The sequence below is a fragment of the Crinia signifera genome, chromosome 1 (assembly GCF_055691185.1).
Source record: "Crinia signifera chromosome 1, ASM5569118v1, whole genome shotgun sequence".
NCBI lineage: Eukaryota > Metazoa > Chordata > Amphibia > Anura > Myobatrachidae > Crinia > Crinia signifera.
The window spans coordinates 357,558,500-357,687,788 of NC_139217.1; the positions used below are offsets into that span (position 1 = coordinate 357,558,500).

Genomic DNA, 129,289 nt, shown 5'->3' on the forward strand with positions numbered 1-129,289 from the left:
ATGGATTTTGACAGATCTACCATCGATTGTCTACATTTGATAGGGCTAGTCCGGTGCAGTAAGTAAGGGTGTTGGGGGTGGCACCATCACTACCTCACGGAACCTGTATTTGGCTTGTAGGATGTCTGGAATGGCTGCCAGTTTCGCCTCAGCAGAGCTTCTTTGGATGCTCTGACTCTGAGCACACACACTGCAGCCTGTACAAACATTCTAAGATGCTCCGGACAGTGGTGTACTTCCCTGAGCTTTCAGCTTCAGACCCTCAGTACAACAACACAAGTTCAGTGTTTAATGCCATCAATATTTTATGGTGATTGCAGGAAACCTTTGACAGTGCAGCTGCTCTCACTGACTGAGTGGTAAGACTCTGTGATAAGTGGGTCACAGGGAATGTTATGGGACCATCAGTTAGACTTCTTGCATCAATGGTAAAACCATTAACGATCAAAGGCAAATATTGATGGTTTCTAACCAATGATGGACAATGACCCTCCATACACAGATTCTTCTACTGTAACAGTGCACCTACTGTAATTAATATAGTAGGTTTCTTCAAATGTACAGGTTATGCATACTTGCCTAACTTTTGTTTGTCCCTACAGGAGAAGCTCTAATGGGAAATACAACTGAGGTAGGGCAGGAGGGGGCTTCATTCGCATAATGCCGCAGATCATATATACAAGGAGTTTGAAAAATCCCTCCGCAGTGGGCACTGTCTCTGTATACAGATCTCTGCAGCTGTGGGAGGGTAGCGGGGCAGCACTTTCAACACTTAATATAGAGAAGTATGTAACAAATGACTTTTATTTAACTGAAATAAAGTGATTATAATAATTATGTTGTTATATGACTTAGGACACATTCCCTGCAGGAAGACCAACAGAGCACACAGTCACTGCAGAGGGACTTTTTGGACTCCCTGTATATGCCACACATACATTACCTCTGGACAGTGGACTGAATGTATGTTGGAAGCACCATATTGCTCTGTATAGAAATTTGGCAAAGGGGGGATATAGATAATAAATCATAAGACCATACATTTCTTATGGTTTTATATTTATTAAAAGAATGTAAACTTGCACTGGCTTCAGTGGGCACGTATGTATTTATGTAGTGTGCACATGGTAGGAGAGGCAGTGATTGTGGAAAAGCTCTGCTATTGCAGAATGTGAGATCCCAGTTGTACTAGACAGCAGTATACAGTGTGAGGCTAGGATGGCCGTACAGCCCAATAGGCTTCAGTAACAGTATGATTTATTCTGCCCTATTGTGGAAATAGAGACGCACAATCTTACTGTATGGAATATATTACTCATGTCAAGCTGATGACATTAGGATGCTTGTGGTTTAGCAGCTCATGGGCTGAAGTTAACAAGTAGCTACAGTAGTTCCAAAATATGACTCTTTGAAAAGGGTAAAATGTACTTTGGCCAGAGATGTTAAATACATGAAAAACTAAATGTTTCCTTAAGTGTATACAGTACACTCTACACGGTAGACTAGGCATTTGGAGTGGCCATGCAGATATTCTGAAAGTGTCCTCATGTTATAGGCAGGTCCAAATTGTACCTAGGTGTTGTTTAATAAACAGAAGGTGGAACAATGCATGTGTTAAATTAACATGCTGCCGGAAATATCGACCATCAGTATTCAACAGCCTGGTCTCGTTGATGTAGATTCCACTTAAAGTCCAATCTGCATTGTCAAAAATGGCCTCTGGATTGTCAAATCCGCTGCTGGTTTGGACTGTTGGTGGCTGTTTGCCGATCCACTAGTAAGCTTCAAAAGTAATGAAATGGGGAGTGATAAACAGCCAGCCAATCTGCTCCTACCTGCCATGTTACAGGCTATGTTTGAAAAATGTCAGGCAGTAGCTGATTGGTTAGTGGTTTATCACTCTCCATTTTATCACTTTTGAAGCTTAGTGCATCTGGCACCAAATCTTTTCTGAAACCTGGAAAACAAACCTGGCATTGAATAGATTTGATGTAAATTCAACTTATTTTTGTTGAAAACATCCGATATTTCAACATGTCGGAAATATCGGCAGTGATTGACTACCCCCATAATATATTACAGGAAAATATCTGAAACTTTCTTGACTTCTCATGACCACAGTTTGACTTAAATCTGTCTGTCATTATTTGTACTTAGATTACCATATTTTTACTGAAAAAAATGTTCATAATAGCAGCCATAAATTAACTATTGCATCAAAAATATGTTTTCTACCTTCACACAGTAATGTAAGTAAAAAAGTGACAACAAAACAGGATATACTAGATATAAAAATGTGACAATAATCTATATTTCCATTTTGTCACTGACAATTTTAAGCATATATTCATGCCACTTATGTCATTTGTATCACATGACTCATAAAGTAAGTGTTCCATGACACAATGCAGAAATGTCAGTGAATTCAAGACACACCTGGATATGAGGGTCCTATAACAACACCTCGTTCCAAATCAAGACCTGTGAATTCTAATGAATAAATGTCACATAACTCTATAATATCCATATATTTTACATTAGGGGGACATTTATTCGTATGCTGTGTTTCAGTAACGTCTGATCATGTGTCCATTTAGTGTTTAATTCCAGTGTTTATTTGATCTTAGAGAAGAGATGAACCTAACAGAGAGGTGATAAGTCTCTATCCTGACAGGTCTCAGTGGTGCTGCTGGGTCTGTCATGTAATGAGAGGCCTAGGTGCCAGTATGACTTAGCCTCTTGGGGTATGTAGAGCAACATGTCATCAACTCTAATTTATATCACTTACTCACACACAAACCTAATACACAGGCTATTCTAATCTGCCTAACAATTCATACACTTCTTACACACATGTTTTCTGTATTATTTATTAACTCATATCAATAGATTTTTTCATCATCTGTTAGTAAATTGAAGGATTGGAACTGCATGAAAGGGGTTAAAGAGATTTGTTCAGCACATTTGCATGAACTGCGTTGCTAACATTATATGCGTGCAACACATTATAACTTCCTCCTTCACATACACCAGCTGAATACAGATCCCTCCATCAGCGGTACGTTTAACTCTTGGGTCATCATTGTATTAATGCTGGAAGTCAAGATACTATGTTATTACTAACACCAATAAATACTATTATAAGTATAATCAGGGACACAACTGTTTGCATGCCCTGGGCTCGGGAGGTGATACCCATACTTGCATGCAGGGAAACAGGGGGAGCTGGTTGGAGGGTGGGGGAGACTAAAATGACTGCCTTGACCAGGGTGATGAAATAAATGGGAGAAAAATGCACTCTACAAACTGACCAAAGACTCCTTCCTGTTCATAGAAGAGGCTGATAAGGGGGAGGTTTGGTCTTTCAAGAGAGAGATGATTATATTAAAGAAGCAACACAGATTTTTACAAAATTCTTCAAAAAGACCCCTCACAACCTCCCTACTTAATCAGGCACTACAAGATAATGTAATCACCGAACACAACAGATTCCTCTTTCATCCACACCCTACAATCCCAAAGAGCCACACATCACTCACCTCACCACCTGGTCATCCCATCATTTCTGGTATTGGTTCCTTCACTTCAAACCTTTTACATTATGTTGATTCTTTCTTACAACCACGTGTGTTCACTTTAAAATCTCACATTAAGGACACTATGCACTTTTTGAATTTGATAAAGGATGCAAAGTGGAAGGAATCATACGCATTTCTAATACTGGATAGTAAAAGCCTCTAGTCAAATATACCCCATGCATTGGGTTTGGAGGCCATAAGAAATCGATTGATACAAGATCATGACCTAACTTCAGAACATGGTTCCTTTATCCTAGACTCCATATCATTCATACTCAGCACAATCACTTTTTATCTTTAGACACTCACTATCTGCAGTTGATGGGGACGGCCATGGGGACCAGATTCACAGCAAGTTATGCAAACCTCTACATGGGCTGGGTTGAAGACCAGCTTGTGTGTGGGGTTCGGTGCGAGTCTGGTCCTCTATGGCTTCTACATAGATGATCTTTTCTTTATTTGAGATGGGGATCACACATCTGCCCTTTCCTTTGTTTCTCACCTCAATCACAATCACTTTAATTTTTATTTCACACATTCTTACCATAAGACCAACATTTTTTTTTAAATGTATCACTTATAAATAAATGTATAACTTGTAAATAAGATACAATCAGATTAGTTTTTCTACACCATTTCAAACTTACACTTCAAAAGTGCACAGCATTTTACATGGGTGAAGAACATTCCTAAGGGACAGCTGCTCCGTATAAGACACAACTGTTCCTATACAGATACATTTGACAACTAGGCCTCCTTGATGATGAAATCAATTGAAGAAAGAGGATACCTGAGACAGCTAGTTAGAGGAGCCTATGATGAAGTGAGAAATAAAGAGAGGGGGCTCCTACTAAATGGAACATCTAAGGTGTCGCAGGGATAAAAAGAGAGAGAACTATCTATTTCATATCAACATTCAATAGTCAATATTTGAACATCAAAAATATAGTCCAGAAGAATTATAACATCTTGAAACCACATGAATAGTAGATCATCAAAAAGTATCTATAGCTACATTAGATACGGATATCTTAGATTGTTAATCAATGTTGATCTTCTTTTTAATGTCCCAATGTATTGTATGTTGGAGAATCGAAATTTATAATAAAACTAAAAAAATATACTACCCCCCCCCCCCCCCCAGTCATCTGAGGAGAGAACAAACTAAAGGTAAGTCAAGCCAGGGTATGTAGCTAGCGACTAAAACTAAGGGCTGTTACAAACTTGGGAAGAATAGATGCATGACCAGTGGATATATTCATTGAACATTATCTGGAACTCTTGGTCTAAGACCTGAGACAATCTCCATACATGGTTTTATTAGTTTACACCACATACGTTGTCTACATTTTAATTTGTGTATGTGGACTCCGACTGTGGGTTGCACTAAACGTGTACTTAGAATAAGGTTCTGAGAGTACTGAACAAGTATAATCAACAGAAACCTTTTACATAGTGTATCTAGACACTACCATGAAGTCCACCTTGGAGATCCAAAGTGTCTAAAACTGGTTGGCATGGAACATGTGGAAGTCATCAAGAGGGAGGTGACAGATACAAAATCTCCTATGCATATTTATATGCAGTTTGGCTCACTAAGGGCGGGATGTTGTAACATTGGCGGCCCCCTTCGCCGTCTACTGCAATTTTAATAACGGCATATGCTGTAACAAATGCCGTTATTAACACAAGGGACAGCTCTTGCGATAAGAGCTGTCCCTTGCGATGCGGTGCCGGCACTGGACTTCCGGGTTTGTGACCCGGGAGTCCATCTGCGCATGCACAGACCCCTCAAACAGCACTGCGGTAAGAAACCCATAGGCTTCTGCAGGGAATCGCCAGCTTTTGCTTAGCGCTAACACTGCGATGGGCTAATACAGCATACATAAATGCGGTAAAATCCCCAATAACGGGGTTTTTACCGCATTTCTGTGTTACAGAATAGCCCCCTAAGTTAATTGGGACAATTCATCCCATAGGGCCTGGCTAATCTAATGTTTTATATTTATCTTGGCTGACCAAGCTAAATATAGCTATTTGTTATATTATATTTGTTATATATTTGTTTATGATTTTACGAGTATAGTCATCTATTATGTCTGAATGGGGAATTCCTTAATTTATTTTATAATATATGTTATCTTCTCATAACCTCGATATTTTGTGTCTGTATATTAAATTGATAATTTAGTGTCTATATGCCATTTTTGATTGTTAGTGGTTACTTTACACATATTTAAGAACTGATCTTCCGAATTTATCAGCGAATAAAAATATGCCATTATTACAGTCTCCGATATATACATAAATAAGCGGACTCTGAATATATTGTGTTCATTTTGGACACAATTTATGTGTGGGTTATGTATTAGAAATAAAAAGAAAGTCATCTAATCAATCCCCGTTTAATTAACACCACATCTGCATTAGGTGGAACACAGACCGTAAGTGAGTGCGTGTTACCGACTGGAAATAAGGGTCACCGACCGGAAGTCAGGTGACCGGGGAAATCTTCCCCTCATCAGAAGTGCCCTTTTGAAGTTTCTAATAAATTTATACACTCTCACTCACTATTTCTGTCTTGTAGATTTTATACTGTAAATTTTTACTTACTATTTTTATTGTTTCCTATTTAGTCTCTGTTTTTTTTATATGATTTTTTGGTACTTGTGTAATATCTGGGCGCCCGATTTTTTAATTGCATGCCTTAACTTAAGGCATGCAATGGGACCCGATTTTCGGGGGTTTTAAGACGTTCCTGTACAATTAAAAAATCGGTCGAATTGCATGCCTTTATAATGGCATGTGATGCGATGCGACCGACCCGATTTTGCCATTGGACCCAATGTTAATTTGTACCTCAGACCAATTTTTCATTGTATACCAACCCTGATGGTTAATTATTATGTCAAATGCCCCCCCATTGTTAACGCCACCCCACGATCAACGGTAACCGGACGGCGGTACGCATCCTTCGACCTTTTCATACCCCCACTATCCATGTCAGCGTGGCGTTGTCTTTATTTAGTGTGGCGAGCGCAGCGAGCCACCGTGTCCGAAGTGCGGTGATCGGACGCGGAATACGAGCCCAAAGCGCGGCGAGCGCAGCAGATTACTAAACATGTATTCTGCGGCCCCTCGTGGGGCACGCTGCGCTCGCCACGCTTCGGGCTCGTATTCCGCGGCCGCTCGCCACACTTCGGGCTCGGTGACTCGCTACGCTCGCCACACTATATAAAATCAACTCCACGCCGACGTGGATAGTGGGGGTATGAAAAGGTCGGAGGACATGTACCGCCTTCCCTCGTGGGCTCGCTACGCTCGCCACGTTTCGGGTGGACGTTGATTGTGGCGTGGCGTTAACAATGGGGGGCATTTCACATAGTAATTACCCATCAGGGTGGGTATACAATTAAAAATGGGGTTTGTGGGGCATTTAACATTGGTTCCAATGTAAAATGGGGTCTCAGGGACCATTTAACATTGGATCCAATGTAAAAATCGGGTCGATACGGTCGCATCGCATGACATTTGGTCACATGCGATGCGATGCGTCCGATTTTTCGGACCCAATGTCAAAATCGGGCCCCCAGATATTACACAAGTAACAATTTTTTTACAGTAATAAAGCTGATTAATATTAATTATCTAATTAGATTAATTGGTACTTCCTGTTTGGTGGGGTATATAGAGCCACCAGCCACACAATGCTAATCACCTTTAAGAGAGCTGCCACGAAACGCTCCACTACTTTGCAAAATAATTACCGCTTGAACATGCCTGGGACTTATTGAAAACTTATATTGGATGAGGTGGACATTTTTGTTTAGAGGGACTGCTATTTCAACACCTACTGATTTGCTGAATATCCAACAGGAAGAAGTGATCCGGACCCCACTGCACCAAGTGGTACCGCTCTCTGCTTACCTTGTGGCAACCAGTTTGGTAATTATAACCTTTCGGAGACCAGTCCTCAACTCCTTTCACCTATAGTGAACATTATAAGGCAATAACATCTGCTCCCTGACATAAACATAATAGGAACAAGTAGCTAATATACACCCCAATCCATTTTGGCATATTCATTTATATTATGTGTAATTTATATCTGCTGATTATTGTTTGATATTTCATTTTAATGCTACTTTAAATTTGTGCGTTTGCATTTACATTGGTTCAGCACTGCTTTTTATGCACATGTGCATTCCACATTTGCATATTACATTTTTCCATGTGGGAGGTCCCCCTGTCACTCGCTTCTCTGCTTAGCATAGCAGCGGTGAATAGAGGCTGTGCTCTCTGTTGTGTCCGGCCAGTGTCACAGTGTTTTAAGAAGTAGGGTTTGCGCCACAACCGCACTGTGTGAACACATACATTAAAATGTGTGGTCCAAGCACTGGCCAGGCCCCCACGTTGGTTAAAATGGGGCGTGGTTATGTAGGAGCACTGTGGTCATAGGCGGGCCCCATCCCCTGAGTGGAGTGTTTTTGTTTGACCATGTGGGGTATTTTTGTGTTGGCATGTACAACCACCAACTGATTTGTGTAACATTGTTTTTACATTTAAGTGGCATGGTAATATTCCTCTTTATATTCTAAAGCAGACATGTCCAAACTGTGGCCCTAGCATGCCTACAGGTCCTAGCATGCCTTGTAATAGTTTTAGCATTCCCTAATAGCAAAACTGTGGCAAGGCATGATGGGATTTGTAGTTTCGCAAGCAGGAGGAGGAGATTGCAGGTGCACACTAAATAGAAATGCTAAACCTATTAATATCATTGCTGTATTGCATTTCAGAGGTTCTTAGCATAATGATGGCCATTATTATTAGCTTGTCCATCGCGTCTAGGTTACCTCAATAGGACAAGTCCCTAACACTACTCTGAGACAAATCCAGGGAGCGGGACCCGACAGGCCAGCCCAGCAGAACCACCCCATGGCATCACATTGGTGTAAAATTAAAGTGATAGTAAAGGGATATAAAGAAAATTATATATGATAAGGAGAGCACCTCCTGTAAAAAAAAATTTACAGGTCCCGGCAGCGCTTTCAGTGTGCCTGGTTGTATTCAGAAAGTCATAAGCTTTCCAATTACTTATCACAATGCATTATAACAACAGAAATAGCATGGACCCTTATGCACCTTAAGGGGTCGTCAGATTAAACCCATCTCCGAATTTAGATTGTCCCTTAAATGATAAGGTAGTTTGCAAAGTTTGGAGACAATTAGTTAAAGCGTTGGAGAGTTATCGTAGAACGTCCATACACACACACACGTCGTTCAATTACACTTATGTATATATGAATATGAAACTCAATATGGGTGTTTGATGCATGACATATCAATGTTTTCATGTATATATTTATATGTGTGGCGGGGACATGGATGCCCCTATTAATTCTATTTTTGGCCTCACATTTATTTGCATAGGATGTTGGACTTGGGGCCAGCCCTGCCACACCACAGTAGTGGTCTATAGGCACATAGTATGAAAATACCCAGACGTACAAACTTATTGAGGAGACTTTTCAGAGCTACTGTATCAAATATATTGCCTATTCAAAAGCCAATACGTTTTATTTTTAGGTAGGTTCCCAAGACAAGGCCTTAACACCCCAATTAAAATGATAATTGGTAACTATATAGCTTACAGTGGCCTAGCATGGCACTATTGCACCACAAATGTGACACAGCTGGCATTGAGTATTAGGATGGCCATCAGTTAGTTACACAGCCGGCAGAAGAGTCAAATAAATCTGTAAATGGCCAAAGGTGATGGAAACAAGCAATATTTAGTGTAAAGGTGTCCACACACTAGTCCGATTTGGCCCCTTTTCAACTGATTCAGACGCATTGTGTGAAAAGTGTTAAATCGTATGTGTTTTACCTCCGATACGCATCAGAGCCAGAGATCACCAAGGCTGCCATAAATATTTACCACTCGTACATACACTTCCAACCTTCACTCGTACATATGCATGTAGAAATCTAGGGAATTGGGTGGGCAGCTGACATCCGGTTATGTCAGCTGTCCGTCCCCTGCACTGGGTGTACAAATGCATTAGCATATGTACACCCAGCGCTTTCATGGGAATGCCCATGAAACGCTGGCTGTTCACATCAGAGGCGGAGCGAGGGCGGCGCGGCGGAGCACAAGCTCCGGGCGCCAGAAGATAGCAGAGTGCCGGAGCTGTGCCGGCACCACCAGCTCACCCGCTCCCCTGCCCGCTCCCTCACCCGCGCCCCCGCTCCCCCGCCAGCTCCCGGCTCCCCGCTGTGCCCGGGAGACGTGCGGCTATTTAAGATTCACGTCTCCCACTGGACCACTAGCCAATAGGCGCTTGCAGTACAGCAGCCAATCAACTGGTGGCTGCTGGACCATGAGAGCCTATTGGCTAGCGGTCCAGTGGGAGATATGAATTTTACATAGCAGCACGTCTCCCGGAGACAGCGGGGAGCCGGGAGCGGGCAGGGCCGGCGGGGGGGGGGGGGGGGGGGGTTGCTGACCACACACACGCATGCTGCATCTGTCACCACAGGCAGGGGGTGCATGGACACACAGCATTGCGGTGTGTTATATAGTATGTCATGGGCATTGCGGTGTGTTATATAGTATGTCATGGGCATTGCAGTGTGTTATATAGTATGTCATGGGCATTGCGGTGTGTGTATGTGTAATTGGAATTACAGCATGTGGCTTTATGTGTAATTGCAGGGACGTGCAGTCAGGGGAGGCAGGGGAGGCAGAGCCTCCCCTGTCATAATGATGAAAATAATAAAAAGAACATATTTATATATATTCTTTTATTATTTTCATCATTTCTACCTCTCCGGCTGCCTCCCACCTTCTTACACTGCTGCATGTGAGAGTGGGAGGCAGCGGGAGAGGTGCCTCCCGCTGTAAACATTAAAACTCCGGGCAGCGTGGGGCGGGCAGGGTGCAGCAATGGGCTGTAAAAGCCCATTGAAAATGAATGGGGAAGCAGCACTTATACTGATGCCGCAATGACAGGGGCACCAGTATAAACGCACGCCCCCAGATGTGATTGGGCCAGCAGATCCAGTGCTGGATCCGCTGTCCAATCACATACATGCAGGGCCCTGGAGAGGATGCAGCAGCGCGGGCAGCGGGGAGTTCAGCGCCGCTGGGAGAAAGCCAATGTCACTCACCCGTCTCACCACCGAGAGGACTGGCCACCGCCGAGGACAGGTGAGTCCGCCGGGTGGTGGGAGGGGGGCGCATGTACCTGCGGCCGCTGCATATGTAGCCATGTCCGGGGGGGGGGGGGGGGGGGTGGTGGTGGTGGTGGTGAGGTCCGTGCCTCCCCAGGCAATGACCTCACCGCACGTCACTGTGTAATTGGTATTACAAAGTTCACTAAAATGTGCAATGGGCATTACGGTGTGTGGTATAATGTTGGTCCGTGCCCACTTTTCACTGCGCAGGAGCCTCACCTACTACAAATTGGGGGGAGGGGGCGTACGAAACATGCCCTTGCTCCGGGCGCCGTAGCACCTAGCTTCACCACTGGTTCACATATGCCAATGGACCTGCCCGACACCCCACACCCCTCTCCACCCATCAGCTCTAAAGGCAGGGAGCGTGCACCCAGCGAAGCTATTTTTCTCTGAGTTCACATGCACCCAGAAATGCTGCTGCACATGCGCAAAACATCGGTCAACCTTATGAATTCACGCAAAAAAAAGGGCCATGGTGTATCGTGCCACCCGGGAACCTGCCTGGGAGTTCAAGGGAAATCATATCCACTTTCAAGGCTCTGATAAGTCGCTCTAGTGTATGGGGGCATTAAGAACAGCCCACCAGCCGGCGTGTGACATGGCCATGCCTTGCGAGACCTGCAGCTGACATGCGTGTCCCTATGGAAACAGCGACATCTCCAGAATACAACGTTGTGAGAGCTGTCACTGTGACTACCTCTGTGTGTGTGTGTGTCAACGGCGCTGCGGTGAGACATGTCATGTTTACCAGTGTACAGTATGTGAGTGTGTCACCGTGTCAGGCGGCTACTACACCAGCGCAGCACACACACACTGACACAGCAGCACCACCACCGTCCACCGTACAACGAGAGCAGACTGAAGGAGGCGGGCTCTAACCAGGCTGCTCGCTGCGTCTCATTGGCTGCACGCTGTGGGCTGGGACAGGCTGAGCCAATGGAGAATGGCCGTGAGCTCAGTAATGCAGCATGAGCCTGGTCTCCCCATCCCTGGGAGTCTATTGTAACTGGGAGCAGCAGCGGCGGCCGGGAGCAGCACAAAGAGCGCACTGCACTGCTCATCACTGCAGCACACACTGCACCGCACACTGCACTGCTCACTGCATCCCACACTGCAGCACACCATGAGCACTAGCATCAGGTTCAAGAGCAAGCTGCTGAAAACAGGTGAGATGGAGAGCCCCTGGGTGTTTGAGGGGGGAGCCCGTGTGATCACATCCCTGACCTGTCTGTTTCCTCTCTTCTCTCCTGCTGGATTCCCTGCGGCCTCCCGGGACCCTCACAGATGAGAAGGAGGTAAGAGCCCCTGCATTCTTGTGTTACAATATGTGTGCATGCCACTGAGGTGGCAGTAAGGAGGCTCCGGCTCCTGTGTGTGTGTGACTGCTTAGCAATGCTGTGGGGTAGGCAGCAGCAGCAGCAGCTGTCACTGTGAGGTTACTGAATAACTGGACCAATCATTAGCAGCAGTCTCTCCCAGCACACTGCAACATGCTATTATACCGGCACTGGTACCCTCATGCCCCATCCCATGGTAAATATGGCTTCATCCTCTTCTGAGCGGATGGCATACGAATCATCACTGTGTTTGTAACCACCTCGATTATTGCATAGACAAGTCTGCAAAAAACATCGAACCCTTTTTATTAGTAATAATAATAACATGTAAGTGTGGAATTGACGTCATGTGGGGTTGATGTGACCTCATTTCGTCTTTTTATGGCTTATGTCTAATACCATATTGCATGGGTGAGGGGAAGATGTCTTCTGGATGAGGATTTAACTCGTTCATCATCTGTAAGGGGAGGGGGATCAGGATGGGAGGGATTCAAAGGATAACATTCCAAGGATCACACATCCTTATATACACACTGCAAGTGCCCAATAATGGCCCTTCCCTAATAATAATAAGGTGCAATGCTAGAATTATGCCAGTGCCTGGCCAGATACAGCACACAGGCAGTAGGGATGCATTATTCTTTGCAAAGAAGCAAGCAAGTCAATCTATGCACATTTGTAACTTGATTTCAGAAATAAATCACACTGATGTTTTCTGTATAGGCATCACAATGTAAGAATGTTCTGGAAAAATAAGGCATTTATTTAGAATGATGGAATTAAATATTTAGTTAAAGCAGAAGTTGGTGCACACGGCATTTAATCATTTCATTCAAATACTACATTTTGTATCTCTTTTTACAATATTGGTGTTGAATTGTTTGAAATCTGCTGCTAATATAATGCACGTGTTGAAAAGAAAAAGCCAGACCATTTATCAATTGCAGGAATGTGGGCCCTTCAGCTATATCACTCATTGCTAATATAATGGAAGGGATCAAAACAAGGGATGTTGGCTACAAAACTCCCTGTAGCAAAGACACAGATTAGTTATCCAGTATTGTACGCTTTGGAGCCTGCGGTACCTAGCCTAGCTTTCAGGGCCTGTCCTAGCAGTGCCTTTATGGAACCAGGAGAGCCTTATTATTCCTTGTGGGATTCTTACGATTTATTTATACTGTGCCTCTGTAAAAGAACTACACTGAACAGTGGGCAACCCTTCAGATGCATTTTTTTTTTAGCTTTTACACAGGTGCATGGATACTGCAGGTTCACATTCAGGATATATTGCATGAGCACCTTTGTTGTGCATATTTCCATGTATAAACAGGTTCCTTGCATATTAGAACTCCAGTAAATGACCAACAAAGTGCATGACAGAGACATATGGAGATATGTCTGTGTCTAATAAAGGAGGTTCTGGGTGGTGTAAAACTGAGTTGTGATTTTTAGTATTGAAATATCAGTTTAGATTTGAAAGCCTGTGTGATATATGCTCTTATATTGCAAGATCAGTATATTTATTTATAACTGTATGCAGATGTGGTGGAATGGAAAATGACACTCATCGCACAAGTCTCCAGTGTTTGGTCAGACCGCTTCCTTACTCCTATACTGTTAAAGCGTCAGCCTCACTGATGTTACCATGCTGCCTGGCAGCCTCTTTCCCTTGCATGACATGTTCACCTACCTGCATGCCTTCCTCTGCCGCTGACATCCCCAAAGTAAGCGCAGAGCAATGCAGTGCACAATCTAAGCAGCGAGGAGAGGTGTTGGCATTGCTCTGTTCAACAACTAAAATATAGAATTAGCTCTGGGGTCATGCGTTCCATTCCCGGCAATGACCTCTCTGTGTCAAGTTTATATGTTCTTCTCATGTTTGCCTAGGTCTCCTCCAGGTGTTCCGCCCACGCTCTAAAAACATACTGGTTGTTTCATTTGCTGCTGACACAAATTAGATGACATGTATGTGTGTAAATGTGGTAAGGAATATACATTGTAAGCTTCATTGTGGCAGGTGATAATGTGAATGTCTGAAACATTCTCTGTAAAGTTTTGCATATTGTAAATATATATATATATATATATATATATATACTTACTGTATATATACACACACAGTACTTTGAACGATTTTTCAGTCAGTCCCCCTCACCCATGGAAAAGTGGCTGTATCCTGCCCGCATCCTAGTAAAGTTGGCCTAATGAGAATATACCCGGGATTCATAGCTCTGTACATAAGGGGGTGTGGCTAAATGAAACACATGTGCATAATTTACTCCCACCTCTTCTCTGTGGACGCACAAATTGCGTCATTCTGCTGTGGGGCGGTGGGGCTTAGCGGCAAGACAGGAGAGAACCATCCCGTGAAGTGTCTCCTCTCCAGGAAAAGCTTGTATGTAATATATATACATATCAGTGGCGTAACTATAGCTCCGCAGCCCCCGCAGTGGCGGGGGGGCGCAGAGAAATTGGGGGCGCCGCCGGGGGGGCTGCGGGGCTATAGTTACCCGCGGTCTGCGTCTCGTCTGGCTCTCTGTCGGGACCTTACTGACGTCACGGTCCCGGCCGGCTCCTGCTGCAATGAAAACTGACAATTAGAAAATGGCTGCCCCCATACTGCAGACAGTTTTCTGTCTGCAGTATGGGGGCAGCCATTTTCTAAGAGTCCGTTTTCATTGTAGCAGCAGGAGCCGGCTGGGACCGTGACGTAAGGAAGGTCCCGACAGAGAGCCGGGCGAGACGATGCAGACCGCGGGTAAGAAGGGGGGGCAGGTTAGGTGGGGGGCGCCGAATAAACGTGCGGCGGGGGGCGCTGAATAGTTAGTTACGCCCCTGATACATATATATATATATATATATATATTAATTTACAGCAATGTTCATTACAAATTACTCCCTTTTTCAAATTTGTGTTTTTACATATCAAAACCTCATTACCAACCATCCTCAGTATATCACCAATTTATAAAAGGGCATTTCATCATTTGAGGTGGAGGAGAAAAAATGCCTATGTGTGCCAAGGAGAAAATATATCTGCAGTGATCTGAGTCATCAATCTGGAAAGGGTTGTTAGGTTATTTAAAAAAATTATGTCCATCATGTCAAAGCAAGATGTATTACACGCAAACAGAGAGGATTGAAGAAAGTTGGCAATCTGACCTGGAACGATCGGCCCAGAATAATCACCCAAAGATCAGACTTTATGATATTCCAACAAAGAACCAAAAAACAACATCAAGAGATCTACCTGGATAAAGCTGATCTTCTGCAGCAGCTGTATTGTGTGTTCATGACACTACCATCAGAAAAAGACTGAACAATATGGCATTCAGGGTAACCAGGAGTAACTTCCATTGGAGTACATTGTAGCTTTGCAGAATTGTTTCCAACGTGAAGAAAACAAGCCTTCTATGTTCTGTGGACAGATAGTTTTAATGCATAATGCGGAATAGCGCTGGTATTACACCATGCTGTGGTGGAACCAATAAAGATCAGTGGAAAAATGGATGCCTTCAAATATCGATGAGATTCAATGAACTGAAACAACAATGTAAGGAGTACCTTACCGAAATTCTACAACTATGATGTAAAAGACTCATACAGAAGCCAAGAGTTGTACTCTGTTCTTCACACATGGCTACTTCCTGTTGGATTATTTATTGCTGAATAAGGGATGAGAAAGTAACATCTGCTTAGTATTTTGTTACATGAGAGTAGATTTGTCACATTTATTACTCAGTGAGATGTAGATGAGATGATTGAACATATTTTGATGATTTGTAAAAGCACAGATTTGAAATTCTTCCCCATTTGAAAGCGAATGTTTCTCCTTTTTCAGGATGTTATTATCAAGTGTGTGTGTGTGTGTGTGTGTGTGTGGGGGGGGGGGGGGGTCTCAAGCTTGTTACTACTATTATTTGTTGTGACACCATTAAGACTTGTCGCACTGCAATATCATGGATTGATGGAGTGACAGTGTTTGTTGTGCATGCAAGTAGCTGGCAAATTTAGGAATTGAACTAAGAAAATATTTGATGTATCTGTCAGTGACAGCCGAAGCGATGTTATCATTGGACTCCTGACAGCTATCCCAGTTATAAGTGGCTATTCCTGATAAGCCAGCTTGCTGTATATCTGGCAGGGCTGCATTGCACAACTGCCTGCCTCATTGTAGTACCTGGAGAGCAGCTACTTGGGGTAACACCTAGTCATTGAGAACTGTGCTGGGACATGTAAGACTGTACACAGTTCACATGTATAGTTTATCATCAGGAAAATTACTGGGTTGAGATGAGCCACTATTACGTTTGTGCCTGTGATGATCTTTAGTTATATCCAGTGAGCTAGTGTATTTACATAATAATTCCAATACCTTATGTATACCAAGAGGTGCTGTGTAAGCAGAACTATCTTCAGAATAGTTCATGTGGAATGGCCTACTGTTTGGTCACTTATCTATAGCTCACAGTGTCAAACTGGAAAGTGGGGAGTGCCCCACCAAGTATATTATCTAAGCGATCCATTGCAGAACGACATGAAATGGATACATTCCATATAAGGCTATTTATATATATATATATATGTATAGTAAAAAAAAAATCTAGTGTAAAATAATGGCATACATTTCCTGTATTGTGCAGACAGCATGGATTCCCTGAGGCTTTGGTGTCACCAGTGGATCCAGTAATAAATGTATGCTCACAAACACGGATGTGCTAGACTAGGACTGGGGAAATTGAGCCCCGGACCACTGCCTCGTTGAAACATTACTAATACATATATATTATTACTGTAAATACATTTCACTACTTCACTAAGTGTATCCAGCAGAGCAATGGTGTCTAGAATGACCATGTTATAGTGGACCAAGCTTAGTCGAATGCGTGTAGTCAGATGTCTAAAAATAGTCGACGGCATCTATATCGACAGTAACAAAAGTTAGACACAAGCGATAGGTTGACAGAAACGTGGCAGACACATGAGTTTTTCACTTTTTTTGCTTTAGACTTGGTTTATCCTTTACCACTCAAGTAACAAGGCACAGTGCCTGAAGCATGGCGAGTGTAGTGAGCCATGCGAGGGGAACCGGTACACTTATGTGGTGTCCATGTTGACCTACCACCTGATGCTCCGTCCACCAAATTATTTGTAATTAATCATCCTTACATCTATCTTCCAATTAAATTTATTTCAGATGCAGAGAAAAAGGCTGAAGTTTTTGAAAGGGAAATGTTTCATGTCAACTGGTTAATTACTATTTTTTTTTTTATTATTATATATTTCTTTAAATAATTTCCTGTTCGCAAATTACATTTTTAACCAAATATTTATCAGTTCCATATATCCAGCATATATTTCTCCAAGGATGTTTTCACTGGGTTTCAAATAAAAAATATTTAATATGGAAAAAAAAATGTTACTTTTGAAACATAGAGAACTGTTTCAATCATTATTGGTGGGAAAATAAGCAAAGTGAGCAAATCTGGATGGGAGGCTGCAAGGAAATGATGGCTGTAACGTGAGCACACAGCTGAGGCCCAGAAACTGCTGACTGCTCTGGTTGTTGCACTGAAGAACATCTTGGGAATGTATCAGTGCCAATCATCGTCTTGTAAAAGCAAAAGTGACCCAGGAGGCAATTGCCCCCTGCTCCATTTGGCAGTCCTCCCCTGTCTTCAATGCAAAAGACATGGCAACAGCCACCAGATAAGCATCTGTTTCAAATATTTAACAGTACTTGTGTTTTTGTGGCCCCAAAGGGTCATTTACTCTCTGAATTTTTTTTTTATTGTGTAGACCCACTACAAGGTATGTGGACCCTCCGCTAGTTTTTCTCGTTTGTGGCTCCACCAAAAAAAGTGCCTGTGCAATGAGAGAAACATCACTTTATTGTCCATCCTATGAGGAAAAAGATTGGGACATTTAACATAGGTGCAGAAGTTAACTTACAGTAATGGACACCCCAAATCTTTCCCACGCCTCCACGTGTGTAACGTTCTCCCAAAGCCATGCTTTTCCCCTAAAAACTGGTACGTCTTTACAGAGATAGACACTACACAAATGAAGAGAGCATTTGCACTGTTTTTGGCCTTTTACACTATTACAAATGAGCTTTGTTGTGCACATTCTATTAAGTTGGGCAATTTACAACAAAAACAGGTGTGGTAATGACAGCAGCTATTGTTGGACGCCTGCTTATTACTCTGCAGTAGCTGACTGATCACAGCCTGGCCTGGTACACTCACCATCACATACAGTATACATTACTCACATACATAGCATGGCTTTTACAATAAAACATACTATAAAACATTCACTTGTAAAACATAATAATCAGCTATTACTTTTATTAGTTTAGAGCAACATTGTGATGCCGTGAATAAATGGCTGGTTCCTATAGCATGCTTCCCAGCACTTGCAGCAGATTGCACAACATTATAGAACAGTACCCTTCTCTTATACCCCTTTCACACCGAACAAATAACCTGTGTTGTTGCTGGGTCGACCCAGTTCACTGTGCAGTGTGAAAGGGCCTTTGAAAAAATCCTGGGTCCGGCAATCCGACCTGGGTTAAAAGATGGGTTTTACCCGTGTCATGTGATTTTCTCAGCTTCGTACAGTAACTACTGATATTTACATGTGAAGCTACCACCCAGAAATGATGAGAGACACTGGAAGTACTGAAAGTAGCACGCAATTGTGTATACATCTGCGGCCTATATGTATGAACAAGGAACATTGGGCTTAAAGGTAGCCCTATGGCTGCACAGACTGGACTCAGCAGTAGTCACGCAGGCGCCATGTTTCTTTACATCAGAGCTTGGGGTGAAACCACATACATTCCCCAAAAACTGCCATGACACGCCTGAATATTTTCAAGCGCTCCGTTACCTCTCCCAAATGACTCACTTCCTGTCCACCACTTTGCTCATGTAATGTGCACTACAATCGCACCACATATGCAGTCTGCTGATAATCAGGACATCGGCTGTATTTTCATCTCTGAATCAAGGCCTAAGGGGTGAATTTATGAAGCTTGGAGAAGTGTTATCTATCCCCATAAAGAACGTTATGAGCAAGGTGATAATGGTTCAGCCAATCAGCTACAATATGTAAATTGACAGGTAAGAGCTGATTGGCTGAACCATTATCACCTTGCTCATAACGTTCTTTATGGGGATAGATAACACTTCTCCAAGCTTCATAAATTCACCCCACAGTCCGCTAATGTTTGTGTAGCATGTACTAAAATTGTATTATTTCCAGTGGCCATGTCATATTGGATAAGTGATAGTGTCTATGGGCCTGATTCAGACCTGATCGATAGGCTGAGTTTATTCGCTGCCTAGTGAGTAGGTAAAGCCCACCTGCCGAAAGCAGGCCACCCTGCCAAGCGAATTCCCGCACTAGGAAGCGAGTGGATGTACATGCTTACACATCCACTCGTATTCGGCCACATGGAGGAGGAAAAAATTGTTTGATGATCGTTAACCATCTAATAATTTATCCTCAGTGCATGGCTAAAAGTCTATACTTACTTTTATTCTGGCCGGAGATGGCCCCGCCTGTCCCCGCCTGTCCCCAAGCAGGCATCGACACGCAGGGGTACGCCCAGTATTTCTGTAGGCGCACCCATACAACCCTGAGTGGTCCCCCTGCATCTGTCCCCTGCATCTGTCCCCTGCCTGCCATCACTGAGTGAACGCCCCAGCAAATATGTAACTCACTGAAGGTTTTCGTTCTGAGGATTTGCACTTGCACATATTCTCGCAGGCACAAACCCCAAACATCAGACAGGGGAGCGAATTCAGCCAGCAACGAGCGGGTCTGATTGGCCCCCTGTGTACATTGTATTATGATCAGGTACATGGTTCAGCAGGGACTTGTGAGGATGTAATGGGGCTGTGCGTAACAGTGGTGCTTAGAACATAAGCCCAACCCTGTCCACCACCACCACCACCACCACATAACTGGCCCTTTGGTTGTCATGTACATACAATTTACTTCATATTCATTATTGCAGACTCACATAAGAAACATTTGACCTTTGGGTGCCTAGAAAAAAATGCTTTTACTCCTGGGAGCTGTGTCTCAAGAAAGTTTGGGAAGCACTCAGGTGGCATTCGTATAAGGCATAATTACCAGATGTAATTAAATTAACGGCATAATCCTAGATTTTGAAGATGTGACAATATTTTGTGCCGATATTTACAACAGCTGGTAATATCTGCACATACTTATTCAATGCAAATCTGCAATGTCATAAATGGCTGATAAATTATTGAATCTGCGGCCATATTTGACAAAAAACCCTGTGAATTTGCTGTTCCGCATGTTTTCCGGTATATTAATTAGGTTGAATGTAAAATCGACCTATTCTTGTTGAAAAGTGCCGATATTTCTGACTGTCGTTAATATCATCACATAGGGGTATATTCAATGCAGGGGGGGGGGCAGCGGCTGAAGGCGAGCTTTATAGTATGCAGCGCCGATAGATCGCCATCGGTATTCAACTCACCCCCTGCCGTTTTCACGCTGCGTGTTCCCTGAGGCGAAGTGTAAGCTGTGAATGCAGCCATCAGAATGGCAAGGCTTGTCTCAAAATGCAGCGGTCTCGCTTGCCGAGCGGCATTGAATATACACCATAGAATACTCCACACAGCCTGAGACTTTGAGGGAAATTTACTAAAATGTGTATTCTACTTCACATGTGATGTTGTTATGGGCAACCAATCAGATCCTGTTTACCGTCTCCTAGAGGGTGCAAAATAAATAAGAAGTAGATTCTGATTGGTTGCCCATAGCAACATTACATGTGAAGTAGAATACACATCTTAATAAATTTCCCCCCTTATGTTGATCAGTTACACAAAACTACTTGAATGTATATTGGGAAGATGTAATGTATATATGTCATTTTGAAGTTTCCCAGAACTGTGTTGGGTATGATCTTGTTGGTTTGGTGTCACTTCCTTTGTCTCTATATTGTGTATCATGTTAGCAGAGTGTTATAGATATGTCATGTTGGGTACGTGCAGTGTCCAATATCTATGGAGAGTATAATAGAAATATAGTATCAACATGTCCAATGGTTATATCATGTTGGGCTGCTGTCTTGTCCTTTGTCTTGTGTCTCGGTATATTGGATTAGTATTGTGATAGTGTCTATTGGTTGGGACATGTTGGGTAGGTGTTGTGAGTGCCCTATGTCTGGATAGTGTGCAATAGAATAGTAATGTGATAGTGTCTCGTGGTCAGGACATGTTGGGTAGTTGTGTCTGTGTCTGCATAGAGTGCAATGGAATAGTCTGCCAGCAGCATAGTGTTACTGGAATTTGCTTTCAAATCATATATTAGTATTGTATTATAAGTTTTTGCCTTGTTACTGTGCAGATGTTCACACTCACATTCATGCAACATTATTATACCATTTTGACAGTTGCTTGGGGCAGCCTGGGATGCCAGCAGTGACATGTCTTTCAGCCTATCACCTCTTGTATCTTGTTGCAGTGGATACAGATTATTTAACCAGAACTTGTTACTTTAAGCACTATTTTGCGTAATACAGAATTTATGCTGTATATGATATAGCTTTGCATTTCTTGATGTAGTTTTATAAATATCAATATATATATACAGATTAGATATACCACTTTTAGCTATGCAATTGCGCTCTGATGTATGAATAGGAATAAAAGAAATGTACAGTAGACTGGGGGTTAATTCAGACCTGCTTGCTAGGCTGCATATATTTGCTGCCCGCTGAATGCACGCCCATCCTGCCGCCTGAATCCCCAAACTACGATGTGAGCAGATGTGTACACTTACACATCTGCTCACATGCGGCTGCACAGAGGAAAAATCATTTCATGGTTCCTCAACTACAAATGATTTTTACTCTGTTTATAAGCCAGGACTTAGCTTTCCTATGGGTGCTTTCCGCTGAATTCAGGGCGGGCGATGACATCATATGACATTATCTGTCCCCCTCAAGCAAGTGTGGCCATGCTTGCGTTTGCAGGCATACGCCCAGCGTTTCCGGTGGACCCCAGCAACCTTTCCAGGTTGCCAATCATTTAGCAAATGAGCTGATGAGTGAATAACTCACTGAAGGAGTTTGCTCCAGGGATTGGCGCATGCGCATGAGTGACTATACACATGTGCAGCCCCCAGCTGTTGTCATTGAAGCAGGGATGTGCTGCTGTAAGTGAGGTAGTGATGTACTGCTGTCAACAAGCCAGGGATATGCTGCTGTCACTGAGGCAGTGATGTGCTGCTGTCAGTGAGGTGGTGATGTGCTGCTGTCAGTGAGGTGGTGATGTGCTGCTGTCAGTGAGGCGAGGATGTGCTGCGGTCATTGAAGCAGGTATGTGCTGCTGTCACTGAGGCAGTGATGCACTGCTGTCAGTGAGGTAGTGATGTACTGCTGTCATTGAGCCAGGGATGTGCTGCTGTCACTGAGCCAGTGAAGTGCTGCTGTCGTTGAGGTGGTGATCTACTGCTGTCATTGAGCCAGGGATATGCTGCTGTCACTGAGAAAGTGATATCGATAATCACCCGGCCTGCATATTTGCAATCGTGCTAGAAGGTCTGTATAGCCCCAGATCATTCAAGGCTGTTTTGGGGGTTGTGAGGAACTACCCGGAGTCTCCCACAATTTCCAGGAGAGTAGGTCAGTATGCTGTAATATAAATTATATAAATATATGTATATTTTTTATGAGATAAATAATAAATGTGATGAAAATTATCATTTCTTTTTAGAAGTGGTACGGAACACACAGAAGCAGGAATACAGAGGATGCTGAAGTGGGTTACTGGCTGGCATAATGGTTCTAGCATAAATAAACATTGTTACTGATCCTCCAGTGCTTGTGCCATGTATACACAGGAACCTGGAGCACATATAAATGAGACCAAGCAGCCATAACCACAACTGTAACATATAAAGATGCGTGATGCTCACTGCCAATTGAACATCTTCAGAGTTGTATTATGAAGGTATTACTGGTCAGTAGGCAAATTACTTGGCATGCCTACAAAAGGGATTTGTAATGCCAGTTTCCCATCTCGCGGTGCATGGTCAGCTGATGAATTAATACATTTCAGATGGTCGGATCCAGGCATCTTTATTGTCTACAATTGTGAGAAATGCACTATTTAATCAGCAAGAGATCTAGGGACTAATTCAGGTTTCATCACATTAGTGACCCAATCCGCATTATGCCTGATGGTGCTATCTTTCGTAGTGCAGAACATTGAACACCTTTGCCTGATTGACAGACAGAGGTGTTCGCAGGGAAGGGCAGATTACTGAAAATAAAGGTGTGGGTGGCCCCAATTTTCTGGGAGTGGCTAGGCCAAGGACTGTGCTGCAAGGTGCAGTCTTTGCCTTGCAAGCTGCTCTGTGACAGGCAGCCTGAGTAAGGTTCTGCTGTGTACACACAGTTCGATTCAGTGTCTTTTTCTAATCGGTTTGGACTATATAGTTCAAATAGAATTGAAAATGACACTGAATTGAACAGTATTAGCTGCTGCGAGCCACTTAACATATGCCATCCTTACTGAATTAGGCCTCTAGTTATTTGGAATGATAGTGCTGCTGAAAAGTTTTAAATACCCAAAAAGAAACCATATAAAACATATAGCAGGTTCCTCTTTATAGTTGCTGGTATGTGAGCAATGTATGATGGCGCAATGCTGCTGGGGCATAGTCAGCATGGGAGATAGAGTAAATGAGGGAGAGTACACACTGTGCTAAAGGAGGTTTGGTGCCAGCCTGTGCATGTGTTTACATTCAAGATAAATATGTCTCCACTACATAATCACAAACCATCAGCAATATACCACAAAGGAAAATGTAACTAACAAGTCAGTGCATGTATTATAAAGGAAACACACAGGGCCCATGTGTATATGTATGTTCTACATGCGCAGCCCTCTGAGCTGTTGGATATGCCCCCAGCCCCTGTATCCCCCACATGCATCTATATAATACTGCTTGAACCAAAAAGGTGTTTTGGTAGACACAGGGGTAGATTTATTAGCCGGCGATCAGGGGAATATGCACTATCCCCGTGCGTTATTGCAGGGGATAGCGCTCCCCCCTGATGTATGCCACCCGCAATGCAGGTGTTAAACGGGCAACGCTATGGGGCAGAAGGGTTATCGTCGCTGTGATATTTCCAATGTTGCGCTGTGCTCTTACCTAATGTATGAACGTGTTCCGCCCCCTGCAGCTATCGACTTTGACAGCTGCAGGTGGCGATGCCCTATCCCCACAGCATGGACAGCGCTGTCCCTGCTGTTGGTTCTGGGCTGCACTGGAGATCTTGCGTGAGTAGCGAGATTAGCAAGATCCCGCGCATGCCCAGTCCAGCTGGCTGGGGGAAGAGACAGCGCATCAGTGTTGTCGGTCTCCCCTCCTGCTTCGCCTCGTTAATGAGGCGAAGCAGGAAATTTTATAGCGGCACGAGAAGCGCCGCTATAATAAATCTACCTCACAGTGTGATGGTTATATCTTATTTGGTCACATATGTGGTAACTTATAAGTGATGTTTTCATTGCATTACTTGGATGCTGACCTGTACACTGGGGAATTGCACTCTATTTTGATACTCTGTACTTTTAAATTTTGTGCAAGCCCTGATGAAGTTGACAATGATGAAACACGTTGGTGGTTTGGAATTTGTGTCTGCATTCCATTAAAAATAAAAAGTGGTATCAGATCTCCAGCTATTTCTGCATGTACACTATATGGCCAAAAGTACTCGGATGCCTGGCCATTACACCAGTAGGGAGTGTAAAGACATTGTATTCAAATATATATACTTTAATATGGAGTCTATACTTTAATATGGAGTTATCCCCTTTTTGCTGCTATAACAGCTTCCACTCTTCTTTTTGGAGTGTTTTGGAGTGTTTCTTGTTTCTCTTTGCCTATTCATTCTGTAGAGCATTTATGAGGTCAGGCACTGATGTTGGACAAGAAGGCCTGGCTTGCAGTCTCTGTCTCAGTTCATCCCAAAGGTGTCAGATGGGGTTGAGGTCAGAGCTCTGTGAAGGCAAGTAAAGTTCTTCCATACTATCCTCATCAAACCATTCTTGCTTTGTGTATTAAGGCACATTCATATTGGAATAGAGAAGGGCTTTCCCAAAATTGCCACAATGTTGGGAACATAGCATTGCTCAAAATATCTTGGTATGCTGAAGCATTAAGATTGCCACAGTTGGCATATTGCAGTCAGGCAGGTAACGTTCTCCCGGCATCCGCCAAACCCGGACTTGCCCATCTGACTGCCAAACAGAGAAGTGTGATTAATCGCTCCATAGAACACATTTCCACTGCTCCACAGTTCAGTGTTGATGTGCTTTACACTACTCCAATCCATTAGGTACAAATGCTGTGTTCCTGGACCACCCTCTTGATTTATCATTGCCAACACCTGTGTTGAACTAGATAATTGATGACAAGTGTGTTTCAACACAGGCGACAGTCATCATACAGTAAGAGGGTAGTCCAGAAACAGAGCATATTGTACCTAATGGAATGGGTCATGTTGGAGAATATGCTTTTCAGAACGACCCATTTTGAAAACCAAATGTTTTCAAATGGAGACTGCATGGCTAAGTGCTTGATTTTTATGAATCTGTGGCAATGGGTCTGATTGAAACACCTGAATTCAATAATTAACAGGTGCGGCCAACTACATTCGGCCATATAGTGTATATTGACTCTGGTTTTCAACTGTAATTTTTTTTATGGCAATATTGTTTAAATACATTTTGTAATCTTATTATATCAAAATGTGTCACTATTGGGTACATATGAATTAATGGCATGTCAGCTTTCATGAGATGAACACATCATTTGTAAGTTAGACCACATATGTGACAAACATGAAGCACCGGATCCGACTGTCTAATGACCATCGTTATCGCGATTGGATTGGGATTGTTTCACACAAATACAATGTTTTTACGAATTGTGAGCCTGGGACTGCCCGGGAGTTCAAAGGAAATAGTTTCACAATCATTGCATGATCTTGGTTGTTCTGGTGTGTACCGTGCATTAGAGGTGGCCATCACATGGCTATGGCTATGCTGGTACAGGCCCGGCAATGGTGTGGGGTGTCAAAGGGGACAGCTATAACAGGCCTTGTCGATGTGAGGGGCTCCAAAACACTGCTGGGAGGTTTTGCAAATAATATTTACTGTGCCAGCCTTTTAGTCTAACCCTCTGGCTGCTGGTAAACTGCCTCCACCACTAGGGATGACATGCTGTCCCATCCACACCTCTGTCCATGCAGGCTGCCAACTCTATGTCCCCCCTAGTGCCATGTCAGAGTTACGGCACCAGTATTCTGCCAGCAGACAGGATTCGGGCGCAGGGTTTCTGTCAACCAGGAATCAGCACAATTTTTTTTGATTTAAGCCAACCTCCGTGTCAAAATTTGGGGATCACAGGGGTCTAAGGGGGCCTCTGCAATATCAGTGTACTGGGTCCCAAAATTTCTGTTGCCAACCCTGCGTAGGTACCACAGACTCGATGACCATTTACCATGTCCATGGTACCTACGCAGGTTGGCAACAGAAGCCTTTAAGGTCACAACTTTTGGGGAAATTTATGGATGAGGAGTTGGGAGTTCTATTTCACATGGGCTGTTGCTACGGCCAACCAATCAGATGCTATCTATTATCTTCTAGAATGTGCTAAATAAATAAGAAGTAGATTCTGATTGGTCTCACATAGCAAAATCCCATGTGAAATAGAACTCACATCATAAGCTGCAGGGACATAAATGAGCCATTATAATAAATAGATGTTCTTGACAGAATTGGTTCATTGAACTATTTGCTAAATATGGTTATACAATCATGACAGCATTATACAGCTCTATGTGAGTGTCTGTGTGTAATGTACAGTGTTAGTGGCAGTTTGAATTTGAGAAATTGTTAAAGAAGAAAATCCCTAGTGGCCCCAGTGGTCCTCACTGTGCTTTTGTGTTAATCCGTAAAGATTCTCATTTAATCACCGTATAGCATAAATATACTTATGTCACATATTCTACACAGGGAAACGTTCTTCTGTGACTCTACAGGAATTTGAGTATTATGAGACTCTGTTAGTAGCAGAATGTAGGATTTCCTTCCTTTGTCTTGGTATTGTTTGTTCGTATCTAAATGCAATGCAATCAGGTCTCTATGTTGCACCCTAAAGTATGTGCATTTTATAAAAGTACAGATGGTGCTCCTCTCACTTGCCAGAAAGTCCCCGCTGGTGAGCGTCTCACATGCACGCACATCCCAGTCAGTCAACGGCTGGGCGGCAGGACCCCGCCCATCTCTGCTTCATGGAGACGGGTTAGGGGGGCGTTCGGGGTGGCGGTGGGTAATGGAGATGGGGACCGGGGAGGCGGCGGACGGCAGTGCTGAGGTCCGTCGGAACGGGGCGAGCGAGCGTCTGGTGCGCGTGAGCTTTCTTCCGACGGCTGGCGGGGGCTGGCGATTCTAACGCCAGCTCCGGCAAGCATGACAGGCGCTCCATGCTAATGCCTAACCCTGTCCTAAACCTATCACACCACCCTGCAGCCCAACCCTAACCCCCTCTTCAAAATGCCTAACCCCTCCGGGTATGGATCATTGGGTTAATCCTATTTAGGTCTACATGCTTTGGGTCATTGGGTCGACAGGGTTTAGGTCGACACCTGAAATAGGTCGACATGGCTAAGGTCGGCAGGGTTGGAAAGTCGACAATTCTTTAATATTTTGCTTCTGGGAAGTAGCTACAGCTGGTAACTAACTGTCCCTTATTAAGGGACAGCTAACAACCATATAAGACCGATCTGGCCTCTAAAGGTATGGACCCTGCTACTTTCCCTTTACATTTATTATTTCCTTGGATAACATTGCTAGTGAATTGGTGGGGCTAGTAGTGGACTTATGCTCCAGCAATCAATTTTTCCAGGCCCAGGCCAGGTATTTCCTTATGTAAAGTACACCATGAATTCCCAGGCTTCTTTTCCTAAAATACCACGTCACACCCACTAATTACTGTGACCACATTACTAAGGCACATGATGCTTTGAAGCCTGCCACTTGTATGCAGCGTTATTAATTTGGGAAAGTATTGTGTTTTTGAAATGCCGAGTAGCTGTGCACTCCAGTCATTACCTATACCGCCTTAGAGGGGGCGTTCTACAACCCTATGGCTGCCACTTGGGAAATACGATGTTATTGCTGTCAGAGCAGTCCCCAGTGGCATGCAGTGAGCTGCCGGCATTAACACAAAGGAAAACATTAGTTGGCAGATATTGAATACGATGTGGTAGGAAAATGGAGGGCGATCACTTGGTTTCTGATCCACACCCTGACAGAAAATGTGAATGACACACATTAAAAAACACTTTCACACACTGATCACTTTGCCATTCTCATATTCACTCAGTAACTAAACTATTACTTTATGTAAATGCAGTTTTCTTTATAAGTTCCTACATAGAATTATTCCTTCAATATTGAGATTCACACCAGAACTATAGTACTAGCCAGGCCACACTTAAGGTGCATACACACTGTACAATTTTTTTGACCAGTTTTGTTGAAAGACATTTCCCTTGAACCCATTGTTCTGGACAAAAGATCTATCTACAGTTTATAGGCTCTTTTTGAAAGATATCCAAATTGAGCTGCATGCACAGTTGACGACCAAACTTGATGAACAACTTGCGGGTATGCGCATCATCATTCGTCGTTTGTCGCAAACGCACTGAAAGATATTTTGACCAATTTAGTTCAGAATGGTTGAAATGAACGAAATTGGTCAAAAAAGTTGGTCAAAAAATTGAAGTGTGTATGCACCTTTACTGTAGCTCTAAAACAGTATTGCAGCTACTGTATATCTCTATAATCCAGCTGTTCTCAGTTCGCAAACAATATATTGTTCCATTGCTTGATATACGGTTGCATTGCCCAGAGCTCCAATGGTAACATCCTATAATTACAGTAACCATATCTTAGATATTATCATTATTTTATATATTGCTATTTTTATGTTACATAATTGTTATGGATGATGTTGCGTATGGCATATTTTGGCGTTTAATATCTTCTTATCTAGGTTTCCTCTAGCAGCTGGTGTTAATCTTCGTGCGCCAATGAGGTGTAGAAGATTTATTTTATTCCCCTTTTAGAGGTGGCTATGTGAATGGCTTCCTTCTTTGGCAGAGTTGTCCATACAGTAAGAGTCAGGACACTTCATGCATCTGGCTGAGCTGTGAGGCTGCTTTGTATTGTGTTCCTGTGTCAGTGACTGCAGCTGCTCTTGTCTCATGCAGTGCCTGTCACCCCCTGTCCTTACCCCATAATGCACCAGTGTTACTATGTCAGACATTGGCTGTACTCTTAGGGCTGTTTCACACAGTACGGTTCCTGCCGCACGGTGAAATCCCGTACGGTCAGGGAGCCGCGCCGCACTCAGAATTTTATAATGGCAGGGATGGCCACAGCCCGGCAGCCGTCCCTTCCAGTGGGGGGATCCGGCTGCAGCCGTGCGGCCGGGCCGTGGCCGTCCCGTGTGAATGGACACAATAGTGTCCATTCACAACTGCTGAGTGCGGCACGGCTCCCTGGCCGTACGGGATTTCACCGTGCGGCAGGAACCGTACTGTGTGAAACAGCCCTTAAGCTTCTCTTCTATTAATGTTGTACAATGTTTGTGGGATGCTAATAAACAATAATAGAAAATATTTTCATTTATTTTTCCACTCCTTTCTCTGCACTCTCTAATTTCCCCTCCTTGTCTCCCCTCTCTATTTCTTACCCCCTTTTCTAAACAGCCTCTGGTCACCCATGCCTAGTCTTCCCCTACACTTTTCCTTCCTCATTTGTCTTTATGTCTGTCTTTCTCTCTCTGGGGCAAATTTATCATAATTCACATTTTTTAACGTGGAAGTGATAAATGTTTTATGTCTAAATTTGCAACATAATGATAATTATATTTATGACAATGTAGTAAAGATGATGGAAGAGCCTCAGCCAGAGCATGTGTCATTGCAGTCTGTGTCCTACAAAATGTGCAGTGTAGTAGCCGGAGTTTACTCTTCAGATGGTGTATGCATAACCCCCAACATGGCCCATTCCACTAGGTACAAAATGCTCTGTTTCTGGACTTCCCTGTCAGTGTCAGTTACAGAGGTGGGGCTGCAGCACAGTCCAATATTCAAAAAGGGGAGCCACACCTAATGCCACTCCAGACATCACTGTCCTGGAGTCACTGGCAGTTGAAGTCCAACCTCTAACTGCCACTGGCAGGTAATTCCAGGACCAGAGCATTTTGTACCTAATGGAATGGGTCATGTTGGAAGGTATGTGTGTATATAAGTAGATGCATGGTATATCTGCATACTAGCCACCATAGAAACAGAGGGAAATGGAGGGTCCATGGCAGATATCTGCTGTGGTCCTTTCATGTTAAATCCCAAGGATCCTTAATATTTGCAGGTATCTGCTACAAACGGTCACATCTGTATGCACATGTAGTCATTACTCATTTTCTGTACAGTGTTTCCACTATGGTGCCTCTGACCCCATTTTTCCTTAGCTGTCAGAGTAATGTGGTGCTACTCCATACATTTAATTTAGTGGTGCTAGTCGATCCCTATGCTGCATGTAACTGATTGAGTTATGTGCGTGCCACTGTCACCAGTACATTACTGACTGGGAGGTGTGACTAACTTCTGGTGTGTTGCCAATGCTGCTCCTACACCACTAACTTTCTGAAGATGACATCAGCTTTGTGTTTAGGTGTGCCCGAATATAAGGTATTGATGCAGCGTCTGTGTTTCAGGAGAGTAAAGTGATTTATAATTGTGGGAAATTCAGATCACTTAGATAGATAAAAACTAGAATAAGCATTATCAACTAAAAATGCACAAAACAATCTCATGTTGTATTAGCACATGTGTGGAACACATTGACAAAGCATGAATGCACAACACTTGTGGTATGTAAAACAGGCTGGATTCCACGTTACATTGAAAGGGAATTACAGCTGGGTTCCATTTTTTGCATATGACATACAATTATAAGTTCCAGATTTACTGTGCTATCACTTAGGCACGGGGCTACCTCTTTTTCTGTAACCCATTTAGGCATCAGATAACCATATGCAATATGTTCTGCAGCAGTATTTGGAATGGTAGCAGCTGAGCCGTGCTTTTCAGCTCTCAGTGTCCACATCCGCACTGTGAATACTTATATCTGGTACTGCAAAGTTTTACGTCCACTTGCCTGTTTTTAAAGGTGGTCTTACCCCTTTACTCTTTTCTTACCCAGCCCCTGAAAGTCATGTTGTTTAATCTTTTGCAGACAGCAGGGTATGATGGCTTCAGAAGTGGTTTGACATTGGGCTCCCATGAGGGCCGCCCTCAGACCCTTGCCACGGTAAGAAGACCGACTCCTTCTGCTCCTTCCCTGTGGGTCTCTATAAAGACTCAGCAGGACCTCCTCCTTGTAGTACCTAGCACCCTTTCCTTGCCTGCACATCTCTCCTCTTTTACCCTCGGTACTTAAGCTGCACTGTGAATGGCTTCAGTTTAAATCTCCGCAATTTTTCCTTCTGTCAGCATGCCCTACACAATTATGTACCACAATCCTAGCTGATCAACGCATTGGTTCCCACTTCCTGCTGTCTGTCATTGCTTCTCTATTGGTATCAGACTTCAAGCTTTCTGTCACAGCCCTGTAACTGGGGTTAGAGCATACTGTGCACCTTTCTTCCCTAATGCTGTTTCCTAACGTATTTTTATTCCAGGATTCTCATATTGCAGGTGCCTTGTACCATACTTGACAACTGTCCATGAGCTGTCCCGAAAGTGGGCTTAGCTTGTTGGAACTGGGTGGTTATTATATGTATGTGTCTGATTTTGTTGGATAAATGCTGAGAAGCAATAGAGGAGGAGAGAGAGGAGCCTGCAATGCCGGCCTATCCCTAGGGCATCTCACTGAGCACCTGGCAGCCACAAAGCACTGTCAACAAAACAACAGAGGGGTATGGGTCATAGGGTTGACTCAATGACGGACGACATACATTGGGTCGACTACTGAAGGTCGACAGGGCTTAGGTCGACACCTGAAATAAGTTGACAGGGTTGGAAGGTTGACCCAAGTATTAGGTCGACAATGGGAAGATTGACAGTCGACAGGTCGATGTGAGTTTTTCACATTTTTTTGTCCCGAATGTCAACATAGTCGACATGGACACAGACTCGCATGACTTGCTATTTGCTCACCATGCTTCGGTCAAGGTCGCTGAACTCGGCACACTATTATATTCTTCCACCACACCGTAGTGGATGGTAGGGCTAAAAAAGTAAACTTGAAAAACTCAAAAAAACCTTAACCTTGTCAACCTTTTTCAGGTGTTGACTTAAGCTCTGTCATCCTACAGTGGTCGACCCAATGTATGAAGACCTTCATTGAGTCAACCTAGTGTCCGTATCTCGAACAGAGTGGGAGCTATGGTAGTGAATCACCAGCATGTACTATGTGGCCTGGCAGTTCAGTGTTGTACCTGTTGTGAGAGGTACAGTATGTTGTACCTGAATTGCTGTGCACTTCCTCAAATTCTGTGAGTGAGTACACTGTGGCGCTCAATGTCTCATTGCCTGGGGTGCCTGGTAGATGCTATAATTGGTGGCCAGTAAAATCTGCTTTCTTTGGAGTCACCCCAAAATGATGGTGCTCCTGGACATTCCAGGAATGTAGGCAGGTTCTTGACATAAATTATTATGGTAAAATGATAACAAAGTCATGAAAACATTATATATAGATATTTGTATATATATATATATATATATATATATATATATATATATATATATATATGTCTATAATGCATTGCTCAATATAGCATTTATTAATGTTACATCAGCAGACTTCAAATGAATGATCCGCTGATCACTTTGGGTTATGGTGCTGACTACAACCAGTAGGTGAATGCAGAATTCAACCAAAGGCATTGTTAGTCTATTCGACATGACAGGTCATCATTACAGAGCTGCCTCTATCAGACCCAGTAGTGCTGCTAGACCTAAATCACAAGGCACAATAGTCCTATCTATAGCTGCCCATGAGTAAATATCCCACAGTTCCTGGGATGGTTGGGGCTCTGTAAAAGATTGAATTAGAATAACAGACATCACTGACCACAATTGCTGGGACTGGCATAGCTGTGGCTATGTGAATGTATGTATGTGCAACTAGCAGTGGCAGCCTCCCAGCAGAAAGGGAAGGATCGGATAACAGAAAAATTGTTCTATGGCGATTATTATATTAACTGATACAACAGCTTCCCACTCAGTAGTGGCTTGTGTAATGTGGCCATTCTATATATTGACATATCTCCATATCTCTATTAAGCTAAGCTGAGTGTTTACATAATTGGGCTTTATTACAGTTGATCAAATAAACAGAACATTTGCCATAGGCAACATATGAAGAGTATCAATTTCGTTCTAGGCATCCTGCACATATTTAGACTGACTGTGGTCTTCCATACTATCCTTTTTGGATCTTTATGTTTTTCGCGTACATCTTTACATTGGCTTTCCACAATGTAGACTGCTCTGCCAGTTTACATCTCATGTCCTGTGTAAAATCTCTCGTCCATGTCCAAAAAGTGGACACATGCATAAACGCATGCATCTGGATGGAGGGGGAAGGGTTGCTGCTGTAATGTGCAATTTGGAAGAGATCCATGTAGGAACACAGGGGCTAATCCAGGTTGAGTTGTTGTTTTGTGATTACTTGCAAAACTACAACTCCTGGCCTTAGCATACTTGGAGCCACATAGCAAATAGCACGGGTCCCTCCCGGCGATGTGATTGCAGTAATTTGCAATCGCATACCTATTATCCAAGCACTTTGCTGTATTGCAAAGCTCAAGCTAATTAAGGATAGCTCCTGAGCTGGACTGTGTAAAAACCGGACCCGGACAAGACCCCGGACCACTGGACCGGACATCAAAATCTGCAGTCCGGAGCTTGTAGTGTCTGGTCCAAGCCCCGTCCTGGGGGTGTCTTGTCCGGGGGGGATGCCAGTCATAGCTTTCACCAGGGACATGGGGAGAGGGAGATTACAGCCTCCATGTGTGGTCCAGACCTTTCTGTTTTTTTGCTACATGCCCAGACCATACAGGGAGGCTTTATTCTCCCCCTCCTCCTCTCCCTGCTGACAGCTGTCATGTGAAGCCCCCCCCCCCCCCCGCCCCCAGAGAGGACACCCCCCCCCCCCGGTCCTGGGTCTTGTCTGGGTCCAGTTTTTACCCATACCCCCCGCAATGTTATGTTGTCACTTCGGAAACACCCCCTAGCAGCCCCCCTGCCAAGCCGTTTAGCGATTTTCAGTAATTAGGATGTGAAACTGAATCAGACCCACAGATTCATATATCCCTGGGAAATATGTATACTTTGCAGGCAGTCAGAGTACAAATCGCCTGATGACACTGATAATTGTTTTTCTCATTGCTTGGCCATAAATTATGTACTAGTAAGCCCGCTCAAAGCAAATGCTTTGAAAGCTAGTCTCCTTGTGATTGCCTCTGTGTTTGTGCATGTGTGAGAGAGAAAGAGATGTAGTTTCACTCGCTGCCAACAGATGGCAGTGTTTTGGAGACACACAAACGGACACTAGACATATATATATATATATATATATATAGATAGATAGATAGATAGATAGATAGATGATATTTCAGCAATTTTTTTTGCTTTTCTTTTGTGCTGCATTAGACAGGTTTTTTAAGTTTTAATTTATTTTGTTAATTATAGCGCACACATATTACGCAGCGCTTTACAGAGAATATTTGAGCATTCACATCAGTCCCTGCCCCAACGGAGCTTACAATCTATATTCCCTACCACATGTACATGCACACACAGACATTTTAGGGATACTTTTTTGTTGGGAGCCAGTTAACCTACCTGTATATTTTTGGATTGTGGGAGGAAAATGGAGTACCCAGAGTAAACCCTCGCAAGCACGGGGAGACTGTACAAACTCCACACAGTTTACCTCAGCGCTGTGACAAAGTAATGCTAACCGTTACACCATCCATGCTGCATACGTTACTGGTACTGACATGCACGTGTCTTAGTATATGAGCCTAAATTATTTATTGTTCAAGCAGCTTTTTTATCCATCCCTCTCTGCAAAGGAAAAGTAACCCCTCCGAAAATATGTTTTTTTTTCATCTACATAGTAACTGTAAGTTTAGCTTTGTCCCTTGTCCTCCACTTATGCAGAGGAAGCTGAAATCCTTGCTGTGATAATATAAAAGTCTTTAGGGGTGCAGCAGAGATCATGACCTGCACATGAAGGATACCTATGTAGGATACCTGGGGGAACATTTTATGGAATGAGAAATTCATAAAGTGAGAGATTTGGTAAGAAATCTCCATTTGTTTAAAACTGCAATCATTTACACTGCACTGGGCAGTGCGGATGGTGTAATGGTTAGCATTACTGCCTCACAGCGCTGTGGTCATAGGTTCAATCCCCACCATGGCACTAACTGTGCAGAGTTTGTATATTCTCCCCGTGCTTGCATGGGTTTACTACAGGTACGCCGGTTTCCTCCCACAATCAACAAATATACTGGTAGGCTAATTGGCTCCCAACAAATTAACCCTAGAATGTCTGTGTGTGCGTGTACATAGGGCGTGTACATAGGGCAGGGAATATGTACACGCTGTATGAATATGTACACGCTGTACACGCTATACAGCTGTATGTCGGCTCCACTGGGGCAGGGACTGATGTGAATGTTCAAAATATTCTCTGTAAAGCGCCGCGGAATATGTGTGATCTATATAAGAAACTGTTAATAAATAAATAAAATCTAACTGGCAGGCGTGGCATTGCCTGCTCGGGGCTGACATGTCAGCACCTGCCCCATATTTGCCGATCAGCAGCAGAAGTAATAGTCTGTTTTGACCAAAGGGGAGAAAAATCATTTGATGGTCAGCGATTGAATGATTTCTCTCCCCTTTGCCTGCATGCCCGGGGATGTGTTCAAGTTACACAAGTGAGGGGATTCGGCAGGGGGTGGATGGGGGGCAGGCATTCGGCGAGGCGGCAGGTGGCACTTACCTGATCGCTAGGCTGCGAGTATATGCAACCTAGCGAACAGGTCTGAATCAGGCCTTCAGTTGTTGTGATGAATTACATGAATCCAGTAGATATATGTATAGAGGCGCGCTGCCCTCTGGTGTACAGAGAAAATATTGTTAATGTTATAGTCAAATAACAGATCCCCTGTCAATTAGGCTAGGGCCTTGATGGCTAACCTTGACACTCCAGCTGTTGTTGAACTACATATCCCAGCATGCTCTGCTTCAGTTTTGCTATTTGGCCATGCTAAATCTGATGCAGAGCATGCTGGATTGTGTAGTTCAACAACAGCTGGAGTGTCAAGGTTAGCCATCAAGGGGCTAGGGTATGGGTCATAGGGTCTACAGAAATTAGGTAGACCACTATAGGTTGACTGTCACTAGTTCGACACATTAAATAGGTCGACATGCGTTAGCTCGACATGGTCATTAGGTGGACACAAGCATCAGGTCGTCATGAAAAAGGTTGACATGAGTTCTTTTTTTTGGTGTCTATGTTGACTTACGATAACATGGATCATATTAGTGTACAACATCCCCTCACATGGCGCACTAGTATATTCTCACTCTATGTCCACTTGGATAGTGAACTATGAAAAACACTTTTTGATAAACTTATTTCAACCTTTTTCTTGTTGACCTTTTTTATGTATGGACCTAGTGAATGTCAACCTATAATGGTTGACCTAATGACTGTTGACCTAATGCTTGTAGACCACATCCCATAGGCCAGACATGTCCAAACTGTGGCCCTCCAGCTGTTGTGAAACCACACATCCCAGCATGCCTTGCCATAGTTTTAGCATTTCCTAATAGCAAAACTGTGGCAAGACATGGGCCCTTATTCTAGTTCACTCTTTCTGACAAATTCTTTCTTAGATGGACAAAACCATGTGCACTGCAGGTGGGGCAGATGTAACATGTGCAGAGAGAATTAGATTTGGGTGGGGTTTTACTTCAAAGTGAGATCTATATTGCAGTGTAAAAATAAAGCAGTTGGTATTTTCCCTGCACAGAAACAAAATAACTCACCCAAATCTAATTCTCTCTGCACATGTTATATCTGCCCCACCCACAGTGCAATTGGTTTTGTCCATCTAAGAAGGATTTTGTCAGAAAGAGTGAACCAGAATAACCCCCATGGTGGGACTTGTTGTCTCACAACCGCTGGAGGCTGGACGGGCTGGTAGTTTGGGCATTCCTGCTTTAGGCTATATACACCTGTGAATTCTGGAGCTGTTATTAAAGCACCCCCGAAAGCTACAATGGAATTTACTATATCAATTAGCTACTAACACCATAGCTGTTCTTTTAAGGTCCATACACACTGAGCGATTATGCCCAGCGTGTATGGACAGCGATGACCGCTGTCATCGCTGGGGGGGAAGCTGCTCAGTGCATACACACTGAGCGGCTTTCTCCCTGCCTGGCGCTGTTAGCAGTGGGAGGACTTCTTTGCATAGCGCAGCGCTATGGAAAGCCGTCCTCAAAGCTGCTCATCTGCTGGTAATACCAGCAGATGAGCGGCTTTCCCGGCGATGATGCGGGAGCGTGCAACAGCACTCACCGCTCATCGCCGGGCCATACACACTGGGCGGCTTTGAGCTGAAAGCCGCTTAAACTTGATGTTTAGAGCGGCTTTCAGCTCAAAGTCGCCCAGTGTGTATAGGGCTTAACTGTAGAGGTGTGCACACAATCACTCATTTTGGCCCTTCTAAGTGATAGCATTTCAAATATGTGTGTTTACTGGTCTTTAAGGGAGGCGAGGTTGCTGCAGGCAGCCACTAATACCACTTTCACATCGCCGACACGTTTTAAAAACCGGTATTTAAAACGGTAATTAAAACGGGTCAGAGCCTTAACATTGCCGCAGATTACCGTTTTAAATACCGGTTTATACCCCTTTCACATCGCACTTTTAAAACGGTAAATTGCCGTTTTTTTTTTCCCTTTTTAAAACGTTTAAGCCTGCACTGTGAATGCATAGCATTGTACACATTCACATTGCACAAAAAACGGCAAGGAACCGTGTAGGACTCTGCTTTTTACACGGTTCGAAATGCCAGTTAACTTTAAACGGTAAATCGGCTGTGGTGCATTCACAGTGCAGGCTTAAACGTTTTAAAAAGGGAAAAAAACGGCAATTTACCGTTTTAAAAGTGCGATGTGAAAGGGGTATAAGGTGTCTCCTTTTATTTAGCATTATTCATGACACTGTGAAGCCTATGATACTGTTATACTTTCCCATGGACCTACAGTGATCTAGGAGTCAGAGAGAGATGGGCAAGGGGCGTAACTACCATAGGTGCGGGGGGGGTGCAGCTGCTATGGGGCCCAGAGCTGAGACGGGCCCACTTTGCCTGTCAAAGTATCATGTGCTGTATACATTTTTCAACATTAGGTGGTAAATAGGGGCCCTTACAAACTTTTGCTATGGGGCCCACTTGTATCTAGTTACGCCACTGGTGGGGATATGTTTACATAGTGATATTATGTAAGAGATATAAATGTAGATGTTTCAGGTGCTTATCAGATATAAAGATATGAATGAGGTTGTTTTGATGATTGCTGGGACCCTTTCCTTTGCAGATCACATTTCCAGTAAGGACAGCATGGATAATACAGACAAATTGTAACTAAAGTTCACCAAAGCAGATATTACATAACATACAAGGACAAATCATTTGCAAACTCAAGTTTTATCTCTGCACTTGTATTTTGCGTAATCATTTAAGATATAGGGCCAGATTCTCTAAGCTTCAAAAGTGATAAAATGGAGAGTGATAAACAGCCAGCCAATCAGCTCCTACCTGTCATGTCACAGACTGTGTTTGAAAAATGTCTAACAGGAGCTGATTGACTGGCTGTTTATCACTCTCCATTTTGAAGCTTAGAGAATCTGGCCCTATATCTTAAATGATTACGCAAAATAAAAGTTGCTAATCATATATTCCATTAGGGGGTGTCTATAATAATGTATGAACTGGTAACCTTATTAACTAAAGCCAAAATGCAGGATCAGGAGACCAGTCGCATTGCTAAAGGTCTCTGGGTCTGATTCAGAGGCACAGCAGCTAGGTCTCGTGGAAAATAAAATATGCTAATCTTATGTGCTAAAGGACACCACAGCTGGCATCTCAGGTCCAATGTCTGCTTCTGATGATGTAGTATCACCATCAAAACCATCAGCGGCATCAACAGCCATCTGAATTTTTCAGAGTAGCTACCACATCTCTGCTGCCAAGGCCAGTAAATCTGTGTGGAAAGATGCAGTCATTGGATGATGGAGGCCATTTTGTGAAACTGACCCAGTCTCTTTCCCCAGATGGTCGGAGCCTATCAATCAGGCTGTGGTGTCCAAAGCACTGCGACTGGGGTCAGAATGATATTGTAGCACATGCACACTGGTGCCCTGGTGCATGTATAGTCCTGAAAACATTTCTCAGTTGTGGCTGATTGGGGGCAACAGGGCTGAATTAGCCCCTTAGACTGAGTATCTGGTAAATAGGCCTCACACCTCCATTAGTCTATGTTGACCTTGACCATATTGACTATTTGGGATTGTCCTTTTTTGACTGTTACCACAACCCTTGATCTGTGCCGTTCTTTTGGGCATAGATTCATAGAGGTATATTGAATATGAATGAACAGTGTATTTGTTCTTCGGGAGGCTTGCCACCTAGCAACAGCAGGTGGGTTAGGCAGCAAGCCTCCCGAAATTGCTGAGGGAGAGGAAATGAAAAATGTTTCACTTACCTCTCCCTATACAGCTACAGCACCGCCTGGGGCGCGCACACATCGCGTCGCGTGCACGCGCGCGCACATGTGAGCGTACCCCCCCAGCACTGGTCAGATTTTTTCTTTCAGCAGACATGGAGGATAGTGTTTCTGTGTCTGCTACAGATTCACAAGAGGTAAGTGAAAAAAATTTCATTTTCTCTCCCTCAGCAATTTCGGGAGGCTTGCTGCCTAACCCACCTGCTGTTGCTAGGTGGCAATCCTGTTCCCTAGAACAAATCCGGTTTGCAGGTCATAGATTCCTGCAAACCAGTGTTTTCTAAGCTGTGTTTATTTGTATCCAAATGCACTCCGAAATATATGGATGTGACTCCTATTTACTTCTGCAGTGAAGTGGGCTGGGCTGTGATGGCATAATTCACTGGGAGCATCACTGCAGCCCCGCATCACGCTGCACTACGTATGTTGTGAATCACCACATTTTGCAGCAGTTATGGGGCCACAGTGATGCCATTAAAGTGCCATGCCTCTCCCAGTTGCCCCAGGTATCTGCTTCACCAGGGAAGTCCCATAAGGTTGGAAACTAAAAGAGTTTGATGTAGTGCACTTTGGGGTGACATTGCTGGTTAAGTGGGTGTCTGCAGAACCTACACTTCAAAAAAAGGGATGAAGATCAATTGTCAAACTATACTTATTTGGGGGATCTCTAACATAAGTCTGCTGTAATTTGTACAGGGAAGTTACAGCAGAAAATCTAACCCTGTATTGAAATAATCTAAACTCCAAACATCTTCCTGATTGTATGCCGTGAATAAACTGTATTCTAGAAGAAAAAAACAGTATTTGCATAGTTGCCTACTCTTCTGGACCACCCAAGAGGCTCCAGAAAATTGGGGTGACCATCTCAGGCACCCCTGAAAGGACAGGCAAGTCTCTTGATTTTGCTTCCCCCACGCATCCAGCCACCAGTTTTATGAGGAAAGTGGGCAGCCCGGGGGTGGCTGATGACCCGATTTGGTTGCTGTATAATGCTGGTAATATCAGCATTACATAGCGGGGAGCGGGCAATTGTGAAATTTTCTGCCTCCCCCGACTGAGCCACCGTGACTACTCTAAAATCACAGAGTGTGGGTGATTCTATAGTGTGTCTCCATCTTAAGTGTAAATATACTCTATGTCAGTAGTTCCCAAACTTTTTTTAATCACGGCACCCTAGAGCATCAAAATATTTTCAAGGCACCCCTAGGCCAAATGCTTCTTATCGAGAAATAAAAAAAATTTTTTTTAATTAAGTGCATTGTGTTTATATGTCAAAGTTATCTGGTGAGGGACAGGATTTGCTTCTGTTTGTCCACATATATTATGATTGGAAGCCACCAGCACTGGTTTTGCCTGGTACATTGACCATAAATAATATGAATTGATCTTGGTCCACCAACCCAAGGCACCGCTGCAAGTGTCCTGAGGCACCCCAGGGTGCCTAAGCACACAGTTTGGGAACCACTGCTCTATGTATATGTATTTCATTATGGTTGACAAAACTACTTTCAATATGCAGTTTGAACTTTGTTTATTTTTATATAGACTATTTCTTGACTACTGCAAATCTCTTGTATTTTGGAATTCTTTTATCCCTTTATAAGTGAGCGGAGCAAGCTAACTATACTTTTAACTCATAGGTACAGAAAATGTTGTTCTGAAAGCCAGCAATAATTGCTAGGTCTAGCATACACTTAGCCTGTCTGACAGCACTGGAATAACTCATTCTATGCCAGTTTAAAACATTGGGCTCTGCTGGGTTAATAGCCTGCTTCCTCTTCTCTCTATCCTATTATCAACCTTTACCAGCTCTTAAACTACAGTTTCTTTCCAATGGGAAGCTACAGGAAATTCCAGAGTAGAGGCTGGGGAGGGCAGCCACACATTCTCCAGCTTGCATACACACTCACTCACACACACACATGGATGTGGTCAGTGGTGGGAGGGGATGAATGGGTGTGAGTGCCTGGCGAGGTAACTCTTTGCTAGCGGCTGTTGCTTGTGGGTATGGATGCCATTATCATTCAGGAACTGTTGGCCGAGAGGTTGCTGTCTCCCAGGACTCTGACACAGAGAACCTATCCTATGAAGCTGAAGGTAACTAGGAAGGACTGTGGGGTGCTAGTAGCAGGGTAGGGCAAATCGTAGGAATCAGGGGGAAAAAAGGGAAATGGTAAAGTCTAGATTTACAATTATGGTTAGTGTATGCGTGGGTAGATGTGTGTGTACACAAAGCCACTTCTAGATGAGATCATTAACTCTTTAAATGCCACACAGCCATCGCTTTATAACACACTGTATGCTCCTGCACTTCACTGTGTGCAAATGGAGAAAACACAGTGACATCAAGGCTGTTTCAGTTAATAAATAACCAGAGAGAGAGATAACCAGGAACATATTAGGACTAGACTGGATGGAGAAATTTAGGGGCAGGATATAGAAGTATTAGATCTGCAGACAATGAAATGAGGAAAAGGCAGAGAATGTGACGGCGAGCAGCTGGCAGAGGAAAACATGGGGCATCATATATAATGTACTGTACAGGCAGATATGAAGGAGAAATGAATGGGGCCATTCTCAGAGCTCATGCAGTAGTATGGTGATGTACAGATTATTATTATATGCCTATAGGTACATCTGTAGCTTATATATGTATGTGAACATTTCCATGTTTGTGCTTTTTCAGCTATTGTCTTTCTAGGGAAATATGTGCCTTGTAGAGGAGAAAGCATGGTGCTCCTTATATTATTATCTGTAAAAGTCTTTACATAATATAAATTACTTGGAGATGGATTCAGTTTATGCTAATGTGACATCTGAAAGTGTAACTATCTTACAGGATGTGTGACACTTTGTTACAAAGTCCTGCAGTAGTTAGTGACATTTACAATATTGTCCTTGGAGTAGAAAGGCTATTACTTATTCCATCCGCAGCTTCTCACAGACAGCTCAGTTGTGGGATGTTCCTAGCAATGCCATACTGAATGCATGCAGCATGCCTACACCCCTGCCAGGTCTCATTGCTATCAATCAATCAAACCGTGTAGTGTGTACCCTGCATTACGGTACAAGGAATAAAAAGAGTAATAGTACTTACCGGTAGCAAACTGGGCCTAATTCAGACCTGATCACTCAGATGCGGATTCGCAGACCGAGCGATTATAGATATAATCTGTGCATGGGTATGGCTCGTATCCTGCTACTTTTTGTAATCGTTGGCCATTCGCAAGGTGATTGACAGGAAGCCGGTGTTTGACCGTGGTAGCCAGCTAAGTGTCAGGGAAAACGCAGGTGTGTACAGCCTTTTTAAGGGAAGGCGTGTGATGTCAACTCCGGCCGCGAACAGCCTGTTTCTATCGCAGACGCCGAGTAAGACCTGGGGTACGCACAGACAGCACACACTTGGAAAATCATATGATAGTGAGCCACTCGTGAATGGATTTGCAACTTTTTGCAGGACTGCGATATGTACGCAAGCTGTGTTAAGAAATTTGCAGGGTTGCACTGCGAAAAGGTCTGAATTAGGCCCACTGACTGAATGACTGAGGGAGAAACAGGGGCGTTTCAAGAGTGGAGGGCACCCATGAGCAGCCTCCACTGCGGGCCTCTTCCTCTATGACAGCAAATAAACTCTGACATTATACCAGAGTCTGCTCATGGCGCCCGCGCCTTATCCTTGCGGACATATCCAGTGCACATGCTCAAATTTCTCGGAAATGGCTGTGGTGGCCATTTATTGCCTGATTTGCATCTTCAGTGCCGAGATAAGGGTTAAATATAATGTATGGGTACCGTGTGTGTGTGGTGTGAGCCCCCTGGACCCAGGAGCCTGCGTGCACCACGCACACTGCACCCATTACAGAAACGCCTATGGGGAGAAGCATTATTACTGACCAGTTTAATTATGATTCTTGTGTTAAGGCTCATTTGTAAACCTTTTCTGGTGCGAGAATATATTAATATATTTTAAGGGCACTCGGAAACATAATGTTGGTGTATTAGGAATTCTTGGATTTCTCAGATGAAGTCAGTATCCAATAAATCTCTTGTTACCATGGTATTAATTGGGATTGTCTCTCAGATACTATTAAACAAACATGGGGTTATTCAGACTAATCTACACAGTGCCAGAAGACCAAGTTGTTTGAATTTGTTAGGCTACTGTTATGTCACAGACCGGGAGACATCTTTGGGGAACAAATTAGGCGTCTTCCATAATTGTCAACATGTTTTTCAAACGGCTTTTTCCAGGCTTCTATAACAGTTATTGGGAAGATGTTGCTTACACTAGCATGATATGTTATCCCATTTACACGCGCTCTCGGTTTGACCATTATGGTGCGTATCTAACAAAGCTCAGAAGAAACATTGAGAGCAGAAAATGGACAGTTTTTAAAAATGTTCCCAATATTTCACTTCCATTTTTGAGGGCTGTCCAATTTGGTCACCTCCCCAAAAAAATGTTTTCTTCCAAAAACACACAGGTTCATTGAAAACCATGTATTTTCACTGGCCGCAGCCTTTTTTTCGCTCAAAAACTGGCCTGCTTTCAGGGATTTAGCTTGACCTGCCTGTGGCAGGTTAAACAACATCCCTCAGCTGCAGATCATGCCGGCTTATATGGGGCTAACTCAGAGGTTCCCAAACTTTTTTGAATCATGGCACCTTAGAGTTTCAGAATATTTTTCGGGCACCCCTAGGCCAAAGTTTGTTACCAAGAATAAAAAATGTAAAAAAATTAAATGGAATAAGTTGTGCTTAAATGTCATCCTTAGGTCCAGTTATGTGGTGAGGAACACGATTCACTTCTGTTTCCCCACAAATTTTATAATTGGCAGCCCCATGCACTGATTTTGCCTGTTTAATTGTCCATAAATAATTTGAATTGGTTCTGAACCACCAACCTGAGGCACCCCTGCAAGTGCTCCGAGGTACTCCATGGAGCCCAGGCGCACAGTTTGGGAACCACTGGGCTAACTGGACAGTATACTACTGTGAAATCTATACAACAGATAGACAACCCATCTATTAGATCTTCATGGGACCAGACACATGTTAGAAATGTCTGTTTCCATTGTTAAGAGCGTGTTTAACCTGGATTTATGAGTTTAATTATCTCCCTCCACAGGACCAAGAGAAGCAATATGTTGGGTTTGCGACTCTACCCAATCAAGTCCACCGCAAATCTGTGAAGAAAGGTTTCGACTTCACACTCATGGTGGCTGGTGAGACAAACTATACCATTTTATTTTAGGTGTTCAACCTTGTGTCCATTAATTAAAAATACAAACAAACAAACAAAAACATTTTGTCTACATGTGTGTGAAGTACTATGCATAGAATAGATCTGTTTGCTTTCTCCGTCCTCCCAGGAGAATCCGGCCTAGGAAAATCTACCTTAGTGAACAGCCTGTTTCTGACAGACCTTTACAAGGACAGGAAGTTGCTCAATGCAGAAGGTAAATGTTGCCCTTTCTCTTCTAGTATAATAACATATGACATCACAGTGTACTTCAGAATTATGCTGTTATAGATGATATTACTATGATGATGCTCTGAAATATTGCATACATTCCTAAATTATATTGTGCTATCTTCTGCAGCAATATGGTTGCTTTATATTCTTAAATTGCAAGATATCTCCACTTCTCAAGGACATTTTATAGGTTTCCTGGAAAGATTCAAAGCAGTGTAACATTAGTGAGTCTATTGTGGCCATGCCTCAGCTAGATTCCTGTAAGCACAGCAGTCCTGGCAATGTAACTGTCATAGTCAGTCCTTGGGACTTGGCTTGCAACCAGCTGACCTTCATTCAGAACGACTGCCTTACAATCGCCCAGTAAAATTCACGATGTACCTGGAAATTAAAAATTCCCCTTCGTGCTACTATCGATAATGCAAAATAAGCAAGAGGACAAGATAGTGTGGGGCAAACAAGTATCCCAATTTTATTATTACATTGTACTTGCCTACCTGACCCTCTCCATGAGGGAGAAAGAAGTAGCTGAGTGGTGTCTTTGCAGAGGGGCATGTTTAGCACCGCCTATTGGCACTCATTGTAGTTAAAAAAAAGTATCTCAGGCCACACCACCAAACACACACTAAAAATAAGGACAGGTCATGCCGAAGACCCAAAAATTACAGTGTAATGCCTACTACATGTCAAAGACCCATTACATCCTATAATGCCCGTTACACATTATGCCACATCGTAATACCTATTACATATTATACCACATGCATTAATGTCCAATGTGTAGCACAGTGTAATGTGACAGAATGTAATGTAATAAAAGTGTAATGTAACACAATGCAATGTAAAATACAGTGTAGCACAGTGTAATGTGACAGCATGTAATGTAGCACAGTATAACACACTGTAATGTGACAATTGTAGTAGTGTATACTATGAAGCATGACAACACTGATTGCACGGTGTATGATGTGAGTGCCTCAGTCACTATACACATGTATCACACTCAGAAAGTTTGTAGGCTCGCTGCCACAATGAGCATCCCCAGACCTCAGTGTGATCCCTGCCATGTCATACCTGACAAACATCCTGGTGAAACACCTTGAATCCTCCGCAAACTTGCAGATTCTTCTCACATGCGGACTGCTGCAAGCAGTGATCAAACACGAAGACAGTGAGTAGGTTGTAGATGCCATCTCCATTCCATGCGTGCACATGCCCACATATCCCATTGCTGCCATGGGGCAGATGTAATAAGGCAAGTGTGATTAAGGAGAGATAAACGTCCAGCCAATTGCCTGCTAACTGCCATGTTACAGGCTGTGTTTGAAAAAAGTCAGTAAGGAGCTGATGTTTATCTCTCCTTATCACACTTGAATTTATCTCTTGTTAAGGCTTAATACATATGACCCCATGTCCGTAAGTAGCGGCGCACTGGCTGAGGACCGGCTGAAGAGGTTGCACGAAGGAGACGCGTTATCCAGTCAGCGGCAGCGGGATCTCTCCTCGCACAGCGGCCCTTGACGTAAATTTCGCTGCCATGCTGAGAACAAATCTGAAAGCGTCTCCAGCGTGCTTACTGCTCAGTCCGTCCTTCGCTTGTGTCCTCTCGACGGCAGTCTTGCTGGGGCCCGGTATTCCCCCTGCAATCTCCCCTACAGATTTTGGGATACTGCAAAATATAGCAAACCACCACTCTGATTGGCTGATATAATATATTGGTTACTGTTGAGTATATTACTGTATGTCAGCCATTGCTGAATATAATATGCTGGCCATTGCTGAATATATGTTGTTCACTGCTCACTATAATATGCTGCCCATTGCTGAGTTTAATATGCTGGTCAGTGCTGAGTATAATATGTCAGTCAGTGCTGAGTATAATATGTCAGTCATTGCTGAGTTTAATATGTTGTTCACTGCTCAGTATAATATGCTGGCCATTGCTGAGTTTAATATGCTGGTCATTGCTGAGTATAATATGTCAGTTATTGCTGAATATAATATGGTGGTCACTCATGAGTATAATATGGTGGTTACTGATGAGTATAATATGGTGGTTACTGATGAGTATAATATGCTGGTCATTGCTGAATATAATATGGTGGTCACTGATGAGTATAATATGGTGGTCACTGATGAGTATAATATGGTGATTACTGATGAGTATAATATGGTGGTCACTGATGAGTATAATATGGTGGTTACTGATGAGTATAATATGGTGGTTACTGATGAGTATAATATGGTGGTCACTGATGAGTATAATATGGTGATTACTGATGAGTATAATATGGTGGTCACTGATGAGTATAATATGGTGGTTACTGATGAGTATAATATGGTAGTTACTGATGTGTATAATATGGTGGTTACTGATGAGTATAATATGATGGTCACTGATGAGTATAATATAGTGGTCACTGATGAGTATAATATGGTGGTCACTGATGAGTATAATATGGTGGTTACTGATGAATATAATATGGTGGTCACTGATGAGTATAATATGGTGGTTACTGATGAATATAATATGGTGGTCACTGATGAGTATAATATGGTGGTTACTGATGAATATAATATGGTGGTCACTGATGAGTATAATATGGTGGTTACTGATGAATATAATATGGTGATCACTGATGAGTATAATATGGTGGTTACTGATGAGTATAATATGGTGGTCACTGATGAGTATAATATGGTGGTTACTGATGAATATAATATGGTGGTCACTGATGAGTATAATATGGTGGTTACTGATGAATATAATATGGTGGTCACTGATGAGTATAATATGGTGGTTACTGATGAATATAATATGGTGATCACTGATGAATATAATATGGTGGTCACTGATGAGTATAATATGTTGATCACTGATGAGTATAATATGGTGGTTACTGATGAATATAATATGGTGGTCACTGATGAGTATAATATGGTGGTTACTGATGAATATAATATGGTGATCACTGATGAATATAATATGGTGGTCACTGATGAGTATAATATGTTGATCACTGATGAATATAATATGGTGATCACTGATGAGTATAATATGGTGTTTACTGATGAGTATAATATGGTGGTTACTGATGAGTATAATATGGTGGTCACTGATGAGTATAATATGGTGTTTACTGATGAGTATAATATGATGGTCACTGATGAGTATAATATGGTGGTCACTGATGAGTATAATATGGTGGTCACTGATGAATATACAGTAATATGCTGGCCACTGCAGTGTATAATATGTTGGTCACTGCTGAGTATTACATCAATAGCATATTACCAGAGTACAAATCCAGTAATTAAAGACACAGACAAATAATGAGAACAAATCAGACATGAAAATTATAACCAGCATTTAAAAACTAGCTAAATAGTGCCATAGCATCAAGGAACAGCTGTCTCTTTTTTAGAAGGGCAATCTTTTTGGATCCCAGCCCCCCTTTTTCCTCTCTGTGTTTGTAATCCTCCTTTTGACCTTATTCATAGTTTATGCATACAGTAACTCTATACTCAGCTGACATCACACACTTGTCATTAGTGTGGTATTTAGGACTCCTAAAGTCTTTTTATGGTAACATAACGATGTGTTTCACTGGTTAAAAGTACAATAATGTTAAAATCATTGCAGATTAAAGCTTCAAATATATTAACATATTTTAATATCTGCTGGTATATGCATAGGTGTCAGACAAGGACAATTTATATTACTCAGAGTAATTTGTGTTTGTGTGATGGTAATTTACATGAATTCTTTATCAACTGTCAGTGCACCATTGTACACAGATATAAGTGTTGCATATCAAATTAATCAGTGCATTCTTGTGAATATTTTTGTGGCATAGCATTGTGATTAACTCAAACATTTGAGTGAAAAAGACACATAAAAGATGCTAACCCATTGGCCTCATTCACTCCAGGTTTCTCGTTGCATCTAGTTCCATCTGTTCCAGCAGTTGGCTGATTCTGCTGGTAATACACACTGGCTGATATATATTAAACAGATAATATATTGCTGGACCATTGGCCAGTGTATGCCAGTGATATATCTGTAATGGATTCATTCACAGTCATATTGTGTCGGCATATTGTGCTGTGTGTAAGGGCAATCCACCACTCGTACAGCCACAGCAGGAGCCAGCAGTAATTGACAGCTCACTGGGCAGAAGCATGGACCCACCCAGTTGTGATGTCAGTCCTGATGGATAGGGCAACTTGTATGGAGAGCACACTGACCTATCCATCTGTAGATATATCTGAAGATCACAAAAAGAAAAAGATCTTATTCTTTCAAAGAAAAAGATATGGGCACCTGTGATATGTGTTGTTCCCCAAAAAGGCGGCTGCTAAGGTATAGGGGTAGTCAATATGAAACAAAGCAAAAAGATACACATTTGTAGCAGCGCTTATCTACAATGAGTCCATACTACACAGGGTATAATAAAGATTTTATATAAACATTAAAAAATACACATATGTTACAATAAAATGAATGACAATGAAAATGATTGACAAGCTCACTCTCAGGATTGGGTATAGGTTACTCAATGAAAAATCAATTAAGGTAAGTGCTGAATTGGCGATAACTGTTCTCCAATGTTGGATTGTGTCGCTCCAATACCTTTTACTTTTCTCCCTGAAATGAATATTCAAAAGTAGGAAACCCCGATATATATATATATATATATATATATATATATATATTTATATATTTAATATAGCTATGGTTCTGAGAATGTAAATCACATGTTAATAATGACTTTACCATGACTGGCTGTTTCTGTTATGCACTGCTTGTTTCACCCTAGAAAGAATTAGTCAGACTGTAGAGATTGTGAAGCACACAGTGGACATTGAGGAGAAGGGTGTGAAGCTGAAGTTGACCATAGTAGATACTCCAGGTTTTGGAGATGCAGTGAACAATACGGAGTGGTAAGAGACCTGTCTTCATATCACTGCTCACTGATAAATGGACAGGGCAGCACACCTAATCACTCCCCTCTCTGCCATAGCTGGAAGGCCATCACTGACTACGTGGACCAGCAGTTTGAACAGTATTTTCGGGATGAGAGTGGACTGAATCGGAAAAACATCCAAGATAACAGAGTGCACTGTTGCCTGTACTTTATCTCACCATTCGGACATGGGTAAGGATAACATGCCATTACCACCAGTTTTACCACTTTCTATGTACAGTCATACATTTTACAGCAGTGTTGAAAGATTTGAACAAATGTTCTAATTAGTCTGGTATATGGGGCCTTATTCTAGTTCACTCTTTCTGACAAATTCCTTCTTAAGGTGCGTACAGATTTTTCTGTCTGATCCATCTGGTGGGAACAAAAACCTGGAAATGTAAGGGAGCAAATGACAATCAAAAAGTTGTTCCCAAATGCTTGAAAACAGACAGTGATCAGTCAGACAAATTGTTTCAGTCATTCTGATATAACAAATTTATCAAAGCATATATTTTTTTCTGTTTTCCTGCATTTTGGTGGAAGTTTTTGATTGTCATTTGCTCCCATACATTTCCAGGTTTTTCGTTCCCACCAGATAGATCAGACAGAAAAATCTGTACGTGTGTACGCACCTTTAGATAGACAAAACCATGTGCACTGCAGGTGGGGCAGATGTTACTTGTGCAGAGAGAATTAGATTTGGGTGGGGTTTTACTTCAAAGTAAGATCTATATTGTAGTCGTGTAAAAATAAAGCAGTCAGTATTTACCCTGCACAGAAACTAAATAACTCACCCAAATCTAATTCTCTCTGCACATTTTACATCTGCCCCCCTGCAGTGCACATGGTTTTGTCCATCTAAGAAGGATTTTGTCAGAAAGAGTGAACTAGAATAAGGCCCATGGTGTAACCACATATAGGAGAATCCTGCCTAATCACTTATCTCTAATTCTGTGTGATATCATGAGCTGATCATTCCTGTTTTTTGCTTCTAAAGCTGGCCATACTGTATATCAGGATGACCTGCATACAACCCAATCATGTGCAGGTCGTGCAGCGGTTGAACAAGTGATGGTATGTGCTTTATAGCCTGCAGAACAACAGACAGGAAAGGGCACAGAAAAATGACAGACATAACGTCACATACCACAGGTCAGACGTACACAATCAAACAAGAAATGACATGCCACACAAAAGGGGTGTGGTATACCTTATATCATGCCCATGCAGCAAAAAGTACATAGGGAGAACGATCAGACCCCTCAAAACAAGAATGTATGAGCACATTCGCAATATCAGAAAAGGACTTGAACAACATAGTTTGTCACAACATTTCAATGAAACACACAACAGAGACCCCACAGGGATGACGTTCACCGCTATCACCCAAGTCCCACACAATTGGAGAGGGGGGGATTATTTCAAAAAAATAAACAAAGAAGAACTTAGGTGGATATACAAACTACAAACAATGAAACCCAAAGGACACAACATCGACTTCAATATAAGTGACATAGTATAGACAGAACACACTGCACTCCAGAGTGCCTCCCATTTATCAATCAACAACCGTACAGTGTGTACACTTATGGAATACTTTTTCCTTGACTTTACCAATATTTATCTACATTTTATGTATTCATACATATGATTCTCCCGCTCACATGATTTATTACTATTCCTATATTTATTAGATTTTAGTCCTTTTACTTTCCTCCATGCTATTCATTTCAATTCATTCATTTCATTCTTTCATCTCAATTAACTTCTTTCCATCCATTCCACCACTCCCTCTATCAATCCACATATATATAGATTGATAAATGCAGCACTCCAACTGTAGCACTCCCACCACATCCGCTCTTCTGAGAGTAACAATAGAGACCCCACATTAATGTCAGCAACTCCCCAACAATAAATCAACATGTTGACACATCAAAGTACCAAGTTAGTTTACCCAAAAAGAGGAGTCGACACAGTCGACACGCACAAGTAGGTCTACTTGGCAACCACTCAGAACCTAATACAGCTGTACAGCATATAACAAGACGAGCGTAACAACTGACAGGCAATAACCCCGCCCACTGTAGAACCCGCAACCAATAGCTGGACACCCGGGCGGGTAGAAATACAGGAGCACCTTAGACCTCACTGCATCCTTGACAAAGGCACAAACGTGCCGAAACGCGTTGGACACCAGGACACAAAGTCCTTCACCCACCCAGCACCCCACAAGTCTCCTCCAGGAGGAGTCGAGTGCACACCGCTACAGGACCCCTGACACCCCGGGTGACGCCGTCAAGCCGAACCCGGAAGTGCCGTGAGAAACTGAAGCAGCGGTGTGGATTACACTGCCGGCTATCGCGTGAAGTGAGGACGCCGGCGAAGACCTAAGGAGAAGACGCGGAAATCACCTCCTGCAAGCAGCAAGTACAGGTATCGGGTAAGTGCACGGTGCACCACCGGAGGGTCAGGGACGCCAGCCCCCGGTACCACCCTACACTTTCCTTGACCACCCAGACTTTTCCTGCAAGAGACTTCCGCTGTGACCAGAGGTCTGCCAGTGCCCATCCACAACCCCGACCTGCCTCCCACCATCAACCCACTTCAGCCCCATCCATAGCAACAGACCCCGTGCATTGCCCAACCACGGAGGTCTGCTGAGAACCCACCCAACCTCTCATTCAAGGGAGGAACAACGAAAACCCAATCTGCAGAAGACACACAAGTGAGATCTGCAGCTTTGGAGGTCCCTGTGACAACCAATCCAACAGTGAGACCTACCCCACCCCCAACCCACCCCGCATCCATCAATAGCATATGCACGATTTTATAAGTGTTCAATAAAGCATTTGTTCACAAATAGAAACATTGCATTACATCATTATTAGAAGTAATCAGAGGTCCATCAACATTGATTTAATCAGCGAGTGCGCAATTCAACGAAATTGCAGTACATACCATCACTCATTCGACCGTAATGAGAGATGATGGATGAGAGGTGCAGCAAGTCTCATCTGAGGGCCAACCTCACTACTCACGTGAGTGCGCATCGTGCGATCATGTGCACCCAATATGCACACAATCCATCGCACAGTTGGGTCCAATCTCGTTCAGGTGTATGGGGGCCTTTAGCCATATCCATAACACCATTCCTTTTACTGCCAAGTGGTAAATACCAGCTGACAACATTGGTTGTTTAAAATCTCCTTCTGACCACTTCTGTATCAGGTTGTTTGTTATCTCCACATTACTATGTCTGTATTAAGCAGTTTTCAAAATCGATTCCGATTGGTTCCGATTCTATGTTGTCTCTGAGAAATCACCGTGGTAGAATTGTCTGTAGTGTTGGTGTGACGACGTCCATATAAGGTTGTTTATAGTCGCCATGTGGCCACTTCCTGTCTAAGTGTATTCCTTTCTAACTGATGCCTTGTATTTCCCTACCACATCTGTAGCATTTAGATAATTTAATATGTAGTATAATGTATTAGTATAGCTACAATTGTTTTTGTCTGAAAATGATTATAATACCGTGATAGGATAAACATATTGCTGATTATCTTTACCAGAAATCACCATGTTGAAGGGATTCTGCATTTACTTGCACTGGCTGCTAGCTACAGTACCTAGTGGCTGAGGGAGTTTATCAAATTGTATTTAATAATAGTTACAGTAGACTTTGTCACATGTGGGTGGTCTAACTAATCTGATCTCTTGTCTTTAAATGGATGTGATCATCTCTGGCTGATCATTCCTGCTTCAGGTGTCTTTAAACCTGTTCACAAACTTTCATGACCATCCTACACATTAAGATAGATATTCAACCTGAGTTCTACACAACCATCTAAGTGGCCAACCTGGCAACGGAATATGCTGCGCTATATAAGAAACTGTAAATAAATAAATGTCCGTAGCCATATTCCATAGTGCTCCATTTGTATGTGTGCTGGACGGTCATCAGTGCCAGCTGCAGAACCTATATAAGTCATGCTCAGCCACCTTTAATAGTCATTGTATGCCTACACGGATAGGTAGAATTTGGTTGGTCGTGGCTGGTCTGTGCAACGTGACCTCTAACATCACACTGCGCAGCCGCACAGCATGTATTCTGGGCAGCGCCTGAGTACGGCCCGGCAGTAAGGGATGATATCCACATGGGCATTTCAATCCTGAAATTCTGGCCAAGAAAATGCCCAGAATCCCGCCAATTGTTATACTGGAATCTGCAAATCTTGTATCAGCCAAGTTGCCAAACCTGTCTCTTGACAGTTAGGAGCTGATTGGCTGGTAATATATCTTGGTCCACTTTCTCTCCATCCATCTCTCCATCCAAGTGTTCTGTGTAACTGTACATTGTTATATCTGCCAGTTCTTAAATCCCATATACAGGTATCTTATTTACTTTTGATGTTATTATTTCTGTCACTGCATGTACAAGCCTACTCTGACCTATCCACTCTCCTATTTACAGCACTGTGCTGTGTAAATTGACAGCCCAGGCGCAGATTACTTACAGCTGTACCAGTCTCCTTTGTTAGATTTTCAGGATTTGGAAATGCCAGTACACATGGGTAAATCCTGAATGACTGGCTTAGATTAGTGGAGTGTTCTGTCATGGGTAAATCCTGAATGACTGCCTTAGATTAGCGGAGTGTTCTTTCTTGTTATTATAAGAATCTGTACTTTTCTTTTAAATGTCAGCATAAAAGTTCATGTATGTCATAGCTTCTAACATTTCCATAGCCAACACCAGGACAAAATAAATCATGACCACAATATGTAAAAAATCCCACCAGAATACCCACTTCCCGGCAGACAGAAAGGGGGGTCTCGAGCAAAAACCAAATTCAGAGGTGAAGAGCCAGGGTCTGAGCAGGGAAATATCTGGGTCCTAAATCGGAAAGTGGTATTAATGTGTGTTTTAGCCCTGGAAACACAACATTGATTTAGAACAAATTGAAATGGATCATTAGCTATGAAAATCGACCTTTAGTGATATCAAGCATTTTCTAAGTGCTCTTATGGCTACAGATGTTTAGTAAATAATGAAGAGATGCCTCCTGCAAATGCATAATTCATGACTAATACCTGAATTGTTACAAATAACATGATTGATGTACACCTGAGACATACAGATGGGTCCACATACATCTATTCTCCATACAAGCCGTGTCATAATAACACGTGAGCACTGCATGACTCTGTAGCGCTAGTCGTCTTTTTTGTTGCAACTTTTTCTGTCAAAGAGCATCTAATTCTCAAAATAAATAAAACATACAAGCAGCTTCTGCTGATTAAAATGATATGCAGCATGTCTAGATTCAGTGTGTGATGGTTTATCTTGATTGGAAGGTTACAGTTTTTTCTGTTTTGCAAATAAGATGCATTCTAATGGAAAAAGTCACAAAAAAAGCCTTGTGCTTGGGGAATAGCATGGTGCAACTAGCAGGGCAACAAAAGGAAGCTAGATTACTTGAACACGAATCTACATACCAGGTATAGAAAAAGCCTTCATTAAACTCTGTAGCATCTTTTAAATTGACCTCTTTATATTATTCTCATTTGTGACAGGCTCCGGCCAGTGGATGTGGCGTTCATGAAAGCTCTTCATGAGAAGGTTAATATTGTTCCTCTTATTGCTAAAGCTGACTGCCTGATACCCAGTGAAATCCGAAAGTTGAAAGACAGGGTGAGTCTTCATGGCATTAAGCTGTGCAATATGGTTACAAAATTCCAGGTTAAAACACATAGCAACCTCTGGTCCAGGATGTGCAGGGAGCACAATGTAAGACATTATTTGACAATGCCATACTGTAAATCTGGGTACACACTAGAGCCATGTGTACCTGGACAATATGCCGGTCCACATGTGCGGTACACATAAGAACGATGTACTGAAGGACAGAATGATCCCTCGTTCCATCTTTCATTATACTATACGGTGCAACATGGCCGTCCAGAAGAAATAGTGGTACTCTTTACCTAGAAGGGCGCCCGCGATTGGAATCGCGGGCGTCGGGGGTAAAAAATCGCGGGCATCGCGGGTAAATCGCGGGTACATTAAAAACGGGTGCCCGCGATGACCGCGATTTTCCCATAGGGATCAATGTTAAAAACGGTCATTGACCGCGATTTTAATGTTTAATGCCTCAATGCCCGCGATTTGGCCATAGGAATCAATGTTAAATGGGCCACAGAGCCCTAATAGTGACCGTGAACTCTGAAATGGCCCCCACAATTGTTAACGCCACCCCACGATCAACGTGAACCCGAAGCGTGGCGGCGGTACGCGTCCTCTGACCTTTTCATGCCCTACTATCCACGTCGGCGTGGAGTTGAGAATATAATAGTGTAGCGAGCGCAGCGAGCCACCGAGGCCCGAAGCGTGGCGAGCGCAGCGAGCCCCGCGAGGGGACGCGGATACCTTCACAGGTAAACGCGTCCCCTCGCGGGCTTCACAGGTGTCCGCTTTTCGCCACGGACACCTGTGAAGCCCGCGAGGGGACGCGTATAACTGTGAAGGTATCCGCGTCCCCACGCGGGGCTCGCTGCGCTCGCCACGCTTCGGGCCTCGGTGGTTCGCTGCGCTCGCCACACTATTCTATTCTCAACTCCACGCCGACGTGGATAGTAGGGCATGAAAAGGTCGGAGGACGCGTACTGCCGCCCCTCGCGGGCTCGCTGCGCTCGCCACGCTTCGGGTTCACGTTGATCGTGGGGTGGCGTTAACAATTGTGGGGGCCATTTCAGAGTTCACGGTGACTATTAGGGCTCTGTGGCCCATTTAACATTGTTTCCTATGTAAAAATCGCGGGCATTGAGGCATTGAACACTAAAATCGGGTCCAATCTCATTTTTAACATTGGTCCCTATGGGAAATCGCGGCCATCGCGGGCATCGCGTCGCACCCGATTTTTAGTGCATTCGATGGTCGCGATGGGCGCGATGGGCGCCCTTCTAGGTAAAGAGTACCGAAATAGTTAGCGACCACAGGCCCAGGCAAATTGGGCAAAAAAAATAGAGGTACTTGTTTCCTAGCACGGCGCCCACTACTCCATTTACGTAGTGGGCTATTCAGGGTAAGGAAATCGCATCTCATGCCATTAATGGCATGCGATGCGATGCGATTTTTTATCGCATCCTATATTTTTAATGGGCTAAGTCAGTGGGGGTGCGTTAAACCTGTTTTTGGGACATACAATAATTTTATTGTATAAATAAAAAATAAAAAAATCGCATAGCATCGCATACGATCAAATCGCATGCAATGCGATTTCGTTACGTGCCATACGTAGAGAATCTGGGCGCCGTGCTAGGAAACAAGTTAAGATAAGATAAGTTATCTTGGTGGGGCATTTAAGGCCAAGCAGCAGGGCGTTACTCCCATACAAAGTAGACAAAGAAAACAAAAAAAACTACACTAAAGAGGTATAAAGAGTACAGTATAACAATTATGTCAATAGTTATATCCAATTTAATGAGAAAATAAATGCAGATATTTACAAAGTAAAGTAAAAATATACTATAAACCCAATAAAAATATATTTGAATTTAAATACAGATGACAAAAGCAGCTACAGTTGATACACTACCGTATATTTTTTGGGTGTGGTATGGCGCTCCGACGGGGGATCCCGACGGTCAGTATTCCGACTGCTGGTGCTCTGACAGGGGGGCGAGCGCAAAGAAGCCCCTTGCGGGCTCAGTGGCTCAGTACGCTCGCCACAGGTTCTTTTCTCCCTCTAAGGGGGTCATGGACCCCCACAAGGGAGAATTGCCCCTTTGTGTCGGGATCCCCCCTGTCGTAGTGTCATCCGGCACCCATATTTTTTGGATATCCAAAGATGGAATATGTGTCCTTTGTCTGTTCCTATGTTGAAATGCTCGTTATTATTGGGGTTGGTACCAGTCCACAGGGTCCCTTGGTGTTGGCTTTATGGGGATGCTTACTTGCCACTTGTTGCTTTGGTGTACTGTACATCAGGCATGTCCAACGTTGGCCCTCCAGATGTTGTGAAACTACACATCCCAGCATGCTTCGCCATAGTTTTGCTATTAGAGAATTCTAAAACTATTGCAAAGCATGCTGGGATGTGTAGTTTCACAATATCTGGAGGGCCAACGTTGGACATGCCTGGTGTACATGAAGGGTCCACTTTGAACAATGTTGGAGTCCCCAAAAAAAGGTGGAGCACAGGCTGGTTCAGTCACTGGACCGGTCAGTGGACTGGTACCAACCCCATTTTGCAAATAACATGAGCACAGCAACATAGGAACGGACAAGGACATACATTCCATCTTTATTGGACATCTAAAAAATATACGGTATCGGATGGACTGTACAGTGGCGTAGCTAGCGTAAGGCAGCCCCCGCTGCCGCTTGGGGGAGCGGGCGGCAGCAGGGGCGCCGGACCCTGGCACCCGCTAACCCTGCGGGGTCTGCAGTACAGGGACTAGGCAGTGGCGCACTCAGGTTTTTTTTTTTAAGCAGGGCGGCTGCTGACCTACTGCCGCTGCTGCTTCTGAATGCCCGTCGGCTCCTCAGCGCTGAAGGCATTTGGAAGCAGCAGCAGGAGGTCTGCAGCGGAGGGAGAGGTGGGAGAGAGGGATGCGCAGCGTGACAGCAGATCATGAGACCTGATGGTGCGTGAGCAGAAGTCGTCCCGGCCGGTGCTGGAGATCAATTGACCTGAAGTTTCCCAGGGCCGGTCAGTGAGGGACACAGCGCTAGTGATTGATGCACCTGAAGATGCCAGCGCTGCGGGAGATCCGGATCAGCAGGGCTGATGAGACCCGACAGAAGTGCCGCTATTGCTGATGGGAGACTGGGTACTTACCCAGGATGGGGGATAAGGAGGTACTTTACAAGTTATTTCTGTCGCCACCCTACTCTCTATGTCCTCAGTCCCCTTTCCCTGTCTGCTTAGGGCACTCTCTTACCTTCCCGTCCTCGTCTCCCTAGCCCCCTCCGCAGTTCCCCTCCCTCACTCCCTGTCTTCTCAGTCCCCTCTTCCACACCATCTCCTCTGCCCCCTCTCTCGCCACTCCGCCTCCACAGCCCCGTCTCTCACCCCACCACAACACCCATCTGCCCCTTCCCTGTCTCTCCAGCCCCCTCTCTCCCCACTCCATATGCCCAGCCCACTGTATATCCCCATCACAGTCCTCTATCTCCACAACCCCCCGTCTTTCATACTCCTTGCCTCCGCAGCCCCCTCTTTTTCTCTTTCCTGTGCTGTCTCCCCCCACCCCTCCATCCCCTCTCTCTCCTTTCCCTACCTGGCTACCTGGCAATGTCTCAGGGACACCCTCTTTTTCTCCCTGTCTATACAACTTTCTGTCCCTATCACTCACTCTCTCTTGCTCCCCTCTTTCTCTATCTCTCACTTCTGAGCAGTGTATATGTACAGTATGTAAAAATAGGGGAATAACCCCAAGTGCATTATATGGGGGCGCCAAATAGTTTTTTGGCAGGGCGGAGCTAAATTTATAGTTACGCCCCTGGGACTGTAGCTGCTTTTGGCAACTGTATTTTAATTCAAATATATTTTTATTGGGTTTATAATATATTTTTACGTTGTTTAATTTATTTATAAATTATCTGCATTTATCTTCTCATTAAATTGGATACAACTATTGACATAAGTGTTCTAATACCTTTTAATGCAGTTTTTTTTGTTTTCTTTGTCTACACAGAAAGATCCAGAGGAGCAGATGTGTACGGCTGTACATGATTCACATTCTGTTATTAAACATTAATCTGTACTTCTTTCCTAGCAGGGCGCCCACTAAGCTATTTGCTTAGTGGGCTATTCTGCGTAGTGAAATCGCATCGCACATCGCATGGCATGGCTTTTTGTGCCTTGCGATGTGTGCGATGCAATCTCAGTAGTTAATTTAGTTAATTTATTCACTGCACCCTGAGGGAAATCGCATCGCAGATGAGATGAGACGAGATGAGATGTCAGAAGTTCATATGGTAAAACAGCACCACTCTCCACCTCACCCCGAAGCATGGTGAGCGCAGTGGAACGCATCCTCCGACATTTTCATACCCCCACTATCCACGTCGGCATGGAGTTGATTTTATATAGTGTGGCGAGCCCGAAGCATGGCGAGCGTAGCGTGCCCCGTGAGGGTATGCGGATTACCTTACATGTATTCCGCTTCCCCTCGCGGGGCTCGCCACGCTTCGGGCTCGCTGCGCTTGCCACACTATATAAAATCAACTCCACGCCGACGTGCATAGTGGGGGTATGAAAAGATCAGAGGATGCGTTCCGCCGCCCCTCGCGGGGCTCGCCATGCTTCGGGGTGACGTGGAGAGTGGTGCTGTATTAGGTGTTTTACCATATGAACTACTCATCTCACATCTCACGCCACAAAAAAGGGCCATGCGATGCGATTTCACTCAGTGAATAAATTAACTAAATTAACTACTGAGCGTACGTAGGAAATCTGGGCGCCCTGCTAGGAAACAAGTACCCATTAATCACCTTTCCCAATGCTTTCTACATACCTGTCTTGTCATTTTTTACCATTATAAAGTATTTTCTTTGCTTTGCTACACTGCCAACATTTCTGTCTCTTCTTTTCTTTCTCAGGTCAGGGAGGAGATTGAGAAGTTTGGGATAAAAGTCTATCAGTTCCCAGAATGTGACTCCGATGAAGATGATGACTTCAAACAGCAAGACAAGGAGCTTAAGGTAAGGAGTGTTTCCTGATATAGAAGGCTTTTCGCCCCATATATAGGACTTCTGTCCAGCTCTGTCCATAATTAATTCATTTATGTTTTGCAGGAGAGTGCACCTTTTGCTGTAATTGGAAGCAATACAGTGGTAGAGGCCAAAGGTCAGAGGGTACGAGGTCGTCTCTATCCATGGGGCATAGTAGAGGGTGAGTTATATAAGTGTGTGTATCCACCTCACTGACATAATTATGTTATAGGGAGACATGGTGGTAGTTTTACCGGGTATTACAAATTCATATGACATTCCATGATTATAATGTTTTGTCCTTGGAAGTTTTTGTTTTATATTTACACTGTTTGTTTTATTCTGTATATTGTATGCACCTTCTGATGTTATGGTGTGTACACACGGTGAGATCCCCTTGCTATTTGACTTAAGATTCGAGTGCTATACAATCTTTGCTACAGTATCTCTGTAGTATTTACATACAGTTCATACAATCTGCATTAGATCTGCACTATATAGTCATTGCTGCCCTGTCTATCTGGGTTTCAATTTGTGCTGTCACGGGAGTGCGCATGGGGATCGCAAGGTAAAAAACTTGTGTGATCTGCATGCGATTTTGACTATATAGTCAAAATGTAATGTCAAATCTCACCGTCTGTACTGATATTTAATAACCGAAAAGTATTTACAATACAAAGAACACATTATAAATAAATTAAAAAGTGATGTTGGGGGTTGTAGTTTTGCCTAGAGTACATTATGTGTAGCTTGCATCTATAGCACACTCTGAGCTCCGAGTCTTTTTGGAAAGAATGGCTCAGCACTAATAGTTCCAGCGATGTTGGGTTATAGCCGAGTCGTATAGTATATATATATATATATATATATATATATATATATATATATATATATATATATATATATGTCTAGAGCTGAGTTGTCTCTTAAGGTGCCCATACACTGAGTGATAACTGTGTGTTTTCAACTATATCGCATGGCCTGCAAATCACATGCATATCGATTTTCATGCGATTTGCTTGCGATGCGATCGGGCCCTAGTTCAAAAACCACGAGCTGCACAGACTTTATGTGCTGTGCGATGGGATATGTTTGCTGTCCCATACGGTAGTGAATACCTTTGTGCGAATCTGGCACGTTGCCTGGCAAAGGTTGCGATATTGGGTGTAGATGACAAAAATGAAATGCAACAACACTTTGCACCCTCTGCTTTGAGTCCAACTTTAAGTAGGCTATACTTAAAAATAGTATAAACAATAGTAAAATAGAACAATATGTTTTACTTTTCTTTGATCTGTTTGACGTATAAATTGATTCTGATTATTTCTACAAACCAAGCCCTGGCTGCAAGGCTGAGTAAAGTGAGGACTGATGTACTTCCTCTCACCACAACATTTTGAACAATTAAGTGAAATCCTGTGTAGTAGATGTCTCCTGCATGCTGCCTGTCACTGAATGAACATCACTTTGAACAGTACTGTTCTCGCTCACATGTGCCCCTGTGTGTATGCAGTGGAGAACCAGGCACACTGTGACTTTGTGAAGCTGCGAAATATGTTAATCCGGACTCACATGCACGATCTTAAAGATGTTACATGTGACGTGCATTACGAGAACTACAGAGCCCAGTGTATCCAGCAGATGACTAGGTAAGCAATTTAAAATAAGTATTACATTAATTATTTGTAATTGACCTCTGCTTTTCTGCTGTGCTATATATTCTGTATTTTATACACACAGCTAACCCAGCTAATGTCCACCAGCATTGATAAAGGGCCACTAAACCTAGACTACAAGTTGTGTTATATATAGTGTATGTTCTCTGTTATTAGCCGTATTATGGGGAATGTGGTCTGGTGCTGGTTTCTGGCATTACTGTCCTGTTTTGTCACAGAGATTAGCCCTGGTCATCTTCATAGTATTGGGCATACATCCAGGGGCGGAACTTGTGAGTGGTGGGCCCAGGTGCAAAAGAACACTTTAGGCCCCACACCCATGGGTGACAGGGGTACAAGCTGCTGGTCTAGACAGCAATGGGCCCCTTAGTCCTCAGGGGCCCCGGTGCAATGCACCTGCTGCACCAATGGTAGTTCCGCCTCTGCATACATCATCTGCCCAATGATCCCGTCTCATTCCCAGGATCACATCTCGCTTCTGACATGATCCCAATAGTTCTGTGTATATTTCAGAATGTTATTGGTAACGCTTTAATCCACAACAATTTGTATATCAGCTTTAGTGGACCCTGACTTTCATATATAACTCATACCCCTTTTCCACTTGCAAAAATATCCCGGGTTTTTGCACATGAACGCGCATCAACCCGGGATTTAGTGCAGTGTGAAAGGGTCTTGGGCGAATATCCCGTGTTCAGCATTCCGGGATCTCTACCCAGGTCCTGACCTGGGTAGGATCCGGAATCGACACGGGATGCGGCCAGTGTGAATGGTCCCGTACCCGGAATCGGGTACACGGGACTTTAAAAAAGCTGCTGATTGGAGCTTTGTTTGGGCTCACAATGCTGATGTCATCTGAAATCGCACTGGAAAGCGGAAGAGAAGCCCTGGACATGTGCAGATCGGAGCAGACGGGCATCATGGCAAACTGGACGGACCAGGAAGTGAGAGAGCTCCTGAGCATAAGGGGCGAGGAGGAGATAAAACGCCAAATTACTGGCACAGTCAAAGATGCCGTGGTTTATAAAAACATATCAAAGCTGCTTGAAGCCAGAGGCATGATCCGGTCACAACAGCAAGTTGTCAATAAACTGAAGACCCTGAGAAAGAAGTTCATGAAGGTGCATGACAACAACCGTAAAAAGAGTGGGGCTGGCCGCATCGAGTGGGAATATTATGACATCTGCGCAACCGTCTTCGGGCACACAGCTCTCTGCAATCCTGTGAGTCTGTCTTCAAGTTCACAGTACATTGCTGCAGAAAGCAGCCAAGGCCCTGAAGATACACAGACAAGTGAAGTCTGCCACTCATCACCCCTGCTAATTGAGGACACACCTGATTGTAGTGAGCATGAAACATCCACCCACCTGCCCAGCCCTGATGGCAGCATATCCGTCGCCGTTGAAGAGGTCGTGGAAGCTGCGACCACTGACAGTGGGTTTCCACAAAGTGCCGTCTCCCCAACTTTGCAGAGAAACAGTAAGTTTATTTTTTAAAGACACATAGCACACTATAGGGTTAGGTTGGGGGTGTTGGGGGTGGGGTGGAGGTGGAGCATAGGGTTATGCACAGCATAGTGGTCCTCCAGCAGTTGTGGAACTACATATCCCAGTATGCCTTGGCACAGTTTAAGCATTGCCTAATAGCAAAACTGTGGCAAGGCATGATGGGACTTGTAGGCTGTGGGAAGGGGGGGGGGGGGGGTGACATAATATACAGTTATCAAAGTATAACCTGCAGTGATGTCGCAGTGTGTTATAGTTTGCCAAAGCTGCTATTTTTATGTATGGTCATTTTCAATTTATATCTTATCTTTACAGTTTACAACGTTCCACCTAGAACGAAGAAAATGAACAAAGCGGGGCAAGCAGCTAGAGCCATGACAAGTGCCCTTGTTGAAGAACTCCGAGAAATGGACAATGCTATGTCCACACAGGAGAATGCAAGGATCGACAAATTTTTAGAGGCCGAGCGTGAAATGCAGGACTCATTTCTTTCTAAAATCCTGTCAATGCAGGAACGCATGAATAGAGAGGCTCTTGAGCGTCATAGGGAATTGCAGCAAATGAACATGGCGTTCATGGAACGTTTGTTCAATAATCCAAAAGCTCCTAACCAACACCACAGCTCACAATACCCTGAACCGGGTTATTCCACATATAATCATGGACCATACTTTGGTTCAAGCAATGCTGCAAATGAGCAAACCTCAGAGTTTTCAGTTTTTCGCAATTTGTCTTAAAGCTATAGGCACATACTTAATTTTTTTTGTTTGTTTTGCACTTAAAGTGCCTCGGCACTAGTTGACCTCAGTGTTTATGTACCTGTAGTTCATTGTTTTGCACTTAAAGTGCCTCGGCACTAGTTTACCTCGTTTTTTATGCACTACTAGTACATTTTGTGTTGCACTTAAAGTGCCTCGGCACTAGTTTACCTCAGTGTTTATGCACTACTAGTACATTTTGTGTTGCACTTAAAGTGCCTCGGCACTAGTTTACCTCGGTGTTTATGCACTACTAGTACATTTTGTGTTGCACTTAAAGTGCCTCGGCACTAGTTTACCTCAGTGTTTATGCACTACTAGTACATTTTGTGTTGCACTTAAAGTGCCTCGGCACTAGTTTACCTCGGTGTTTATGCACTACTAGTACATTTTGTGTTGCACTTAAAGTGCCTCGGCACTAGTTTACCTCAGTGTTTACATACCCTCCAACATGACCCACTCCATTAGGTACAAAATGTTCTGCTCCTGGACTTCCCTGCCAGTGGCAGTTACAGAGGTTGGACTCCAGCATAGTCCACAATTCAAAGAGGGGGGTCACATCAACTGTCAGTGAGTCCAGGACAGTGATGTTTTGAGTGGCAGGTGTGGCTCCCCTTTTTGAACATTGGATTGTGCTGCAGCTCCAACTCTGCAACTGCCACTGGCAGGAAAGTCCAGAAACAGAGCATTTTGTACCTAATGGAATGGGCCATGTTGGAGGGCATGCGTTTATGTACCTGTAGTTCATTGTTTTGCACTTAAAGCAGGCATGTCCAACGTTGGCCCTCCAGACGCTCCGAAACCACACATCCCAGCATGCTCCGCCACAGTGTTGCTATTAGAGAATGCAAAAACTATCGCAAAGCATACTGGGATGTGCGGCCTCAAAACACCTGGAGGGCCAACGTCGGACATGCCTGACTAAAGTGTTAATGCACAACTGGTTGTGCATTCGGTTAGCTTGAAATGCTAAACTTCAAGCAATTCTTGTTTGGGATGGGGGGGTTGGGACGAGGGAGGTTGGTATGGGGGCGGTTTGGACGGGGGGTTGGTATGGGGGGATTGGGACGGGGGCGGTTGGGATGGGGGTGGTACGGGTGGAGGAGGGTTTCTTTATTGTTTTATTGTTTTATTGTTGTGTCTATACAAAGGCAAAATGAAAGGCAAATAAAAATTGCACCTACAATCCAAAGGTGCTAAACCAAATAAAAAAATTATAATTTTAAACACCCTTGTCATCACTTTTTTTTTAGTTAAAATGACCATTTCATATGGTATTTGCAGTGATTTCCTGGGATCAGTGTGAATGGGGCTGTCCCGGGTCGATCCCGGGTCTGAATGCAGTGTGAAAGGGTACATTCCCGGGTAGTGTCCCGGGAAGCATCCGGGTACACATTCCCGGGTCTGACCCGGGACTGCAAGTGGAAAAGGGGTATCACAATACTAAAACTTTATAATGTAACTTACAAAAAGTATATTGATAACACATAATGCCAGAATCTGTGGTTTGCACATGTTGTTTGTTCAGGGGAGAGAACAGTGTGGTGCTATTGGAGATCTTTCTTCCACCGTTGCTACTCCATTGTTACAAATTATTTCAGCTGTTTAACTACTTCCCTGGCATTGTCCCTGTCATGGCCTGCCCCTGTCTAGTGGCTTCACACCATCTGTAATAAGTATTACCGGTGGTGGATGTGAATAATTATCCCTCTGGGGAATCTAGGGCACAGTTGACTACCTTAGAATGTTCGTGTCGTGGAGAAAACCGGAGAAGAGACGCTGCATGCCACTTCAGATTCCCATGTTAATCTGCACATCCAGTCTGATTTAACTGGCACAGACAAGATGTGGGAGATCTGTTCACTCTTATGTGTGTACAAAGGACTGGCCAAAAATTCAGGAGCCTCCTGGCACATGCTGGAGAGTAGGCATGAATGATCTAGGGCAGGGATGGGGAACCTTCGGCCCTCCAGCTGATGTTGACCTACAGATCCCAGCATGCCCTGCAACAATTTTACCATGGACAAATAGCAAAACTGTAGCAGGGCATGCTGGTATGTGTAGTTCAACAACAGCTGGAGGGCCGAAGGTTCCCCATCCCTGATCTAGGGGTAATAATAGAGAGGTGTTAAACACATACCTGCTTACTATTCTGGAATGTCTGGGGACCTTATGAACAACAGGGTGTTTCTCCACATGTTCCAGGAGAGTAAACCAGCCTCCCAGATGCCACCCAGTGAATGCCATGATCCAGATATTTACAGCAGAGGGCAGGGCCATAAATATGCCATTCATGATGCAAAGCCCCCCACCTTCTATCTAGATGACTGAAAGTATGACTGAACAAGGTTTTGGTATAGACCATCGGTTCCCAAACTTTTTTCTCTCCCGTACCCCTTGATTAGGCTTTTCATTTATGAGTACCCCCTCCTCTCAATTTGAAATATCCACAGTTCTTATGAGTGGAGTGGAAGTGAGCGGAATGTGTGTCCTTATATTAAGGAGTGGCGGAGGAGTAGTTTGCATCAGGAATCGGGTCCTTCTGTGTATGGCCGCTGGCTGTATACCGTCTCCGGGGTTCCCGCTAACACCTGTAGTATTAATGCAGCTGTTTCCTCCACCCGTGTCAGCATGGGGCAGATGAGCGCTAATGTCTGAGGGCAGCGCAGGTGGCTCCCAGTGGATTGCTGGTCAGGGAAAAACATGAGGAGATGCTGATGACGCTGCGGATGGAATTGGAAGTGACGCAACATGGTCCATCTCCAACGCAATGGGAGACTTATTCCGCCATCGGGAGACTTCTTCTCTGTCCACCTTACCAATATTATTTTCAAGTACTAACTGGTCTGCAGAGTACCCCCAGGGGTACCAGTACCCCAGGATGGGAACCACTGTGCTAGGAGAAAAATTCTACTTGCACCACTGTTGATAGTATTCTGGCACGTGTTTCATGCTAGTAGTCTTCTCCTTGTATTACAGTCATCTGACCTTTGGGGGCACTGTTGTACTGGAAGCTATAATATTTCATTCGACATGGTCTGGCAAAAAAGAATGTTAAAAATGTACACAGACAAGAAAGATTTCTGAAGCACAATAATGTACAGTATGCCTGTGCTAGACTGGTAGAAGAAAAATAAAATAAATAATGCAAGTATTCCTGACATGGTATTCTTCACATAATAATTTAAATACATGTAGACATATAATTATAGTAAATCAGTTCTTGATCGCTATAAAACTTATGGTGGGAGAAAAGCAAAAGAGAACAAGGAACTGTGCCCCTGGACCATGAGACCGATTCAAACCCGTTCGTTATGGACCGAATTCGTCCCTGGTGGTCTGGGCCGGGCGGCTGACCACAATGGTGAGCGACCATCGAATGTTTCTCTCCCGTTCAGCCGCATGCGAGCAGATGTGTATGCGAACACATCCGCTCACTTGCTAGTCAGGTGAGGGGGAGCGTTCGGCGGGAGGCGCTTACCTGTCTACCAGGTCTGAATCAGGCCCCATGTTCCAATGTAAGGAGAGTAAATACATGTTATTATTTTTGCATACAGGGTAAATACTGGCTGCTTCTGCATGTAGCCCACCATTTTAACTGTATTAACCTTAGTTCAGATCTATGCAAGCAGTGTATTAGTGCAGCATACGTACATAGGTGTGCATCCAGCTATAATAGCCTACTCTAGTTACTGGACCGATCCATTGACCAAACTAGAAATGCAAACCATAAATTCTGGCAGCTCGGTTGATTCTACAGATCACATGCAGTGAGGTGACTGCAATGAGAAAATCACTAATATTAGATATTGTAGCTTAACGCTATCATCTATTTAATAATAGATTTGCTTGTGACCTCAGCACGTCTAAAAACCAGCAATACCATACCAGACCTTCTAATTTTATTAACCTTTAGTGTGACGAGTATTGCAGTCCTGAGTAATCACTTTTTGTCTTTTAAAGGCATGAAGAAAATGAGAACACAGCACAAAGGTTGGGGTTAAAATTGAGTCACATTTTATCACTTATATTTTACATTATAAGGTTTCTATGTGTGTGTTTCTGGGTTTGGACTTGAACATGTTTAATTTCATGTAATGAAGATTAGTTGGCAATAATTATTTTTTTAATTAATGTAATATAAACCTGAATATGCAGTTTAATGTTTATATATGTTTGTAACATTTAAGTTCTTTACAACACTTTCTTCTTCTTAACCCTCTCTTTAGCATTACAGCCTTACTGTTGTCTGTCTGGGGATTTGTTTTTAAATAATACCTGCAAAATAATTGGAACCAGCGGGGGGGCTCCAGAGGTTAGGCTGTAGCAGTCTAAAATTCAAATAGGCGAGCCACACTGACTGCCACCCACAACCATGCCAAACAGGGCCGGGCTGGGACCAGAAATCGGCCCTGGCATTTTGAGCACACAGGCCCACCAGTAGCGGGTGGGACCTGTGCACTGCGAAGCCACGCAGCGAAAAGGGGGCGTTGCATCACAAAAAGGAGGCATTACACATTATGGAACACACCGTAATGCCCACTACACATTATGGAACAAAACATTATGCCCATTACACATTGCCAGATACATATGCCCCACAGTGGCAGGTACATATTATGCCCCACAGTGCCAGATACATATTATGCCCCACAGTGCCAGATACATATCATTCCCCACAGTGCCAGGTACATATTATGCCCCACAGTGCCAGATACATATGCCCACAGTGCCAGATACATATTATGCCCCACAGTGGCCGGTACATATTATGCCCCACAGTGCCAGATACATACTATGCCCCACAGTGCCAGGTACATACATATACACGAGGGAGGTAGGGGCAGTAGGCAGGACAAGACAAAACAAGAGCAGGCCACTCACTTGCACTGTGACACAGCAGGCAGGTCAGAACGGATCCCACCAGGTCCACATGTGATGCTCTGCCAGGCTCTCCCGTCCGCTTGTGCCTCTCCCGTCACCTTCTCCCGTCACCTTTTCCCGCCCACAGCTGGCCCCTCAGCTCCCCCCACCAGCGCTGCTCACTCTGGAAGGATGTCGGCGCCTGTGGCTCAGGCACTGTCGCGTCATGATGCTGCGGCTTAATGACATCAATATGCAATTGACGTGCTGCGGAGCTCAGTATGTGCAAATCAGGTTGCACAAAATCGTCCCACAAGGCCATTGGCCCTTCTGGCATTTTCCAGAAGTGCCAGATGGCCAGTCCGGCCCTGATGCCAAACATTGCTGGCCTGGACTCACTGGCAGCTGGTTTGCCCCTGGTTGGGGATACAGTCACTAGGTCAACAAGGGGAAGGTCAGCATGCATTGGGTGAACCACTGAAGGTCAACATGTCTTAAAGTCGACATGGAGTTAGGTCGACAGGGGCGTTAGGTCAACACAAGTATTAGGTTGACATGGGCTAGGTTGACAGTCAAAAGGTCGACTTGGGGTTTTTTAAAAATTTTTAGCCGACAGGCATTATTTCATGCCCTACCAGCCACTAGGGTGTGGCGGAATAAGAAAATAGTGTGCCCGAAGCATGGTTAGCGCAATGAGCCATGCGAGGGGACGCAATGCACTTTTTTAGTGTCAACATTTGGGATAAAAAAATGGAAAAAACCCATGTCAACCTTTTAACTGTCAACCTTGCCCATGTCGATCTAATGCTTGTGTCGAACTAATGACCCTGTCAACCTAACCCCATGTCGACCTTCAGACATGTCGACCTTGATGCATGTCGACCCTATGACCCATACCCAATTGTTGAGACTGTCAGTCAATGTAAAATTTCACTATAAATATATATGTCAGAAGATCGACAGCAGCATCCCGAGCATCAGAATCCAGATGAGCTGGGTTAGTATACCAACCCTCTCCCCCTGACCCCCTAGCCAGTGTTGTGGCTGCTGGTTGGGATGCCAGAGCCGGAATAAATATATATATATATATATATATATATATATATATATATATATATATATATATATATATATTGGAACACCATAAATATAAAACTTCTTAAACTATTCTCTATCTTCAAGCCGAAAGTCAATGAATTTGACGCAACAAGAGAAAGCCAATCTCTCTATGATAGATAAAATGCTTTGTGCGATTCCTTATATCTGGCTTTGTTAAGCCTGTGCCCTGGAGTAACACTGAGTAACACTGATCCTAACACTAAGTGCACTGTATTCTCCTGCTTTCCTCACAGCAAACTGAATCAGGATAACAGGATAGAGAGTCCCATCCCCATCCTGCCTCTGCCAACCCCTGATGCTGAAACAGAGAAACTCATAAAGATGAAGGATGAAGAGGTAAGTGTTACATGCTCCTGCTGTGCATAAATCAGCCTTGCCTTGTGATGTTTGTTGATTTTGTTGCTCTCCACCAGCACGGATAGAAACATAGAATTTGACGGCAGAAAAGAACCACTTGGCCCATCTATTCTGCCCTTTTTTAAACATGTTACCTCAAACCATATTTGATCTTTTTTTTTTTGTAAGGATATCAATATGCCTATCCCCTGCTTGTTTAAATTGTACTACTGTATTTGCCTCTACCACCTCTGATGGGAGGCTATTCCACTTATCCACTACTCTTTCTGTGAAGTAATTCTTCCTCAAATTTCCCCTGAACCTTCCTCCCTCTAGTTTCAGTGCATGTCCTCTTATTCTGTTGCTCCTCTTCCTGTGAAGAATGTCTCCCACCTGTACCTTGTTAAAGCCCTTGATATATTTGAAAGTTTCTGTCATGTCCCCCCTTTCCCTTCTCTGCTCTAAACTATACATATTAAGGTATTTTAGTCTTTCCTGGTACGTTTTGTGATGTAGGCCATGCACTATTTTAGTTGCCCTTCTTTGTACAGTCTCTAATGTATTTATATCCTTCTGGAGATATGGCCTCCAGAACTGAACACAATACTCTAGATGAGGTCGTACCAATGAACTATTCAGTGGCATTATTACTTCTTTCTTTCTACTGCTGATACCTCTCCCTATGCAACCAAGCATCTGACTTGCCTTCCTCATTGCTTTGTTACATTGCCTAGCTGCCTTTAAGTCCCCTGAAATAGTGACACCTATATCCCTCTCTTCCCAAGTAGTTTCCATTATAGTGCCATTTATACTATATTTAGTCTTTGGATTTTTGAGAGCCAAGTGCATCATTTTGCATTTTTGGCATTAAACTGTAGTTGCCATGCTCTTGACCATTCCTATAATCTACCTAGATCATCAATCATATGTTTTACCCCTCCTGGTGTGTCTACCCTGTTGCATACCTTTGTGTCATCTGCAAAAAGGCACATTTTACCCTCAATTCCATTTGCAATATCACCAATAAAAATATAAAAAACACTGGTCCAAGTACAGATCCCAGGGGTACTCCACTTGTAACCTTTCCCTCCTTTGACTGTACTCCGTTTACTACAACTCTCTGTTTTCTGTCCTGCAACCAAGATCTTATCCATTCAACTATCTTAGATTCCAATCCCAAGCTTTCAAGTTTATTTAACAGACTGCGATGTGGGACAGTGTCAAAAGCCTTACTAAAGTCTAGATAAGCTACATCTACAGCCCCACCTTGATCTATTACTTTAGTCACCCAGTCAAAAAAGTCAATAAGATTTGTTTGACATGATCTTCCCCCAGTAAACCCATGCTGTTTCGTATCCTGTAAATTGCTGGTTTTGAGAGATTCTACAACTTTTTGTTTTAAGATTGTTTCCATCATTTTCCCTACTACTGATGTAAGGCTCACTGGTCGATAGTTGCTTACCTCTTCCTTGCTTCCACTTTTGTGCAGTGGGACTACATTCGCTGTTTTCCAGTCCTCTGGAATTACTCCAGTAGCTAGTGACTGGTTGAATAATTCTATTATTGGTTCTACCAGCTCCTCTTTAAGCTCTTGTAGTATCCTTGGATGTATCCCATCTGGCCCCATTGATTTATCCACTTTCAGTTTTGAGAGTTCTGTGAGGACTTTCTCCTCTGTAAATGTACTTGTTTCTCCCTCAGTTTTCTGACTATACTTGCAACTTAACTGTGCCCCCTTGCCCTCTCTTTAAGCAGTGAATACTGAGCAGAAGTAATTATTAATATGATCTGCTATTACATTGTCCCCCTCAAGAAGACTTCCACTCTCTGTCTTTAGTCTTATTATTCCACTTATTGTTTTTCTCCTTTCACTTATATACCTAAAAAAGTTTTCCCCCCTTTACCCACTGACTGGGCCATTTTCTCCTCAGCCTATGCTTTTGCACATATGATTACCTTCTTAGCCTCCTTCTGTCTAACAAGATACACCTCTTTGTCCTCATTATTCTGCGTCTGCTTAAATTTCTTAAAGGCCAACTTTTTTGCTTTCACAATACTTGCTACTTCTTTCACAAACCACAATGGCTTCCTTTTCCTTGTGTTTTTCCTAACTCTTTTGACACAAAGGGTGACATTTAATAGGATGCGAGTTTTAGTAACATTTCAAAATCGCCCATTATCGCACTTTTTGAAATCGCATTTTTTCCAGCAAATTCGCATATTTAATAAGATGCGTTTTCCGGGCAAAAAAGTGCGATAATTGGTCATGAAAATGTGTGAATTTGAGGAACTGTGCGAATTTGTGTTTAAAAAATGAAAAAAAAAAATGGCGTGAGGTCCCCCCTCCTGAGCATAACCAACCCCAAGCTCATTGAGTCAGACCTGGTAAGCGTAGGGGTCGCCCGTATTCTAAAACCAGCCCCGGACTCTTGGACTGGTCCTGGTTCCAAAAATACGGGGGACAAAAAATCTGGGGGTCCCCCGTATTTTGAAACCAGCACTGGGCTCCAACAGTACCGAATGTTAAAATAAAACACACACAGAAAAGTAGAACTTTATTACACACACAAACACACACCTACCTCACTTTTACACAAATATACTTACCGACCCAGGATCCAGCACTGCCCTCTCTTCTCCACAGCCGGCTCACCCCGCACTGACAATGGGTGAGCTGGCTTCCTGCAGCGCTGATCACAGCTTCTATAGCACTGTCCCAGCGATACAGAGGCTGCTAGAGTCTTTGGCTCGATGTGTCTCCATGCAGCAAGTATTTGCTCTGCACAGAAACAAAATAACTCACACAAATCTAACTCTCTCTGCACATGTAACATCTGCCCTACCTGCAGTGCACATGGTTTTGCCCATTTTGAGAAAAAATTTGTACTGCGACCAGATCTGAATAAGGGCCAATGTGGCTACGTCTGCTTCGGAATTGTGTGACGCTCAGTATCAGGCACAATATGTGCATGTTTATGTGTATGTTACAGTATATGTCTAGCCATTTTCTCTCCTTAGTCTGATATTCTCCTAACCCTTTCTTCAATCTCTTCCAGCTTCGGCGAATGCAGGAAATGTTGCAGAAAATGCAGCAGCAGATACAGGAACAGTGAGCACCTATAAATATAGCCCCCTCAGATTTCCTGCTCCCCCAGCCCTTCACTTCAAGGACCAGTTTGGAGATGGATGTGGTACCATGGACTCATTGCAGCATCTTATTTATTGTTCTCAAATACCCGTCCAATATGAACTCCTTCCTCTGTTGACCTCTCCTGTGTCTCTACAACATCCCTACAATGGAGTCAAGCACTTAACAAACAGCTAATGTCTACTGTGCATTCCACTTATGTCCCTTATGCATTGAGGAGTTGCAACGAACCCCTCGTTCTCTTCAACACCTTTCAGAAGAAATCAGGACAACTGCAAAGCCTTCTGGGAAATTGCACCCTTGGACATATTGGGTGATAAATGATCAAGTTGTAAGCCAACATATCCTGTATCTTCCACATGGCTCTGTCCTATAACGCAGATGAGGTGTTTCTGGTAAAGGGAGGCAGCTCAGTAATTGTTTTCTACCTACACAGTACCCCTGCTCTAAAAGAAGCTTGTGTTATTTTTATTTGTACAGTGTTGCAGTTTCTTGGACTCAGGACTTGTTTTTTTTGCTGTATCAATGTTTACTCACAGTAAAATTACTTGACGAGTAACCTGCTAATCATTAGAGAGCACCAGAGAGGAGGTACTACTGCCTACAGAAAAGTGCAGAGGGATGCGCAGAGCTGACATTGGATTCTTAAGCTCTTTGCCCATGCTGACATTCAGCATATGATCATTCACTGTCCATCGCTAGATGGATACTATACAGATTCAGCAGTTGGAGCCAGTCTAGTGTGTTAGCACTGAATACATGTCCAGTTGTTTGCCTTAAATACAAATAGATATAGTCCACAAGCAGACAAAGGCATTCTGTACTCTCAATTCCAGCAACCCTTTGCACGCTACCAGTGAACATGAAATGGACTGTACTGTGTTGTTGAGGAAGGGACCAAATATATCACTAACATTCTATTGCTATAGATTAGTCTGACCCCATTACTACAGCTCTGGAGTTGGCACTCCAGACATTGATCAGGTGAAGACAGTGGTAGACACAAATCTGCCCTGCGTGCTACTAACAGATTGGGATTAATAGAATAACCTGTTTCCTCATGAGTGGACTAATCAAGAATTGGATGGGGTATTTTATTTTCAGTAACTGCCCCTCCTAGTTTACAGAGCAGTGTGGATTCTTGGTAATATCCCCCTGCCAGCAGGGGCAGATTTAGGGGTGGTGGTGCCCCCATTTTATTATTTTTATTGGTTGATATAAGCCCTCATTTGATGATAGCCAAATTAATAGAACAGCTTAAAAAATGCCTGACTTTTTTGTTTTTTGTTATGTATACCTAAGTAGGATAGCTTATAGTGGCAGTATGTCCTTGTTGTACCTGGTAAGACTCCATACAAGATAGCATATGGTACAGTATGGTGGAAATATTTTGTTATTGGTACATTTCGGTCTGATAGTAATAACACAAGCATCCAAGTGCCGCCTCCAACAAGTGCCGCCCCTATGCACATGCCTAATCCGAAATTCACCTCCGTGTGCAAAGTCCCATGATGTCAGCAAGCACCATCCCTAGGAGTTACTTAAATATTCTCACTGCAGTATATATATATATATATATATATATATATATATCACATAACAAACATTTGCATAGAAATTACCTGCTATTCAGAGTTAAAAGTGGAAGGAGGTAGGAGATTTCTGTAAGGTGATCACTCATATCATTACTGGTGAGCACTGGTCGGACCTCTTACTGTATTATGTATTACGTTACCATTATTTGCACAATAGTTACCCCACATTCACACTTTAGTGCAATGTCCTATGGGAGTTGTACACAATTATAGCTTGGAACATACTGTATCCATATATGCCTTCCTGCACATACAAGTGTCTCTGTATACTATAGGGGGGGGGGGGGGGGATCTTAGAATGCACACCCAATATACATGAGGTGCTATCATGCTGGGACTTGTAGTTCTGCAAAGAAAAACACGTGGTGCAGATGCACACTCCATATTATTAATCAATCAATCAATAACAGAGGTTCTTGGTATATCAATTGGCCAAGAAATATTTGCCCACCAACCAGCTTCACGGTAACCTCATTTCTGGTGGGTCCCTTCTGGTAGGGACCCACCAGAAATGAGGTTACCGTGAAGCTGGTTGGTGGGCAAATATTTCTTGGCCAATTGACATACCAAGAACCTCTGTTATTGATTGATTGATTAATAATATGGAGTGTGCATCTGCACCACGGGTTTTTCTCTGTATACTATGCAGATACAGACCATAGCTGTGTGTATTATAGACATACAGTATTCCCCTGCCATACACCACATTCTTTTTGTGCACATCCTATATTTATCCTAGTCTTGGAAAGACTGTCAGATCATGGGCCAGATTCTCTAAGCTTCAAAAGTGATAAAATGGAGAGTGATAAACAGCCAGCCAATGAGCTCGTGCCTGACATTTTTCAAACACAGTCTGTGCCATGGCAGGTAGGAGCTGATTGGCTGGCTGTTTATCACTCTCCATTGTATCACATTTGAAGCTTAGAGAATCTGGCCCCATAAATGTCTCTGCTTATCTTTACTGAATGGGAATTATTTGTTTTGTGCCATTTTTGAGAGAATGCATATACAATAAAGTTACATAAGGGCAAATGTAAACCAATGCAGTGCTTTGGTGAGGGACATTTACCAACTGGAAAATTGCAGAGGTGACAATTGACCGACTTGCATTTATTTATGTGTTAATTATGTAACAAGAGTAAAGGAACATTGGCAGTCTCTTTATTTCAGGTGTCACATTTCTCCTTTTTTGTGGTTTTTACATTGTGCACTTTCCCATGTATATTACACCTAGATGGCACAAAAGACATCCAAGTGAACGTAATGATTTATGAGTGATAATCCCCAACTCCGAGGACGTCTAACCATCACAATGGATCGTTTATACCAGTGATGGCTAACCTTGACACTCCAGCTGTTGATGAACTACACATCCCAGCATGCCCTGCATCAGTTTTACTATTTGGCCATGCTAAAACTGATGCAAGGCATGCTGGGATGTGTAGTTCAACAACAGCTGGAGTGTCAAGGTTAGCCATCACTGGTTTATACCAACTTAATGCACTCTGTGCACAGTGGAGCTGTAATAATAATGTGCCTCTGACAATTTTCTGGTTTGTAAATGTCCTTATATGACAACCCCGAATAGTTTATGCCCTGGTTACACCTCTGGCTTTAGCTTATAGATCTGTAGAGAATGAAGGGGCAAGCAAACCCACTGCCTGTTAATCCGGTGCCTCTGTCACCTTATATGTAAGGTGGAACCTTATGCCCCACTGTCTACCAGTATCCCACCTCCTAGAGTGCATATCCACCCAGTGATTATTTTGTTATACTGATCGTTGCTGTAATTAATGTTTACAACCTGAGAATCCTAATAAACTTAAAAAAATAAAATTATATTGTGCTCTTTCGACAATAATATGCTAATATTTAGGGGCATCCACTTAGATGCCCGGTGCACTACAACGCTCAGCAATTTCACAATGCTCTACTACATACTATTATCGCTATACCTGTTATATCCATGTGTCTTATGCTACTTGCTGTTTCTATCTGGTTCAATAAGCCCAAAGCCAGATGCATGCTACACAATGTATTCTCTGATTTATTGTTCTGTTCGGAATAATATATTGGGTATATAGTCTATTATTGTGTACGCTCAATCTGTGCACTACTGTTATTAGCATTGTTTTTTGTCAAATGCAGTGCAGTATGGCATCCCCCAACGCTCCATAGCCCCCTGGCATCAGTAGGTGTCTATGTACTTGCAGGGTGCCGTTGGCCAAGTACACATCGCTCTAGTGTGTACCCGTCTTAAGAACTGATTAAGGTGTCCTACAACTGGACTAACCGCCACTAGCATGAAACCACTACACAAAAGACTCAGCATGCTGTTTATTCAGCAGCCATACTTGAAGAAGTACAGTATGTTGCTGCAGATGCTATAAATACAAGCAGGGCCAGACTGGGACCAGAAATTGGCCCTGGCATTTTGAGCACACATGCCCACCTGTAGCAGGCATTGCCTCATGGAAAGGATGCGTGGCATCACAAAAAGGAGCCATTACACATTATGGGACACACCGTAATGCCCATTACACATTATGGAACACACCGTAATTCCCATTACACATTATGGAACACACCGTAATGCCCATTACACATTATGGAACACACCGTAATGCCCATTACACATTATGGAACACACCGTAATGCCCATTAAACATTATAGAACACACCATTATGCCCATTACACATTGCCAGACACATATGCTCCACAGCGCCAGATACATATGCCCCCCAGTGCCAGATACATATGCCCCTCCAGTACCAGATACATATGCCCCTCCAGTACCAGATACATATGCCCACCAGTGCCATATCCATATACACTATGGAGGTAGGGGCAGGAGGCAGGACAAGACAAAACAATAGCAGGCCACTCACTTGCAAGTGGCACTGCAGGCAGGCCAGGATGGATCCCACCAGGTCCACACGTGATGCTCTGCCAGACTCTCCAGCCCGCCTCTCCCGTCAGCTTCTCCCACCCGCGGCCGGCCCCTCAGCTCCCCCACTGGTGCTGCTCAGACTGGACGGCGGCGGCTCAGGCACTGTCGCGTCATAACGCTGCGGTGTCATGACGTCTATATGCAATTGATGCGCTGTGGCAAAATCTGCCATTTGCCAGAAGGCCAGTCCGGCCCTGAATACAAGCATGGTAATACAGTAGATGTTACTGACAATGGATAATACTTCCATTGTCCCCAGAGCAGTTTAGCTTTTACAATTGCTTTCTTTGAATTCTGACTATTGGGGCATATTGCTACTATTAATATGACCTAAAAGGCAAGATATCACTACTTTTCACATTTCCTTTGTTGCACTCATCCAATCCGCTTCAAAATAGACGTGGAGGAATGATTGACACTTTATCAGTCTGAGAATAATATTTGCATAAGGGAGTAATGTTCGCTAAGTATGATAAAAAGAAAAGTGTTAAGAGACTTAATATAGAGTATTTTGGGCCTAATTCACAAGTGGCTAATTTTCTTTTGACGGATTATGACGTTATGATCTCCTGTATTGAAAACACATCAGCTTGTCACACTGTGTATGAAGCAAATATATATTTTTAATTGAAGACCATTTCAGCTATGGGTCTAAGTCAGCGGTTCTCAAACTGTGGGTCCTGACCAGTGGTGGCTCTTACCTCTGTGGAGAAGGGGGCTGCTGCAATGCCACCCCCCACATCTGATGATGGACCCCACCTATAGTGCCCGCTGGTGCCTGCTGCCGGTCCTGACCCCCATCATGGGCACAGTAGCTTCTTTGGTACTGCGCATGTGCTGGCCCCCATCCTCTATGGGCTGCTTTGGCAGCAGTCCATAGAAGCATATTCATAGTCCCAGCGCATACGCAGTATCGTCCTTGGTACTGCGCATGCGCAGAACCTGTTATTTTTCCAATAAGAAGCCACTGACAGTCACAGTGAAGCCGTTGCATCTGGCTTCACACAGTGGTGGATTTTACCTAGGGGGGGGGGGGGGGGGGGGCAGCCCTTCATCCCTTCATCCCTTCATCCCCTAGGTAAAAACCACCACTGGTCCTGACCACCTCAGAATGGGGTCACTACTCCATGTTTCTGACCATCAGATTAATGTGTCTGTGGAGGGGGGACAGGGGATAACTCATTAATACCACTTTTACACCAAAACTGCCAGGTCGCACTGGGGTTTTTGGACCCGGATGCAACCCGGCAGTTGTTCCCTTTTACACCGGCGTCCCCCAGCATTATGAAGGATGGGCGACGCCGGTGAAGTCGGCGCTTGAAGATCACATCATCTCCAAGCACCGGGAAACCCGCTGACCGACACCACCGCAATGCTGACCAACACACTGGGGGCAAGCCCAGCACCCAGGTAAGCTGCTGGGCTGCCCCCAGCCTCCGTCCATCAGGTGAATGGATGCCGCACACAGGAATCCATTCACTTCTGCCCAGGCTTGGCTGCTGTCTGCATAATACCGCAGACAGCAGTAGAGGCTGTACGCAGCACCTGCCCAACCTCCAGACTGACCGCAGGACCCTGGTTACCCATTTACATGGCCCCTGACTCTGGGGAAACCCCATGTCTGACCCTGAACATTTGCCTGGTCTGACATGGGGAACAGGACCCAGGTTATTTTTTTCACCCCTTTTACACAAAGCCCCGTCATGGACTGGAGCGGCAATAACTCGGGTAGAGGCTCTGGTGTAAAAGGGGTATAAGGAAACACCCTCTTCCATCCCCCTTTCCCCCTTTTCCATCCCCTCATTACCCACTGCCTCCCTGTCACAATAGGGGTCCCAGAGCAAAATAGTTTGAGAACCCCTGGTCTAATATCTTAATTGTACAGCTTTTATAATTATAATAGTTTTTTCTTTATTTTTAATCCCTCCTTTACCCCTCCTTCCTTTCTCTATTTCCTATGGAACAAGAGATATGAATGAAGTATCTTTTCTAAATGTAGTCGTCTAACAGTAATGGTATATTGACACTAAGCTCACAATTCGGGGAATTGGCTGTTTTCACTCCTTGCAGTGAATCTTTTTCACTGAATATCTGATTCACCCTATTCACCCTGATTCACCCTGTTTGCCTAAAGTTAACAGTGAATGCCGGCCAGTTCTCCGTTTCATGCTCGCCGCAATTCGCTGGTGTATTTCAATGGGGTTTTCACTGGGATTCGCCGAGTGTATTCAACGCTAGGAAGGAGAACTGTTTTCAGCATGATTTTCGCCATGATTCACCGTTTTGCATTTGACATCTTTTTAAGGTGAACTGGAATGTGATCTTTTAAAATAAAGGGTTTTTTTTGGTGTAAAAAAATCAGCAATTTTATTCTGTGAAGGGGCATGCTATTTTTATTATTGTGCTTGCAGCACATGAATATATATTTAAATTGTAATTATTATTATTTTTTAAAACATTTGCCAGCAGGGGGTGGGGAGCCGCTCATTAAATATTCACTGCACACTGGTCCTGCTCATTACATATGCACGAGTGAACCAGTGCAGCGGCCCCTTACCTGTGTCCTGTGCAAGCTCTACCGGGGGGGCAGCTTCTGCTGCCTGTGTCCACGGGAGCCCTCCTTCTCCCCCACACATTCTGGGGTAGGCAGGGAGGCTTCCATCTCCCTGCCTGCCGCCGTCCCCCGTCTCCCTGTGGCATTCGCTGCAGGGGTTACAAATCGCTGCCAGGGGCAGCGAGCCCCATAGGCGTTGAATATGGTGAGAGGGAGGGCTGGCAGCGAATGCTCCAGCCCTCCAGAACCCTGCGAATGTGCGGCAAATCCTAAACAGGATTCGCTGCACATCGCTAGAACTATCATTGAATAATGCCCTAAGGGTGAAATGTAATAGGATGAGAGATTCAGAAAGTGAGAGAATTGGTAAGAAATCTCCAGTTTTTTTTAAAGCGGCAATCATTTATACTGCAAAATCAAACCAAGTGCCACTTTAAAAAAACTGGAGATTTCTTACCAAATCTTACAAACCTTCTGAATTTCTCATCCTAGATTTCCCCCAAAGGGTTCAATGCTGTTCTCCACGAAGGGTACAATGTGCGTCAGTGGCGTAAGTTCATCCCAGTTGCCCGGAGGCAAGATAAGTATTGGTGCCCCCCCAAATAGTTCATTCAGTAAGGTGCCTGTCTCCAGTAAGGTCATGGGATCTAATACAGGTTGTGACACTTGCAAAAATGATGTTAGAAGGGGGAGTCAGCCACATTAACAATATCAACTGCTTTCAATTAACTGATTCAAATTCGAAGGGGAGGAGAGGTGCCCCCTTGGGATCAGGAGCCCGGCGGCAGATGACTCCATTGCCTCCCTGAGTTCTGCCTCTGATGTGCGTGATCCACAGCATTTAAACGCTGACACTGGAGGCAAAACTCGCACCCCTCATGACCCCTTTAAATGCTGACTTGAAGATTTTTGTTTACAGCCCTACAGGGTCGGTGGTACCGTAAATACAGCATACAGTAGCCATAAGTTCAGTTGTAAAATAAGCGCGGCCTCTGTGAGTCTTTGATACCGTAAGCGCAGCATAGAACAGCACTTACTTGACTTGCAAGATATTCAGGATATTCCCCTAAGAATAACTACATTATTATTACATTAAAACAAAACTCAACATTGTTTACAGTCATACAGTGGTAAGAACAGACAATACTTACGTAACCCTGGGCTCATGATTGGACACTCTCTTTTAATATCTCAATAGGTTTCTATGAAGGCTGCTAAATTATGAAATTAACTAAACTCTGTCCACTATCAAAATGGTATCTATGGAGTGAAAGCAGCGCCACCCATTGCCCATCATTGCCTTCTATGATATAACAGCATCACGTAGTTGCTGCAGATTTGTCAGCTGCACATTCAAGCTGAGAATCTGCTGTTCTACCACATAGTGTACCAAAGGTGCTCCTTTGGAATGAGATCTGGCTAGTGTGTAGGCCAATAGTTCCCAAACTATATGCCGTGGCACCCTGGGGTGCCCTGGAAGCTTTGCAGGAGAGCCTCGGGTTGGTGGACCAATTCAAATTAATTATGATCAATGTATTTAGGCAAAACAAGTGCCTGTGGCTGAAGGCCATAAAGTAAGTGGAGAAACAGAAGCAAATATTGTCCCTCACTACATAATTACACTTACAGATGACATTTAAACACAATTTGTTTCATTAAATATGTTTGTTTTTTTACATTTCTTCATAAGAAACTTTTGGCCTAGGGGTGCCGTGGATAAAATCCTGATACTATAGGGTGCTGTGATTTAAAACAGTTTGGCAACCACTGGTGTAGGTTATTGGAACATATTGAACTCATTGGTATGGTTAGGGTAACAGCTTGAGATGACGAGTGCTTTGTGATGTCTTATACTGCTAGTGGCTATTAGATGGTGGACACATTGTGGCCATAAACGGATGCACAGGGTCAGAGCTCTCTGAGAGGGCATGATGGGAAAGCTCTCTGAGAGGGCATGATGGGAAAGCTCTCTGAGAGGGCATGATGGGAAAGCTCTCTGAGAGGGCATGATGGGAAAGCTCTCTGAGAGGGCATGATGAGCTGGGGGAGGGCACTTGTGTGGCTGTGCAGCGTGACCTCTAACACAGTGTTCCCTCTAAGCTGCATGCGCGCACACACAACTCGACGAGCGTGCGCACAGACATTACAACAGAGCGCACAAAGCAGCAGTGGTCCCTTTTTTCAGTTGTGGACTCAATGTGTGTTTCACCCATTAACTACATTGTGTGCTGTGTTTTGAATGTTTAAATGTTTAATATCATTTTGCAGTAAAGTTAACACAAATGCTGAACGTCATTTTCCAGTTATTTATAAGTGATGCACAAAAATTTTAATTTCCTTAAAAAATTGCACAGCCAAAATCTTTTGCCGCACACAGCCTTCGTAAAATTAGAGGGAACACTGCTCTAACATCACACTGTGCATCTGCACAGCATGTTTTCAGGGCAGCGCCTGAGCCGAGCACTGTTCGTGCACATCGCTGCCTGGCAGAAAGGGACGAAATGCTCATGTGCATTGTCAATCCCAAAATCCTGAGATTGTCAGCTCCAATCCCGGCATTGAAATCTGGCCAACAATGTCCAAAATCCCAGGATCTCGCCAATCCTGATTCTGGGATTGGCATTCCTAGCTGCTGGATGGAGGGGTGTGGTTCTTGGGCTCTGCACTGGGTTATGCCTACCACAAGTGGGCAAGATCAAGAGAGGTCTCCCCACCTTGTGGTGGGATTCGGCCTGGGTAGCCTTGTACCAACTACCTGTTATTAAGCCCCTATAATGGGAAGATAATTTTTATATGTTGGTGGTGCTCCCCTGAGTCCAAGTGCAAGTATGAAGAAGAGAAAAAGAAGACTCATTTTGTGGGGCACTCACAAAAAGAGTCTTCTTTTTCTCTTCTTCTTCATTCCTAGCTGCTGCCCTACTATATATTTCAGTGTCATGTCTCCTGATGCAGCAATGTTTATATACCATGTACTTTTCTGCACCGTAAGTCATTGTATTCTTGCTTTGCTCATTTATTTATGTACTGTGTTGTTAAGCTCTACAACATCCTTGTGGCACTATATAAATAAAGGAAAATAATTAATATAGATAGATCCGTTGACTTTGCTCTTATCAGGCTTTAACTATAGATTATTCAAAATATTTGAACTCTATGTAATAAGTGCTGGATTCCTGGAAAGGATGCCGATGGCAGTGAGTTGTATCTGCTGGTGGATGTGGTCAGAAGATGAGTGTGACAGGTCTAATTACTATAATATCATCAGCTAAGTGCAGAACATTTTCTGGTTTCCTACTGCCAACCACACTTGTCACATGAATGGCGAGAAATACTCCTTATAAGTTATAGAACTTCCCTCCTAAAGTACATATGAATTTTGGGACATTGGCACAATGCATACTAAGGTGTTATTCTAGGAGTATATATGAAGTAAAATATTATATTATTAGAATTGTGTACAGTGTAATACTTTTTCAGGACAAACTGACCATGAAATCTAAAGTTGGGTACACAATCGGCGGATTGAATTGGAATATCACATACATTGGCACATATTGGGTAGTGCTTATGGCCAATATACGAGTGCTCATTTTGTCCTTCATTAACATCACTCGACGTGTAACAAGGGCCCTTATTCTGGTCGGTGCGGATATATCCGCGTGCGTTCGGGCCGCCGATGTTTTGTGTCTGCGCATGTGCAGAGGCGTCTCTGCGCATGTGCGAGCGGGGCGTACGGCCAAATCCCGCATGATATGTGAACACTCCGAACAGGGGGTGGAGAGGGGCGTGAAGGCCTATTTGGGCTCATTACCATATGCATACGCCCCGCGTTTCATGGGCGTTCCCATGCAAACGCTGGGCGTACGTATGGTAATGCGGCCGTGACGCACGTGTAGGGGGCGGACATATGACATCGCCGGATGTCAGCTGCCCGCCCAGATCCCTGCTTTTGCACGGAAAAATGTCCGTGTGGTCTGAGGTTGCGGGAGCTGGTGGAGCACTCGGTCCTGCATTCGATGGTCTGCGACCATCGAATGATGGGGGAGGTTCCCTTAGTTGGAGGAGGCGTATTCCATGAAAAATACACGTGCGGTCCGTTCGGCCAGCTTCTTACCGCGTACGGACGGAGTTTGCCATCCGTATGGAAGGCGGGGTTTCGCACGCACGGTCCTGGCCACATAATCGGATCCGGCTGCACCGATCAGAATAAGGGCCAAGGTTTTGATATATTGGCCCTTAAGGCCAACATACTGGCTTGAAACACCTCGCTCCAGCTTAATGACATCAACACATTGCTGAGGCTAAATAAACATTATGTAGTACGCATAAAAGGGCCTTATTTATTAAGCATAAAATATATTTAATATAATTATTCAATGTACTGTAAGTAGATTTTTACGTGTAGATTTGTGAAGGGAGATGGGTGTGATGGAAGAGGAATAGAGGTTTGCTCCAGACAAGTTGGACAATTGGGCAGAGTGACACCAGAAATAAAGCCGTAAGTAGGCAAGTTTAGCAGATAATTGCTTTATATTGCTTTAGATTGTTTGATTTTTAAAATGAATTTATATTTTAGTTTTCATTATTGTGCTAAGAATTAGAACAATACAAATATAACAACAGAGATAGTATGTAACAATGTACTTCCATGTAAAAGAGTCAGCAATGAACATAAATTTACAGAGAACATAAACAACTAGCATTTGATATCTATCCATAAAAACAATAGCAACAATTAGAATATTATTTTCTATAAGATGAAAAAAAAAAGGTAGAGGGGAACTGTTAGAAAGCAAAATACTGTAGAGGGCGTTAGGGGACACAAACCATAAAGTTACCACAAAGTTTATTAGGTGTATTCAATGCAGTTGGGCGTGAGCGGCTGATGGTGAGCAGTGCTTATAGCTTGCCACCAGTATTCAACTCACCCCCCGCACTCGCCGTTTCCACCTTGCCCGATCGCTGAGGCAAGATGGAAATGGCAAGTGTGGCCATCAAAACAGCGAGGCTCAAAATGCAGTGGAGAACTTCGTTGTTTAGGGGAATCCTCGCCATCCTCTGACGACGAGGATTTCCTCCAAACATAGAATAGGGCGAGCAGTCGGCGAGGGGGCTGGATGGTAGGGATGGCTTTTCCTCGCTAAAAAAGCCATCCTTGCCATACAAACCCCCCGAGCCGCGGCTCGCTGAGCGGCATTGAATATACCTCAATGTATGTCTAGACAGAAACACTTTGAAATATTGCTGTGAAAAGGTAATTAGTCTTTATTATGGGCTCATCAGCCTTTCTTGATTTTGTGAAGCGCAGCTCTCCTGTCAAAATACAATCAAGCATTCAGTTCAGATTTGACCTTAGTGAATGTGGGAGGTGCGGGAGCCAAGTTTTCAGACGGGTACTCTTTGTCTCCTTGGCTTTGTGGTCTATGTACTAAGCCCTTGGACAGAGATAAAGTACCATTCAGCTCCTAACTGCCATGGTATAGGCTGTGTTTGTTCCCTGGCTTCTGGTTAAGTGTTAGGACTTGGGTTTTGTTCCCTGCAGTATGATTCCCCATCACCAGGTGTCCTCAGTGCTACGGTCTTGTGAGCTGCAGTACTGGTCATTACCAGAGAAGGTGATCTTGAACCCTGCTCTATGTCCAGCTGCCAGGTAATTAATGACTCCATTGCCAGCATTACACCTTTCACCTCCCTATTTAATCTATTGGTTCCCAGCACTCAATACTGGGTCATTATTGTTGCCTGTTCATGATTTTTGGATCTGCCAGTAAGGTTAGCTGTCATGTTTTCTTCTACAGCTCTGGACAATGCTTCATATATGTTCTGATCTAACATGCCTGTAGCCTGCCACTAGAATAGATTTCTAGATACCTGTATACTTCTATGTGTTGGTATTTGCTGTGAACTTTTGTGTGCTTCTGTGCTTGCTGAACCCAAGGTAACTCTGCTATTCACCAGGTTACCATCATGGGAGATGCGCTTGTTAAATATTTACCATGGGCGTCTATGATGGAAACCACCCATAGACACAGGTTAAACTTTAACTTTCATTGGAGAATGAACCAATCAGCTGAGGCGCTCCCCCGAAGATCGTTGCTGATTGGCTGGGGGAGAAACTGGTGTCTGAAAATGTACCTTCACCCCTGCATCTACGACCAATTCTGAGTCTCTTCTTATGACTAAATGGGCATTTACATGTAGGATGAGTGTGTGGGCTATATAGAGCTGTGGGTATGCAGAGATCCATCTAAATTCCAATGCATTTCTGGCAAAAAGTTTCACTCTGGGAGGCAATGGAGTCATCTGCCGCTGGGCTCCTCCCATACATGTCACACGCTCTTTATTCTTAACATAATTTTAGAAAGTGTCACGCCCTATAGAACTTTCTGACGCAGATATAAGCTCCGGCATAGGAGGCATACAAATTATATCTATAGGAAGTTACTACAATGCAGAGCTCTGCCTGATGGTTTTGAACTAACAATAATATATAGTCAGAATCTGCAGACTTACAGTGCAGGAGCAAATACTGTAGGTCTATCAGCAATGTGTCTACCTCCAGTGGGAGGGACAGGTAGCAGGTTCAAATGCTAGATGTTACTGCTACGCTACGCATATCTGGTACATGAGAAGTTGCCAAACCATCATCTTTTATCTTATTTGCCTCCGGCCCATCCACGGTGTAGAGCGTGGGAGTGACTTGTACAGGAAAGAGTTAAGTTTTGCTTCCTGCTGTGGGTTCACTTAAAAACTCTTATCATTCCCTGACACTCTGCTGTTATCATTCAGCTTAGGATCCCGGCTCATCAGCAGCACAGGGACTGTCCTTTGGGGCTGGCAAATCTGCATAGCACGGGGTAAGTCGCATTACTCTATTTCACTGCATGTGCTATAAAATGTCAGCTTTCCCTATTAGTAGGAATGACAGTTTGTAACTAAACCTTTGCATCAGTATCACTGCAGTCAGTGGGACTGTCGTGTTTTCCTTCAGTGACAAGCTTCGTACATAGTTTTCAAGTTTCTTCACTGTTTCGCAGGTCAAAATTCGGTACTTGTTTCCTAGCACGGCCACAACGATTTAGATCGTTGTGGTCGTAAGATAAAAAATCGGATCGATCGCATCGCATGCGATTTGGTCGCATGCGATGCGACCGATCCGACCGCCCGATTTTTCACCCGATTTTTTTTTTTTTTCACCTGATTATTTTCAATTGCCCCCCCAAATGTTACTAAGTGGGCTAGACCCCACGATAGACGTCAACCCGAAGCGTGGCGAGCGCAGCGAGCCCGCGAGGGGCGGCGGTGCGCGTCCTCCGACCTTTTCATTCCCCTACTATCCACTAGGGCGTGGAGTGAGAATAGAATAGTGTGGCGAGCGCAGCGAGCCACCGAGCCCGAAGCGTGGCGAGCGCAGCGAGCCCCGCGAGGGGACGCGTATAACTTCACAGGTATACGCGTCCCCTCGCGGGGCTCGCTGCGCTCGCCACGCTTCGGGCTCGGTGGCTCGCTGCGCTCGCCACACTATTCTATTCTCACTCCACGCCCTAGTGGATAGTAGGGGAATGAAAAGGTCGGAGGACGCGCACCGCCGCCCCTCGCGGGCTCGCTGCGCTCGCCACGCTTCGGGTTCACGTCTATCGTGGGGTCATGGCGGGCACATAAAAAATGTGAAATGGGTCATATTGGCCCATTTCACCTTTTTTATCATTTTTCCCTATGTGAGATGGACTTAATCAAGTCCATCTCATCTTGTGCCATTATAATGGCACAAGACCGACAAGATTCTCCCGATTTCAATGTTAAAAGATTTTTTAACATTGAAGTCTATGGAAAAATCGGGTCAATCGGTCGGTCGCATCGCGGCCGATTTTAATTGGTCGCGACCGACCGATTGACCCGATTTCTGTCAATCAAAGGGAAAAAATTGTAAAAAATCGGCCACATCGTGAGGATCGTGTCCCTTAATTAAGAGCCACGATCACTCACGATTGTGGCCGTTCTAGGAAACAAGTACCCAAAATTCTCTTGCATCAGTCCAACCATTTTTCGGAGCTGTCGGAACTTTGTCAGCAGATGGAATATTTTGCCCTCCATGTTTTGATTCTTGCTCCTTAGGTTTTCCCTGCTATGAGTTTTATTCATAAATAAGTATACAACGTAGCCTCTTACCAGGGAGTAAATTTACTAAAGCTTCAATAAATGAAAAGAGGTGATGTTGCCCATAGCAACCAATCAGATTATGTTGATTATGATAGAAAGAATCTGATTTGTTGCTACGGGGACCATCACCTCATTTCATTTTTAGAAGCTTTAGTACATTTACTCTGAGGTCTATGAAATAGATTTAATGGTGAATATGTTGTTTAATAATACACAGAGAGCCATTGGATTCATCCCTCTCACACCATAGGGCATGTTTGGACTTTTTCCAGAGGTGGAAATACAGTATAAGCTATTTAGCTATGTGCAGGGCTTATGTATTGTACACAGAGACTACAAAAAAAATATAACAGTTAAGTTATTTTATTCTTATTAGGGATGCCAATCCCGGGGCATTTTTTCAATCCCGGGATTCGGGATTGAAAAATGCTCAATCCCAGGATTCCCGGGATTGGCCTCCCTAATAAAAAATAGGCCCCTCCTCCAAATGCAACATTAAAAAGACTTCCAAACCCCCCCACACAACCCCAATCTTCCCCGTTTGCATCCTCCATGCCCCGTCACTTACGGCGGCGGTGGTGACAGGTCACAGGCAGCAGCAGCACCATCTATATCTGGCGGGCAGGTGGCTGTGGAAGGCACAGCGGGCGGCACATTGGGCGGCGGTGGTGACAGGTCACAGGCAGCAGAAGCACCATCTATATCCAGCGGCCTTACTATATTTACTATACTATACTACACCTTTATTTACTATACCTTACTACATTTACTATAATGAGAGTTCTATTTCACATGGGATGTTGCTATAGGCAACCAATCAGAATCTACTTCTTATTTATTTAGCACCTTCTCATGGGTCTTCAACCTGTGGCCCTCCAGATGTTGTGAAACTACATGTTCCAACATGCATTGCCACATTTTTTCCTATAAGAGCATGCCAAAAACCCTCAGGGCATGCTGGGATATGTAGTTCCATAACATCTGGAGGGCCACAGGTTGAAGACCTGTGTTCTAGAAGATAATAGACAGTATCTGATTGGTTAACCATAGCAACCTAGCTTGTGAAATAGAACCCCCATCTTAGTAAATTTCCCCCTTAGAGGTTGCCAACAAAATCACTAGTTCTATTCATTTACATAACGCATTATCAATTTGCTGACGTGACAGATTACTAACACTATTAGCTAATCTACAATAACACCATCTGTTGTTGTTTTAACAAAGAAAAGGACAAAGCAATTGTAGAAAATGAGAATAGAAAATACAGTTAACAGTCAAAATGTACATAGTGTTATATAATATAATATAAGCGTAATTGTCTTTTTTATTATTTAATTTAGTTAAAAGTAAAACAAAAAAAATTAAAACAATCCAACACATTACAAGTGTGTTTTTCAATAAACATAAAATGCTTTATATTTTTGGATATTAAAAGTATTGTCTGGAGGGGTTTCCCACAGGACCCCTACCTGGGCGTTCAAAAATTTGCAACGCTCCAATTTTTAATGCCTGGAGAAATGTCATCCAAATCCTAATCCCATGTTACATAATTTGCATATTATTGCCTATTCATTCAATAGGGTTGAAGGTGCTCCCCAAGTCAGAAAAGAGCATATACAAATACCGAAGAAAAGAAGACTTTGGTTGTGCCCCCAACCAAAGTCTTCTTTTCTTCAGTATTTGTATTTTTCTGGATAAAAATAACATTCAGTCTACACACAGTAGCTAAAAAGGTCATCTCTAACATGTGATTTTTCACAGATGGTTTCACTGAAATGTATTCCCATCAATCAAATACTAAATAAGGTGCCAATAAACATTTAATTAAAAACATTTGTCAAAAAACTGAAAATAATTTGCTGCGTGAGTAGACACCTCCTAATCAGGCTGGATGGTAATTGGTGGTGGACAGCAATCTATTGAACTGACCCCTTTACAACATTCAACTCTTTTGTTGTTAATCCCCCTTTTGCCGAGTGTGTTTTGGGTCATGTTGGAAAATAGATCTTCTCCCCGTCCTTGGGATTTTGTAGACCTGACTAGGTTTTCCTCCTAGGAGTATAGTTCTGTCCATTTTCCTCTCTATGATTCCCTGTATTGCTGCTATTTTTGGAAGACTGCAAAAGCTATGACAGCCAACCTAACAGGGAAAGCCAAAGCGCGGGTTATGCGTGTCAAGTCACACAGCCGCAGCATGTTCTACATGCGGCTGCATTCCTTAAGAAAAGATGGTCCACAAATGGAAATGTTGGTACTTATGTATTATCTGGGTGCCCGATTTTTTCATTGCATGCCACTACTTAAGGCATGCGATGCGATGCGATTTTTCATTGTAAAGACCCGATTTTAAATTGTATAGTCAACCATGGGTGATTTCATACCCCCACTATCCAACTACGCATGGAGTTGATTTTATATAGTGTGGCGAGCGCACCAAACCCGAAGCGCGGCGAGCGGACGCGGATTACCTTACATGTATTCTGCATCCCCTCTCGGGGCTCGCTGCGCTCGCCACACTATATAAAATCAACTCCATACGTAGTTGGATAGTGGGGGTATGAAATCACCCATGGGTGACTATACAATTAAAAATCGGGTCTTTACAATGAAAAATCGCATGGCATGAATTGTATGCCACTATATTGCATGTGATTCGATGCGATGAAAAAATCGGGCGCCCAGATATTACATCAGTACCAAAATGTTTGCTACCTCTCCTAGGTAAAAACACACCCAATGTTGAAAGCTTATTTCAATGTGTCACTACTGATGCCAGCAAGCATCAACAACAATAAACTGCTTCTGGTAATTCTGTCATCCAGAGAAGCATAGTTACATCTCTGGCCCCTGGTTCCAAATTCTAATGATGAGAGACTAATCAGTTCTATCTACAGAGCTGTTCTGCAACATGAAATGGCCAATCCTTTAAAGGGAATGGTTGTTTTTTCATAAAACATATATGTATGTGCTCAGTATGGGTTTTAAGACATGAAGGGGTACATTCACTAATATGGGAGTTGTATTGAAGATGGGATGTTGTACATAGCAACTAATCAGATTCTACTTCTTATTTATTTAGCACCATGTAGAAGTTAATAGACAGAATCTGATTGGTTGCTGTAGGCAACATCCCATCTTCAATAGAATTCCAATCATAGTACATGTATCCCAAAGAGTCCTATGTGCAAATTCGCCATATGCAGCAGACACCGCAAACACCCTGGCCCTGATTCTGGTTGGCGTGGTAAGCTGCAAAGCTCGCAGTTTACCGTGTCTCAGATGGCCTGCCTCGTCAGCCCACCGAATCGACTATGCAAGTCACCGAGTCCGTTCACCCAGGGACCCTGCACATGCGCATCATTCATTGTGAAGGGAACTACAGACATTGTAGGGAACTTCTAGCTAACTGTATCTGCACCTCGTCTGGGGCACAATGATCTCTTTCATAGTTAAAATGAAAAATTATTTTTAGTAAACTTCATTTACAGGTGTAACAGAGCAGACAACCCTCTAACGTGAACTGAATGCAATTCCTATCCCAGACTATAATCTCTAATCCCAGGCTATAATCTCCAGAGCTGCAATGAGAAGTGTCTGAGCAGATCCCTCTAAGAGCAGGAAATTTTAGTCCTTAATCTGTAATTTTTCTTCCATGCATGGGGCCATTTGTAGGTTGATGTCATAAGTGTAATAGTATTGACCACTACCTACACAGGATATTAGGATATTAGGAGAGGTAAATCTCTTCCCAATCCCATAATGATCCCTCTCTGGTAACCTGTGCTGTATTCAAGAACATTTTCTGAGTATGAGTAAACTGGATATTCCTGAAGAAACATCCTAGCAAAGGTTTACAGAGACCTTAGCTCATCTTGCTAAAGACAGTAGACGGAGGACTTTAATGGCTTTCAGTTATGTTTGCAAAGAAAAGAAGTAGTACCAGCACTGGCTGAACATAAAACATAGTGCTCAAGAAAAATTTATACATAACTTTTGTTCAGGCGCTGATTAGTTCAAAATCATTCACTCCTCCCATCAATGGTTGTGAGATGGTACAATTGATGGGAGGAGTGAATGATTTTGAACTAATCAGCCTGAACAAAATTTATGTATACATTTTTGTTGTGCACTATTATTTTGTAAAGGGTTAAAGAGAATACCCTTCATACATTACTAGTAAGGCTGCTTAGCGCACTGGTGGAGGAACACATCCTTTGTTTTTATTTGAACATAAAACATAGATGGTTTCTCAAAATGTAAGCAATTTATTAGCAAATATTAGAATGTAAAATAACTAACAGTTATTAAATAAAGGCTTCAAATGAGCCAATGGAAATCAGTTAATTAAATGTATGGTCCCTGGACTAAGGCCTTTTCCAAGGTTGCAGTGCAGCTAGAATGTATTACAATTCTTGATAGTCATCCACTGGGTCAGGTCCTGTGGTACTTTAGGAGCAATGGCTGTAGTCCCAAGAATGTTGGCACAAAGTCTTTTTCCTCAAGTGGAGCTCAATGTATTCAGGATAGGTGCTGCATAAGATGATGGAACAAGGTCCCAAATGGCTTCCTAGTCAGGTATAATGGTCCTGATAGGGAGATCCAAGTGGTGCATAGGAAGACTCAACGCGTTTCTCTTGGCTGTCTGTACACCAGCTTTCTCAGGAGCAAGTGCTTGCTGACAAGTGCTGCTGAGGTACAGGCAGCCCAGAGAGTTGAGTCTGCCTATACAGTTGGATCTCCCCATCAGGACCATTATACCTGACTAGTTATAATTCAGAGGGATGACTACCCTCTTACCAGTTGCTATTGGTGGCGCACCCCACTTACTTTCCTTGTTCAGTTATGTTTGCATCTGATTAAACAAGACAGTAGAATTATTTTGTATATACTGTACTGTATCTTGTTTTTAACAAAAGAGCCAACAGTGATATTTACAGATTTACATATCACTCTTAAGTATTTTTAACAAAAACCTTAATTATTTCAGGCATGAAGATGAAACCTTGGTCCTGGCTCTTGTCACTGATGTTCTCCTTGCCTCCTGTGGTCTCTACATGCCCATCAGCTTGCAGCTGCAGTGCTGGCATTGTGGACTGCAGCTATCATGGCCTGCCCACCAAGTCCCTGCCGGCTTCATTTCCTTCTTCCACACAGGTGATCCGACTTGAAAAGAACAACCTTGTTTCAATTCCCAGTGGTCTCCTGGACAACCTGCCAGATCTCCAGGAAGTCTACTTGCAACATAACCCCTGGCACTGTGACTGCGAGATCATGTACCTGCGCAGCTGGCTGCAAGGGCAGCAGAAAAGGGGACTGTATCGTGATGTCACTTGTGTAACTCCTGAGCCAATGAAGGGCAGAATTATCATGTACCTGACAGAGGATGAACTTGTGACCACCTGCCAGTACTGGTACTGTAACCTTGCCCTGGTCTCTCAGTTCTGCCTCTTTATCTTCATTGTAATACAGGGCATCCTACTCATCTTTGTCATTCTTTCCCTGCATCGCTTCCAGAGGATTGCCAGGGAGGCACGGCGTACAGCTAAAGAACTGCAGCAGCACTCTGAGACCTACGTCTATAGTAACTCACCATTATCCAACTATGATAGGACATAATGACAATGATAATTTAGAGACAAATCTGTTTAAATAACTAAAATAAAAATCAGAACACAAATATAGATCCACATATCCTTGTACTTAAGGTTGTCCACTTTTAAGGCTGCGAATCGCTGATTTACTCCAACAGGAGAAGCTTAGTTGAAACTTAACCACCAACAGAATAGAAGACTTTAGCAATAGAGGGATTTAGGAAGGAAAGAATTCAGCTACCATTGCATCAAATCCTGTTTGCAGCATTAAAGGGCATGCTATTTTACTTGTGTTTTAATAGGGTGGACTCTATGATATATAAAAAAAATATTTTCATGCAGTGGTTCTGGTGAGTTTGGCTCTGAAAGGCCAAAACTATAACCTGCAGAAAATCTTGGACGGTCAATCAGCATAATGCTTGTTATTCCCATGTGGTGCTGCTTCCTCTGATTACAGCCATTAAGGGTCTTAAGACATCACAATACCACCAACACCACCACCGCCACCGATCAATCACCTGCTGGAGTCTGTGAGAGCCATGCCATGTACACTGGAGTTTTTTTTATAAAAATACTATGTACATAACACAATGTGTCTTAGATACAGTATCTGAAGGACAAATAACGTTTAACCATTAAAATACCAGTATTATATACAGTATTCAATGTGCAGGGGTGATTGTAATAAACTTTTTACAATTTCAACATAAATTAGTTGGTTCATGCTCATTCTTAGAAAACTATGTTAACTAAATAATCTTCTCCCTCAGTACAGAATCCTCAGTTTGTGAGATATTTTTTGTCCACAGACAGAACTTAGCTACTATTTGAATTTTCAAATATCTATTTTATGGGGTTAGGGAGGAATTTCTATATCCCTGTGAGGTAGATGGTTCTGGGAGTTTTGCTTGAAATTCTTTGGGCAGTATTCAATGAAAATATTCACGGCGTGCAGCGAATCCTGTTTAGGATTCGCTACACAGTCGCCGTGTTCCGGAGCCTCGCTGTCCCACTGCTATCCCCGTATTCAACAAGGCAGGGGCTCGCTGCCCCTGACGGCGAGTGTGAACCGCCGCAGGGAGCCTGAGGACGGCGGCAGGCAGGGAGATGGAAGTCTCCCTGCCTGCCCCACAATGTATGTGGGGGGGAGGTGGGCTCCCCGGGAGCCAAGCAGCACAAGCTGCCCCTTGGGAGAGTCAGCAGGGGACCAAATATGCACTGCTCCCGATCGTGCATATGTAATGATCAGGAGCAGTGAATATATGAATATGTAATGAGCGGCTCTCTGCTCCCGGCCCCCTGCTGGCTGCTATGTGTAAAAAAAATATAGGTTTTTTAAAATTAAATATATATTCATGTGCTATAAGCACATGAATAAAAAGAACATGCCCCTTCACAGAATGAAATTCCTGATTTTTTTTACACCAAATGTAAAACAACAACAACTTTATTTTAAGAGTTCACTTTCCACTTCTCCATGAAAAGATGGCGATTTGCTACACGGCGACACGCGGCGAAAATCACTTAGAAAGACGGCGAGAAGTGCACGTTGAATAGGGTGATTCGCTGTCTAACCCAAAAAATCACCTTCCAACGTGAAAATAGCACAAATTCGCCGTGAAACAGGGCGAATTATCCTCATTGAATACTGCCCTTTGAACAGGGGCAAACGCAGGATTTTCAAAAGGGGGTTTCCAGAGAGGGGCGGAGCAAAGCACAGAGATGGGCACTTAGGTGACCCAGTATATGCTGGGACAGTTAAAGTATTATAGATAGACCAAATGTATATAAATAATAATAATATACATATATATATATATATATATATATATATATATATATATATATATATATATACAGTTGCGGTCGTCTGCGGCACTGGGGACTAGGAATAACTCACACAACGGCCAGCTATGTGGTTGACGTTTCAGCCTTTATCACGGCTTTTTTCAAAACAGCTTACATGTAAGCTGTTTTGAAAAAAGCCGTGATAAAGGCTGAAACATCAACCACATAGCTGGCCATTGTGTGAGTTATTCCTAGTCCCCAGTGCCGCAGACGACCGCAACTGTATGTATTTGGTCCGGCGCGCTGGACCCTGCTGATGGCACGGGGCTCTCACCACCTAAGGAGCTGAGTGACCCGTTGATTTATATATATATATATATATATATATATATACACATATAACAGCAGTGTCGACCCCTGGGCATAGCAATGTATTGGGGCCCCTACCTATCCTCCAGCGGTAGGGGGTGCTATTGATGTCCCGCGGGTGGTGGGGGTATTATATGAACCGCTCAGCATGTAGAGCCTGGATCAGTAATTTTCACTTATTACCCCTTTACTGCACAGATGGTGGGAGATGAGGTGGGAGAAGGGGGCATTGGGCTGAATGAAGGGGCCCTGATACATAACTTCCAGGGTGGTAGAGGATGTGTAATACGCAGAGGAGGGGTGTATAGTATGGTGGGCTTATTATTCATAATTTTCTGGTGGGAGGACAGCTTGCTTGACTGCAGATATCTCCAGTTCCCGGAACTAGATTTCTTAGCTAATGGAATTAAAAACTAGAGAATCCCTCCTACCAAATGGTACTGGGGACTAGGGGATCAGATTTCAGGAGGCAGAGCAATCTGCCAACGAGTACATAAAACTACATACCAGGTGTGTGTAGCTTGAGCAGTAACCAGCTGCTGGAAGGCTGATATCTCTGGTTCTGGGCAGAGTAGAGACAAGCTTCTAGTGTCCATCAAAGGGGGAGAGTCCCAGCTTTTGGAATATATCCTCAGAAAAACTCTGTCAGACTGAACTTGAAATATCTGCCTGGGAAGAGAAATTAACAGGCTTGGATGGGGACCACTGCTTTGAAGTCAGATATCTCCTGTTGCCTAGGGCCGATTTTGAAAAATATTGTACCCATGGAAAGAGGGGACCCTCAGCTTTCAGTCTAGTTCCCTTAGATTCCTGGGGGGGTTTCTGGGTACTCAGAACCCCCCTGCGTGCGCTACTGAACAAATCTAGAATTAATGAAAGGGTGTCCGTGACGGACTTCACTAACTATGTGGTAGAGGCTAAGACAGTAGAACAATTTAAACATGCTTGGGATAGGCATATGAATATCCTTACAAAGAAATAAGGATTAAAAAGGGTTGAGTTTACCTGAGGGGTAAAAAAAGGGGCAGACTAGATGGGCCAAATGGTTCTTATCTGCCGTCAAATTCTATGTTTCTATGTGGTCTATTATTCATGATGCAGTGTAACAAGTGGAGATGTGAGCCAGTGGAGAAGTTAGCCATGGCAACCAATCAGCTTTGAGGTAACTTTTATATAGTGCCTTCTATGACATTATACAGAGCTGCTGATTGGTTGCCATGGACAACTTCTCCACTGGCATGCTTCTCCACTCTTTTCACCGTTTTATGAATAGACCCCTATATAACTACTCCAAAACTGACTAGCCCTGAGCACACAGGCCTTTTTTAAACAGCTACCTTGGCAGCTAGTTTAAGAGGAGAGTGGATGTCTGTCTGTAGCATCCAAATGCCTGTGCTGCTGCTGCTTCAGGGACCCCTCAGAGTAGGGTTATTTTTTCTATACGCTGAACTTGAAATTGAACCCCCAAACACATAGGGTTAGATGTACTAAGCTTAAGTGATAAAATCGAGAGTGATAAACAACCTGCCAATCAGCTCCTACCTCAAATTTTTAAAACACAGCCTGTGACATGGCAGGTAGGAGCTGATTGGCTGGCTGTTTATCACTCTCCATTTTATTGCTTTTGAAGCTTAGTGCATATGGCCCATAACCTGTAAAACAATTAAATCCCAGGAATCCCTGGATTGAAAAAAATGGTCTGGGATTGGCTTCACGACTCTCCATGAACCCAGATGTATATAAGAAAGTACTGTACAAGATGGGGACTGAAGTCAACAGGAACAACGACAGCATTTATGCTCTTAATCATAATTTCCCCGACCATATTTTCCAGATCACACACACCCTGCACAACATGAGACACTGCCTGAAATGCTACACAGTCATTCTTTGCTAAGCTACACTGAGGCTCCCTTGTGGTTAGTTATGTGTGATAATAATCATTAATAATTTTATTGTAAATGAATAAAGGTTACATTTGAATTAGTGCATCAAATCAAAATAACTCGCTTTCCTCATTATTTCAAAATACTACAACTTAATAATTAGTTCCATAGGCACGTGTCCGCTCCTCTGTATGAACTCCAAAGAGCTGCACGTATTCACATTGCAATGTTATGTACCGTATTTATCGGCGTATAACACGCACTTTTTTCCCCCTGAAAATAGGGGGAAAAGATGGGTGCGTGTTATACGCCGATATGCGTGCTATACTCCGATATACCGGTAATGCAGGCAGTACTGTGCGGTAATTTCAGCCGGCGGGGTACGGTACCTGTAATGCGCAGTCACCCGGCGCGTGTTGTACCTGTTATGCGCGCAGTCACCCGGCGCCTGTAATGCGCGCAGTCATCCAAGGCGGCGCCTACCAAGCGCGTGTTCTCTGCTGCTGCTGCTGCGCACCGTCGGGTCCTCGCAGCAGCAGCACGCTTAAAACTCCTCCCAGTGACCTGTATACAGATATTTATTAACAGCTGTCAGCACCTGATATATATATATATAGCACAGCAGATTCCAGTACAGTGTCTTATATAGTGCAGCAGGTTCCAACCCTTATTTTGCTTCAAAGTTTTTATTTAGAAATCCCCTCTTAAAATGAAGGTGCGTGTTATACGCTTGTGCGTGTTATACGCCGATAAATACGGTATATTATCTTTAAGGCAGGCTTCCCTGGTATTCATTGGCTATGGCTTGAATCAAAGAGGAATCCTGCTGCATTCATACACATGCAATGGGCATGTAAAAATATACCAGTGACACAGTATACAGCTAATGTCACAGTGTCTTGTGTAAAGAGATGCCTATCTCCGGTGCGGCGGTGTATCATATCCACAGCTTGAAAACAAATGATGCACAATCGGAAACTATAGTTTCTCAAAATGTCAGTCATAGGGGAGCTGTTCAACCATGAAGATTGCACTGCGCTGCACCTGGGGGGGGGGGGGGGGGGGAATAGTGCAAGGAGAAGGTGGGAAGGGGCATATTATGTAATAGGTATTACGGTGTGTGGCATAATGTCATAGTGGTATTATGGCTTATGGCATAATCTGTAAGGGACATTATTAGAAGGAGAAACATGATAAAAAGGGCTGTTATTCAGGCATTTTTGTTTTCCTGTGGTGGCCAAAGTCTCTGCGTGCAGGTTGCAAAACTGGTGTATAAGGTAGTCTTTTCCTGCAAGCCACACCCCTTTCAGTGAGGCCACCCCCTTGCAGCAAGGCCACACACCCTTTTTGGAATGTGCCGTAGAGGCATGCAAATTATTTATTTTCAAAATGGCTATGGGGGGAGGAGTTTACATTTGTTACTGTTCGCACTGGTAGCCATATTGCCTAAAAAGTCCCTGTTTGTTTTACCCAAATGCTATGTGTGTGTAATTGTATGTGTGTGTGTTTGGGGGGTGGGGACCTTTTTGGCAGGGGGTAGCAAAATTTATAGTTACACCACTGTGCGGTCTGTACCAACTACAGGCAGTACATCCTGCCACTCACTGTGAAGATGCTTATCGCATATGTACTAACATTTATAATTAGCAACACAAAGGGAAATTGTCCCGAAAGGAGCAGAGATGGATTTAGACCTCACTATATGTTCGTAACTTGCCCTTACATTATTTCTTTACACAATTTGTATTGCAAGGTAATGCCCCTTACACATTATGGGCAGTATTCAATGAGAATTTTGACGATGTGCAGCGAATCCTGTTTAGGATTCGCTGCACATTCGCCATTGCCCTCCGCGTTCCGAAACCTCGCCGGCTCCAGTATTCAACGAGTCAGGGGCTCACTGCCCCTGACCGGCGAATTTTAACTCCTGCGGCGATACCGCAGGGAGCCTGAGGACGGCGGCAGGCAGTGAGATGGAAGTCTCCCTGCCTGCCCCAAAACGTTTGTGGGGGGAGGGGGAGGTGGGCTCCCCGGGAGCCAGGCAGCCCCCCGGGATAGCCAACAGGGGACCGGGTATTCAATACACCCGATCGTGCATATGTAATGATCGGGTGAAGTGAATATATGAATATCTAATGAGCGGCTCGGCTCCCGGCCCCCTGCTGGCTGCTCTGTGTAAAAAAAAAATATATATATATTTTTTTAAATTAAATATATATTCATGTGCTTACAGCACATGAATAAAAATAGCATGCCCCTCCTCAGAATAAAATTCCTGATTTTTTGACACCAAATGTAAAAAACAAAACACTTTATTTAAAAGTTCACATTCCACTTCACCATAAAAAGATAGCGATTGCTACTCGGTGAATCATGGCGATAAAAACCTTGAAATGTATTCGCCATCTGGTCATTGAATAGGGTGATTCACCGTTTTAGTCAAAAAAATCGCCTTACAGCACGAAAATAGCACAAAATTGCCATAAAATATGGTGAATCAGCCTCATTGAATACTGCCCTATGCCTCACACCGTAATGCTCCTTGCACATTATCCCTTGCACTGTAATGCCCCTTACACATAGGACCTTATTCTAGTCCACATGCAATGCTGTGAAAATCACAGCGTTGCTTGTGTATGTAACGCCGCCTGCACGCCCCACCCCCCCTTCCTTGCTCGCCGAGTTCCCCGAACGGCTGCGAATGGATGTTTACCATAAGCATCCATTTGCAGCCTTGGGTGCGGGGGCAAAATCATTCAATAGTCGGCGATCATCAAATGATTTTTCCAGCGCTCACAGATGTAAGACACCTGTCTGGTGTTCATTTTGCGTTCCCTTACATAGTAACATAGTAATTAAGGCTGAAATATGACATTAGTCCATCGAGTTCAACCTACTGTATCTAACTTGTAACTACTGACTTGAGTCATATCTATAGGATTCCCTTAGTGTCCAAAAATGCATCCAATTTTGATTTAAATTCATTAACAGTAGTTGCTGTAACCGCTCCCACCAGCAATGGGTTCTAGAATTTTACTGTTCTAATGATGAAGAATCCTCTTCTTAATTCAATACGGAATTTATTCTCCTGGAGCCTCAGTACATGCCCGCGTGTCCTAAGTATAGGCCTGTTAGTGAACAAATCATCTCCCAGTTCCATATGATTCCCAATCCTGTATTTGAACATACTAATCATATCAACTCTCAACCTCCATATCTCCAGTGAAAACATATTCAACCTATCTTTGTATTCTAGTGATTCGAGACCTTTTAGGAGCTTAGTCGCCGTTCTCTGTACCTGTTCCAATTCATTTATGTCCTTCTTAAGGTGCGGTGCCCAGAACTGAACACAATATTCCAAGTGTGATCTCACCAATGCCTTGTAAAGAGGCACTATCACAGTGGCATCCCTTGAATTCATTCCCCTTTTAATGCATGCCAGTGTCCGGTTTGCTTTTTCTGCTGCACTTGAGCAGTGTGCACTATTACCCAATATGATGACCCCCAAGTCTTTCTCTACAGCAGAATTCCCTATACTAATGCATTTAGCCTGTAAGTAGCGTGTTCATTTTTGTTCCCATAATGAATTACTTTACTTTTTTCAACATTAAACTGCATTTTCCAGCTTTCCGTTCACCTTTCCAGTTTATTTAAGTCACTTTGTAGTCATCTTTCTCCATTCCCCTGCCTGCCTCCTTCTCTCCCACTATGGAGCGAAACTCACCAAAGCCGTTTGCTTCGGGGACATCAGGGACGAATTGGGGGCAGGGTCGGCAGTAGTTTGAAGTTTTGCCTGTTACTGAGAAGCCTTACACTGGCCCTGGTGACAAGGGATGCAGTCATTTGGTCTACAGCATTATGGTAGACAGTCATTAGGTTGACATCATTAGGTCAACATGGGTCTAGGTCGACATAGGAAAAGGTCGACGTGGTTCCAGGTCGACAGGTCATTTGTTCGACAGGTCGTTAGTTCAGTGTCTAGGTCGACAGTCAAAAGGTCGACATGGGGTTTTATAATATTTTTTGACACGGCAAGTGCCAACAGGCGGTATTTCATGCCCTACCAACCACTAGGGCGTGGTGAGAGAATAAAATAGTGCCGGACACATTGCGAGCACAGTGAGCGATGCGGTGCACTTTAAACTGTATCCACGTCGACTGTGTTGACATTCAGGTAAATAAACAGTGAAAAATCCCATGTCGACCTTTTGACTGTCAACCTAGACATGGCCTGTCGAACTAACGACCTGTCAAACTAATGACCTGTCGACCTTTTCCCATGTCGACCTAATGTTGTCGACAAAATGACTGTTGACCATCAATGACTGTCGACCCTTGTGCTGTAGACCAAATGATTCCAACCCAAAATGCATGATGATGCAGCCTTTTCTGCCACACATTCCATCACAAAAGTTTTGGGATTAATACATCATGAAGCCACTAGAGTGCAGCAGACATCAATAATTTACATAGCACACTTCAGGTTTTTTTTCTACTGCATTTACCTTAAAAAGGCACAAAAGGTCATTCATTTGAAATAAAATCCCCAACTTATCGACAACTACAACTATGGGGGACTACATCGAGGCACTACTAAGGAGGCTGCTATGGGGGAATACTATGCGGTCTTCAGCTGTTTGAGGCTGCTAAGGAGATGCAATGGGGGACTACTTTATTTAAATAAATATATATATATATATATTTTTTTTTTTCTGCAGGGATGCTATGTGTGCCATAATAGTCAAGGGATGCTGCCCATAGTTGCCTACCCTCCTGCATTCTGCAGGAGACTCCCTGAAATAGCAGCAATCTCCCTCTCGCCCTCATTAGTCTACCAATCTCCCTCATTTCACCTAGCCCACATTACACTGTTACATCTTTGGAGAAAAAAAAAGGAGTGAGAGATAGATAAATTTACATTGAATCATCAGCACCACATCCCAGCACTTTACCAAGTATAGTAGATCTTATTAACTGCTTTGGGGCTCATCTACATTTGGATATAAGTCATTTTAACAGATTCCTCTCAGATGTAGCAGTACACACCCTAAGTGCCACGTTCACAATCTGTTTTCATAATCTCTCCATATATGGAACTAGACACGCCCTTTGGGTGAAGCATGACACGCCCCCTCAATGGGGCGCTGTGCAGAATTCTACTACCAACAATAATCTCCCTGAAACTAGTTTTCAAAAGTAGGCAAGTATGATGCTGCCCAGTGTGCCATATAAGTTTAGGGGTGCTGCTAAGTGTACTGTATCAGCCCAGGAGAGTTGCTCGTTGTGCTGTTTAGTTCCAGTGGTGGTGCTATGTGTGCCGTATAATTCCAGAGGTGCTGCCTTGTGTCACATATGATTCCAGGGGTGCTACTAAGTGTCAAAAACGAGAAAGAAAGTACTATAAGCAGCGCTTGAAATTAATGATGGGTGAATCAATTGCGTTAAAAAAGTACAAATTTAATGAAATGCAAATGAATAAAAAACAATCACAATAGGGTGTGAACCTGTATATATAAAATCCCTAATAGGTTGATATGTAAAAAGGTGAAAAATTACTGATCCAGATCTCACGTGGTTTGGAATGTCCGCAATCGGGATATGTGTAACCTGCAATGTCCTCACAATCTCCTTTCAGTTTTTAATTAATTTGTTCAGTTATTTAAGGGTGAATCAATGCATTATGCAAATGAATCCCAAAGGACACTGGGTATAAATATTAGCCCAGAACAGGTAGCAGTACACCTTGATAAAGCTGGCGTTAGCCCAGTGAAACGCGTTGGTGTTGTTATCTCTCCTTCCAGAACCGTGGTGTCTCACTGGACATTTACCTGCTCATTTGTCTGAGCACAAGGTCCACACTTTGGAAATCCACAGCCAAACATCTTCCCAAATTGGATATAAACTGCGGTGAGGTAGAAGGTAGGCTCTATCACCAGCCACTCCCTCAGCCGGTATACAAGCTCTTCAATTGTTACACTTCTGTTTGGACTTTGTCCATAATTGGGACTATCGATTGAGTGGACATTGCAGGTTACACATATCCCGATTGCGGACATTCCAAACCACGTGAGATCTGGATCAGTAATTTTTTACCTTTTTAAATATCAACCTATTAGTGGTTTTATATATACATGTTCACACCCTATTGTGATTGTTTTTTATTCATTTGCATTTCATTAAATTTGTCATTTTTTAACGCAATCGATTCACCCATCATTAATTTCAAGCGCTGCTTGTAGTAGTTTCTTTCTCGTTTTTGACCTTTTTAAGGACCGACCGACCACATCTAAGCAGCTGCTATAAGGAAGCAAAGCAGATTAAAGCGCTCTCCAGTCAGAGGCAGTTTGTCCCTGACCCTTGTGCATCTTTGTGCTACTAAGTGTGCTATATAATTCCAGGGGTGCCTCGATGTATGCCATATAATTAAAGAGGTACTGCCTAGTGGTGCTGTATAATTTCGGGGGTGCTGCCATGTGTGCCATATAATTCCAGGGGTGCTGCCCTGAGTACCATATAATTCCAGGGGTGCTGCTATGTGTACCATATAATTACAGGGGTACTGACAAGTTTGCTGTATAATTCCATAGGTGCTGCTAAGTGTGCCCCAGAGGCGTAACTCTGGGAGGCAATGGAGTCATCTGCCACCGGGCTCCTGCTCCCCAGGAGGCACCTCTCCTCCCCTGCAAGTTGGAATAATTTCATTGAAAGACGTTGATATTACTTCTGTGGCTGATTCCCGCTCCTAGGAGGACCATAGATGTCACAGTATCTTTATTTTAAACATAATATACATACACATACATACATGCAAGTATATATTTATATAAGGTGCTATGTGTGTGTGTGTGTGTGTGTGTGTGTGTGGGGGGGGGGGGGGTAGGGGGGCATCAATATTTATCTTGCCTCCAGGCAACTGGGACAAACTTACGCCACTAGTATGCCCTATCTGCCCATGGGTGCTGCCAAGTGTGTTGTATAATTCCAGGGGTGCAGCCAAGTGTGCTGTCAATCCAGGGGTGCTGCTAAGTGTGCCCTATCAGTACAGGGGTGTTGCTAAGTGTGCCAAATCAGTCCTGTGTTTCTTCGGCCCAATTCTGTTGCTTAGCTTAGTCATCCAGCTACCTCAGTGCCAGGGGCTGGCTGGCAACTTTTAGCCTAGGGGGCAAGTCCAGAGCACTGGCCCATACCCCCCATCTCTCTGGAAGACTGAATGCTTGTGCGCGCCGGAGTCGCGTTGAAAAATAAGGCGTGTGGCCTATCATAGGGGACGTGGCCTGTAACCTTGATTGTATTGTGTACCTGCAGATTGCACATTGTGATGCTAATTACACATTATGCCGCACACCTTGATGCCCATTACACCCCATACTGTGATGGCAATTACCCAATGCTCCCCACACCGTAATGCCCATTACGCCCCATACCATGATGCCCATTACACCGCAAAATGTGATGTCCACAGTGCCAGATTTGCCCCCACAGTGCCAGATATTCCGCCACAGTGCCAGAGACACATATGCCCCCACAGTGCCAGAGACACATATGCCCCCACAGTGCCAGATATTCCCCCCCACAGTGCCAGATACACATATGCCGCGGCCGTGTTCTGGAAGCCGCGGCCAGCACAGGAGGGCTGCCTGGAGGAGGTGGATGGTGATCCAGCGCGGCCCGCAGCCAGTGACTGGCTAAGCGGCCCGGGGGACACATGGCACCCTGCCCACCGGCCCAGCCCGCCCCTGCTCAGTGCACCCTTTTGACCTAAAAGACAATATCATGACCTATGAGGAGTTCAGAATAGAATAATAATAATAATGAATGTTATTGAGGTACAAAATACTGTAGGAACAAAAAAAACCCTCCAAATTCAGTGAATTTTAGCTGTTTTTATAAAAAAAAAATTTAAATACAGATACAAAACCTGCAGGATGGTTTTGCATAGTTACCTCACCTCTATTCCCTGTAATATCAACAATCTCCCTCTCTCCCTCATTAGTCTAGCAATCTCCCTCATGTCCCCTAACCCACATTACACTGTTAAAATTACATCTGCCCCACCTGCAGTGCACATGGTTTTGCCCATTTTCCAAACAAATTTGTACTGCAATCAGATCTGAATAAGGACCAATGTATTGTGCAAATTACCTGCAGTTTCAATGTGACTAAGGGCCTTATTCTAGTTCACTCTTTCTGACAAAATCCTTCTTAGATGGACAAAACCATGTGCACTGCAGGTGGGGCAGATGTTACTGATGATAATTAGATTTGGGTGGGGTTTTACTTCAAAGGGAGATCTATATTGCAGTGTAAACATAAAGCAGCCAGTATTTACCCTGCACAGAAACAAAATAACTCACCCAAGTCTAATTCTCTCTGCACATTTTACATCTGCCCCCCCCCCCCCCCACTGCAGTGCACATAGTTTTGTCCATCTAAGAAGGATTTTGTCAAAGAGTGAACTAGAATAAGGCCCTAAGTAACATTTGTAAGCATCAAATCTTGTAGAACAATATGCTTGTGTTCAGCTTGTAGCCTTCTGAGCATTAGGAGTGTGCAAATGTTTATGTACAATAGGTTTGCATGTACCAGTTAGGATAAGTGTTTGCATACAATATGTTTGTATGTATCTGTCTGTGTGCAAGTGTTTGCAGACGATACATATCTGTGTGTACATTTGTTACAGGCCTGTCTCTCCGTGTCACCCCTGCACACTCCTCAGCCTGGCGATGTAGCCTGTGCTGTCATCTAGTGCACTCCACAGCTGACATGCCTGCAGGATGCTCCTGTCCCACCTGACAGTTGCTTTGTCCCCCAGTGATGTATAGCTTCCCAGTCCAGTTCTGTCCATTGTGCCTTGGCCTATGGCTGTCACCTCACAGATCTCTATCTTGGTCCAACAGCAAGGATGTACATTTTACCTACAAAGGTCTCAGGTCTGTGCTTCAACCTCTAGAGGGTGGAGCTGGACCTGTTTACTGATAACTATGGCATTCTGCCTTTATCTCTGAGCAAATAGGAAAAGTCAGGAACCCATTCAGCAAGTGCCATGTAAATGCCTCTCTATTATTGGTCTAATCAAGCTCTCATCTTGTATATCAACAATCCATCAAAACCAAGACCAGTATTGTTCTAGAACTGACAAAACCACGAGTGTATTGCTACACTTGTTGCGTCTGTATAGGGGATGACACAGTGAAAAGAAGGGTTTTCTCTCTTGTGCTTCCTTTCCTCTGCTTATCTATAACTTATCAGCCCATTGTGCATATTGCAGTTGTAGGGAGGGTGACCCAGGGCTGTATTTGGCCTGTACTGTTACCATCCGCTCTACATCAGCAGACCCTTCCTAATCACAGACAGACCTCCTTCATCATGATACTGGTTCATCATTGGATTCAGAAATACAATGGGATCCTATTAAACATAAAGGTGTTCATGCATAGTTTGAATGTAAAATGATTGTTAAAAAAAACCCCACACAATTGTGTGTGTATGATACAGTATAATGGGCAATATGCAATATGGGCACAGTTCTATGCCAATAGTTCACTTACCAGGTTTATATCAGGCATTCATCAGATACATTTCCATAGCTAAATACACATTCACTATTATTTTTGAATAAAATACATTCTGAATACATAGGTTTATTTCTCTTATACCCAGTGCCAGATTAAGGTCTAAATGGGCCTATTATGCGCAATAATAGGGTTTGCGACCAGCACCTAATAATGTGGGGGGCATGACCAGTGTTCTGGTTGGGTGGTCTGCTCATGGGTGTGTCTCTACTTGTAGTAGTAGTAGTAGTAGTAGTACGTTTATTTATAAGGCGCCACAAAGTGTCCGCAGTACATAGCAAACAAAAAACAAATTACAAGGTAACGTACAGAGTGTGTTGATAAAATACAGCATAAATAGGGGTATAGTTGGTAGAACTAAAACCAGCATCAGTTCAGAAGTAGGTGTCGAAATTGTCGAGTAGACTGAAGATGAAGTAGGGGAAGGGAAGAACAGGACAGGAGCACAGGTGAAGTAAAGAGGTAGGGTGAGTACGTGAGGAAGGAGGGCCCTACTCATAAGAGTTTACATACTAAAAGGAGGTGGGTGGACGAATGAAAAACAATAGGATAAGTAGGAACGGATAGGAACGGAGGCAGGATAGGAGGATCAAAGGAGGTTAGGAGGAGGGATAGGGTAGTCAAAAAAAGTTTGTTTTGAGGGAGCGCTTGAAGGAGGTAAGGGAATCAGAAAGCCTGATGGGTGGCGGGAGGTTGTTCCATTGCAGGGGGGCAGCGCGAGAGAAGTCTTGGACACAGGAGTGGGAGGAGGTAATTAGGTGAGAGGTCAGTCGGCAGTCAGCGATGGAGCGAAGAGGACGGGAGGGAGTGTGGATAGAGATCAGTGAAGAGAGGTAAGGAGCGGTGGAGGAGGAGAGAGCCTTGTAGTTGGTGGTGAGGAGTTTAAAGAGAACTCGGAAAGGAATGGGGAGCCAGTGAAGAGATAGACAGAGGGGGGAGGCGGAGGTAGAGCAGCGGGAGAGGAAGATGAGCCTAGCAGCAGCATTAAGAATGGATTGGAGAGGTGCGAGGCGGGTGAGAGGTAACCCAGAGAGAAGGATGTTGCAGTAGTTAAGGCGAGTGAATGAGAATTTTGGTCGCGTCAGCGGAGAGGAATGGTCTGATGCATGAGATGTTGCGTAGGTGAAAGCGGCAAGACTGTGAGAGAGCACGAATGTGGGGGGTGAAAGAGAGGGAGGAGTCAATGATGACACCGAGGCAGCACGTTTGGTCGGTGGAGGTGATCTCGGTTTCACCAATGCTGATGGAGATAGTGGGAGAAGAGGGGATGTTCGGGGGATGGAAGATTAGAAGTTCAGTTTTAGCCATGTTTAGTTTCAGGAAGCGTTGGGTCATCCAGGCTGAGATGGCCGTGAGCCATTCGGAGACCTTGGACAGGAGTGAAGGGGATAGGTCGGGGGAGGAGAGATAGATTAGGGTATCATCAGCATAAAGGTGGTAATGGAAACCATAGGAGCTGATGAGGGTGCCCAGAGAGGTGGTGTAGAGGGAGAAGAGGAGAGGGCCAAGGACTGACCCTTGGGGAACACCGACTGGCTGCGGGGTAGTAGGAGAGGAGGAGCTCGGAGTGGAGACGGAGAAGGAGCGATCAGAGAGTTATGAGGTGAACCAGGAGAAGACCGTGCCAGTGATGCCAAAGGAGCGGAGGGTGTTGAGCAGGAGAGGGTGGTCAACAGTGTCAAAGGCAGCCGACAGATCAAGCTGGATGAGGATAGAGAGGAGGCCTTTGGATTAAGCCGATAGTAGATCGTTAGTGATAGGGCAGTTTCAGTGGAATGCAAAGGGCGGAACCCGGATTGGAGGGGGTCTAGAATATACTTGTGTAAATACTTTCAACTAATTAAGGCAGGGGGATGGCATAGGAAAAATGCAGGGAGATATATTGGCGGGTGCCCTCCAAAGGTGCACCCGCAGGATGGTGATGTCCTAAGATACTTGCGGGGTGAGGCGGCATTCCAGTCATAAAAAAAATACTGCAAGCTGAAACTTGGTAGACAACATTTTAGCACCTTTTATGTGGTAACTGTCACGCGCCGCCGCGGCGGTACACGGCGGGTCCTGTACTCACCCGTCCGTGTCCGCAGTCGGCTGGCGTGTGTCGGCCTCCATGTCAGGTGAGGCGGCAGGCAAAGGTCCGGCAGTGTTGGAGGGCAGCATGGAAGTCTGCAGCGTGGTCTCACTCTAGGCTATGGGTGCCGTGAGACCAGCGCCGCCATCTTGCTTAAGGGCAAACAGGGGATTGGGCCAGGTCAGAGCTGCACACCTGTTTCACTGTGATAGCCAATGGCAGCCGCCTTCTATGCATATAGAGGATCTGCCCAGGTAACTCAGTGTCAGTGCAAAGAGTCTTCTGTGCCGTGCACTTCCTGGAAGGCTCCTGACTCATTGTGTCCTTGCTATCCCAGCTGTGTCCGTCAGCTCGCTTTGGCTTCAGATCCAGTGCTCCTTTCCAGTCACGCTGGTCGCCAGCTTCTCTCTGGTACCCTTGGGTGCTTCCTCCTGGATTCCCCAAAGACCTCCTCTTCAGCTACCTCCAGCCGCAGTCACCTCCCATCTTCTTCCAGTTCCGGATCCTCTATTTGCCACCATCTTTTCATCTCTTCATCAGGATTTTCTTCATCATTGTCTTCTGGACATTCATCCTCATTGTCTTCTGGACATTCATCCTCATTGTCTTCTGGACATTTATCGTTTGCCATTTACTTTGATTCCTATTACAGTTGTTCTCAAAGAAGTATTTGAGTCCTGTATGACAGCCTTTATTAAACCTGCTCGTTTTAACCCTACTACTGCCTCCTCCTCAGTCCCTGAGCACCACACGACCTCATCAGAATCTTCGGCCGTGACAGTTTGCACTGACCCGATGGAGTCGGGTGAAAATCAGGGATCTCTGGCAAACGTATTGCAAGGCATTATGGGCCGCCTGGAAAAAGTGGAGTCTTCACAGCGGCAAGTGGCGCAATTTTTACAATCACTGACTTCCTCACAAACCACCCCTCCAGCGGCTACAGCAACATCTTCAGTATCCTCGGGAGGAGTTTCCGCCACGCCACCAGTCGGGTCCATTATTCCCCCTCAGTTACATTTGCCGACCCCCAGCAAGTACGATGGGTCTCCTAAAGGATGTCGCGGGTTTTTGAATCAGTGCGATGTGCACTTCACTCTCCAAGCCTCCAACTTTCCAACTGACAAGGCGCGTGTAGCCTACATTGTCTCCCTCCTCTCGGGATCTGCCCTAGAGTGGGTTTCGCCTCTGTGGGAGAGAGCAGATCCTCTACTAAACAACTACGATGATTTCATTGCCTCCTTCCGACGAATCTTTGACGAACCAGGTCGAGTGTCATCAGCCGCTGCAGAGATTCTGAGAATTCGACAAGGTAGCAGATCGGTGGGCCAATATGTGGTGCAGTTCCAGACACTAGCATCGGAGTTGGAGTGGAATGAAGAGGCTCTCGTCGCCGCGTTCTGGAATGGTCTTTCCAGCCGTCTCAAGGACAAACTAGCTACCCGTGACACCCCTTCCACTCTGACAGCGCTAATCTCCTTGTGCAATAAAGTTGATCTGCGGCTTCACAAGCGACAACTGGAAAGGACTCGTTCTGAACGTTTTCGACCTCGTTCTTCTTCTGTGGTTACTTCTCCTGTAAAGATTGGATCATCTACTCCTTCTGCCACAGAAGAACCAATGCAAATAAATCGGTCCCGTCTCTCTCCCGAAGAAAAGAACCGACGTCGCAGAGATAATCTCTGTATGTACTGCGCTTCATCTTCTCATCTTCTGATCTCTTGTCCTCTTCGTCCGGGAAACGACCGCTCCTAATCTCCACGAGGGAGGCTAGATTAGGAGTGTTATCGCCTGCTCCCTCCACCATAGACTCTACCATCTCAGTCACCCTGAGTACTCCTCGGGGACAAACGTCCATGCAAGCTCTACTGGACTCAGGTGCGGCTGGGAACTTCATCTCGGCCGACATGGCTGCACAACTCTCCATACCTCTCCAACCACTGGAACAACCTCTGGTCCTGACAGCCGTCGATGGCAGCCACATCTCCAGTGGCCATGTCACCTCACAGACGGTACCGATCCATCTTCAAGTTGGAGCCCTGCACCAAGAGAAGTTAGAGTTTTTGGTTCTCCCTCAGTCCTCTCACCCTGTAGTCCTAGGGATGCCGTGGCTTACCAAGCATAACCCCCATGTCGACTGGCTAACTATGGAGATTAAGGCCTGGAGTAAGGACTGCTTTTCTTCTTGCTTATCTCCTGTTATTCCTATTCTTCTGAGCAAACCTCAAGCATTTTCTCCCCAGCTTCCTGCCTCCACCATACCCGCACCATACTCGTCTTTTTCAGATGTCTTTAGTAAAGGAGGTGCCGATACATTGCCGCCCCACCGGCCATGGGATTGTCCCATTGATCTCATTCCAGGCAAGACACCACCACGGGGAAGAACGTACCCTTTATCGTTGCCTGAGACCGAGGCCATGTCGGCATACATCCAGGAGAATCTGGAGAAGGGATTTATCCGGCCATCCACCTCTCCGGCAGGAGCAGGCTTCTTCTTCGTCAAGAAGAAAGATGGCAGCCTGAGACCGTGTATCGATTATCGGGGGTTGAATGACATCACCGTTAAAAATCGCTATCCGCTGCCCCTCATCACTGAATTGTTCGACCGAGTTAAGGGGGCCACGGTCTTCACCAAACTAGACTTGAGGGGAGCATACAACCTGATCCGTATCCGCCAGGGGGACGAATGGAAAACGACCTTCAATACCCGAGATGGACATTATGAATACCTCGTTATGCCGTTTGGTCTGTGTAATGCTCCAGCCGTTTTCCAGCAATTCGTGAATGACATCTTTCGGGACTTGTTATATATTTCCATTGTTGTCTATTTAGATGACATCCTCATCTTCTCGTCCAATCTCAGCACTCACCGGCACACCGTTCGGGAGGTGTTAAGCCGTCTTCGCCAGAACCAGCTTTTCTGTAAGCTCGAAAAGTGTGCCTTCGAAGTCTCGTCAATTCCCTTCCTGGGTCATATTCTTTCAAGTACTGGGCTGGAGATGGATCCTGAAAAAGTCCGCGCTATTCAAGATTGGACACCCCCAACCACTCTCAAAGGTTTGCAAAGATTCCTCGGCTTTTCCAACTACTACCGCCGCTTCATCCGCAATTTCTCCTCCATAGCAGCACCTCTGACGGCTCTTACCCAAAAAGGGGCCAATCCTGCCCAATGGCCGCCCGCAGCTACCAAGGCTTTCCAACTACTGAAACAGGCGTTTATCACCGCTCCAATTCTTCTTCAACCTGATGTGAACCGACCCTTCATCCTGGAGGTTGACGCCTCTTCTGACGGAGTAGGAGCAGTTCTTTCGCAAAAAGGAGAGGATGCAGAGCTTCACCCTTGCGCATACTTTTCCAAGAAATTTCTCCCGGCAGAAAAGAACTACCCTATTGGAGAACAGGAGCTGCTCGCTGTTAAGTTAGCCTTCGAGGAGTGGCGGTATCTGTTAGAGGGGGCTCGTCACCAGATCACAGTTTTTTCCGACCACAAAAATCTTTCTTTCTTAAGACAAGCACAATGTCTCACTTCACGCCAGGCTCGTTGGGCTATGTTCTTCGAACGCTTCAATTTCCAAATCAAGTATCGTCCAGGTGTTTTAAACAATAAAGCTGATGCCTTGTCTCGGTCCTTCAATCCCAGCTCAGATTCTGAACCACTTAAACAGTCCATCCTGAACCCTGTCGTTTTTGCTCATGTCTCTCCTCACCCTACACCACCTGCAGGCAAGTCCTTTGTGCCGCCCAATTTACGCAAGAAGCTGTTGACGTGGGGCCACGCCTCCCGCTTTGCTGGACATTCCGGGGTACAAAAAACTTTACAATTTCTCCTACGATCATATTGGTGGCCAACCATTCGACAGGATGTAAAACACTTTGTATCTTCATGTGTCAAGTGCGCCCAACACAAGACGTCTCGGACTCCCCCAGCTGGGGCTTTGCTACCACTGTCCATCCCAACGGAACCATGGACTCATCTGTCGATGGACTTCATTTCTGAATTACCCTCCTCTAGCGGTTACACTGTTATCTGGGTGATAGTCGACCGATTTTCCAAAATGGCCCACTTCGTGCCCCTAAAATCATTACCTTCGGCTCCAGTACTAGCCCAACTCTTCATATCCACCATCTTCAGGCTTCATGGGTTGCCCAAAGAGATCATATCCGATAGGGGTGTGCAGTTTGTCGCCAAGTTCTGGAGAGCTCTGTGTACTGCCGTTCAGGTGAAATTAAAATTCTCCACCGCCTTCCATCCTCAGACTAACGGGCAAACCGAACGTGTCAACCAAGACCTAGAGACATTTATTCGACTTTTTGTGTCCTCCTCTCAAGATGAATGGAAGGATCTATTACCCTGGGCGGAGTATGCACACAACAACTCTTATCACTCCTCTTCAGGTACTACACCCTTCTTCACAGTCTACGGCAAACATCCACGGTCCCCTGATTTCTCAAGTTTGCCGTCTCCGGAGGTTCCGGCAGCTTCCATGTCTCTTCATCGTTTCAAAAAGATATGGGCTGAAGTTCACAAAGCTCTTCTTCAAGCTTCTGCCAGATATAAGAAAGCAGCTGATAAGCGAAGAAAGGCAGTTCCACCATTTAAAGTAGGGGATCGAGTGTGGCTGTCTACCCGCAATCTTCGACTTCGTGTACCCTCGATGAAACTTGCCCCTCGTTTTATTGGTCCATTCCCCATCACCCAAGTCATCAACCCGGTGTCCTACAGATTGCAGCTTCCATCTTCTATGAAGGTATCTAATTCTTTTCATATATCTCTTCTCAAACCATTGAAATTAAGCATCTTCCAAAAGAAAGTACCCCGACCCTCAAAGGTCAATACCGAGAAGGATGCTGAGTTTGAGGTCAGACGAATCATAGACTCTCGTTATCGCAACTCTCGACATCAATTTCTGGTGGAGTGGGCTGGTTTCGGACCGGAGGAGAACTCCTGGGTGGATCAAGCTGATTTACATGCCCCAAGTCTCTTTAAGCGCTTTTTTCAGAAGAATCCTCACAAGAAGCGCAAATGTCCTGAGGTTACCCGAAAAGGGGGGGGTACTGTCACGCGCCGCCGCGGCGGTACACGGCGGGTCCTGTACTCACCCGTCCGTGTCCGCAGTCGGCTGGCGTGTGTCGGCCTCCATGTCAGGTGAGGCGGCAGGCAAAGGTCCGGCAGTGTTGGAGGGCAGCATGGAAGTCTGCAGCGTGGTCTCACTCTAGGCTATGGGTGCCGTGAGACCAGCGCCGCCATCTTGCTTAAGGGCAAACAGGGGATTGGGCCAGGTCAGAGCTGCACACCTGTTTCACTGTGATAGCCAATGGCAGCCGCCTTCTATGCATATAGAGGATCTGCCCAGGTAACTCAGTGTCAGTGCAAAGAGTCTTCTGTGCCGTGCACTTCCTGGAAGGCTCCTGACTCATTGTGTCCTTGCTATCCCAGCTGTGTCCGTCAGCTCGCTTTGGCTTCAGATCCAGTGCTCCTTTCCAGTCACGCTGGTCGCCAGCTTCTCTCTGGTACCCTTGGGTGCTTCCTCCTGGATTCCCCAAAGACCTCCTCTTCAGCTACCTCCAGCCGCAGTCACCTCCCATCTTCTTCCAGTTCCGGATCCTCTATTTGCCACCATCTTTTCATCTCTTCATCAGGATTTTCTTCATCATTGTCTTCTGGACATTCATCCTCATTGTCTTCTGGACATTCATCCTCATTGTCTTCTGGACATTTATCGTTTGCCATTTACTTTGATTCCTATTACAGTTGTTCTCAAAGAAGTATTTGAGTCCTGTATGACAGCCTTTATTAAACCTGCTCGTTTTAACCCTACTACTGCCTCCTCCTCAGTCCCTGAGCACCACACGACCTCATCAGAATCTTCGGCCGTGACAGGTAACCTAAGTTTACCACACCATATACCCCTTATACAAATCATGCAACACAATAGTAACCCCTTATACTGTACTTGCCTCTTACACATTATGCCACATGGAATGAGCCAAAATTCACACCAAATGAGCCAAAATTCACACTATGGCACACGGATTGAGTCAAAATTCACGTTATTCCACACAGATTAAGGCAAAATTCACATTTTGCCACATTGATTGAGCCAAAATACACACTATACCAAACAGATTGAGCAATAATGCACAATATGCTTCATAAACAGGGGCATTGCGCGCCAAAAGGTGCGCATTAAAGATTGACAGCATAATGCCCATTATATGTTAAGCCACACACCATAATGTCCATTACGTATTATGCTAAACACCATAATGCCTATTAAAAATGATGCTACATAAATTCTGCTTACTTACATGCTCATTGCCAGGGGTTCCAAACTCATTGCCAGGTGTTCCATGCTCATTGCCAAGGGGGAATGCATGCTCACGTTAACTGGGGGACAGCCGCCCTATCAATAAGCACCTTGAGAATATTTTTTATTATTTAAATTATTCAAATAAAATTGTTTTACTATATACACAGGATATATGTGTATCATGCCTATATAGGCAACTTTTACCATGTGGTTCCCACCATTTTTGCGTGACCATTTCCGTTTTTTATCAATAAAGTTTTTGAATAAAAAGACAAACAGGAACAGCAAAAACTCATTCTTGAAAAAGTGCTTGTGTAGATCTTTCTGTGCCTGTGGACTCCCCCTGTGCTCATCCCTGCAGCCGACATCAAAGCCACGGCCGCTGGACTTCGTGACGTCACCATCTACACAAGACCGGGCAGTGCAGGAGACACGCGGCTTTACTTCCACGCCGCAGAAACAACTCCTTCTGCAACACGGAGCTTGTGTCAGAGGTAGGGAAAGCTTATCACCACAGAATACCGCATAGCTCAAGAAGAGCTGTAAACATTTTCATTACTAACCTTTTATTTTTCAGATGCTTTTTCTTATCTTTTTTCTCACTTTGCTTTTTTCCTTTAAACCTTAAACAAATAGCGCTCAATTCTACCTTATATATTATCTTACCATTATTTTGAGTAGCTTATATCAATTCTAGCGCAGTGCAACCCCTCTATATATTACAGCCATGAAATTACATTTCAGAAATGAAAAAAATCAGTTTACCCGCAATATCTCTAGAACAAATGAACCCATATGGACCTGGTATAAGATTGAAGGCCCAGCGATTTGGGTTCGAATGAGATCAACCTCGAGCTTCTGTGATACCGGAGGGGGAACTGGCAGCCATTGGAACCGGGTGGGGGTCGGAATTAGCGGGTCCCATGTTATCCTATGGGGGAAACATTCCAAGTTTGTCTGTCGGTATCTCCGGTTCCCGGGGGGCTCGTTGGAAAGCCCTGGCCCTCAGCTACAAAATGGGCCTATTTGGAGAGTGGGCCTGGAGCTGTAGCTCCATCAGGCCCATTGTTAATCTGGCCCTGCTTATACCCCTTTCACATCGCACAAATAACCCCTGGTCGACGTGAGAAAGGGCCGAACGAGGGTTAATTCCAGTTCGGACCTGGGTTGCAGTGCAATGTGACCCGGGTCCTGTTCACACTATAGGGAGGAGGCAAAGTGAGATCTATATTGCAGTGTAAAAATAAAGCAGTCAGAATTTTCCCTGCACAGAAACAAAATAACTCACCCAAATCTAACTCTCTCTGCACATGTTACATCTGCCCCTGCAGTGCTCATGGTTCTGTCCATTTGAGAAGGAATTTGCCTCTGAGAGTGAACCAGAATAAGGCCCTAAGTATTGTGTACACTGGCGGGCACTAGATGGCGCCCAATTGAGCAATTCAATTATTGCTCCTTTTCCCTGCACACAGCCGCTGGCGCTGACGTTACTGTAACAAATTATGTATAAATTCCTACACAGCTTACATTGTCATATGGGGCCAATTCATAACCAGCCTCACACTGTGGGGTACAGGGTATAATGGCACTGACCAGTGCACTTATTTCTATATGGCTACAGGAATCCTCAACATCTTCTACCTCACTAATATCTGACAAAAAACAATGCTGTACCATATACAATAAAACGAACAAAAAAATGCTCTCAGATTTGCACAGAAAAGCTATAGTCTGTTATATCACATGGTGATCTCCTACACTGCTGAAAAAAATAAAAAAATAAATAAACAAAACAAAACAAAAAAAGCCCCCACTGCTAACTAATTAGTTTTTAAGCATCAGCCCAAGTAGGGATGAGCGCTGCCTATGTATTATGACATAGCGCTGCGGAATCTGTGTGCGCTATATAAGAAACTGTTATTAAATAATAAATAATAATAGTCCTATTATGTTGGCATGAGAATATATAGTGACATGGCTGTTATTCTGGTATGTGGCTATGCAGTGGCATAAATTTGTCCCAGTTGCCTGGGGGAAGGTATATATTGTTGCCCCCCCCCCCCCCCCCCCCCCCCCCCCCACACACACACACACCTCACACACACAACTATATATATATATATATATATATATATATATATATATATATATATTCTTTTCCAAGACTAACATCCCTTCTTTGAAAGATGTCCCCTTTTGTATGTTTATTGTGAGAGAAAACTTGTGCTAATTAAGGCAATTATTCCTTTATAGTTATCATGCTGCTTTTTCTTCTGTTTTAAAGTTCTTATGGTTTAGAGGTTATAATATTATTTATATAGGATTTGCGTCTATGTGAATGTTGAATACCCAATATACCATATTTTAATATTTTCTTCTTAAAGAAATGCCGCTGTAATTGGTTCTTTAAAATACATCGCTGCTAAGGGTCATTTAATACATATCATTTTTTATTAATTGCCCGTCTGCCTTTTTCAGGGAATACTCTAGGAGTTTGAGAAAATTATAACCTGACATCCTTTTGTCCGCATTACTGTAGAGTTGTCTGTTTTGATATTTTTGTATATTTGTGTGTTTTTTGTATTTTTATATATTTGTATATTTGTACTTTTGTACTTTTTCATATGTATTTTTTCTATAATATCTGTATTTTTCTATGATATTTGTATTTTTCTACTTGAACAATCATATTTAAATTCCCATTTGTATATATCATTGATTCCAGTTTATGTGCATTTTGTGCATCATAAGAAGAAATTCATCATCATTTTTAAAGTTATCTCATCTTCCTGTCCTCTAAATGTCTGAGAATTCGACCAAGTTCAGGACTACCTATCGCAAAATTTATAAAAATCAACTAAATATGCCACCGATGTTTTCCGATAATTTCCGATGTTTTTTCATGTTTTATATATATTGCTGTTTTTATATAGATTTTTTTAAATTAGTGCTTTATATTGTAGTAACTGCCTGTAAAACAGTTTTTATATTGATGTAAGCACTTTTTTGTTTGGGGTTAAGAAACCTTCTTTTTACTATGTAACACTATGCACAGGCACTTTTAATTGATATCAGCTGCAACAGCTTGTTAGTCATTAGAAGGTGACTCAGGCTGTATCCAGGCTATAAAGGGGTTGCTGACCGACGCCAGGACCAGCCCTCTGACGAAGTCCTCGTGACGAAACGCGTAGGGGCGTGGCCTGGCGTCGGTCTGAACTCCGTGGTGGATGTGAGAGTGGTGAGAGCACCCGTTTGCCAATCTGTTTGCTGTCGGAGACAGCCCCAGTTCATGCTGTTTATCACCCGCGGTTGTGCCTAACCGTCTATTGTGGTACGTGACACCATTTACAATGTACCTGTGGATGATTTTATTTTTGTGATTGAAATAAAAAGATAAAGCACTATTTGGAGCGCTCCTCTTTCCTCTCCTAGAAATACCGTTTACCTGAGAATCCAGGTGCCCGCAAGGGTAATTAAGAGGAAGCAGCCGGTTGTACATCTGACCTAAAGTGCTGGGAAATTATCTCCTTCTCCCCCAAAGCTAAAGGACTGACTTGAATTCCACTGAAAGGATTAGGACTTGCGCGCTAATTGGACTTTTCTTGTGATATATATATATATATATATATATATATATATATATATATACAGGTAATCCTGGCACTCAATCCAAAGTAGCAACAACTTGGGTGTCCCTCTGTCCTTGCACGGCGGCAGGAAATGTAAGTAATGTACAATAGAGGTCACTCACAAGATTTTTCATGCTGCACGGCGGCAGACTGGCAATAAAGTTCACAACACAAGTAGTAGTGAGTCAACGTTTCGGGCTGGTCGCCCTTTATCAAGACATAAAAAAACAAGTGTACAGTACTTACATTTATAGGTGCATAAAGACCCAGCAAACCAAGTTCCCACCACCTGTGCTGCTCCCCTGGCCCGGGGATGATGACATCACCGGCGCACCGGCAACCGTGTGTGCAGTGTCACCAGGGGGCGTGTATCCTCTGCCCAAATGGGTAACCAAGGTAACCCTATAAACAACGTGAAAAAAAAGGAGACCAAGTGATAAGCTAACCACCTGTGTGTACGTGCGTGAAGTTCCTAATGAACCGGAGAGAAACATGTTAAGCTATAGCGGGGACAGCTATACGGAGCTGTTCCTGGTCCTGCTAGCAAAGCGTCTATCCACCGAAAGACATGTGTGATGTGTTGTGAAGAAACTCTGTGCGCCGATGTACACAGAACGCAGTGCGGGGTGTCAAAGAAAAAAATTATTTATTAAGCAAAGTGCGGTGCAAAATGTGTCAGTACTACCAGGTGTCGACTATGTGTAGACAATGCGCTATCAGTCTAATAATAAAAAGTATGGTGTATGTAAGGGACAGTGTATCTCTGGTGACATGCGGGAAGAGTAGTGAGTGGATTGTGCCAATGAAAACGTGAAATATCAGATACATAATAACAAAATGGTATAAATGTAACAGCGGTAAAACAGATCTCTCTGGGGCAATAAGCGCAGCTGAAACCATAGTATATCAAATATATAAACACATAGAATATGTATATCATAGAATATAAACACAGTTAGCATTATATCATAACTGGAAAAGTATATTTAAGCGCAGACAGACCCTTCAAAACAGGGGCAGTCAGGAAAGCGGTAAAGTTAAATGCCTATATTGTCAATGGTCTGAGTTCTGGTAGGGTGTAAGGGGCAACCCTTCCATGTGAAACAGAGTTCGGGGATCCTGCACACTACGACCCATCACTCATGCATGAAGGATACTGAAAGTCCTTATAGAAAGCACGTCAGTGGTAATATCTCATTAAGTCCGTGCGGCTGGACAGTTCCTAAGGCATGTATCCATTTGGCTTCTAAGCGTAGAAGCGCTCTTCCTCTATCTCCTCCTCGCAAATTCAGTGGAATGCAGTCAATCATTTTATACCGCAGGCTGGGTAAGGTGTGTTTGTAATTCTTCCAGTGCCTAGCAACGGGCTGATCCGACCCCTTGTCGCTCAGGGCAGCCCTAATGCTGGACTTATGAAGGGCCATTCGTTCTTTGAACTGCCGTATCGTTTTCCCAACGTACATATATCCGCAGGGACATTTTATATAGTATATAACATAACTGCTGCTGCAGGTCAAGGCATGTCTAATTGGAATTTTCACTCCAGTTCTAGGATGCAAAAAAAAGTCACCGATTTCAAGGCCACTGCAGGTGACACATTTAAGGCAGCGGTAGTTGCCATTCTTCCTTTTAAGAAAGGTGGTCGGGGCAGAATCCTTCAGCTTCGATACATCGTTATGTACCACGACATCCTTAATGTTTTTACTCCGCTTGTATGCAGGCATGATTCTGGAGTTTTTTAATTGTTTAAGGTTGGGATCAGCAGTGATCAGCGGCCAAAATCTTCTGGCAGTTTTCATCAGAAGGGTGCTGGAGGTTGAGTAACATTGAGTCCATATGATGCGATCAGATTGTAAGTCTTTATCCTGTCTCTTGAGCAGGTCATTTCTATCCAGGGCTAACACTTTGATTTTAGTATTGTGTAGCAGTTTTCTGGGATAGCCTCTAATAGCAAATTTTTTCACCATGTCCGTGATTTCCAATTCAGCTGATTCCTTCTCTGAACAGATTCTGCGGGCTCTGAGGAACTGCGAGTATGGCAAACTCCATTTTGATGCTGTCGGGTGGAAGCTGCTGCCCAGAAGGGCTGTGTTTCTGTCCGTTGGCTTATGGAATACCGTGGTGGCCAATTGTAGGTCTTCAGTAAGAGTAATAGTGACATCCAAGAAGTGGATACTGCTGCTGCTGGAGCTAGTGGTGAACTTAATGTCGTCATCAATCGTGTTGATCTTAATCATCAGTGTGTCAAAGCTATTCTGGTCACCATCCCAAAACAATATAATATCGTCTATGTACCGATAGTACATCTTGATGCGGGAGGCTGTTGATGGATCAGAAAAGAACAGATCTTTCTCCAGTTCATACATAAAGATGTTAGCAACGCTCGGGGCCACACAAGACCCCATAGCAACCCCAGACAGCTGCAGGAAGAATTTGCTGTCAAACATAAAAAAGTTGTTGGTAAGAGCAAGATCCAATAGATTAATAAAAAAGTCTGCATCAGGCCCTTTGTAGATCTCGCTATTGTAGACTGCTCTTCTCACTGCTGCAATGCCTCTGGTGTGCGGTATGCTGGTATATAGTGAGACTACGTCGATAGTACACAGTAATAATGGAGATGGTAGAGGGGAGAGTTCTTGGAGATGGATGAGAAGTGCCGTGGTGTCTTTCAGGTAGGTATGCTGTTTTTGAACGATGGGTTGTAAGAACAGATCCAGAAACTGAGCTGCTGTGTAATAAAGTGAGTCTCTGGCTGCTATTATAGGTCTCCCAGGAGGATTCACCAGATCCTTGTGAATCTTGGGCAGGGTATAAATGATGGGTACCTTGGGGAAGTCCGTGATAAGTATGCTTTTGATATCTTCAGGGATGAGATTGGCCGAAGTAGCTTCTGTCAGAAATAGGTCTAGTTCTTTTTTGAAGAAAGAAGTCGGGTCTTGCGGCAGTCTCCGATAGGTCTTGGGGTCATCGAGTTGTCTGTAAATCTCTTGTTTGTAGGCGGTGAGGTCCTGTACAACAATGGCACCCCCTTTATCAGCAGACCTTATTACAATATCATTGTATTGGCCCAAGGTTTTCAGAGCCTGCTGTTCATCTGTGGTGAGATTCCAACGTATTTCTTTGGAAGCGGACTCTGTGTCAGTAATACATTGGTCCATGTGTCCAAGAAAGCTTTTTATGGAAACATTAGTGGAGGCAGGATCAAAAGAACTCTTTTTAGATAGAGCTGGTTGGGGTGCTGGTGCTGAGGGGTTCTGACCAAAGTGTTCTCGGAGTCGCAATCTCCGGCCAAATTTATACAAGTCTATGCGTTCTTCAAACGGAACTGCAGTGTGCGTCGGCACAAATGAAAGACCTTTGTTTAAGACTGCCATTTCTAATGGGCTAAGTGTCCTCTGTGACAAATTGAAAACTAGGTCCTCTTGCCTGTTTTCTTTTTTGATTTGTCGGAAACACTGGCCCCCTCTGCGGATTGGTCGCTTTCTGGTGGGGGTCCCCTGGCCCGGGTAGTCACCCCTAAAGGGGGTCTCCTATTGTTGGGATTTTTTTGGTTTTTTCTGCGATCAGTGTCGCTGGAAGACAACTCGCTAGATTGGTCGGTCTCAAACTTGGGATATCTCCTGCGTCTCTGGAACTGTCTACGGTCCTGTTGTTGTCCCCTACCGTATACCCAGCTGTAAACCTTGTACTCAGCGTAATCGCGGTTTACAGTTTCCAATTTGGTTTTTTTGAAGGTGATGAGATCTGATCTGTATTTCTCGATTTGTGTGGAGAGAGATTTCAACCAATCTTGGGATTTATCCGCTTTGATTGTTGCAAGGTGTGTGTGCTCAAAGGTATCGATTTTAGCTTTGACGAGGTCTAATTCCCGTTTGGATTCTTCGATAACCAATAATATAAGGTCTAATGAGCATTTATTAAGGACCGAGGTCCAACGCTTGCAAAATTCTGGATTGTGTCGACCAATGGTCGGCACATTCTTAACGCGGAAACCCCTAGGGATGTGTTTCTCCCGGTAATACTCCGAGAGAGTTACACCATGTAGGTGAAAGTCAATCTCACGTTTCCTTAGTTTGATGAGGGTGGAAACAAGATGGTCGGTGGGTAAGACGCTGTCCTTGTCCGTGAATCTTTCTTTAAACAGGATGTTTTCCACATCGGAGTCGGTAAGGACAAGGGTATCACCTGGGTTTAGCGTAATGTCCTTAAACCCAGGGGTAACATCCTCTGAGGTCATGGCCCCAAGTGGGGTACTTCAGTGGGTAATAAGATGTGAGGGGTGAAGACAAACGACAAGGTGATGTCCTGGGGTTCGAAGTTTGAACAAGGTAGAAGTAGGGGGTGCGGTGCCCAGGTTCGTTGTTCCAAAAAGGACAATGAAGTAATATACAGGTAATCCTGGCACTCAATCCAAAGTAGCAACAACTTGGGTGTCCCTCTGTCCTTGCACGGCGGCAGGAAATGTAAGTAATGTACAATAGAGGTCACTCACAAGATTTTTCATGCTGCACGGCGGCAGACTGGCAATAAAGTTCACAACACAAGTAGTAGTGAGTCAACGTTTCGGGCTGGTCGCCCTTTATCAAGACATAAAAAAACAAGTGTACAGTACTTACATTTATAGGTGCATAAAGACCCAGCAAACCAAGTTCCCACCACCTGTGCTGCTCCCCTGGCCCGGGGATGATGACATCACCGGCGCACCGGCAACCGTGTGTGCAGTGTCACCAGGGGGCGTGTATCCTCTGCCCAAATGGGTAACCAAGGTAACCCTATAAACAACGTGAAAAAAAAGGAGACCAAGTGATAAGCTAACCACCTGTGTGTACGTGCGTGAAGTTCCTAATGAACCGGAGAGAAACATGTTAAGCTATAGCGGGGACAGCTATACGGAGCTGTTCCTGGTCCTGCTAGCAAAGCGTCTATCCACCGAAAGACATGTGTGATGTGTTGTGAAGAAACTCTGTGCGCCGATGTACACAGAACGCAGTGCGGGGTGTCAAAGAAAAAAATTATTTATTAAGCAAAGTGCGGTGCAAAATGTGTCAGTACTACCAGGTGTCGACTATGTGTAGACAATGCGCTATCAGTCTAATAATAAAAAGTATGGTGTATGTAAGGGACAGTGTATCTCTGGTGACATGCGGGAAGAGTAGTGAGTGGATTGTGCCAATGAAAACGTGAAATATCAGATACATAATAACAAAATGGTATAAATGTAACAGCGGTAAAACAGATCTCTCTGGGGCAATAAGCGCAGCTGAAACCATAGTATATCAAATATATAAACACATAGAATATGTATATCATAGAATATAAACACAGTTAGCATTATATCATAACTGGAAAAGTATATTTAAGCGCAGACAGACCCTTCAAAACAGGGGCAGTCAGGAAAGCGGTAAAGTTAAATGCCTATATTGTCAATGGTCTGAGTTCTGGTAGGGTGTAAGGGGCAACCCTTCCATGTGAAACAGAGTTCGGGGATCCTGCACACTACGACCCATCACTCATGCATGAAGGATACTGAAAGTCCTTATAGAAAGCACGTCAGTGGTAATATCTCATTAAGTCCGTGCGGCTGGACAGTTCCTAAGGCATGTATCCATTTGGCTTCTAAGCGTAGAAGCGCTCTTCCTCTATCTCCTCCTCGCAAATTCAGTGGAATGCAGTCAATCATTTTATACCGCAGGCTGGGTAAGGTGTGTTTGTAATTCTTCCAGTGCCTAGCAACGGGCTGATCCGACCCCTTGTCGCTCAGGGCAGCCCTAATGCTGGACTTATGAAGGGCCATTCGTTCTTTGAACTGCCGTATCGTTTTCCCAACGTACATATATCCGCAGGGACATTTTATATAGTATATAACATAACTGCTGCTGCAGGTCAAGGCATGTCTAATTGGAATTTTCACTCCAGTTCTAGGATGCAAAAAAAAGTCACCGATTTCAAGGCCACTGCAGGTGACACATTTAAGGCAGCGGTAGTTGCCATTCTTCCTTTTAAGAAAGGTGGTCGGGGCAGAATCCTTCAGCTTCGATACATCGTTATGTACCACGACATCCTTAATGTTTTTACTCCGCTTGTATGCAGGCATGATTCTGGAGTTTTTTAATTGTTTAAGGTTGGGATCAGCAGTGATCAGCGGCCAAAATCTTCTGGCAGTTTTCATCAGAAGGGTGCTGGAGGTTGAGTAACATTGAGTCCATATGATGCGATCAGATTGTAAGTCTTTATCCTGTCTCTTGAGCAGGTCATTTCTATCCAGGGCTAACACTTTGATTTTAGTATTGTGTAGCAGTTTTCTGGGATAGCCTCTAATAGCAAATTTTTTCACCATGTCCGTGATTTCCAATTCAGCTGATTCCTTCTCTGAACAGATTCTGCGGGCTCTGAGGAACTGCGAGTATGGCAAACTCCATTTTGATGCTGTCGGGTGGAAGCTGCTGCCCAGAAGGGCTGTGTTTCTGTCCGTTGGCTTATGGAATACCGTGGTGGCCAATTGTAGGTCTTCAGTAAGAGTAATAGTGACATCCAAGAAGTGGATACTGCTGCTGCTGGAGCTAGTGGTGAACTTAATGTCGTCATCAATCGTGTTGATCTTAATCATCAGTGTGTCAAAGCTATTCTGGTCACCATCCCAAAACAATATAATATCGTCTATGTACCGATAGTACATCTTGATGCGGGAGGCTGTTGATGGATCAGAAAAGAACAGATCTTTCTCCAGTTCATACATAAAGATGTTAGCAACGCTCGGGGCCACACAAGACCCCATAGCAACCCCAGACAGCTGCAGGAAGAATTTGCTGTCAAACATAAAAAAGTTGTTGGTAAGAGCAAGATCCAATAGATTAATAAAAAAGTCTGCATCAGGCCCTTTGTAGATCTCGCTATTGTAGACTGCTCTTCTCACTGCTGCAATGCCTCTGGTGTGCGGTATGCTGGTATATAGTGAGACTACGTCGATAGTACACAGTAATAATGGAGATGGTAGAGGGGAGAGTTCTTGGAGATGGATGAGAAGTGCCGTGGTGTCTTTCAGGTAGGTATGCTGTTTTTGAACGATGGGTTGTAAGAACAGATCCAGAAACTGAGCTGCTGTGTAATAAAGTGAGTCTCTGGCTGCTATTATAGGTCTCCCAGGAGGATTCACCAGATCCTTGTGAATCTTGGGCAGGGTATAAATGATGGGTACCTTGGGGAAGTCCGTGATAAGTATGCTTTTGATATCTTCAGGGATGAGATTGGCCGAAGTAGCTTCTGTCAGAAATAGGTCTAGTTCTTTTTTGAAGAAAGAAGTCGGGTCTTGCGGCAGTCTCCGATAGGTCTTGGGGTCATCGAGTTGTCTGTAAATCTCTTGTTTGTAGGCGGTGAGGTCCTGTACAACAATGGCACCCCCTTTATCAGCAGACCTTATTACAATATCATTGTATTGGCCCAAGGTTTTCAGAGCCTGCTGTTCATCTGTGGTGAGATTCCAACGTATTTCTTTGGAAGCGGACTCTGTGTCAGTAATACATTGGTCCATGTGTCCAAGAAAGCTTTTTATGGAAACATTAGTGGAGGCAGGATCAAAAGAACTCTTTTTAGATAGAGCTGGTTGGGGTGCTGGTGCTGAGGGGTTCTGACCAAAGTGTTCTCGGAGTCGCAATCTCCGGCCAAATTTATACAAGTCTATGCGTTCTTCAAACGGAACTGCAGTGTGCGTCGGCACAAATGAAAGACCTTTGTTTAAGACTGCCATTTCTAATGGGCTAAGTGTCCTCTGTGACAAATTGAAAACTAGGTCCTCTTGCCTGTTTTCTTTTTTGATTTGTCGGAAACACTGGCCCCCTCTGCGGATTGGTCGCTTTCTGGTGGGGGTCCCCTGGCCCGGGTAGTCACCCTAAGGGGTTTCCGCTTGTTAAGAATGTGCCGACCATTGGTCGACACAATCCAGAATTTTGGTCTCAACTGCGTTGGACCTGCCGGTCCTGGTTGCTAATAAATGCTCATTAGACCTTATATTATTGGTTATCGAAGAATCCAAACGGGAATTAGACCTCGTCAAAGCTAAAATCGATACCTTTGAGCACACACACCTTGCAACAATCAAAGCGGATAAATCCCAAGATTGGTTGAAATCTCTCTCCACACAAAGAGAAAAA

The 129,289-nt window shown here is 43.9% G+C and overlaps 3 protein-coding genes across 7 annotated transcripts; all 3 read left to right on the forward strand.

The window, feature by feature from the left end:
• Positions 1-12,090: 12,090 nt before the first annotated feature.
• SEPTIN5 (septin 5) lies at positions 12,091-76,620 on the forward strand. Of its 5 annotated transcripts, none has more exons than XM_083149377.1 (12): positions 12,091-12,112; positions 45,232-45,328; positions 45,476-45,562; positions 50,400-50,523; positions 50,604-50,738; positions 56,124-56,241; positions 61,156-61,257; positions 61,351-61,447; positions 62,780-62,915; positions 69,169-69,198; positions 71,421-71,523; positions 74,580-76,619. In XM_083149377.1, exons 2-12 carry the CDS (start codon positions 45,319-45,321, stop codon positions 74,634-74,636), a joined length of 999 nt encoding a protein of 332 aa, XP_083005503.1. In that variant the 5' UTR covers positions 12,091-12,112; positions 45,232-45,318; the 3' UTR covers positions 74,637-76,619. The 5 variants fall into 5 exon arrangements, with proteins under 5 accessions (XP_083005503.1, XP_083005494.1, XP_083005475.1 ...); XM_083149368.1 differs by lacking the exon at positions 12,091-12,112 and adding an exon at positions 31,543-31,599; XM_083149349.1 differs by lacking the exon at positions 12,091-12,112 and adding an exon at positions 42,047-42,200 and having other exon boundaries at positions 74,580-76,620.
• LOC146009232 (uncharacterized) lies at positions 62,922-66,017 on the forward strand. The gene is made up of 2 exons (XM_083149397.1): positions 62,922-64,421; positions 64,763-66,017. The coding sequence occupies exons 1-2, from the start codon at positions 63,785-63,787 to the stop codon at positions 65,182-65,184; spliced, it is 1,059 nt and encodes a 352-aa protein (XP_083005523.1). The 5' UTR covers positions 62,922-63,784; the 3' UTR covers positions 65,185-66,017.
• Positions 76,621-88,536: 11,916 nt separating the features above from the next.
• Positions 88,537-96,192, forward strand: GP1BB (glycoprotein Ib platelet subunit beta). Its single transcript, XM_083158409.1, has 2 exons — positions 88,537-88,628; positions 94,919-96,192. The coding sequence occupies exon 2, from the start codon at positions 94,921-94,923 to the stop codon at positions 95,545-95,547; it is 627 nt and encodes a 208-aa protein (XP_083014535.1). The 5' UTR covers positions 88,537-88,628; positions 94,919-94,920; the 3' UTR covers positions 95,548-96,192.
• The last annotated feature ends 33,097 nt before the right edge of the window (positions 96,193-129,289 follow it).

Excerpts from the sequence above, each read along its gene's own strand:
- SEPTIN5 (XM_083149349.1), top strand. The coding sequence starts at position 42,111 with ATGGATGCCATTATCATTCAGGAACTGTTGGCCGAGAGGTTGCTGTCT. Across the intron at positions 45,329-45,475 it reads CTTCACACTCATGGTGGCTG|GAGAATCCGGCCTAGGAAAA; the intron begins GTGAGACAAACT and ends CCGTCCTCCCAG. Across the intron at positions 56,242-61,155 it reads TCCGAAAGTTGAAAGACAGG|GTCAGGGAGGAGATTGAGAA; the intron begins GTGAGTCTTCAT and ends TTTCTTTCTCAG.
- LOC146009232 (XM_083149397.1), top strand. The coding sequence starts at position 63,785 with ATGCTGATGTCATCTGAAATCGCACTGGAAAGCGGAAGAGAAGCCCTG. Across the intron at positions 64,422-64,762 it reads CCCAACTTTGCAGAGAAACA|TTTACAACGTTCCACCTAGA; the intron begins GTAAGTTTATTT and ends TTATCTTTACAG.
- GP1BB (XM_083158409.1), top strand. The coding sequence starts at position 94,921 with ATGAAGATGAAACCTTGGTCCTGGCTCTTGTCACTGATGTTCTCCTTG.